The sequence below is a fragment of the Phasianus colchicus genome, chromosome 3, assembly GCF_987193195.1.
Source record: "Phasianus colchicus chromosome 3, bPhaCol1.hap1.1, whole genome shotgun sequence".
Taxonomy (NCBI): Eukaryota; Metazoa; Chordata; class Aves; order Galliformes; family Phasianidae; genus Phasianus; species Phasianus colchicus.
Genome location: NC_143438.1, coordinates 37215595 through 37359773, shown reverse-complemented (window position 1 = coordinate 37359773; position 144179 = coordinate 37215595). Strand labels below are relative to the sequence as shown.

The 144179-nt window shown below is 42.1% G+C and overlaps 1 protein-coding gene across 2 annotated transcripts; it reads right to left on the bottom strand.

Annotated features, from left to right (window-relative positions):
* Positions 1–38592: 38592 nt before the first annotated feature.
* ZNF516 (zinc finger protein 516) lies at positions 38593–142415 on the bottom strand. 2 transcript variants are annotated; one of them, XM_031589045.2, is made up of 6 exons: positions 142285–142415; positions 97709–99724; positions 55649–57136; positions 50112–50216; positions 49141–49208; positions 38593–42642 (listed from the first exon to the last, which is right to left on the bottom strand). In XM_031589045.2, exons 2-6 carry the CDS (start codon positions 99612–99614, stop codon positions 42583–42585), a joined length of 3627 nt encoding a protein of 1208 aa, XP_031444905.2. In that variant the 5' UTR covers positions 99615–99724; positions 142285–142415; the 3' UTR covers positions 38593–42582. The 2 variants fall into 2 exon arrangements, with proteins under 2 accessions (XP_031444905.2, XP_089993425.1); XM_090137299.1 differs by lacking the exon at positions 142285–142415 and adding an exon at positions 140413–140843.
* Between the last annotated feature and the right edge of the window lie 1764 nt (positions 142416–144179).

The following is a 144179-nucleotide window of genomic DNA, read 5'->3' as shown; positions in this document are numbered from 1 at the left end:
TTTCTGGTTAAGTTTGGTTTTGCCTGTATTTCTAAAGCTGTGAGAATACTGAGGTCTAAATCCCTGGCTGTATTTTCTAGGTACATCCACCCTCAGGGATGTCTAATTAGTGCATCCGTAGTACATTCATGTCAGAGGGAGTTGTGCATCGTGATTAAGAGTGTTTTCAGCTTGAGAACAGAGGTACTTTACTTTAGCTTGAAAGGTTGTCGTGAAAATCCCTTGTGTCACCTGTTTTTAAAGACATGTATTTCTCTTCTATAGTTAGCTCTGAAACATGAAAGACAATATGGGTCTTGTCATCACCTTTTTAAGTTAAGGACCCAGAAATCTCAGTCCTACGGTTTGAAAGGGGAGACTTTGCACCTTCCTGGTGCGTCCTGGGCTGTCACACTGCAGGGACAGTGTTTGGGGCTGTCACACAGTCCTGGTCCTTGCCCTGAGGAACTCACAGTTTGGATAGGATTTTCCTTAGTTTCCTCTTTTCTTACCTTATACAGTGTTTGGTTATACATGAGAGAGAGTGCAGAGCTACTCAAATCAGAACAGCTAACCAGGTTACAGGAGAAGGTGCTGACTAGTTCCCTAGGTGACAAGATACAAGCAGAGACCACAGGACATGTTTTTCTCCAGCTGGAACAGTCAAATCTACATTTGCAAGCCCACATCTCCCCGTGGAGCAAGAATGGGAGCATCTCATTTGCTGATTTCACTTAATTTTAAACAGACTCAAAATGCAAATCTGCACTCAAGTTTTTGAGCTAAATAAAAGACTTCTTGCACACTACCTTTCACAAGAGATGTTCTCCACCTCTCAGGTTTCCAATCAGCTGTTTCTAGCTGGCCCTTGGTATGAAGACACACTGACGTGCCCTATGCCTCCAGATCCTTTACAAGGTTTCAAATGGAGGACTTAAGCCTTCTCCAGAGGCCTCCAGAGAGGCTTCACTCTCATCTTAGTTTCAAGTTAAAGGGAACTGGGGCAGTCTGGAAACCTTACAGGAGGCACCAGCTTCATTTTCAGGTTTTGCAATGCCCAGCTTATATCCTAAACCAAAAGATGCCTTTGATGCTCCCTCACAGATGGGTATCAAGGCTTCCTGTGCTGCGTTAAAGGGTTAATACCTACTTTGGTGCTACAAGTTGAGTTGCATTCAAATGAACTTGCATGACTAGCCTTAGGGAAATAGGCTGTGCCTAAAGAACTGTTGGGATTACAGGTTCACCTGTAGTGTGGAGCACCTTCATCTACCCACATTCATATGGACTAGTGTACCCATCCTTAAAGAGTTTGTGCAGTCTCAGTAAGAACTCTGACAACCACCTTGCAGAATAGTGTTTTTCACTGGAGCAACAGATTTGAATCACCAGTGATCAATCTACTATCTGCAGAGCACATGTTAATACCAATAATGTGAACAATACAGCTGAGTGCAAATGCATTAAATTATGGAACAATTCTATAGAGATTTCTAAGTTTCCCGGGGGAAGAACTCAGCATAACTGTGTGAATCTCACCCAATAGATGTCCCTATGGGAAGAAAGAGAGGCTCAGCTCATCAGCTAGTTTCAGAAGCTAGTGATATCCTCCTGACTTGCTTGCAATGGTATCTTCCCCAAAATTCCTTCTCTCTTAAGCCATTTTTATACTACTTTATTACTTTCAAGTGGAGCTTGAGTGACCCGACTCTAATCACACTTATTTCTATTGTGATCGGTGGGACAGAAAATTGAAAATTGCTAACTCTGGATGGCTAGCTACTATGTTGGTTATCAGTTCCATAGCACCACCAAGTTCCCATCCCTGTGATCTTATCCTAGAGCCTGGCCATGGAGTTTTACACCTTGCTCCACACTCTGTGCTCTATATCTCTTAAAGTCAGCATACCAAGCTCCCCTAGTGCTGCTAACAATCAAAGGTTTGCAGGTCTAAAGTTGCTTAGGGAACTATCATGGGACAGAGTCCTTGCATTTTTATTGCATTCCACCCTGGAGGTTTCTTCAATGCTATTCTTCTTTAAAGAGCAAAATATCCCAATGAGTTATTTTGAATAATTTCTCCCCATAATCCACCCCATGATTATAATGATCCAAACTTTTCGATATTTTGAAGGAATCTGGGAAATCACATGCAGTCGTGTTACGAGAGTTAGAGCTCAAAGGGCTCTCAGGCTGCTTGCTATTTACGAAGTAAGATGATTGACACGGTCATACTATTTATCAGGACAGTGCTGTCTGTCCTGAGCGAGGCCTTGGGTGTGATGACCAGGCCAAAGGAGGAGGATGGGTGCAGGGAGGAGCACACTGTCACACTGTGGCACATGGGGGTCTGAGCGCTGACATCTCCATCTTCATGCAGAAGGATGTCGCCATTTTCCTATCAAAAGAACCAAAGCTGCAGCGACTCCAGTAAGAAATCTGCCCTGGAGATTACTTCTTGCAGTTCTCTTTTCTTCTCCTGTTTACACAAAAGGCAGACCATGTTCAATGATATCAGCACAACCCAACCATGATGCTCCTTGAGCAGTTAACACACACACATACAAAAAGGAAAAGAAAAAGAAAAAGAAAAACTGACAGTCGATCCATCTCACTTGGCATGTTTATATGTCCCTTTTAACCATAAAGAAGAAGGCTGTTTACAAAGTGGAGTGTCAGTAACATTGTGTAAAGGAACACTTATCTGAGAAACTTTGATCTGGTCCTGAAACACCATTACTCTGAGACCGAAGGGCTAATGGCTCTCTGGGTGGGAGAGAAACTTTTTCAACAAGAAAAGAAGGAAGTTTATTGTGCTATCTAGTGGACACATTTAGAAAATCCTGCTCCTCGGAAATAAGTTGTGTCTGTGTCGCCAGCAGCCTTATCCCACATCATGCAGGCAGCTGAGTGGGATGAAATAACAAGATGCTGTGGCCTGGTGTAATGGGATAGCAGGGAAGTTGTTACTCTAGGGCAGGCCTGTTATCTCACTCATTTAAGTAATGGACATATTAATGGAGCTGAGAGCTAAACCAGACACAGAGCCTGCCTATTGGACCTAATGTTTTCCATTTCCAGACTCTGGACAACATTTTACAATACTGATTCACATATCTAGGCCCTACTTGAGTGAGTAATCCTATTGGCTTCATAAGCACAAGCAGAGCGTTGGCCTCAGAGATAGGAGTAAAATATGCTGCCAGAAGAGTAACGGGATCAGATCCTAAAACATCTAGTGATGAGTTACCATTAAAAATAAAAATATGAGCCCCTTTTTTGAACAGGACTGTGAATTTCTGTGTTCCAAAAAGTAGGATGAAAAGCGCACATAGCACAAAAGTAGATTTGGTTTCAGATAGGTCAAAAATTCCATATGAACAGCATCATTTACTCCACTGGTTTTGCAAAAACAACAAAAAATCTTCCCAACACCCCTCTTTTTTTTTTTTTTCTCTTAATTTCAAGTTTACCAGATCTCCGTACAGTGCCAAGGTTCACTTGATGCTTCACTATCCTCGAAGATCTGGGCATCTCTGATCTTTCCTGCAAATGTATTTCTCTAACAAATTTCTTAGACTGAAATGTAATAGCAGAAACCTCCATCACAAACACGAGCAGTGCCTCCCGAGCCTCACACATCGCCAGGCTTAGCACATCTGTCCTGCCACTTTCCCGTTTATTTCTACATGCTGCTGCCTGCACTTTTCAACTTCTTCTATCTGTGGCTGAGTCCTTCACTCGGAGAGCACTGAAACCCCTGGGAACTCGTTCAATGCCTGCTGTGGGCTCTGGACCCGCTGCAGAAATTCTGCCCTGCAAGCACTTGAGGAGTTGAGCTGCCCCATTAAGTAATCTTGTTAAAAATATTTCTCACTGACCGGCCTTTGAACAGTCGCGCCTATTGTATGAACGGATATTTCTCTTACAAACATTCCTGGGAAGACAATCTGGAGATAAGCTGGAGCTGCCTTTTACAAGTTTCTTGTCCTGTTGAAACAATTAGCTTGAAAGGCAGACTTTAAAAGATGAGGGGTTTGTGCCCGCGAAAGAAAAGCAGCGGCTTCAAAAGGGTGTGATTTATATGAAAGGGAGAAAAAGAAAAGGAAGCAGAACAGTTAGGCTCAGTGAGTTTCCATCCCGCCGTTTCCTTGTTTTGCCAGGCTGCGAAAGACCGCAGCCAGGCTCTATGGAGAGTGCACGTTTTAACTCAGGCTCACAGAAGACTGACACAGCAGTCACCAAAGTTCAGCTTCTGTCTTTCTTCCTCAAGAAAAAAAAAAAACAAAAAAACAAGCCGCTCGTGAGGCACCGTATTTTTTTGTGAGAGACAAATAAGGCAACTGTTATTGCAGGACGTTTAAAATAGATAATACCCTGCCTGGAAACCGAGATGGAGTACCCTTCTATCCGGCATAGCCTTGAAACATTTACAGAAAGCCTTTTAATGGAGATTTACTGCATATATAATAATAACACAGAATTTGATACCCTCTAGGAAAAAACTGCCCGGTGCTCCCTGAACAACTACAATTACTGCACAACTTGTTATATCTAAGGTTAATAAACTGGAATTAAGGTTATGAATAAACTTTATTAACCAGCGAGAGCCAGTGTCTTCTCTCCCTCGTGTCTGTCCCACAAGCAACAAACCATAAGGTTTACCCCTTGTTTTACCTTGCCTGTGGCACATAGCCAGCCCCAAAAGCTCCAGTGGTGACTGAAATATATGGGGACCGAGCTGAAAAAAAATAGGGAGTACAACAGAGTTAAATAGAACGAAATAGAACCAGGTGAAATAGAACACGGTGAAATTAAAAAATAAAAATTAAAAAGAGAGAGAGAGAGAGAGAGAAGGAAAAGAGAGGGAGTGAAAGAAAAAGGAAATAAAGCAAAACCAAATCAAATAGAAATTAAAAATGAAATAATAAATAGAAAAAAAAATAGAATGAAATAGAGAAGAATTGAAAAAAATAAAGAGAACAGAATGAATAGAATAGAATAGAATAGAATAGAATAGAATAGAATAGAATAGAATAGAATAGAATAGAATAGAATAGAATAGAATAGAATAGAACAGAACAGAACAGAACAGAACAGAACGCAACAAAACAGAAGGGAACAGAAGAGGATTTCCCCCTGCACCCCGCTCCCACGAACACGACTCCGGAGCGCCCTGGAAGGCAGCCGTGACGGCGGGGCGCGGTGGCGGCGCGCAGCCGAGCTGCTTGGGCGACACCTTGTGGCCGTCGCCGGGAACGCCCCGCTCGGCCCCGTGCCGCGCCGTGCCCTGGGAGCCGGGTGGTGGCGGCCCGTGTGTGCGCATCTCCCTGCCTCCGCCGCCTTCTCTTGGCTCAATTAGAGGCCCGGGCAGAGGAAAGGGAGGCAGCTCGTTGCCTTCGGGGCGCGGAGATGCTGGTTAAGTCGGAGGAGGAGAGACACGACTTAAAGTAACTTCTGGTGTAGCCGAGGGAGACGTTTGCCTTTTCACTCCGTTTTGGGGTGCAGGAGGGATAGGGGGACAGGCTGGCAACGTTTCTGAGTCGAGGAGTTTGCCTTCCTCACCCCTCGATTCTTCATTTTTGAAACAAACTGCTTAATAAAGCAGGAGGACGATGACTGCGCTGTGCCTGTGCCGTTTCTGGGTCAGATGTGCTTGTGGGGAGATGGCTTTATTTAGACAGAGTAGGTGATGATGAGATATCATTTGTTGGGCCAACAGAATTACAATGCATGTGGTTTGGGCCTCTACGAATCTGTCCTCAATTATTATTGTTTATTTTGGTGCTTCCCCAAGTCTTTCAGATACAGAGTGTCTTCACTCATGTTTTTGTTCTTTCAGGAACAGGCATGAGAATCCAAAACCCAGGCCTGTTCTGACAGCACAACCATGTGCCAAAAAGGCCAGAGCAGCTGTAATTGCTGTTAGAAATGAGCTTTCAACGAGTCCCTGAGAGTAAAGACAGCAAAGAAAAAAACAGTCTGTTTTCTTGCACCCCGAAATGCCCGTAAACTTGGATGTGCCAACAGAGAGGGCAAGTGGTGGAGTCGTGACCTCCATTAATGGATCTCCTGCTTCTGAAGTGGTTCGGTATTGCCACCTGCTCTCCCCAGAGATGTTAGATAAACAGGAACAAAATATCAGAAAGCTTTGTAGCATAGCTGTTCCCACAGGTAGAGGAGGAGGGTAAAGTTCTCTTCAGGATATGTTAAATTGGAAGTATATAAACATTTTGTGCCTCATGGTGCGTCTCAGGTTACTCCTTCCCTCTGCTAAACACCATGGGAACATTTCGGGTTTCTGAACTTAGGTTTCTAGTGCTATTTTACTTCTTGTAGAATTACTGTGATACCTGCGTGACCTCATGGATATGACATGAGCTGCAGAAGGCCAAGATCTTGGCTGAGTCAGAATCATAGAATATCCCAAGTTGGAAGGAGCCTACAAGCACCATCAAGACCAACTCCTGGCTCTGCACAGCACCACCTAAAACTCAAACCCTATGACTGAGAGTGGTGTCCAAATGCTCCATGAACTCTGGCCCCTGGGGCCGTGCCCACAGCCCTGTGCAGCCCGTTCCATGCCCACCGCCCTCTGGTGCAGAGCCTTTCCCTCACCCCCACTGCCCTCCCCTGACACAGCTCCATGCCGTTCCCTCGGGCCTGTCGCTGTCACACAGAGCAGAGCTCAGCGCTGCCCTTCCGCTCCCTGTGAGGAGCTGCAGCCACCATCAGGCCTCCCCTCAGCTCTTCTGCTCCACGCTGAGCCAACACAGGGACCTCAGCTGCTCCTTATACACACTGCCCTCCAAGCCCTTCATCATCTTAGTAGCCCTTCTTTGCACTCTCTGTAACAGTTTTATGTCCTTACATATGGCGCCCACACCTGCACACACTGCTCAATATGAGGCCACATCAGCACAGAGCAGAGCAGGACAGTCTCTTCCCTCACCCAACTGGCTGTGCTGGGCCTGATGCACCTCAGGACATGGTTGGCCCTTTTGGTGCCAGGGCACACGGCTGACTCAGATTCAACTTGCCATCAACCAGAACCCCCATATTCCTTTCTGTGAGGCTGCTCCCCAGCCACTCATCCCCCCCATCTGGACATATATCCAGGGTTGTCCTATCTCAGATGCAACATCTGGCACTTGTTCTCATTAAACCTCATGTAGTTGGCGATTGCCCAGCCCTTTAACTTGGCAAGATCTCTCTGCAAGCTCTCTTTACCCTTGAGGGAGTCAACAGTTCCTTCCAATTTAGTACGGTTCCTTTCATGGAACCATGTTGGCTGTGACCAATGACTGCATTGTCTTTCATATATTTTTCAATAACTCCCAGAATTATCTATCTTTTCCATAATTTTGTCAGGCACCAAAGTAAGATTGACAGACAAGGATCTTCTTTCTCAGGTGAGGTAGTCACAAACATCTAAAATGTCACTCAAAAGCATATTTAGGCAACTTTGTCCCACTCATATATCAATCTTTTTGTTTGTTTGTTTGTTTGTATCCCTATTAGGTACAGACACTGAAATGAATGTTAAATGAGAAGAATGGGATCTTCTACAGACTTTCAGTACACAACTAAAAAGGCAAAACACCACAAAAATAGTATTTTCATTAGAGTGAATGCCAACTAAGTAGTCAGTCATTACAGTGGCGGTTGCTGCACCTTTGTGTTCATTCTCAAAGACATTAACACAGATTTTGCCTGCAATGGGAAACTCTTCTCTTCAGGTTCATAACCTGTTCCCATACCAGTTTGGTGGAGGGAGCATACCCAGTTCTTGGACATCCAAAAGTCATCCCAGCAGTGAACACTACAACACTGTCCACATCCTGCTGTGCCAGTGTTCATTAGATTGCCCTATTCCCTCTCTGTTGTTACCGAAGGTATAAGGACAGAGAGGAGGTCAGTTTCACTCTGCAAAATATATGTTCAGATGACTCATCACGAAATCCAAAACAAGGACACAAAATAGAAAAATAATGAAAAGTTTCTATAAATATGGCCTTTCAGAGCAGAGCTGTTCATGTGATGCAATGTCTAGTTACATAATGCCATCTCATCTTCAGTTCAACGTAGAGGAACTATTTAAGTATCTTCTTAAGAAACATGCCTTTCTTCCTGGCTCCCTCAATCTAAAGAGATGTTAGATCCCTCAATCTAAAGAGATGTTTTGAACAAGAACTTAAATCAACAGATATACAGAAAAGAGACCATTCTTAAGCCTACTAGGAGCCACTGCACCTTTCTTCTCCTCCTCCCCGTGGTTCTGTTTAATATAAGAAGTATCTCGTGCAGGGAATAATGCAGCTATGGCTTTATTTCTGCAACCCAGGAAAAGAAGGCTTCTTCCTTTCTAAGCTAGTTCATTTTTACCTGAGGTTCTATTCAATCCTCCTGTGACATAAATGGGCTAAGAGGCTTCTCAAACCTTCTTCACAAATAACACTTTTTTTTTTTTTTCTTTTCTGGTAGTTGCAATACTTCACGTGTCTTAAAAATTAATGATTATATATCTAGCTGACACATATAAAATTTAATACAAAATGATTATGTCATAGTTAGCAGCCTGTCTTTAGCATATCAAAGATGCTAGCCACGACAAAAAGATAGCTGGAATGACCAATGATGTCTTTGTGCTAAACACAGGTTATTTGGAAGGAAACAACCAACCATGGTTAAAACAACCACCCATGTTGTGGATGAGGTCCTTGATGAGATATGTGCTCTATCTTTGCCTTAAGGCAGCCAGTTGATAGTGTCTGATGTTATCCCACTGTAGCTATATCATTTACTGGTTTACACTGGTCTTACAATCCTACTGCCAAGAAACATCTCTAGTTACTCATCAGAGGAGAGGGATGCCTGTCTCTCAACTTAAAAAATTACATTCAAAATGTATGTAGTGCATTATAAAAATTACCTGCAGGACAACAAAGGAGTCACCGACCCTGGAAATGTTCAAGGAACATTTAGACATTGTGTTGAGGGACACGGTTTAGTGAGAACTGTTGGTGACAGGCAGATGGTTGGATGATCTTGTAGGTCTTTTCCAACCTTGGTGCCTGTATGATTCTGTGATTCTATGAAGTCATGGTGAAGGCTGAACACTAAGTGGGGGAAGAGTGTTTAATTAGGCTAGCAAAGTCGAAATGTGGGGAAAATGTTACAGAGCAAGGACCCTTCCAGGAACCTGACAGTGCTGGAGTTGTCTCCTATTCCCACTGAAGGAACCTCAGCTGTGGCACCTCCACCTTCAACCCTGAATGTATACCAGGGACATCTTCATGTAAGGAAATCTTCCAGCTGAGAAACTCCCTCAGCTACTGAGAATTGCATCAGTGAATGCCCATATACAGAATATAACTGAATACTTACTTAATGCCATTTCAGACCATAGACCATAGAATTATCAACATGTAGTTAATGTCTCTCATATTCTGCACTGACTTGAGCTTTAGCTTTCTTAGCAAACTCAAATACCACAGATTCCAAAAGTGTCAAAAACACAAGGAATTGTGCTGTGTTGGGAAGGGAAAGCCATACACAGTGTATTGCCAGGTACAAACGAAGCCGCTATTGTTGACAATAGCCGTTATATTAAGTACAGCCCAGAATTTAACAGGATATAAAGGCAACTGTAGTTCTATTGCTGAGAAAGAAAAGTTTTCCAGTTCTTCTCACTGATCTCAGCATTTGGCTTCATGTAATTAAATATTGCAACCAAAAAAAAAAAAAAATAGTTCTTTGTCAGAGTGACAGTTAAGCCCTGACTTAAACCATAACATCAAGTGTGTACATAGCTGAAAATCCAATCTGGCTGACATTTTGTCTTTAACACATGCTATCATAACCCCAAATTAAAGGCAGCACTTACATTGCACCAGGTTAAATCACACACACTTTGGAAACTTTGGCATGTAAAGGAAGCATAAGGCAACATAAAGATTGTGTCAGACCAAATTTTCAGTCTTCTTTTCTTGGTATTTTGAATTTTACCCAGACCTCCAAGGTTACACACTTCTCATAGTTTAATTTCATTTTCTCCCTAAGGCACTGGTGCATATTTACCTGCTAACTATAATAATTCCTCTGAAACTAAATAATTTATAATAGGCATATCACGATCCATTCAGATGCATTGTGATCTAATCAGCCGGAACCTGTTTAGGAACTCTTAAATCCTTTCAGGGCTTTTACCTTGAGACAGGCTCATAAACACAAATTCATAACAGTTCACATTTTGGTAAGGTGATCCATTCTCCAAAGCCTGAAAATAAATATAATAAGGTTAATTGAGCATCAGCCACATTCTAAACCTTAATTGCACTGCTTGCTCAAAAAAGAAGGGTTTGTAGAAGTGCTTTTGTAAATCAAAGGGATGTTCAAACTGCGAGCACAGAGAAAACCAGGAATAGTCAGATCTGACTAGATTGTCACTTTGGTATGATTTTGAGTTAATACCTCTAAGTCAGAATCTGAATGTGCCTCAAAGAAAGAATATTTTCACCCACTGACAGTCACACTTCAGAATTTTGTTACCTTAATATCAGCAATCTGCCTTATCACCTTTACTTCAGTTTCCAGTAATTTGTTTGGGTTTCCCACGGCTTGGATGGACTCCTGTTCAGTGCACCCTCATCAGCACAAAGTCATGACACAAGTCATTGCACCACACCATTTCTGCTCGGAATAGACTTTCAATAGTAAGCCTGCACCAGTCTGAAAGGACCTTGCTCCTGCTAAAGGATTAATGATGATAAATATGTAACTATAGTAGGGAACGCAGGAGATGACTTGGAAAATTTGGTTAAGTAGTAATATGGCAGTTTAATAATGAATGGCTATATTCATTTATGTTGTTTCATGGACTTTCACTGGATGAGCCCGAGGTGTGACTAGTATGAGCAGAGAAATTATGTCACTACAGCAGAATACTTACTGCTCTTAACAAACAAATTAACAGAACATTTTCTCCCAACATCCTTCAGTCAAAAATCCTCTTCCACCAACACCGTATTATTAATCAATACTGATACTGTGTTACCTCTTTAACTTAAACATCCACTTGGAAAAATCTCCTATGATGTCTCACAGTCATGTCATTTTTTGTTGATAAATTTCTAATTGCAGCAACTGCAAGCTAAAGCTTGAAAATGTGAACATTGTAGACTGTGATGCCAGTGCATAAGCAAAATTAATTCACATCTTTTTGAACTTTAAAACATCTATTTAATTTTTTGAATGCCATCTTCCTTATCACCTTAATCCAAATCAGGCTTTTAAAACTATTCTTCTCTAAATACACACTTTCATAGCACATCACTTACTATTCTCCTTTAGAACAAGTTTGACACTCACCGAGAAAGAAAAGCAGATGATAAAGTAGATACTTCTGATGACACCAGCCCAATTCTTGGTTGGTATTCCTTATGTAGAGAAGGTTAAACTACAGGGGTCAATGCGCTCAATTTTAAAGATTAACCAAAAAAAAATCTCATGGTTTAACTTTCTAGAGATTAGTGCAAGTGATATATCTTTAATTCATGTTTCATAAAACAAAAGTAAAACCTGAAGCAAAATCCCTTTGTGAAAGCATCACATCAGTCACACCATCCCATACTTCCTCGTTAATTAAGCTGCCCCTGGCGGGTTCGTCCCTGACATACCATGCTTATCAAGGAGAAGAAAGCAGCATAGATTTTTGGTGCTATGTAAACTTCTGTGATATTCTCTTGGACAGTACTTAGCCCAAAGTGTTGAGAGAATTGTGGAGAAAAATGAAGAAGAAAAGGCTGAAGAAAGTTAAGAGAACTGCAAACCAATGAGTTGGGGGAATAATTTGGATAAAGAAGGAGTGGTCCAATCTCCTCAACCTCTAGCTGCATTCAGGTTACCTAGATTTCAAATGGAGGAACTGAGTGCAGGTGCCTCAGCTTGTAGATGTCCACCTTGAGGTATTTCCCGATATCCCTGTAAGTGAACCATATGTCAGGCAAAGGGCCTTTCTCTGGTGGTGTTAGATCATCAGCTTAAAGTAAAAACACTTTACTCCTCTTGACATCAGTGAGACTTTTTCCTGTTTTGTTTTGTATTGCTTTGTTTTGCAATAGGCAGCAGTAAGGACCTCATTAAACTCTAATCCGCATTAATTGAAACTTAGATGAACCTTGAGTAAATCCTTTGGAGATAAAGAAAGAAAGACATAAAAGCAACTATTTTTTTTCCCTGGGATTTGAACTTTCATTATAGAAGGATACTTCCAGTCTAAGCACATATGCAATGTCCTCCTCCACTCATTCTGTGCAACCCCCATGGGGCAGGGCATAGCATAACATTACTCCAATTTCTCTGTTTTCAACTGCTGAGGGACAGTGAACAGATCAGGAAGCCTGTTATTCCAAATCTGAAATTCCATGTGCATTACTTGTTCAAATTAAGCCATGTGATACTGTTTTAGTTCATTGATTTGACAACTGTGACATTTAAAACAATGTTTCTGATACAGAAACTGCTGGAAAAGCAAATGAAAAATGTCCCAAAAGCAAACGAATGAGGAAAGTAAGCACAGCTGGACCTTAATTCTTTAATAAATTGGAATGAATATTCCCAGAACAGATTTTCAGTATTTAGCCATGTTTTTCAATTGCAAGACTTCTGAACTTGCATGACACATGGAAAATATACCATCCTCTCTCTCTCCCCAAACTGAATATTTCAAGAACTTTTCCTGTCTGAATTGAAGAAAAGCTTATAAGTTCAAGCATGGCTATCCTTATTTTTAAGCATACTTTTTAAAGTTACAATACGTAGAGCTTTGAAATAATTTTGGCATTCAGTGGTACAAATATTTATTTACTGAGTTTTATGACACTGTAAAAGAAGTTTGGAATACCCCCAAAGCTGCCTTCTAAAATGTTATTTTCTACTTGCGTCTCTAATAGTATAGAAAAGATTTTCAAAACCTATCAGTCACTTTTCCCGGGCTGCATGGGTATCCTAAGAAGAGAAGAGCAATAGAAACACCTAAACCACTAGTCCATAGTCCTAGACATGCACTTGTGGGATGGGATATTACTTCATTCAGCCCTGGGTGAGTTACTAATACTGAATACATCCATGGCTACGCAGGAGCCAAAAGGGAGAACAATGCAACATCAGGAGGGAAAGAGTAGCACGGGGGACACAGTTATGATGTGCTAGCAAGGATAGTATTTTGCTATCAGTATACTCACTAATTCAGTCTCTATTCTACCTTCTCCACTCCTCTTACTTGTTAGATTGGATAAGTATTTTTTATCTCTGTTTTAACCACTTTCCTTTTCATACTTCCCCAGAGTTGCCTATATGCTTCCATCCATGACAGTTGCCATTATCTTCCCTATGTACCCTTACCGTCCTTTGCTTAAACTACCCCTCTAATGCTCTCTGTCTTCACATCTCCTGTCTCCTCTTGCCCCATTATCTCCATTTCCAGTCTTCCTCTCCTGTCTTCCTTCCAAATGCCTAAGAAAAGTACACTGCACTTCTGCTCTCCCTACCTGTATCTCAGTATGTTGATATCAGGAAACACTTCTTTACAGAAAGGGTTGTTAAGCGCTGGAATAAGATTCCCAGGGAGGTGGTTGAGTCACCATCCCTGGATGTGCTTAAAAACCGTTTGGATGTGGTGCTCAGGGACATGATTTAGCAGAGGGTTGTTAGAGTTAGGGTAGTATAGTTGGGTTGCGGTTGGACTTGATGATCTTTAAGGTCTTTTCCAACCTGAGTAATTCTGATTCTATTCTATCCCACAGTGGTGTTTGCATCAGTTCCTTTTGCAGATTTCAGCATCTGGGCAACAGGGAAGAGATGCATGCATTTGCTCTAGCATATCTATATGATCAAAAGCACAATAGAGGTATGAGAAAAAAATAGGGATGCTTTTGTTCCTCATACGTAAAAGAAGAGATTGGTTTATAAGCTCGATTTTTGCACTCTTTCTGCATAATTTGTTGGCCAGTCTGTTCTTTCTTCCCCACTCATCCATGAGGAGTTGAAAAGGGCAGAACCCAAGCAGCACGAAATGGGAGTGAGACTTGCAAAGACAATGAAATGAAATGAATAGACATAAGTAAAATAATCCTAAACCAATGACAGCTCTCTTTATTGTAAAAACTGAGATGATAAAACTGACAGTAAAACTCTTAATCGCCTCTTTACCACCCTGTGCAAGCCTGCTGCTGTCAGGGTCCTGCAGTCAAACCATGGCTGGGCTGAGTAGATTTTTTAGAGTTTCATTCTTCATCTGCAGATTTCAGGAACAAAAAGATGATTCCTAGGAGAGGAAGTTAAAATGTAAATTGTCCAATTTCTTCCTTAGGCTGGCATAAATCAAAAGTATCGATTGAGTTAGTCTAGTTGGAAAGAGCTGAAAATCTGGTCTGCGGTCTTTGAAAGAAAATGCATTTCTATTGTACATTACCAGAAAATTAATTTTTGTTGCTTCCATAAAATGGCTATGGGAAGGAGAGAGAAAATAAAAAGGAACAAAATATTAGATTTAGTTCAGAGTACTGCAGTAGGTTGCACAGTCTCCTCTTGGAGCATCAATCCATCATCAGTACTAAAATAAGATCCTCCACGGCTGCAATGGGCTTTAAAGGAATTCCAAAACTGTGGCCAGAAGCCCAGGGTCCCAACAGCTGACCAGGAAAACAGGGCAGGCTACCATCACAAACCTGTCAAACCCAGAACGTTTCCATGAAGCATTTCAGGTTAAACTAATTTCCCCTTTCTCTGTTTTGTCCTGGCTCCCCTCAGCTGGAGGTGGTCGTGCCAGATTTCTGTAAGTGAGCAACAGGAAAGCCTGAACAAAACCCTTCCAATTTTGGATGCAGATGATCCGAGAAGCTGTGTCAGAATCTGTCTGGAGTGGGGTTCCAGCTCTTCATTTGTCATTTATAAATTTTTCCCTTACATTTATTTCAAAACCACAATCCTTCTCCTTTTCAGAGTCTTGGATACATTTCATGAACTGAATGCCAGCTGCCACTCCTGCTGATGCCTGCATCTATTTTTAAATTAAAGCAGAGAGTAAACTGCAGCATTTCTGAGCCAGGCTGGGGCAAGAGGAATAGGAGAGGTGCTTGCAGCAGGGAAATGACGCGTCATCGATTTAGGGCCTGCAATTGTTTTCCATTTGGGAAGGCCACTGCCCACTCTTTTACAACAGAAGAGAAACAAAGTCATCCCTCTCCATGACACTGCACAACACAGGAACCAGGGAAAGGGAAGAAGGCATTCGCTTGGAGCTTCCATCCACCCTGCAGATCCCAGAGTGCACACTTCTATGTCCCAGTGAGAGCCCTCCTGGAAGCACAGGGTTCCCAGGCTGCAGCTGTACTGCTGATAGAGCTGGTAGATAATCCAAGGTGGATGTGAAATATCTCCTCCTAAGACAGGAGAAAAACAGATTAAAACAAATGGGCAACACGATGGCTAATAGCACCAGCAATAGCAGCTGTAATAGTCAGCCTTGGAGCAGACTGCAAAGTGCTGCTGTTACTTTATTCTTAGTAATGATCAGTGTTAACTAGCATTTGCCTGCTGAGAGCCCACAGGTCCTTGTCAGGGATCAGGCCTCACCATGTCTGGCCCTGAATACAACATAATGAAAAACTACCATCCTCGAGAGCCTGAAATTGAAGCACCAGTCAGAAGACAATAAGTGAATTCTGCAGAGGAACAGGTGGACCCCAGGGTAAGAATGAGACAAATGTGTGATGACATGGCCTGGAAGTGGCCAAACAGTTACGTGCAAGAGGATGAGAAACGCGGCTATTTCTGTTAATTTGAAGAGTCCCCTGTACAGTCTCCAAGTTAAAGTTGCCAGGTCTTTTGATGGCTTCTCAGAGTTCACGTCCCTCTTCTGGTACACATCTGTCACAGAGGCGGGAGGAGGCAGCCCCTCACAAGGTGACGTGAACTGAATGTGGGAGCAGTAGTATTGATACCTAAGGCTAACTCTCTGCACACAGACCATTTGAACTGCATCTTCTGGAAGCCAAACCAGACTTCCCAGGCAGCTAATAAAGGGGATCCATCTTCTGTCCAAGTGCCTGCTGCAAACTGACCAACTGATCCCTTCCACAGGCTAGTGCTTTTCCAGAAATAATGATGACTTCACTGTCTCTGCTGACCAGCTCGGTACCAAAATGGGAATGGCTGCATACACGTAATAGGAGCTCAGAGACCATGGTAATGAGTATGGTATAAAAAATGACAGATAGGTGGATGGACAGATATCTCTTTATCATTTCCCTGAGCCATCCAGTTTCCCCAGGCACGGAGTGCACCCTGGAGATTTGGTTTTAAGGCAGAGAAAGCTTTACACGATGGATTGAGTGTAGCGTAAACATGTAAATAAAGAATAGCTCTTTAATTTTTTATGAGGAGTGCATTTTAAAGCCCTGCTTTGGCCTCCTTACTCAGGCAAAATTGCCACCTGAGAAAATGGCAGTCATACCTGAACAAACATAACTACCATCTGCAAATAGAGCATCCGTATTAAAAATTAACTAATGAAAAAATATTTGGATAATATTAAGGGAATAAAAAAAAAACTTGTGCTGAGCATCGGACAAAAAATTCCTGGGGTGTGAAGTGCATTAGACCAGGAAGAATCTGAATAGGCCAAATGCTGCATGTTCACATGCTTGGATCCACAACAAACAGACTTTGCATGGGGAAGCCAGGGGGCTGGGGAGGCAGCAGAGTGTCAGAGCTGCCCTCCTACCACTCGTGACATGTCTGGAGGCAGTCCGTGTGCAGCAGCACGCAGGGGTGACACCGTGCAGGGCTGAGCTTTTCAGCAGAAAGAATGGCACCTAAGCATCCTGAAGGTGCTGGGCCCTTGATATGCCTATTGGGCAGGATTGTCAAAAGAGCCTGAGATGGATTTGTAGCAAGCAAGCTCCTGAACTGGAAGCTGCAGTGCTATGCCGAGGTGGAGGGTGCAATGCCCGACCTGGCTGCATGTGTGGGGTCTCACTGCTGCCTGCCTGCCTTCCCCACCCCGGTGTGTCTTTACACACTGACACTGGGGAGAGAAGGCAGCCCCACAAAACAATCTGTGACCCCTTGTGAATGATTGATGTGAAGAGTGGTACTGCAAAGCGGTGCACACAGCCAGGAACGATCCTGAGTGGCAGGAGCGTGGGCAAGATGGTTGCCTCATAATTGCCCTATTCGCCTTCCAGTGCCTTCAGCCTGTTGTGAGGGGTTTCACTGACTGATCACCATCACTCAAAGGAAACCCATCTCCTCAGAACTCTGGTCCCACTTGCGTTGAAGAAAAAAATCTCAGACCTGTTTTTCCACAAAAAAAAATGCAAGGGTAAATATCACCCACTAGGAGCGACTGCCATTAGAAACGTCCTTGTTTTGTTCCTACCACCAAAGACACCGTGTTTTGCCTAGCTAAAGGTCACAAAAGCAGAAATTTGAATGCCTCTCTCAGCAACCCCAGAGATTTCGCACAAAGCCAGCAGCCCGCCCAGAACGCATATGCATACATATGTACAGATAAGTATTTACACGCGTGTGTATATAATGAAGGGAAAAATGCTTCCCTTAACAAAGTGACCTGTTGTGTGGTGCCGCTGTTTAGGAAAGGGGCTGTTAATGAAGTCAGCAGAAGTGAAGCAATGTTTGTTAAGGCAGTGAAAACACCCTTCCCTCTTTTTTTTTTCAGCTTAACTGAAGCCCTCACATACGATCCACACTCTTGCAGTGTTTAGGTGTAAATAACACTCGGTGTGTACAAAGTTCCCCCTTTCATATTCATTACTGTCATAGCTTTGAAAGGAAAAAAGCAGAGGTCATTTATTAGAGGTTACTTTTCATGCAAAACACCCTGTGGTTGCTGTCATTCAGAACTACTTAGTCTACGCCCTCAGTCATCTATTAGCAGGGCTTCAGGTCATAACCTTTAGTGGCATTTGGAATTCCAGAACCTCTGATTAGTGCAGGATTTACATATCCTTCAGTAAAAAATGCTCCGCTATAGAAATGCATGAAGTGTTGTAAATTTGTTTGGCCTTTTGTCTGGAATACATATGAACTCTGCATTCAAAGTAGGGTGCATTAAACTATATTTGTTTGGCTCCTCTATTAGCATGGCATCAGTTAACCCGTTACAGACGAACTGCCCTTTCAAAATGGACTCAAAATTAAGCACAGAGAGGAGGTGGTCACTGGCACAATTAAAAGATTCAGGTTACATGAGCAACTACTAGCACTTCTTTAGGCCTGTTATCTTTTTCTCGGAGAAGTAACCATGTCAGTACCAAGTTTGATTTAATGGTCTCTGCTGGGATTCGTATAATGAAATTTTACTGGAACGTGGGAGAATACTACTGAGTTGTTGCCTCAAGTGTTGGTAGTAAGGTGTAACCAATCATGAACTTTTTGGGTTTCAGTAGCACAGAAACATCATTCATTTGCAGGATCAATGCAGCTTTTTCTTTTTTTTTTTCTTTTTTCCTGGAATTTGGAAATAAAGCCAAATTACATTGAATCTAATAGAAATATCATTAACAAGCATTAGCATGATGATTTAGTTCAGCAGCAAGGATTTGTCAAACAATGCTAAGTTGGTTTCCCAGATATTCAAGTACTTGAGGTGTTATTCTGAGTTTCCATGTATTTCAAGGAAAACATTTTTAAAGGGGAATAACATTCACGGTGCATTACAAGAATACCCTAACTGAACTAAGTTCTCTAAGTCACAATGAGATGCCACTGATGTTCTTTCCCTTCAGGAAGTATTATAATTCCTTTACCTGGAAGTGAATCCTAATAGAAGTAGTCTGCTGCAGTGGGGGGGCTCCTCTATATCATGACAAAGCTTCACCAAGCCTTTGAGTCGAATTACACCCAGAAGACCATTTAACCTGTGGTCTTCCTGGTAAGATGGTTAATTTTGATAACAGAGTGCTAATACACAGCATCCACAATACCTGACAGAAGTATTTCCACACATAACATTTAGATTTTTCATCCTTACATGTCCCCTCTAGCTGAAACTTGAGATATTTTTGCCCTAAATTTTCAAAAATATGTATTTAGGGTCTACCTCTTACACGGATTGAGTGCATGACATGTTTGTAGGCTGGTGGACAACTTTGGAAATCAGTTTATCTTAACATAAAATCCAGTTAAGAGGTGACGTGCTGAACTAAAAAGCAGAAGGTGAAAGAAGGCAGGAAACCAAGAGACAGGCAATCTCAATATGTAACAAGGCAGTGGTTAAAGGGCAGAAGCATTACTTTTCACCTAGAATCAGTCTCAAATCCTGTGTTCAAATAGCAATCTCGGCCACTTTCCTGCAAAATTCAGCATTGTTTCCAGATAACTCAGTTTTTCATTACTTTAGGTGCAAGTTGAACTTCTTGATGTCCTGAAAATATCAGTGAGAGAAAGAATCTGAGATGGTGCTCTCTGCATGGACTGAGCTTTGGCAGACTGATCTATAGTCAACAGAGGACTTCAGCCCACAGGAGACGATGTCATAACATACTGCCAGTTGTTCAGGTCTGGTACTCTGGTCTTATGGCAACAAGTTGATAATGCCTGAACTGGTTTTCTGAGTATAAAACTTGACTTTTGATATCAAGGTTGCACATTGTTTCGTGTGAAAGCTGCAGTCCTGGAGAAGAGACATCAAGTATTTAAATATCTCTCCTGGTTTTAATTATACTCAATTATAAAGGACAGAAAGACTACCCACTTGAGTGACTGGCAGCAATGATGACTCAGCTTACCTTACAGCAGAGTTGATCACATCTCTCCTTTAAATTGGCGCTAATGGGAAAAGACTGGTGAAATGTGTCTGAGGTGACAGTGAACTTGAGTTTTTCACCTCAATAAAGTATTTCAAGGCACCAGAGAGGAGCTGAGGGCACAGATGGAGACATACTTCAGTAAGAAACCTTTACTTTTTACAGAATCACAGTCACAGAATGGTTGAGATTGAAAAGGCCATCTGGGTCCTTCTGGTCCTACCCCTGCTCCAGCACCCAGAACAGGGTGTCCAGGCCCATGGCCAAGAGTCTCTGGGAGATCGCTGAGGAGAAGACTCCACAGCTTCTCTTTGTCTCTGTCTTTCTTACCAGAGGAGCAATACCTTTTCATTCATAAGAGATTTCAGGATTCCAATCTGTAAGTGGAAAAAGGCCTTAATAGCTATGTTGGAAATGTTGTTTTCCTACAGCATGTGTCTAACACTGGTGTCTTCGTTGTTGTTCCTTCCTAAGTTCTCAGGGTTATAAACTCAGCTGAGTGGAAGCATATCTGCCCCATCTTATTTAACTTTTTTAAGTTCAGCTGAACAGCAGAACCCAAGGAAAGGCAGATACCAATTTTTTCATTCAGCAGGGTCAGGAAAAAGTATGGTAAAACCAACAAACACATGCACTCAGGATCAATGATGAAAACATTTCCTATGGGAAACTGAGGTGAAGAATGGTCAAGTACAGGGCATCTCCAGACCGAAAACAGCATCAGGGGTCTAGCCATACATCGTATTCACCTTTTGAAAGCTCAACATGCTTCAGGTTCTCCAACAATGTAGTCAGAATTCACAGGAGGCAGGACACTGGATGAACATGGTATCTGCTGCGTCTTATGCAGGAAGAGCTTCAAACACGCAATCTCTGCACTCTATTCCAGATTTGGCACTGCCCCACCACATATGAATTCCCAGAGTAAACAGCACATCAAAAGTACATCAGTAGATGTTAAGGCTGTTCTGCAGGGACACCGATGAGAGCTGGTTTTCTGTGCTTTCATGAGATTTTGGAAAAAAAAAAAATCAACCACCAATGAAAAGAGAAGCTTCATGCTTGGGGCAGTGCTCATCACCCGCAGAATAGGAGCCCCAGAGGACATATCAAGGGTAGGGAAGGATTAATAATGGGAAACAATGAATAGAGAATAGAAAGTAAGAAGCAGTTAAAGACATGGAGGCATGTCTTTAACTATCAGCCTACAGATACCCTGAGCCTGATAATTTCTTGCTGCCTAGGATATGTGCTTTTATTCAAAGTTCACATGGACAAAGGAAGCAGCACTCCAAAACAGGTTTTTTTTGGAGATATGAAGAAAGAGGAAAACACTACAAAGTCTGTCCCACAGGGGTTAGTGGTGAAAAGATGGCTAGCTCCAGCAATTTATAAGGGAACTTGTTTTCTCGTATTTGTTCAGCAGCAAACCCTCATCCATCAAAGCTTTTGCACTAACTTTATACTGGTGGACACCAACGTTTCTCCAGACAATCTTCAGTTAAGCTGGATCAAAAACATCTTGCTCAAATGAGACTCAAGAAAACCATTTGTTTATGCAAAATTCAGGGAATGCTTTGTCATCAACTTCGGCATGGGAAGACTTAATCCAGTGTTGCACAGTTTGCACAACTTGTATAACAGATGGGAACTTAATGTAGAAATATTATTAGCTAAATACAGTATTTGTGGTCTCTTCCTCAAATAGATCTTCTACCCTTTAACTATTTTCCTCAAAACCTAGTTATATAAAACTACAATTTTCAGGAAAATATTTTATACAATTTTCAAGTTTAATCTGAAAATGATAAGTGCAAGCACTAATTGGTTCCTACTACTGAACTGTCCTAGCAGTTGTGATGTAGCAGACATACACTGAATTATTTGGATAAGATGGTTTAACTTCTTGTGGAACTTTAAGGTGAATCAAATACTCTAAACTAGATAAATAGAAATGAATAGAATTAAATATGGTTTAAGTCAACTTTCTACCATAAGTGAAAGTGCTGTGTTTATATGCACTTACTTATATATGCACATATGCCTGCAGATTTTGTTGAATTACTCTGATTGCCTGCCTTACAGCTGCAGCATTTTCACTCTGCTTAAGAATGCTGTGACCTTCCCCTGCATGGGAGACTGAATGCAAGAGCAGAAGAGGAATCCGTAAGTTCTCCCCTGTGCTTTTCCCCCCTCTGCTTCAGTCCTCCCCCACATCCTGACACTCGCTCAGACACAAAGGTCTGATTTTTTCCTTCTTCCCAGGTTAGCCCGGTTTATTACACCACCATGCTTCAGAACTCACCACCCCCATCTACATTTGCACTACCTATGCTCTACAGCGCCTTCAAATACAACTCTGCTCTGTCTTAAGTGGTTGTGCACTGACCTTATCAACTTCCCTCGGCACGATAATTATAAACAGCACTTTAAACACCAGATTTATTTAAAAATGAAGTGATCAAGTGAGCACAGCATGACCAGGGCTCAGGAAACATGCTTTTCATGCCTGACTCCCTTGCTGACTGAGTGTTAAGACTTCAGGCAAGTTACTGGGTTTCTCTTCAGTGCTCAGACACGTCTCTCTCTAAACCTCACGGTCTCAGAGACAAGGACTGTCTTTTATTCCACATTTGTAAAGTGAATGACACAGCAAGGCCTTGTTAGCAGCTGAGATCTGTAGCTATTATGGCAATACCTCAAGCGCTGTTAACATTTTATAATCAGATATTGTATTGCAAATATATTTAGCACCACGTCATCAATTAACATAACAGGTCTCTGCCACGTAATCAAGGTTGGATTTCACTTACAACAGTGACACTACAGAAGGCATTCAACTGTGGAAGCTGGAGCAGAGGTGGAGTTCATCTTCCATGATAGTTTGCAGGCTTACCAAATCTTTTCCACCCTCCATTTGTAGTAGAGCAGAGGAGGGGTCTAAACAATTCACCTGTGCTAATTCTTGCACTTGTGTGAAGCTGTTGAGTTCATCTCTGACGTACGTTAGCCAAAATTTGTAAAAAACTACCATGTGACATAAAGTAAAACATCCCTGATGAGCTTTCTCTGTTACAAGAGTCTCCAGCCCTCTTAACTTTCTTAGTAAAACATCCGTGAGAAGCACAATATTGCCATTTTTAGTCATTGTCTCATTTTCCAGCTGTTGGTAATGGACATGCTACTCTTTAGCTTATAACGATAAAGCTGAAGCCACACTCTCCATGTTTATAGGTCTCTGCTCTTTCCGAATGGTGACATGCATGCTAAAGTACGGCTTTTTTTTTTGCCTACAGCTGGAAAAAAATACACCAATAAGACAGTTGGCTGAAACTTATTTTATTTTAAAGAGGTGAGAAGGATTATTACAAAAATTCCCATAAACATAATGGTGCCTTTTAATGATTTTTAAATACTGAAGAAGTACTTGATTCATAAGAAAAAGCAAAAAGCCTGTTCTACACTGGGTTTGGTCTTTCTGTATCTAAGAGTGAAAATTCCTATAGACTCTTTTAGCTGTAGATATGGTTTTAGCAGGGTTGAAGCCCGGCAAATCCAGCCAGAACAATCTGTTTCCATACTCTGTATGAGCAAATCAGTGCTGTGGGGACTAAGACTGCCTGGTAAAGACTAAGGAAAAGCCTCTAGTCAAACATTTTGCCAGAAATGACCATCTGAAGGCTTTTCCAGAAGGACAATCCTCTATCAACAGCAAGCAAAGACAGCAAGCATCATTTCCAAACTAGGAGACATTACGGTCCTATCTTGAAGGGCTCCAGCAAAAAATGATGGATAGGAGAATGCCTTGGTACTGGGCTGTTACAGGGTCACACATATTACTATCCAAAATGATACCAGTAATCAACTGTTGGAGATGCAAGATCTAGGAGACCTCAAAAGATGCTGTTTCTGCTGTGCCCCAGGCTTCATGCTAAATGCTCCTTGGCTGGAAGCTCTGAAAGATGTGTTACCCACCACCTCCTTTTCTACCTAAAGGCAATGCACATACCCACCATATTTGAGCAAACATGCAGAGTCTGGGTTGTGTTTACGCCTCCACATTTCACATGTATTCTCAAAAGCAAACACAAAGCAAACTGAGAAAAAAATTCAATCCTTATTCAAAAGAAAGCAGTGACAGTGCCCAGGAATTGCTCCTTTTAGTTCACCCATTACACCCATCACAATGTGGGTGACTGGAAGGTGTGGAGGGGAGAAGAGGGAGCAGCATATGTTTCAAAAGCTCCTGGCCAAGCAGCCTGGAAGATGTTTCACATCTGGGAGGGAAAACATTCATGAATGAACAGCAGTAGTCATTTAACCCCTATATTCATAGAAAATTTGAGAAGACAGGAAAGACTGAGGCCTTTCTTTTTGTTCCTATTGAAACCCCCTGTTTTGGCAACCGAACCAATTCCTTTTTACCTTGCCCCTCTCTCCACTCTCACCACCAATTTAATCTGGAAACCAGTTTAGATGTTTTTCTTAGGCCTATAAGTCTAATTCTTTGTAGTTGGGTAAGGTTTGGGGTTGGGTTTTTTTCAATTGAAAATGCCTAGTTATATGTAACATATGGACTTTATAAAGGTGTCTGTGTACTAAAGGTAAAATAGAAAAAAAAAAAAGAGTGAAGTTTATTATTTTATACAGTGAAGTGGACAGTCTATACGGCTGATTCTTGAGTAAAATGAGTTTTCCAAGAAAATGTTTAGTCTTTCATTGAGCAATTATTTTAAATACTTTGCCACCAAGAAAGTAAGGCAGTGTAAGTTATATGAACCTTTTTTTTTTTTTTCCTTCCATGGAAACATTTGCTTGACTGATCCCTTATAGTTCCAGAAACAAATATGAGTGCATTTGCTTAAAATAACAAAACCACACACAATACTTAACTCATTAGGATGATTTAGCAATGGTTCAGTATTTCTTTTGGCTGAGTGCACTGGATGAAATCCCATATATACAGTCTTATATTTTATACCCCTGCATTTTCTTCAGGTTATACAGTAATCTCTGTCAGACACCATGCCCCAAGTAGTACAAAAAGATATCTGCTTATGGAGTGTCCCTGTCAAAAGGGCATATGCAAAGGAGATTTTAAAAATTAAACACGTTTAATGCTTTACACTTTATGGGCGCTAGAGCAGGGAATTAACTGAGATAGTAAACCCATATTGCCCACCACTAGGAGGATAAACACAATTGTTGAGCAAAGGCTGTATTCACAATGATGAGACAAAAATTCACCTCAGTTCTAGAAAATCTAGATCAAACTGCCCTCTGTCCTCTTCATGCCTAATGCATGTAGAAATAAAATCTCTGAAACTGTACATTTAATTAAAAGAAACATTGTTAAATATATTATTACAATCTCTATGAGTGCTCCTCTATACAGAACTTTTACTGGCTTCCCTTTTTATATGCCAGAATAATCATTTATGAGATTTCTCCTTTAATTCATGCCTCTCTGGTGGTGGCACTCATGCTATGCATTCCTGCAGTATTGATGCAGTTGACTTTAGCCTAAGAATCATGTAACAAGTGTTGTTGGACAAACTTTCCCATCTAAAACTCACCTGATGCCATACTGCAACCCCATGCTCAGCTGCCTACTGCTTGAGACCACTTAGATACTAAAATGTGACTTTGCCTTGGGAAGGGTAACAAAAAGTACTCCTAAAGAGGGACATGTATTTATAGGTCCCATTCCTCCATCTTTCCCCAGATATGTTTCCTGCTGGTTTTGGTAGAACTGAAGGGGACCTTCTAACTTTTCTAGTCACATTTTATTATCCTTTGATTTTTAGCCATTGCTCTTCATCTTTTTCTGCCTTTTTCTTTGTTTCTTTGGTTGGTTTGGTTTGGTGGATTTTTGTTTTCTTGTGGGTTTTTTTTTCTATTTCCATAAACAAAATTTTAAAAAACAACAACAACAAAAAAAAAGCCAGAAATGAGCATCATATTGAAAATCAATTTATTCTTTTGTCAAAGTACTTGCTAGCTGAGGGTGATAATTTCTTTGTTCAGAGCAGGTACAGGACTATTGCCTTGGCCTTCTAAATTGGTACGCCATACCCCATGCTGCCTGCAAGTATCAGTATGGAGCCATGTGGATGCTGAATACACTATGTAAGAGAAGTGTCCCTGTCTAACAAAAACTTTTTTTTTTTTTTAATGGAAGAGAAATAATGAGACAACCGCACAGCATTTTAGTCCACATTTCTCTATTTCCTTCCCATAAAAGGTCTCAAAGAAATGCAAAGCACCATTGAAGAGTTCAAAGACGTACCTCAGAATGCGACTGCACATTCAAGGCACACTGACATATTCAAGACTGGATAGCTCTATTGGAGAAAAAAGGAGAAGGAGAGAGAAGAAAGAAAAAAGCTCAGCATACAAAATACAATATACAATATCTAATTCTACTGTGTGAAACTCACTGCATTCATTTTGCTCACTGAGCAAACTGGGTCCCAGAGTATAACACACACAATAAATCCACCCTATTTTTTCCATTGGAGTTGATTTCTAGAGAAGTTAAAAATCATTTGGTGTAAATGATGCTGAGGTTGATGCAGCTGAATTTATAAATTGGGTTGAAAAGTTTGACGTGTTGAATTAGATTATACCATAGAATGCATCACTAAGTAATTGATATGTACATTATGTGCAAAAGAGAGCTCCGCTAACTCAAGTGTAACTTTTTTTTTTTTTTTTGCATTATTGTGTAACTCGGCCATCAGTTCATTGTCAGTTGAACAGATTTTCAAAAGGAGATTTAGTCCTTTATTAGCTGAATAAAAATGTCATTATGTTATATACTGGTATTCAAGAAATAAAATAAGGAATAAAGGTTTTAAAAAATAGAAAATAATCGAAAAATGTGAAAGACCTTTTGGGGGAATCTCCCCATCGTTAGGAAGTTTTCTCTGTGTTTGTTCAAGGAATGCAAAAGTCCTGATGAAAGATCTGCAATATCAGCACCAATTGGAAAGGTGATGGGGAACGGACAGGAATGAGAAACAGACAGTATCCTCAGCTAATAAAAAACAACATAATGTAGAATTCACAAGGAGGTTCTAGGAGCAGAAGAGGAATTTTAAAAATCCTACCAAAAAGACATCTCTGTTTTCTACTAGCTGCTTGGTATGTTTCAAGACTTCTACTGACGATCTGCATTTATTTCTAAGAGATGAGAACATTTCCCTCTGCAATTACTGGAATATCTGCTTTGATCCACTGCTGATTACAGCACAGGGCCTTAAATCTCTGTAATCTGTCTGAAATGTTATTAAATATTAGATTTCAGTGTGATTTGTTTTCTTATCACTTTACTTGTAACTTTACTGCCATTCAACGCCAAGAGACCTTGAACTGGAGGCTGCTGCTTTAATCTCAATTTGTTATACTAAAATGCAAAATTAAAGAAAAGTGAAGAAAGCTGAATATTACCAAGGAATGTGATTGATCACATCGTGTCATTTCTGAGTTTTAATATTATAAACTGAATTTTATGATACTCTACCCTAATAGTGACGTATTTAACATTTTAAGACTGGATATAATAATTTTATGGGGCAAAATGGGTATTGTTAGAAGATTATACAGTAGTACTTTGTCAAATCCTTGTATATTAAATACCAAAACACTATGATAAAATAATGGCAAGAGACTGACTTCTCAGAGAAGTGAGATAATCCATCCTTATGCCTCATCTCTGCTTAAAGATCTCCTAGAGGTCTCTGGTCAGCAAGAACTGCAGCGTGCAGCTTGTGCCACCATACTGCAGAGCACGGCAGTAATGGACAGTTAGCATTTATGACATCCTGGCTGTTTTAATTTGAAAATGCAAAGTAGGGCCATTTTTATATCCTGACAAATTCTGCTTAGCTTCCAGGCAATTCCAGCTTGATATATGCCAAAGGGAACAGGCATGAGCATGCTTTCAAACAGCACAGGAACAGCCAGGAATGGATCCCTTTGTTTTTCTTGAAGTATTTGACCATTTCCCAAAAAAGGCATCCTTTCTTTCATATTAACTTTCTCTACGTCCAAGTTCCTCTAATGCTTTTCTGGCATGCTGCTGATACTAATGCTTGTTGGTTTGTATCGTATTTTCTTGCAGTATCCTCCTTCCCTGATCACCTTTACCTTCCACTCAGACTTATCTTAAACTCTGGAGATCGTGAAATGTAAAAAAAAATTAAAAAATAAAACCCCTAGACATCCAAATCTGGTTTTGAGTGAATGGCCTCGCTGGTGTGCAGTAGGAAATCACATCAGTTGTAACATTGGTATGGGTCTGTCATGGTAGAGGTTGGTGGACTTATGGCCTCCCTCGCTGAGAACAAGGAATTTTTTTTCTGTTGTCAGGAGTCTGAACGTCAGATGATTTCCAAACGCAAATTAAACACAGATTAATAATAATTAATCAATAGCAATGTCAGATGTTGTATATATATAACTGCAGTATGCAATATACAGTTGGTAATAACACTGCCTTATGAGGGATATGGTTGGTATGCATGGTGGTGGTGGGTTGATGGTTGGACTTGATGATCTTAGTGGTCTTTTCCAACTTTAATCATTCTATAATTCTATGATCACATGTGCAGGGTATGGACTTACCAAGAAAGAAAATAGCACAGGATTTGCAGCCATGGAATCTGTAGATCAGGAAACAACATGAGCCATTCTGCTCTGCTGTGTCTGTCTGAATCACTGTGAGTTATCATACAAGCAATATTCCTCCTTAACAGTCTATTCTTAAAGTGCATACTATAAAACGAGGCCACTGAGACTTGTACATGTTGGCTGTCTCTACTGATTTTAATTCACTAAGTAGCAATGCTGCACAAGGTCAGTTTATGTGGAAAAATCTATATCAGTGGGGGCACACATTGACCCTCTCCTTTAGGGAGAAAATGATAGGATTTCAAATTAGGTTTTCCATATGGATCTCCGTAAGGTCTCATAATGAGAAAAATGTCTATTGAATAGAATCGCAACAGATTTTTATATATACATTGAGTGGAGCAATGAGTAGCAGTGCCACAGATTTTTTAATTAAATAGGTTTCTCTGTAAAGACTGTGGATTCACAACAATTCAACATGTCAGATAGTGAGGTCTGCTGAAATTTTCAATCTATTCTAATTAAAAAACCCACCCTAAAAAAGAAAAGACAATGTTACCTATCTACAGTTAATGCTCAAAAAAGGGTTAATTTTAGAGTTGACTGTTCTAGAATGTGTTACAGTTCTGCTTGAGAAGCTCTGGAGCAGTGATGTAAAGCTCCAAGCACGATAATTTATTGCTTAAATATGTCATCTCGTACTGGTGAGATCCAGGGACTGAGCTCTTTCCCTAATACCTCCCCACCAAACACAGGTTGACAAAGTTCTTCTTAGATGGGTGTTTTCCTGGCTCACTCTCCGATTCCCATTGGTGATGAATACCCTACACCTCCACCATCTCTCTTCTGCTCCCTGGTTTTTGTGCACTTGCAGAAAGGGAAACGCTCTTCATTTTGGTCTGTCAGAGAGATTAATTTTTTACTGTATTGTTTAGTTTAGAGAATCACAGTGCAGGAAAACACTGGAGTAAAATTTTGGGAAACTCAGAGGTGCCTATCTATAGGGAGAGAAATAAAGTTGAGATTAGTTCATCTGTTGTATTCAGTTTAAACCTACTAGAAGCGATAGAAAATATGAAGAACAAACTTCATATGGAACTGTTGGAGCTCCAAGGATCCTAAATAGATTCTCTGTCCATCCATGGAGGGTCCTGGGAAGAAAGATCACCACTGTCTCGCACATTCTACCACCAAATAATTCCTGAGACAATAGTGTAAAAAAGAAATCAATTTTTCTGCCTCCACCGCTGTCCAGGGGAATAGAAAAAAATTATTTAAGGATGCCAGTTTTGCTCATGGTGAAAGAAAAAACCCTTAAGAATACTTTCAAAACAGAAATGAACAGCAATTCCCCTAATTAAAATAAAATAAAATAAGAAATTGGCATTTATGGAATGAGAAATGAGTCCTATCTGATCATACTGGAGGAATATGTGCACTTTTGTAATACACAATAAGGAAATGACGATGGTGATTTTTCTCTCAGTATTGCTTTTTTTTCCGCACCTTATCAGAAAACCAGAAAGAAGAAGGGAAAGAGAAAAGGAAAGGGAAAGGTAAAGGGGAAGGGGAAGCGGAAGGGGAACAGGAAGGGGAAGGGAAAGGGGAAGGAGAAGGGAAAAGGCAAGGGGAAGGGGAAGGAAAAGGGGAAGGGGAAAGGGAAGGAGAAAGGAAAGGGGAAGGGGAAGGGGAAGGAGATGGGGAAGGGGAAGGAGATGGGGAACGGGAAGGGGGAGGGGAAGGGGAAGGGGAAGATGAAGGGAAAAATTAGGTGGAAACATGATAGAAAAAGGAAGCAGTGGGAGCTGCGCTCTCCTTAATTCCACCCTGGGATATGTCAGCAAACATAAAGAGATGCAGTGGCGATAGAGAAAATGGTTGTGGCAATCTGGATCTGCATGTTTCATGCCAGGGTCATCCCAACAGAGATGCACACCCACATGGAGCAGTTCTTGGTGTCAAGGCTGGGATTTGCTTTGCTGATGCTATAGAGCTGCTTCACAGAGCAGCAGTGGGGATTTGGGGCCTGGGGAGCACCGTTCTGTGTAAGGGCCCTGCAGTGAGAGGAGAGGATTCTGTGTGCCTGCACATAGCGAGGTGCTGAGCTAAAAATGACTTTTCCTTACACAGCACTGCTGGGACTTGGCACATGTCTCTATAAAAATTATAAAAATCAAAATCAAAATCCACCTAATAGATGAGTTAGACTTCTAAAAACAGTCTGATCGCATTTCAGATGTATTTAAGCAAAAAGCCTGAATAGCCAAGAGCCTGTCCCAAAGCTCTAGCATCCCAGCAATCATTTCAGGGAACATTTTTATGCTATGAGACAGCTGTGGCACAATACAGTCATGGTGTTTGGGCTTGTCAAAACAAACAAACGCTGCTAGGTGAAATCTGCTGCACAAAAGAGCTAAACAAATTATGGGGTAGAGGCAAAATCGGCCACACCATCAGCATTCAAGACCTGAAGGAAATAGTGGAAACTTTCAGGGTCTGAATGCAAGAGTGGGAAAGCTAATTGAGCACAAATGAAAGGATCTATTATGGCTGAAAGAATAAGGGAGAGTACACACAGGACAATCCTCTCATTTATGGTTCAAATATCCAAAGATAGCATGGAGCACAGCTTTAAATACAATTTACAGCCTTGATTACAAATGACTATGTGCATCAACTTGGAAGGAATGCAAAGACCATGAGCAAGAGAAACAGGCTGCCTTGTCTAAAAGGAAAGAGAAGGCGATAAGTGAAGGCGGAACTCGGCTGGACAGTCAGAAGCAATTGGAATGTGTGGAATTATGAAATAGCGCTTTTAGAAACCTGAAGATGAACTGATTAGTGGCCAAGAAGGCTCACATTTAAAATAACTGAATTGCCCAGTGATAAGATTATAAAGGGAGATTTATGCCAGATAATAGCAGCGAGATCAGAGGAAAGGGAGCATCGTTCTGTCCCTGTGTCTTCCAAAAGCAAGATATAAAAATATGAATGCGGTAAAAATAATAAGTGCTGGAAATGAAGAGCAAGGATGGGATCCTACTTTTATGGGAAGCAGCAGCAGCTTTATTCCCCAGCTTACAGAAGACCCAAAATCACTCTCAAACCACCCCGCATGTGAGTTACTCTATACCCCAAAGCTGCCCGATCCTCACTGTTTTGACATTATTTCTGTAATTTTTACATTTATTCTTTCAAAGAGTTTGAAAATTCTAAAAACATCACAAAATCTCTGGCATCATTTGGTCTGTGCAGCAAGCATGTCAGCCACAGCCCCATGGATCTACGCATGCCCAAAAGGCAGTGCAACCTTCAGATTGCACAGGCTGTATCTTCTCATGCTTTCTTTCCCACATCCACTTCAGGCTCCCAAAGGCATTACGTACCACTATGGCTAGCAATAGTCAGAAAAAAAACCCATCAGCTTGCCACAAGTCACAACTTCTCAATTCTCCCAGAGCCTGCCTGAAACCAGAAACTCACTGAAAGCAACTGATGGGAATTACAGCTCGGTTACAAGGCAGGTTATGCACAAGCAGGAGCAAGCAGTTGGCTGAATGCATGATCAGCAGACATCAGTGGCTGAGCACTCAGCCCTGGTACTCACTGAGGGATAAGGGTAAGGATGCACAAATCTGTAGACAGCCCTAAACATGGCTCACTCAACTGTGCCTCCATGACTGTTGGGCTGAATTATCAGCAGTGCTCCACAAGCTCATGGGTAAACCCCAAATTTAAGAAGCCTCCACTCCTAGCGCACTGTGCAGCAGGCCCTCAACTAAACAACATTAAGGAACTGTGCATGTGTCACTGCAACATCACAATCAGCTCCTGCTGGAGCTGTCAGAATTGGTTTCTGAAATTCACAGGTATTGAGAATGATGGAATGGCAGCACCTACTTCTTCTCCCATAACCAAGAGCCACATTCTTCATGACTGTGGGAGTCTGTGTCTGTGCAACAAGGAGGAGGAAAAGGAGAGGCTAATTCAAGTCTATGGGGACTGCATCTGTGAGCCCGAAAAGTAACCACACAAAGGACAAAACCAACATCTCCTCTGCTTTCCTCATCATAACCACTCATTGTGGAGCACAATAGTGCAGGGGTGAGTGCGTGCATTTTTCTTTCTTTTGTAAGGGCACTTTTCTTAAGCAAGGCAGCTAACATGAATAGCCAAGCATAGCACCATTTCCCCACAATTACTCATTTTCAAGAACATTGTTTTTAAAAAGAAAAGAGAACCAAAATATATGGCATAAGCTCCCAGTTTCAGACTGGGTGTGGAAGAAAATAATGGCCACACACTGCTATACAATTAGGTCTGTCTTGGAAAGGAATTATAGTGATGTTTTTCTAAGCAATGCCAGGTGGTTTATTCACCAAATAATGAGACACTAAATGGATCTAAAGATTCTTGGCAACTGGTAAATGCTTACCTTGGACTCCCTATTCCTCTTCAAGAAATGTTTTGCTTTTCCCAAGAGTTTTCCTAAGCAGTTCCTCAGCTGTAATCAAAAACAAATAACAGTGGTCTGAAGGTTGGTTAACTTACACTTGTTTAATGATACAGCTCAGGGAACCACAAATGCACATGAGATGTCTCACTGATTTAATAAACAGCTTCAGCTGTCAGACAACCTTGCTTTCAAAGTCCATAATTCCCTTAAAAAAACAAACAAACAAACAAACAAAAACCCAAACAAACCAAAAACAACAAAACAATCCCACCTGTTGTGGTTAACTGCATGTCTGCCCATAATTCGATTTTAAAAATCAATATTTTTAGCAAGAGCAACAAAGTGTACATTTTTAACTATGCTAAAGAAGAAGAAAGACAGTCTCAAAAGCAGGAGAGCCTTTGGGAGTAGTGGCTACTGTAAAGACTTGTAGTGGCCACAGCCCAGCATTGAGCACCACAGTGGCCAGGCTCCCAATTGTTCTGAAGGTGAGCAAGGCATGGAAAGGCTGTATCTCAGCAGGCTTATGGCAGCCTTCTCTCTCCACATGGATGGTGAAGCAAATCTGTTCCATGGAGCACGAGGGACTTGAGTGTCCTACTTCCAGTATCTATCCAAGCCAAAGTGCCAGCCAAAGGTGAAGTTGGGCCAGGGGGTCCATGGACATTCTTGGGGCTGTGCCATGCCCACAGCAAGAGACCCAGCCCAGCGAAACACCATATGAATCTCCCCATTAATCACTGGGAAACTCTGTATACCCAGCCTAGCTGCATCCTTGTACACTCTATTGCTCTGTGTTGCTCTGTCTTCAAAAACTGGAAATAAAGTGCTCTAAACTAGCCCAGAAATGGGGCACCTCATATATATGTATCCATAAAGCAACATAATGAATAAACCTGGGGTTGCCAGGGGCTGCTGATGTCAGAAGAGTGGGCTTCTCTGTTTTCCTCATTGCTGCAAGTTGGCTCCCGTATCAGACCCTCATGGACCAGGATTGAAGCCAAGGTGCAGAGAAGCACAAGCACCTAGTGGGTAACAGCAACTGAACGTAATACAGAGGAATGGTCTTGCAGAAATACACCAGTTTGTAAATGTCAGCAGTTGGCAAATCAATTAGCCCATGTTAGAGGGCAAAGCACACGATAAAAGAAAGTAATGAGCAATTCAAAATATCATTTGTGTGAATATAAGTGGATAGCTGTGTAAAATCCTACAATATGTCTACTTAAGAGTAATTTTCTAGAATATTCTACAGAATGCTAAGCATGTCGAGCATTGCAGGCCTTCTCAAGAAAAGCTAATTACAATGCCCAAATTAATATTTGAAGAAAATCTTGAAGCAATGACTCTGTTGTCATTTAAATATGTGACTATTGTCTTTATAATGCGCTAAGCATAATAACCATTTATATATGCTCCAAGTGATACATTACCAAGTTGAACCTAGAGTTTCCCCTTCTTTTGTTATGGGTTCATAACCCTGCTGTATTATCTTCCATTACTCTATAGCTTGCTAATGCATAATTCAAGCCTCTGTTATTGACAAAAAGTGGCAGAAAGAAAGAATATTTCAATGACACTTTCCCACATAGATAGCATTGCTTTCACTTCAACTGGCATCATTTCCATACTAAAGCCAAATCCCTTAAAGTATATTAAGTATCATTTTCCTTGCTTCTTTGCAGTTCATTCACTGGGACAACTACACCTGTTTACCTCCATCATCTGAGTACACTTTATGGCAAGGCTGTTTTTTCTTTTAAAGATGGTTTTCTTGCTAAAAGAACAAAGACGAGGAGCTAATGTATGACATCAGCTGCACGCTAATCTCTTGGTTTAACTAGAGCTTGGCTTCAGAAATGGTGTCACTCTTTCCTCAGATGTGTGTAGGCAGTAGGATCATTTTTTGATCATTCTGCATTCCTGGTTTGAATTCCTTCTCTTCACAAAATAACTATGGAAATAAGCATACTTAGAATTTCCGTGCATCACTGACCAAAGGTCAAATTTGTCCTCATATACAGCTATGCAATACTTAAAAATCCCACTCGTGTTAATGCTGTTGCTTTGAATTCCCACAGAAGTTTGAATTTTTCCCATGTTGGAGAAGCATGGTGAGAACTCCAAGTGCTTTTAATCTTTACCTTGCATCCTTCCAACGGTACAAAAATGACACAGAATCATGGATAAGCAGAATAATTAGAAACAATAATTAAATTAACTATAGAAAGAGGGAAGCATCAAACTGAACAGGTTGAGACTGGCAAGTTATTGCGCCTCCACAGACCCTAAGCTCAACATCCCCCTTGTTGGAGCACCTTTTGGACACAGAGAAAGGACGCCATGCCTTTCTTTACAGATTGCTATAGGGCAGCAGGCTGCTGTTCTCCTTTTGGACTGGCCCAGTGGAGAGGTTGCCATCATATCCTCTTTATGCTCTCTATTGTTTGCAGCTGGGCATACCACACAAGGACATGAGCAGGGTAAGGCTCATTTGCAGATTTCCTACATGGTCACGCATTTGTCTGACCTGTGAAATCCTGCTCTTACATCTAAACTGTGAGGAGCCTGCACTCAGTCTGAAGCCAGAATGCCTGGAGATCCCACCTGCCCTTGTGACAAGCAATGTCCACAATCCAGACAGCATTATTTGTTAAGTACCCCGGTTGCAGTAAGGGCAGATTGACTGAAACCAGGTATGCCAGGGCTCATACACAGGGCAAGCAATGCCTTCAGAGCACTGCACAAGTGGCCCCCACACCACACTTCGCTTCTCAAAAATGCAAGTGGTTTGCTTTACAGGCAGCTGGAAGGCACTCAAGCACATAAGCAAGGTGGGCAGAGGGTGAATTTGCCCTCAAGCCTGGCTGAGAGTCACTTCTGCACAGCAACCTACATGCTGCTTTACAGTGCCTAGCACAGACACCTACCTAAAGGACTTTTGTATAACAATGGAAAGAGCAATATTACAGAGGAAGTTGTTCTGCCAAAATTAGTAAAAAATATGATCTGAAGAGTCCCTCCAAAACACACGGTATTCCCCAGAGTCACATTTACCAAACCACACAGTGGCCAAGTCAATATTTAGCCAGGTTTACAGCCATGATGCTTCTTCCCATGCCACCTAAGCACTCACTTCCTACTTGCAAGTTCAAATTCCTGAAGCACTGCAACTCTGGCTACTACCAAAATGATTTCTCTAAACTTATGTGCTTGTCTTCTAAAAGCTCACACAATCCTAATAAAGACTCACTTTCTGCAAAATACTCAGAAAATAAAATTCAAGAAGCAAAATTCAAGTGGGTTTAATGGTGTCTCCAGCTGTGTCTCATTTTAAAGACACCATTTATTTAACAGAACCAATGCAAAGAAGAAAGAACTCAGTTACCAAATAATTTAGTGTCATGCTCAGAAAAAAATAGCAGTTTAGGACAGCAATGCTGCTGCTGCTTGAACTATTCCCCTTTTACTTGCCTCAACCTAAAAGCCACGTAATTTCTCACGTCTTGTGCTTGCAGAGGAGAAAAAATAGAAATGATTTAAGTAGCTTTGCAGGGAATTCCTTAGATGTTTCTAACCCTGAACCACACTAAAAATTCCAGGAAAATTATAGGAAATGGAGTAGCCCATAAACAGTATGCTAGGAGGTAAATCATCAGCCTCTCCAAAAGCCTGTGTCATTTCTGATGCTTGCTTGCTGCCTCTCTTTCCTGCTACCGCGAACACAGTGCTTTGTCAAACATCATGTACAATGCTGAGCAAACTGATCTATAAAATTATCCATCAGATTATCTTGAAGAATAACAAACGGTGAATTTGCTGGAATTTCCCTTAGGTCTGATTGGATTTAACCCAGTGCTGTGGACAGCCTAGATCAGGAAGTTCCCACAGGCTTCCTGCGTGTCCCTCCTCCCAAGAATGACCTCTGGCTAAATGCTAGGGAGCCTTACACATGCAGAGCAGTCTTGCCAAGCAGTCTTGCCAAGAGCCTCTCCAGAAATCACCGTCCAGAGTTACTCACCACACATAGGGTCCCCCAGGGATTGCTGGCACAGGTCCCCAGCTCAGGAGCTCGAGGCTGCTGGCTCCTCTCAAGGGATGGTGAGCAACCATAGACCAAGCACGTAATCAAATTTCCACATAATCCCACCTTCTAATTAGCAAATTTCCACAATTCTTTCACTGCACAGAACACCAGAGCCTGCCAGTAGACCTACAATTTCAACATACATATATACAATGTGTGTGTGTAATACTGCATCTGCAGCAGGCTTTCTTCTGACTAGCTTTGGAGTAATACAGTCCAGGTATGCTATCCACTTGTAAAGGAAAAAAAGAAAGAGCAAAGAAACAATCATTCCTATCTTGACAGCAGGTTTTTGTGCCTTATCTGGAGCTCAGCCATGCAACTGATCTGCCATTTGTTGGCAGGGAGTAAGACGACTCATCAAGACCCTGGCAAGGTTTTCTTGTCTACAGAAATTTTTCCCATCACTACTCTGGAGGTGCCACCTCCTCTATGATGCAAGAAACCTCTTGCAGCTGTGTTCTCTGAAAGGAAAGGAGAGGAATGTGTGAAACAGGAAAGCTTGGGAAGACAGCAGCCAGCAAACCAAGCATCATCTGCAGTGCCATCAGGACAGACCTCCATAGGTGAGCCAGCTGAAGTGACCTCCCATTGTTGGTCCCTTCTGCAAGGGCAGACCCCGTGTCCCCACAGAACAGGGACTGCTCTCTAAAACCTCGTGGTAAAAGCAGGAAACGTTGTTTGTGACCTCCCATCTCTAAGGAAGGTCCCTAGAAGAAGCGTTTTTGGAGCACCATCCTAGTACTCTGTGGCAAGCCACGGGTCTCAGAAACCACCAGTGGTTTGGTCATCATTGTCCCAGGTACAGCACAGCATGGCTGTGTCCCAGAAAAGTAACCAGCATCCTGGGAGTAAAATGAACTGGAACACCAGTGCTCCTTTTCTTTATCTTATATCACACTAGAACAAAGAATATTTAGAAGATAAGTCATTTTCTCTCTTCTTAGAAAAGTCTTCTAAGACCCCTGTGATACTCAGGTTGATGATGATGAAATATGACATAGAGATTTTCACTTACAGAAAGGAAACATGGGTGTGTCACATTTTCTAAAATCTTGACAAGTAACTTACCTTTGTAGATGACACTGATGACATAGGAACAAACAAGTCAAGCCATCCAGGATATTCACCAGAACTGGTTTGCAATAGAAAGCAGTTCACAGAGAGAGTCAAGTGGATGGAGCCATCTCAGTGTCACCTATTTTTTAACAGCTTAGAGCATTCCCAGCTCTTTCCATCTAACATACTATGAGGCATCTTAAAATATTCTGGGTTAGAATGCTATGTGAATGTACCCTCGAGCATCCTCAAAGGATTGCTGCGGTTCAATATCTGCTTAAAACACTATGCCTTCTTGCCTTTTTTTTTCCTCTCCTGCTTGGGGCTAGACAGAGTCTGCTTGTTTATTGAAAAGAGCAATATGCTTTTCAAAACCCCTTGAGTATTGGACCCTTCAGTCCAGCCTCGACTACTAATTATGGTCCTAAATGCAGCTCGTGTCCCTTGCAATGGGCAAGACCTCTTCTAATTAAGTTCCAGAGTTTCTGCTCCATATCCATAATCTTTTGATCCCTCATGCTATGGACTTTGCCTTTTTTTGGCAAGCTTTTCACTCAGATTGGTGAATCTCTATGAACCTCTTGTTGCACTGCTACATTCACCTTACTCCCATCCTCAGATAACACATTCCATCTACTTATGTGAACTTCAGAGGGTCAAAACTTAGCCTCTTACTTCTGCTTCCTACTCCCAGTATGGTATCTTTTCTATATCTCTCAATAGCAGAAGCATCCTTCATGTTGACTAGTAACAGGTGATCGGTTGGGAACAACACCTGTTTATAGTACAATACAGAAATTTTTTCCATTCATGCTTTGCCCTTTGTCCAACAGCCTTGAGCTAAAGGCAATTCTTTGGCGCAACTATTGATTTTTTATTTTTTCCCCCCAAAATAGTACGAATGGAGCTCAAAATAGGTTATATAAAAATTTAAATACATAAAAAAATATATATATAAGTTTCTCTCTAAGCACCAGGACCATGCAGGCACTTCGCTACCTCTTTTCATAGAATGGCTCAACATGGCACACATACTCTGAAGTGTCAGGTATGACGAATGTCCGTGTGCACTCCAAGACACAGCATCACATGGTACCAGGGGAACACAATATGTTTGGGCCTTATCACAAAATGTACATGACATCAAAGCTTGGGAATCATTGAAGATCTGACAGTTAATAGCAGATTTTTTTGCACAAATGGAAGATGCTGTCATCCAAAGGATGATTTTAACTAGTTTGCATATAAGCAGTCTTCTATAGGACAGACAGGGGTGCCAATTTAAACTCAGTATTTTCATGAAGGACTTTAAGTAGTTTCCAAATACAAAACTAAAAGCTGTTCTGGCTAATCTGCTTTCCACTCTGCACTATGGAATGAGTTACTCATAACATATTAACAGAAAGAATTTCAAGAATGCAAACAGAATTGTGACAGTGCTGTAGCTGACTGTCACCATGGAAAATGTTTCTCCAAGTTCAACTTTCAGTCAGTGCAGGACGTTCAGGACACAACACCGTTGTGGCGAAGAGAGGTTTTTCTTTCACCTGCACTTCAGCTATAATGAAACACACAACAACAGAGAGAGGAGCGAGAGAGAGAGATGGCAGATACACTGAGAACCTGCAGCGTAGATAATCAAACCCTTTATTGTCTAAGTTACATTAGACTTGCAACACCATAAAAACCTGTTAAGAAGAGGAAACAGTAGATTGGTAGAGGTAGTAGAAAGTCCCTGTAACAGTCATAAAAGAGCTTTTACAGGAGTGTATCATGCCAAAGAACTTATCACGTCGTTTAAAGGAGCTGATCAAAGCCCATTGACTAAATAAATAAAGAACACAACTCAATTTTAAATACTACGGCCTAGCTAAAATAACAAATCAATACAATACAACGATAAAGAAAAAAGAAGAAATCATGGGAGTCATTTCAGAAAACAGATGGTCTTTAGGGTTGGCTTTCTCCCACCCACTCTTATTTGTGGTTTAATTAAGTGAAAATCTCATTTCTGTGCTATACACAGCATATAATTATTTAAACTGATTTCCCCTACTGTTGTTCTTCATGTAGCTAAATCATGATTGTAAACTTTGCTGATTAGTACCCTGGTAATGGCGATGACAGCACTGGCTTCTCTGTCAGATATTTGGAAGAAAAGCTCCAGAAAAAAAGCTTTGGGCTCTAAATGTTAACTAAAAGATTTTCTGTTATCAACTTGCAAAAAAAAAAATTAAAATAAAATAAAAAAGAAAGAAATTACAAATGTACGCTACGCTTTTTGTGCCATTTTGGGTACACAAGAGTTTTTAATAACTAAAACACAAACAAATAGGCTAAGCAACTAGCTTCTGTGCATTCCTGAACCATCACCATTATTTCCATTCATGGAAAACATGACTCAGAAAAGCAACAAAACAAAGAATAAAACCAAAAAAGAAACTAATAATAATAATAAAAACAAATGAGAAAGCTAGTGCAAACCCAAAATGATAATCATTAAGCAACACAGCAAAATATTTCTCTTTTTTTCTTTTCTTTTCTTTTTTTTTTTTTTTTTTTGGTGTACAATGGAATGTGTCTATGTGACTTCCCTCAGCATAACTTCACAGAACAGTTAATTACAGTCACTTGTAAGCATTTGCACAGACATTCCTAACTACACCAAGACTTACAGAGAATTCTGGTATATATCTGGTGTAATGGTATAAGGAAAAACTAATAAAAAATACACAACAGACTTAATTTGCATTGTTGCAAGTGTTGCAATGTAACAAAAACTGTCAAGTAATTTAAAACAAGTAATAAGAAGTATCCAGAACCAATTACCAACTAGATTTTCTCTTTAAAAAAGCAACCCTTCCCCTCCCCCCCCCCGCCCACCAGAACTGTTAGAACAGAAAGATCACGCTTTAAAGGGTATTTTTTTGTATTTTTGTTTGCTTTTTTTTTAAAACAAATCTTTGTGTCAGAAGCCCTACAAAAACAGCACTATTCCATTATTGTATTAAGTAAACTGTTGCTCTCACCTGTAGTAAAGGTTAGCATCATTTCTGTACATGTAAAATTATTGCTTTTTTGAAAAATATATTTAGCATGCTAAGTTTTTTTTTAATTCCATTTCCTGCCTTTACAAAATGTTACAATTAAAAAAAAAAACAAAAACAAAAACACAAACCTAGTAAAGCTTTTGCAAAAAATTTTCACAGAACGTTTTCTTTCAAGGCAGCAGTAACTTTTGATAATGCATAAAATTATATGTGCAAAATCTGAAAGTCTCAGAACTATTACCATCACACATAGTGTCACAGCAATAAGGAAAGAAAATATTTATATCTGTGGAATACATTTTAATTGCTTACACTGCATGGTTAACAACCTGTTATGTGCCACAACCCCACCTTGGAAACTTGCAGTTAAAGAGTTACTGTAGAAGAGGTATATAAAGCTTTTTTTTTTTTTTCTTTTTCCCCCTCGTAACACCACCAGTGATCACCACATACAAGACATGACACATCGTATGAACATTAACCTGCCACCACAACAGAAGGACCTCGTCTTCTCGGAGTGTGGCTGGGCCCAGGGAGGAGCAGAACAGCTTCGGGCTGAGGCACTCCGTGACGCCTTCTCCATTAGCAACATATGGATGGGTGGCGTTAGACAGCTGAGCAGGTCTATTTATTTAATTGTTTGAAACGTGAAGACTTCCTTTGTGATCAGGTCGAAGAAAGTAGCCCTGTTACAAAAAAGGTCCTGAGAGTAAAACACAGAAGCCTGTTTTTCTTAGTGTTCAACGAGCTTTTCTTTTCCCAAACAGAATAGAAGCTTTTCTGTGGAAGTGTTTCCATTTCCATATTCACATACTATTAATGGTGTGCAGTCAAGAACAAGAGCACTAGAAATGCAAGTGGTCCCCAAACTGTAATGAAACAAACCATTGCAGAGTGACGGTCTTTCTCTTTAGTCCCTTTAATCCTTCATCAAGCATTGCTTTCTCAGCACCGAATGCCACCTTCTTCCCACACCCCCCTTCTTCCTCTCTCTCTTTTTTTTAATTTGCTTTTCAGCATGACAGGCAGTGGCAGTTTCATTAATTAATACTTCTCCAGCCCTCGAATCCACTGCTGTTTTTCAAATGTATCAAATAGTCACTGTGAGCATCGGGGAGGTTTTTGTTACAGTGCTTAACTTCTTCATGCTGTCCAAATCACATAAAGTTTAATTTTTCCAGTGTCTCAAACTTCTCTTGATTAATATAGATGCCTCGTGCTGCCACGGCGCTTGCCAACTCCACTGTTTATTATAAAGGAAATAAGGAACCATGGGACTGATTAGTACGTCAATTTATATATATCTCGTGTAGCATCTTCATTTATTTCCCAACGACGAGCGGCGCGGCGGCACCCCCTGCTAGCAGAGCGTGGTGCCGCTCCCAACGCCGCGCAGCGCTGCCGGCCAAGGCGATGATCCGTGCTCTGCAGGGACGCCAGGATGCCGGCGGGGCGGGGGCTGCGGGGGGCTCCTGGGCTGAGGCTCTAGGTGCCCTTGTGGAGAGGCAGCGTGTGGGCAACGTCGGCGCCGGTGTGATCTCTGTCCTGTAGGAAGGAAAGAGGGAAAAGCTCATTCTTGCCTCCTCGCCTTCCCTATTGCACCTGCATGAAGCGTCCGGCCCTTCTGGTGCTCCTTCCCTCTGACTAGTGTCACGCATTTGTCAGCCCCTATAGGGTCTTGGACAGACGAGAAGAGCAAGGAATGGAGCTGCTCAGAAATGTTAAGAACATGGAGGAATGCTCCTCCAAAGAGGGCCAAGAGGGGTTCATAGCCCGATGAGAGCTTCACAGAGGCTGAACTTGGAGGTCACAGAGGCAACTCAAAGAAGAACAACCGAATTATCGTGCAGGTCTGTCAAAAGCTAAGAAGGCTCTTTCCTTCCCCTTGTCATCTTCCTTTGGGTTTTTGAGCCAATTTTAATGAATAATTACCACATGGAAAAAATAGAAGAGATATTCTGAAAATCAAGTGAAATTAAAGATAACATCATGAATAAGTGGGAGCCTGCAGCTTCTGAGAAAGGCTTTAAAATGACATTTAGAACATCACTGTCGGAACAATGCAGTTTACAATCTTGATCCTAAAACAACATGGCAAGATTAATCTTACATAAATGCGCTATCCTTAAGCTAAAGCCTTGATGAAGCGAAACAGACCATTTTAAATTAATGCAACATAAAATACGGCACCCATGTAAAATCCAAGCGTGTTTCAAGCTGTGCCTATGGCAGCCCTAGAAATAGCTGAAGAAAGCCCAGCTCTGGTTGACATAATGTATTAAGTGCATCTCTTTTGTTAATAGATTTAGAAAATTCCTAATTAAACCTGGCCTGAGATTCATGACATTTACCAGTCAAAGTTTGGTTTAAGTCGGAAAGATTTGCAACAAAATTAAAGAAAAAAAAAGCCGCTGTACAGACCGCAGTATATTTGAAATGTAGGAAACAGTAACTGAATGAGAGATGTGATAAAACTTCCTTAGTTGGATGCTGAATTTCCTGCAGTAAACTAAGAAAGATGCTTTACATTTTTGCACGGCTACATCATGCCTGAGAGACAGAGCCACAATTCCGAGTGGGGGCATTCATCATTAAAACCTCTCGCACGGAACCAGACCTACGGACATGGGGGAGCATGGCAGGCTTCCTCCCAGCTGTAAGGGGGAGGGAGGGGGGACAGGCAAGAGCTGACAAAGAGGGTGATAGGGGCTGCTGCTCTGGGGCAGCACACACCCACAGAGCATCAAGGATATGTGAAAGGGAAGATTTATCACTTTTCCACCCGGCAGGGATGTAAAGAGGGTCAGAAATGTTTCCCCATTGTCATGCTTTGAATTGGAGAAATCCTCCTCCTCGATGGGGAGGAAGGCTTTCCTGCAGCAGCACTAGTGAGAGGGAGAGCTGAAGGCTTCAGAGCTCAGCTGAAAAACTGCACCAGCAAACGGGAGCTCCTGGAGAATACTAGCAAAAGGACAGCAAAGAAAGCCTTCCATAAATCACTTCTCCATAGCGGAGGTGCTGAAGGCTGGTGGAGGTGAAGATGATGGCCCTGGGCAGGAGCCTACCTTGGAGCACTCCATTCCACCAGGAAAAGATACCTGAGCTTTCTGATGGCAAAAGTGGCTCCCTCCTTCGCATCCATGCCCACTCATGGAAAAAAAGGGATGTCCCTCAGTTTCAACCATACAAAGTAGGACGGAGAACACATTTTCCAGTAGATTGAAAGTTATCTCTAAGCCTTTGCGTTTGTGATTGTTAGCAATGCAGTCAAGTTCTGAATCAAGTTTTGAGCTTTTCTGTAGAGGAAATCTTCAGCTTCCATAACAAAAGCGGTTTCAGTACAGAGTTTTAGAGCATTACACCAGATAACTAGAAAAGGAAAAAATTAGTTTGTGTGCATTTTAATGTATTGGAGATAGATGATTGCATGACATCGAAATAAATTACAATAATCATTTTGGACCATGAGCACCTTTTCAATTTGTTGGCAAGGGGAAAAGACTTACAGCAGCTAATCTTGTCTACTGTGTTCCTAACCTGGCGGGTTCCTGGCGCATGCATATTACTCAGAATCCAGTACAGCAGCCTCTATGATTCCTTGATTGTTTGCATTATAATCTCCATATGTATGAACGAGACAAATTAGGTTGCCATTTATTTGTTCATTATCTATTATTTTGATTAATGGAATTCTTGTTCTCAGAATAACTATTTAAAAATAACATTTGCAATAATGAAGACTGAACTATTAATCATGATCTTTAGAAGAAACTCAGCAAGGAACTGGGGCAAGACATTTTGTATGAACAAATGTCATAAATAGGACTTCTAACATACAGTGCTAAAACTTCAAATGAAAAAAAAAAAAACACAAATACAACGCTAACAGTTTAAATAACTTTTTAAAATATATATTTTATTTTATTTTTCTCCTCCTCCTCTCCCTCCAGTTGATTAAGGACAAGCAGGGCTGTGCTGTAGTTTGGCCTACAATCCTATTAGAGGTAACAGAGGTCCCCAGCCTTTCCTTCAGGCTTCTTTGCAACACATATATTGTTTTCTTGATGATGGTTTCTTCCAGTCTATCACTCAAATTCTAGCTTTTCACATCATTATCTTATGTGGGTATTGAGCATTACAACCAATGATTTTAAATATTCATAGTGGAAAAAGCTAAAGCTCACGGGCTCCTTAATGAAGGTGTTGTGCTCCTGTCACAGAGGCTCTGCTGTATCTCTAGTTCTTTTGCAGAAAAAGAGTGCCATTGCCTTCTGGAACGTGGAAAGCTTTAGCCACAGATATCCATGATACCAACTGTTAACTTTCTTTCCTGGCCTGTAGCTTTTCCTTGATCTTCTGTGAGCAAAAGAATGCTTTTCTGGAGAGGGCAGAGGTTAGAATTTTGGGGTTTCTGCTTGCTTCATTTGAGCAAAAAGCAAATCGGCAGAGAGAGATTCAGCATCTTTGGCTCCAGCACTGTAAATATGCTTCACACACATGTATATTCTCAGTTAGAGAGAATGCTGCTAACCAGCAAGCTATGCCTTTTGAAAATTCAATTACTTGTCTTTTAAAAAAATTTAGATCATATTGTTTGACACAGCAGTGATAAACTATATCCCTAAAGTAGGATAATGTTTTTATATGTTTTTTTAAAATGATTAAGATAAACATGAGGCACATGCATTAAAAACTGCCACCAATGATAGTATTTTGCAAAAGCAGACTATGGACTAATCCTTGTGCTACTGAATGCACCTGGGAGCTGGGCTTCTGGCTGCAGTGCCGCAGCATCAGGCTGTTCCTATGCTATAATCCCACGCTTTAGGAGAGCTTTCCTTCAAGAACTGAGTTGGTTTTGAGATTTGTGTTGTAGCAGGGGCCCGTCCGAAAGGGAACCAGCTTTTGTCATGCTACGTATAAGCAACTGGAGTGTGCTTTCTCAGAATTCACACTTACTAAATCAGGTCTTTTGATGCTGCTTAGTGTATTCCAAATATTAAGATACATATTCATAGTGGATAAATAAGCTTAATTATGGATATATTGGGATATTTAGCATTTATAAAAATATTCAGAATATTCAGTATGTTTAATATGGCAGCATTTCAAGAGGATTTGCAAGACTCAGCACAGATTGTATTGACTTGGGGTATAGAATAAGCATTTTTTGTCCTTTAGAAAAAGAAGACTAGGAAGCATTCTGGAGTTCAAGAGAAATTCATTTGGTGAAAATTTTTGTTAAGCATTTGGGTAGAAGAGAACACAGAAATTAATGTTACGAGATACAAACAAAATGTAGGAAATAAGGTATATATTTCACTGGTGCAAATGCCAAAGCATGAAGTGCAGACTAATGCTGACATTACCAACATTAGGTGTGCATGGCCCTCTCTACACTCCCCTATAGGTGGCCTACTTTTCAGTGCTGCCGAACACCTGCATCTCCTCTGGGTGGTTCGTTACCCTAAAGTAGGCTTCCTATTTGAACACCTAAATATAGACCTGACTGGCTCACCTTTGAAAAAGCTGTAGACTCTATTTTTAACACATGGAATTAAAATTATTCCATGAGAAAACTGCTATATAATGCAGCACTGTTGTAAGCTACTGTGTTGGGGAATTTTAAAAGCCCTACGTAACTTTCTTTTATAAGGGAAACCTTTAGAGATGATCTTCTCTGACTACTGAAGGGAATGGGGGAACTGTGAAATACTAATATTAATATTTTTACTCTTTAGCTGACTACTCAAGGGAAGATATTTCACCTGTGAGGAGGAAACATTATGTAAAGTGAATCATTTCCACTTAACATTAAAAAAAAAAAAAGCCTCATTCTAAAGCTACTGAATGTGCTAACTATTGTTTCTTGCTTGAAGCATGTGCGTGGCACTCCTGTAACTCGAACTGACTTTACACTGTAAACTCTCAAGAATAGATCTGTCCCCAATTAAGAAATGAAATGAAGACACGGAGTGACAATTTTTAAAGTGGGAAATTGTAATGTTACCAGAGTGCTGCAGGCATTGTTCCTGGTGCAAACTACTTCCCGTGCTTCTAAAGGTCCCTGCAGCTGCGGGTAGAGACAAATGTATTCCCTCGCTGAAGCCCAGGGACTGTGCAGGTGGAGGCTTCTGGGGGAGTGCAAAGCCTGCTTGCAGTGAGAACAAGGAAAACAGCAGACAACCGAATAATCCTAACTGACACAGACACTGACGAACTGAGACAAAGGCTGATATATTAGAGCAAACAAGACAAAAGAAAGGAAACTGTCTCACAGAAAAGTGATCATACTGCTGCTTCTGTGGACGAAATACCGATGGGGAAGAAACAAAGTGGTTCACGAGCCCAACCTCTACCCGGTATTCTAGTGGGTTGAAAGATGCTGTAATTTAATCAAATGCTTTGAAGACAGATTGATGTGGACTGAGTCTGGAACAGCAAACTACATTTGCTGTGGAAGAAGTCAGTCAATAAATTCTGCTGTAGCAGTTTACTAAGACAGAGTCATGAGTAAATTTGTTGTTCATAAATAAATACAACACAATTTTTAAGAAGAGTCCAACTTAGCTTCCACATCTCTTTTTGGTAGATATGGCCATTAAGTTTTTGGAAATATATTTCCAACTGTGATCTTACATAGTCTTTTAAAGCAAGACGTGCAAAAACTGTAACACTAAATTCAGAAATTGATTTCAACTATATAAGAAACAATCAATCAGCATGAAAAGATAAAGAGCATTTTTAAGATGTTTAGGTTTACTAAATCTACATCACTAAACTGATGAGAACCAAAGAGTGGCTAGGCTAGTTTGCAGCACTGCAGTGTTCTGCCCTAACATATTCTTCTACTAAGAGGGATGTCCTAGCACAATTTGATGCATCATAAAAACAGCATTTTCATCTAGTTCTTCAACTAGAACAGAACTTAGCTGCTACTGTCCCATAAAACCTAAATGAGCATTGCTCAGAACAACAAGTACTTGAAAACTTCATGAGGAGAGCTGTTGGCCACTCATAAGACAGGTCAGATATTCTGGTAGCAGAGTACTCTGGTTCCCAGAGTAGCCTCCAGGGCAGAAAGAAGCAAAGATAGCAGAGAAGACATGAAGGATTTCCACAAAGGGTGCAGCACATGACCTAAGCAATGTGGTGGTGCCTGATGAGGATGTCTGTCGAATAGGTTGAAACAGCTCCTCATCTTCATGAAGGTAGAACTAGTATTGAGTTCCGTTTTCTAAGCATGGCCATAATAATTTGTAATTGCTTACTAAGAGACAAGAGGAAAGTCATAAAAAATTGTCTGTAGTAAAATAATATTAAAAACACGACAGGAGATGTTGGAGGCGGTTCCATATGAAAGAAAACTGCCCATGAGAAGATATGCCCTGAAACCCACCTGCCAACCTTGAAGATGGAGTGGGAAGGTTCACATTATGACAGTGATATCCAAAGATACGGGATATACAAAATAAATTCAGTTTAGTGGTTTTCTAAGTAATAGATTTCTTATGCATAATTCAGAGTGCTGAGAAGTATTTGTTAAGACAGGAAACACATTCTGAAAACAGGAAAGCAACGCCACCTCAAAAAGTCCACATAAAGTGGGAGATAAGCCTTTGAGAGATTAGATACTGGCTGTTACAGTATGAATACTCTTCAGAAAAATACAGTCCAAGTGCTAATTGCATTGTTGCAGCAAAAAGCATGTTAGTTGTAAAAGCAAATTATTCCTAGAAATTCTTTAAATACCATCTCACTATTTTGTATCACAGTACATTACAGTGCTAGCTATCCCACCCACTCTCCAGTAAGCCAGTAACATGTTTATTTAAACACTAACTACTTGATCTACAATTAACTGACTCTATATAACAGACATTGACAAAACGCTTAAAAAATTTAAGAGCTAAATATCAAGCAACACCATTATTATTTATACATGCTATAAAACAGTCAGTGCTTTACTGATGAGTATCACCATGCAACTTTTTCCCAGCTACCACATTAAAAACCAAACATCCAATTAATTGTAAAACATACTTGTTTTGGGGCATCTGCGGAGGTGGTGTGAACTTCAGTACCTCGGAGTCCATTAGACTCAAACACCACTGTGGGAACAAGGGGGGTTGTTAACAGATGAACATTCAAGCTTCGTTAGTGTGTGTACATTATTTGAGACCATTACAGATTAACCACGTTCAAAAAAAGACACCAGCTACTAGCCTGTGGCCGGAAAATACCAATTTACCGTAACACTTACTGTAAGAGAGTGTGCTAATGGCAGCCTAGGGCCACTGCCCTTTTTAATTCAGACTTCAGCGCTGAAGAAAGCAATCACTGACAACATTAATTATCGGTGTATGTGTAAAGGGACCCTCTTCTTGCATTACTTACCATTTGGCCTCTGTCATTTTGCATCAGACTGGCTTATGTATGCATCATTCACACTTCTCAGAGAGAACCCGCTAGTCTCACTGTCTCGTGCGATGCTCAGGAGGCAACAATCCGGCTGGCTCTGTCCTCCCCCAGCTCAGCAGCAGGCTGTGCCAGGTTAAAAACCCGCTGCTGAAGGCTGCTGTTTTTGGGACTGACCCATCTGAGGGAAATCTCGTTTCCCACAAAAATGGTCCTGTCAACAGCAATGATGAGGCAAAACAAAGCCTTATGTTCTGCTGAAAGGAGTACTTTGATTTCAATTTGTGCTGGTGGCAACAGAATTCATTAGCATATTCATTTCTGAGTACCCTACTCTCTAATTAAAATAAAACATTTGCAAACAGACTTATCTTAAATGCATTGCAATTTTATGGAGTTCGGGCGGGGATCAGGTAAGCAATATCCAGAGAACAAGAGCAATAGTCGTAAAAATAAAAACCTGTATACTAGATTTAGGTATTGGAATTACTGAGGTTAGCGTAGTACAGGAAACGTAATTCTTGGCATTTTGTCAGCTGAATCTGAAAGAAGGCAAGCGAGAAAGGAAGAAAGCAACAGCAAGTGTGAAAATGTACCTGTGTGGGACCTCTGATGAGTTCTGAGGTGACTGGGTTGGTTAAAGCATTTTCCACATTCCCTGCAGACGCAGTCTCCTTGGCGTGTTTGTGTCCTAAGCATCCCTGTAGTTGATAGGGAGGAGGGAAGGGAAGGAGACAGGGAGGGGGCGGGGGAGAGACGAAAGTTGAGAAGAAAACATTATGCCAGAAGAAAACATCATTAGTATGTCTAATGTGTCATTATGTGAGACTACCTTCAGGCCCTGGATGACAACTGTCAGCCTTCATCTAGGCACCAGCTGACAGGCCAGGCACACACAGGACTGCAAGAATGCATAAATTACATTGAATTAAAAAATGCTCCCCATGATGTGCCCGCACCAGGACTGGCATGTCAGGTGTGCGCTTTTCAGAGCAGCTGGATCCACTTTTCAGCTATCACCCAGCTTTGTCAAGCAGTACATCAGGCAAATCAAAGTGACTCCAGCGTGGCGGAGACAAGTCACATGGATAATAGGAAGTGAGTAGGACCAGAGCCCGACTGTCCCCCCCGGGCGGCAATACCTCAGAGACAAATGCAGAGTGAGTGGAGCCATCACAAACTGATCAAACCTTTAGCCCCTGCCTACCTGCCTGCCGGTGCTGCTTTGACCCCGGAGCTCCGAGGCACAGACGAAAGACATCTGTGAATGAAAGTGTCATTCCGGACATTTTGAGCTAGTCGGGCACAGCAGCCTTCCTCCGGCCCTCGGTAAACATGTTTTCTAGGCCATTAGCATTTGTGGAAAACCGCTCAAACCTCTCCTTTTTCTCCAAAGGTCAGTTTACAGTATCTGACTTAAAGGGCTGGTCTTTGTCTTTTTGCTGCTGATCAAAAAAGACACATTTGACTTTTATTGGGCTTTTTTTTTAAAAAAAAAATGGCTGAACATCATCTTTTCTATTTTGGTAAAGCGCCCTCCTCAGAAGGGAAGAGTTGATGTTTTCATTTGCCACTGGAATACTTTGGCTTTTAAAGACATTCTCAGGGGGTTGTCAGCAGAAATGAAGTTTGAGCTTTTCCTTTGTTTTGCTTTGCATTTTTTTTTCTCCTCTTCCTGTTAAGGCATTTTAGAAGAGTAAAACTGTGAACAAAAACAGTGCCGGTGAAGAAAACAAACCAACAAACAAATACCGAAATCAACCGCAAGATGCCAGAGGGCCCATCCAAAATACAGACTGCTGTACCTCAAATGTGAATGCAAAAGGAGATGGGCTGCCGCTAACTGTGCTTGTAAAAAAACAAGCATCCTATGATGGCTTTTGCCATAACATAGATTATGAAGAAACTGTCCTGGCTAAGGAAAGAAACAAAACAAAACAAAACCGACCAAACCAAACCAAAAATCCTATGGCTGTTTTCTACTTCTATAATAGCACCTCCTGTAGATGGCAGTACAGTCTCTATAATGTAACTGAACAGATACATCTCCAAAAAGTTTCTGGCAGACAAAAATCAGCTCGTGACTGAGACACAAATCCAGACTTGTCACACAGACACAAACACAACAGCTCTTTGAAGCCCAGGAGACTTGGGTTTCTCAGGTGGCTTTCTGAGACCTCTGTGAATCACAGATTCATTTGAGTTGGAAGGGGCTATTAAAGATCATCCAGTCCAACTCCCCTGCAATGAATGGACACCTACAGCTATATCAGGGTGCTCAGAGCCCACTCCAGCCTGACCTTGAGTGTCTCCAGGGATGGAGTTTCCACTATCTCTCTGGGCAACCTGTTCTAGTGAAAGACAAATATCACAGAATCACAGAATCACCGAATCACCAGGGTTGGAAGGGACCTCAAGGATCATGAATCCCCAACGCCCCTGCCATACGCAGGGCCACCAACCTCCCCATTTAATGCTAGACCAGGCTGCCCAGGGCCCCATCCAATCTGGCCTTGAACCCTTCCAGGGACAGGGTATCCTCAACCTCTCTGGGCAGCCTGTTCCAGTACCTCTCTGTAAAGAATTTCCCCCTGACATCCAACCTAAATCTCCCCTCCCTCAACTTAAAACCATTTCCCCTCGTCCTGCAGTTATCTACCCTTTCAAAGAATTGATTCCCCTCCCCTCTGTAGGTTCTCTTTAGGTATTGAAATGCTGCAATGAGGTCACCCTGCAATCTTCTTTTCTCCAGGCTGAACAAGCCCAGCTCCCTCAGCCTCTCTTCGTAGGGGAGGTGCTCCAATCCCCTGATCATCTTTGTGGCCCTCCTCTGGACCCTCTCCAACAGCTCCCTGTCTTTCTTGTACTGGAGGCTCCGCACTTGGATGCAGTACTCCAGATGGGGCCTCACAAGAGCAGAGTAGAGGTGAACAATCACCTCCCTGTCCCTGCTGGCCACCCCTCTTCTGATGGAGCCCAGGATACCGTTTGCCTTCCAAGCTGCAAGGGCACACTGCTGGCTCATATTAAGTCTTTCATCTATCAAGACCCCCAGGTCCTTCTTCACAGGGCTGCTCTCAAGGACCGCTCCTTCCAGTCTGTAGGGATGCCTGGGATTCTTCTGGCCCAAGTGCAAAACTCTGCACTTTGCTGTGTTGAACCTCATCAGGTTCATCCAGGCCCACCTTTCTAGCCTCTTGAGGTCCCTCTGAATGGCATCCCTTCCTTCAACCGTGTCGACCGCACCACTCAGCTTGGTGTCGTCAGCAAACTTGCTGAGGGTGCACTCAATTCCGTCATCGATGTCATTGATAAAAATGTTAAAGAGCACCGGTCCCATGACAGACCCCTGGGGGATGCCACTCGTTACTGGATATATGCTCTTCTCCAACTTTCCATATTACCACACACTCTGAAGCAGAAAATGTTTTTTTCTGCTATCAAGTAACAGAAAAATCTGACCTGTCTTCTTGTTTATACCACCACAGTAACCCTGTTGCATTCAGAAACATTGAGGCTCATTTCCTCCTCCATCCACACGCACAACATGTGCACCCTGGTGAACACAGCTCCCCACCCAGGAACCAGGGCAGATGAGGCATTAGTAACAAGCTCTGAAGCAGCCCAAAAGTTGTCCCAGCAGCATTCATGGAAGCACACTTCCCATCTCATGTTTTTAGGAGGGAAGGCTGAGAATTGCTGTTGTAAGCCAAAGTGCCCAAATGCAGAGGTGAATGGATCAGCCCTTTTATCAACCCCCTCCCTGGCAGTTACTTAATGGCAGTTATCTTAAAACACAGGTGGAAAAAGGGAGATAGCATCAAGGTATGGTTGCCATTGTTGTATATCCTAAGGACACCATAAGGCTTTTGATACTCCAGAGCTTTGTACTCTGGGCATCACTGCTGCAAGTAATAGTCCCATGATTCAGCACTCAGGACACACTCCTTACAGGTGAACAAAAGATGCTGGATATCCGGCTACAAGTATCAGTGAATTCAAGTAGATGAGGGCGACCATGTGAATGAGAGCTCCTGTGAGAACAGCTTTCAAAGCTGTCTTAAGCCCCAAGGAGAGAGCACAGCTGCTGCCATAACCCCACCTTTCCAAGGACCACAAATGATATAAATACTGCAAACAAAATAAATAACTACTGTTTATGTGTAACAATAAGATTTTCTCTATGAGTGCTCAGGAAGTTTGGGCAGCACAAAACAAACCTATTCCAAGCACAGAAGCTTTGCGAATGCAGCTGTATCACTACAGAACACACAATTTTCCAAGGACATGTTGGAATAAACACAAATGTAAAAGAAAGGGTCCCAGAAATAAATCAAGGCTCCCCAGAGGAAGTTAAACCCTGCACAACCACACGCTAAAATATTCCAGTATGTTCCAAGATGAGGACATACTAATGCACAACACCCAAGTAAAGTCTATCAGGAACATTCGAAGAGGAAAAAAGCATGTGACAAATAGTCTAAGTAGGATTTTTCATTGTCCCTTATGTCACAATTGCCATATGAAGATTTAATTGCATGCTGCATACTGACAGAAACTCAAAGGGCTCAGCCTAGGACTATGTGTTAGTTCAGATAAGGATCGTTTAGCCTCCTCTATTTGCAGTTGGGAGGCTCTTGTTCCTTTTGCCTGCAACAGCTTTTTATAAGGACATTCCCAGCCACTGTGGTGCTGAAAGGGGACTCAGCTAAGATTTGTAAGTGAACTGGCCCTGCATTTGTAGAAACTGATAAAATCCTTCTCCTCTTTTCCTTAACAAAAACCATGATCTTGATGCTCCTCACAGTAATTACACAGCCTCTAAGCACCTGCTAAATGATTTACTCAATAGTGATAACAGTCAACTCTTATGCAACATTACTTTTTATCTGATTGAGTAAAACCAAGAACAGAGTGGCTTAAAGGTGCACCTCATTCACTATTTGGCTTCCCTGTCTTCTCCGAAAGGCTTGCACAAAGACCTGACTGAACATAATGAGTCTTCCCCTGCCTCATGGCTGCCAGAGCAGTCAACCTGCGTACGGCTTCTGGGAACTAGGCCACCACTGGCCCTAGACTACCAGCTTTTCAATTTCCCATATTTCAGCCCTCACTGTAAAATGGGCTCATAAGCTCATACTCCTTTGACAAAAAGTCAGTTCTTGCACAGCTTCTATTAAGAGAAGAAATGTTTAAGAAATCTGGACAGCTTACAAATGGCAAAAGCTGGGACTCTAGTTCCCTCTCCAATCCCACATGCCCTTCCCAATAGTAATAAATCACTGTGTCTTTAAGTTTCCAACGAGGCAAACTAATTTTGGCAGATACTCAGAAGTGTATGGTTTCAAATGCAAATGCACAGGTTTCTTTTTTATTATATATATATATATTGTTTTGTTTTGTTTTTACATGGCAGTTGACTGGCAAGAGATAGAAGGAGAGCTGTGGTACTTACATTTTTATTCCCTGAACTTTAAACTGGTTATTTGCACAGCAGTCTTTCCTGCTTATGTGAATTAGCAGGTAACATATTCAGCTCCACCTCTTTTTAATTATAAACTTACATACAGATCAAAAGAATCGTTTGAAAAATACCATAGCAGTCTTTGATACGGACAAGGAAGATCTTAAGACTTTTGTCAAGAAAGACAAAGGACACTGACAAGTGATTATCTCTTTCTGCTGTTGGAAGACTTGTTTGCAGACAAAATTGTACAAAACCTCCGAAATAACATCACAGATAAGCCCCAGAGGATGTTTATTTTGCCCGAAGCAAAAAGATTATGATGTTTGCCATCACCAGCATATCGCTAGAATCATAGTGTGACAGCACATCTGTGTAACTCTAGCCTGCTTGAAGCAAGGGGACAAAGGAACAGTAACACTCCAGGTGGAACCAAATACATTTAACCCGCGACAGAAATGTCACGCAGTGCATGAGGGGGGATGCCACAATGTTAGAGATCAGTAAACAAATCTATTCAAGCCTATCCAGAAATGATAGAACACTGAATTAATAATCCCAACAGCTAAGAAGAGGGGAGGAAACTGCTAAACAACATGTTGTGACTCAGATTGAAGAAAGAGCAAGCAAGCCATGTCCCCAGCTCTGGAAGGGCTTGTGAAATCTTACCTGCGTGATCCAGGACTGGGCTGTTGGCACCACAGGTTTGGTACAACGAAGCAAGGTCCTTTGGAATGTATGTTTTAAAGATATTTAAAATGTCCAAACGTTTCTCATGCCCATCTGATCCCAGATCCTGTTTGTTGGTGTGTAAAACCGAGGAGACTCCTGCTGCACCAGGCTGGGGCTGCATCAGTGGACTTGCTCGGGTCACGGCTGTGCAGTTTGCCAATGTCCTCATCTCATTCCCAGCCTTTATGTGAGACTCCCTCTGAGGCACCGATGGCTCTTCATGTTTAATGTACTGCTCGCTTTTGCAAAGGGGATGATACTGCGGCGGTGGGTTGTATTTGGCCTTCATGGAATCAGATGCACAGTGCTTACCTGAAGGGAGAAAACCAGTACTTCCCTGGGGAACCACGTACTTTTCCACTTGTTTATTGTTGGTAGGCTGCATGCTAGGCCTGGATATGACTGTCTGAGTAGGCGTTATGCTTCCACTATAGGCTCCCATTTGCATAAGTTTGGAATTTGTTTCATATTTATTTTTCAGCGGAGGCTGTTGTGCTGCTGTGCTGTATTGCTCCTGTGAATGGTTTACTTTGGGCTGTCTGTACCCATCCAGACCTGATAAGCAAGGACCACAGTGGCCAAATGCATGACTGTCCTTTGACTGATGCATACTCCCAGACTTAGCAGTCATCCCAACAGAAAGAGAACTGCTTTTGGACCCTGGTAATGCACTTGGCACTTGAGTACGTGTAAATCTGGCAACGGGCAAAGGCTGGCATTCCTTACCACCAAGAACAGGAGGGGGACCAGTACGCCCACTCCTTGCCAGGAAAACCAGGTTGTTTTTAATACTCTTGAATCCATTCTGTTGAACCCATGGGGGTACCATTGAGTTACAGCTGATTTTGTGCAAAATTCTTTTGTGCATCCACAGGACCTCAGGGTAGTAGGTCTTGTGACTGCAGAAAGGACATGGGTAGATAATTAAAGCAGCCTGCAAGGATATATTCAAATTTTTATTGCATGAATTATCCCTTGTTGATTTTTCACTCAAATCAAGTGGAGCTGCCTCTTCAGCTTCAGCACCTTTTTCTATCAGAGGATGCTCCCTGTGTAAGTCTAGTAAATTTTCTCTAGAGTGACTAGCTTGCATTTCAAGTGATGTTTTCAAGTCCATGACCATGTTTGAAGATGTCTGGCCCACACCTGAAACAAAGCCAGCAAAGTGACTGGAGCAAGGAAGTCCTTGGCTGTGGTGAAATGCTGGCATCTTTATATCTGCAGAACCTTTCAGATCCTGGTATTTCGAAAAGGGCTCCTTGATGACACTCTCCACTGTGGACATCAATGCTGGAATCTCTGGTTTAGATTCATTGGCCTCATTTTCTCTGGCATTGTGGCTTCCCAGCTTCGTAGTTTCCTCCAACTGAGATGTGACCATGGGCATTTCCTCTTCAGAAAAACTGCAGTGGTATGGCTTTTCATCTGAATGGAACAAACAAAAAACATAATTGTCACTTAATAGAAAAAGAAGTACAACAGACAAAGCAAAAATCAAGAATAAAGTAAGGTAGAAGGATAAAAGAACAACTTTGGAATTAGTATGTGATGTAGTAATGACATATTACAAACTAAATGTACTGTATAAGCAAGAAAACTGTGAAATAAGACACAACTGTTTGATTCCCTTTTAACAATCACTGTGAAGTCTGGACAACCTCTCTAATGCTGGACATTTTGAAGAAAAAAACAATTCAATAATATACTCACGTTAAAATTCTGTGACTAAGAAAGATAAACAAATATGCAGCCATTTAATTCTTTAACAAAAGCAAAGATAATGGAGCCAGATAAGACTGACCTAGTTAAAGGTCTGTCAGCATTTCCATTACAAGCCCCTATTTTCAAAGGGTTTATAACTCAGCAATAAAAATTGGCTCCACACTGAAACTAAGAATATAAGCAGATAGAGAGTACAGAATAAATTGCTCACTTAAGAGAGACTTTAGCAGTGGCCCAATATAAAAGATGAGTCACGGAGAACGTAAACTTTGGGTTTTCTGTCTGTTAGTTTAAAGCAGACACATTTTTATTTTAACATATGTTTATATTTTGAGTCAAACTTTAGGTAAATTTTATGACAGCTCAATCTACTGAGGGATAAAGAATTCATTCATTGTCAGCCACTGAGATTACAGAATTCAAGCCAGACTTTCAATTCTTCTCAGTTTCTCCTTTGCTGCTCAGCTCTCCAGAGCAAATTTATCTAACACACGTCCTGGAAAGGGAACATACTGGGCAGTAATTAAAGCAGGTTAGAGGGACGCAGAAGAATAGGATTTGTTTGCTTAGAGCGCAGCTACCTTCGCCCGCTAACACAATGCTTATCTCTCAGAGCTGCTGATAAAGTCGTTGAATCCCTCCAAATCAGTTCACAAATCAATTCCAGAGAGATTTTCATCACAGCAGTAATGCTTACTTCACTGAATCCATTTAACATGTAACTGAATTGAATCATCTGACAAACTTTCAGTTTCAATTAACATGCAGTTAATGAGCCTCTGCCTGGCAAGTGTAAAGAGACTATGCTCCATCTAAAATGCCACCAGTTCAAAGAGGAGTGGTGAGAATGGGAAAGGGGCAAACTGCTCTGTAGCATATCCTCTCCCATCAACTCATAAAAGCGCTTCAGAAAACCAAGTGCTGTTCCTTAGCAGGACGCAGTGCCACTGACATTCTTCTAAATGGCACAATGGAAGAAGCATGTCTCCTGGAGTTGGAGTTTCACTTCCAATAGAGTCTACTTAACCTCATCGTCAATTCAAAGAGAATAAATAAATAAATAAATCCCAAACCTAAAAATCACAGAATGGCCTGGGTTGGAAAGGGACCACAAGGATCATCAAGCTCCAAGCCCCCTGCCACAGGCAGGGCCACCAACCTCCACATTTAATACTAGACCAGGCTGCCCAGGGCCCCATCCAATCTGGCCTTGAACACCTTCAGGGATGGGGCATTCACAGTCTCTCTGGGCAGCCTGTTCCAGAACCTCACCACTCTCACAGTAAAGAGCTAAGTAATTAGGTTAAAAATAACCCATAAGATTTCCAGTCCTGCAGGGCTGAGCGCTCACTCTGCCAAGATCATTTTCCTTTCAAATTCTCCAAGGGGATAAACTCAGGAAAAAAAAACGTAACTCCCCCAAACTTGTTTTTCCTGTGTTGCAGGGGGCAGGACTTTGGGAAAGCACATGCCTGGCACTATTGGCTAAGTTTACCGTTTGAAACAAAGACGCTGCATGCAGCAGTGAAATCTGACACTGCACATCTGCGTTACTTTCAAAGCACATCTGTCAAAGCCCAAAATATCTGTGCTCCTAAATAAGATTTTAAGGCTTCCCTTTACGATCACAAGGAGTGGGTCCTTTGATCAGCGCAGTAAATAATGAAGGAAAGCAAAACCAAATCATTCAATTGCAGCAGCATTCAGCGGGGGCTGAACCAGCCTCCAGGCTAAGCTCAGCCCAGCACAGAGACATGGGAGGTGTGGAGCACCCCAAGTCTGCTGCCAGGGCTGAGGAGCCTCAGTGACTCCTCCATCCTCACAGTTGTTATCCCATCATTTTGGTCAACTTGGCTGCAATGAAGGTGCATGGCCAAGAGGCCAGCAGCTGTGGGGAGCTCTGCCTATCTGGTGCTCCTCAGTGTCTCCTGACTTTGTCCAAACCCACACACTGTGCTGTTTCAGCCAAACTGAATGAGGCAGACTGACGCTGAGGTATAGCAAGGTCTACGCCTCTAAGTCTGTGCTTAAGGAGAGGGGAGGATACAGATGAACAGATCACAGATCTGTGTGCCCTAACAGTTGTGTAGAAAGCCTGGGAGATGGCTACGGCCCTTTTTGGCCCTCCCAGGTTAGTGCAGCTAACAAGAAAAAGGGATTTTCCAGGTGGGAAATGTAGCACAGAATATGAAAATGGTGTTGGTGTTGGTGATGAGGTAAATCTGGGCACTCCTACAATGCTGACATCAGACAGTGCCAGTGCAACACACAAAAATCATAGAATCACAGAATGGCCTGGGTTGAAAAGGACCACAGTTATCATCTAGTTTCAACTCCCCTGCCATGTGCAGGGTCGCCAACCACCAGACCAGGCTGCTCAGACCATATAACACAGCTTCTAGCACCTTACAGTAGCATCTTGGTACATTCAGTTCTTCCAGCAGCTCGCACAAACAGTACTAAACATTATCAGAAATAATTTTAAAGATCAGAAGAGGAGCTTCAGAAGCAGAATTTGTATTAAATGCTTAAGCATTTAATAACAATTTTAGCTTCTAACAATAAAATGACAGAAAAAAATAAAATTCTAAAATCAGCACTAAACAAACACACTGCTACCTCTCTCCTCCATGATGTGCCCACACACAACCCAAGTCTCTATGGATGTCCTCTCATCTGCCCCAGGGACCCAACACCTACAGCAGGGCCAGGGCTGCCCCATCCCCACGGCGTGTTGGGAAGCATGGGCTGGGTGCAGCAGGCAGCAAGAGCTGGGGAAGAAGGGGAAATAGCACATTGCCCAGTAATAGCATCACAACCTTTTTAGAAAAATAGATGAAATTTATTTCTGCCCGCTCCCAGCCGCTTGCCCCAGCTGAAAAGGGGTACTAACAATCCTTTTAAATCACTGGTATAAAATATTGCTCTAACCAGTGCAGTGCAGGCATTACTGTCACCAGAAACTTTCGAGATTTTATTATGGCCAGGTCAAAGCAAAAAGTCATGAATGGGATGCCTTTTGCACAATCTCCAGGGACTATAACTCATGTTCCCCATTGAAAGACTTCTTGGCTAAGCACTCTCTCATTTTCTTCCCTTCAGTTTCTGTCATCTTCTTATTTTCATCTTAATTCCTTTGCTTATTACCCAAAACAGCAGTTTATCTCTAGTACTTGAGAGTGACAAAGGTCCTTTTGCCACAGCCTTAAAGCGTTACAGGTTTTGTGTGCTGCAGCCAGCTAGCCAGCCAACACTTGCAGCAGAGGAATTCTGTCAAGTGCTCAGGAAGAAGGTGGCTGCTGATGCCATCTCATGCCTTCAGTTTGAAAATAGCTTCAGGTATTGGTACTCCTAAATTAGATGTTAAAGCTTCTCTTTAGGATTTTTTGGACGTAGCTTAACATAAAACAGACCACAGCAGGACAAAGTAGAATTGCTTAAAACACTATATGGGAAGCACAGGTCCAGAAATACAAGAACACCTGGGGATTCAACCACTTCTTCAGAAACACACATCTGACTTCTACTCCTTAGTTACATATCTTACACAGGCAGACAAAAGAGAATCCAATTCCTCCCCACACAACCCCCTTCTTTCCTCTTCCTTCTCACAAGCACAGACTCCCGTTATTTCCTCCCAGCTCTGACCTTCTCAGAACCAGAATTCAGAATGGGCTGCACAGCTGTTTGAATTCATGAGGCTTCCTACACAGTAAACCAGGCTACATGCCTAAGGACAATGAAACCGTGATTTTTATTCAAAATCTATTCAGAATAGAATTCAGAACCATCTAGAAATTGGCCCCTTTTCTGGATAGCACTGTAACACAAAGAATTGAGGGAAAGGAGCAGATGTGATGTGTTTGATTTTCAGTAAACATCTGATAGTGATTTGCACTTTGATATGAATGCTATGACTTGATTTGGAAACTGAAAATAAATTCTGATAAAAGCAAAGGATAACATTGGAAAAAGGTGCAATATTGCAAAGATCTGTATGAGGTCCTATTTCACTTGATATTTTCCTTAATGATCCAGAAGAGACTCTAGACAGCATGCTAACTGAAGTTTCCAAGAAATACCACATTTGGAGGAACTGCAGAAATAATGGGGACAAGGAAGTAATGCACAGGGACTTGGAGAGAATAGAAATGCAGCCTGAAAATAATCAAATGAGATTCATTCTGAAAGAAAGCAGGCTAAGACAAGTGAAGGGAAGTGATCCAAAAACCCCATGCAGTGGGAGGGCAAAAGCTGGGATGGAGCAATGCCGAAAAGAACAGATGTTACAGGAGACAACAAGTTGTACTAGGTGAGGTTCTTCAGCATAACTTTCACAAACAAAAGCATGCTATAAAACTAAAACTACTCCTCTAAAAAGGACACTTAAGATGAAGGCAGTGCCAGCTGCATTGTTATACGAGCATTAAACATAATATATACACCGCAATCATCGGCAGTACGGAGTAGCCTGCATCAAGTACAGTCCACGGCAAGGGGAAGAGTCAAAAGCAGGTATGCAGTACAAAACTGTGGCATTTTACCCCAAGAAAGGAAGGTCCATCAAAAACACACCACGCTCTCAGAATATCTGAGCAGACCTGCAAATATGAACAAGTTTGGAGGAGTTTCAAAGAACTGTGACAGAAAAGTAACCAAGTATGACATAAAGATTAAGAGTAAAATGTCCCTAATCTCGCTGGTGGAAGACAGCAAGGTGACAGGCTAGCGCCTGCAGGCTCTTGAGGAGCACCAGGTTCCCAAAGAGAATTATGTCATCCTGAGCACTGGAGTGTATCACAACAATAAGATATAATTGCAAACAGGAAAACTTCCAATGACTAAAAAAATAACCTCCCAGTTGTGTGTATTTGTAGAGTAAATATCAAGGGAAGAGTTGGAACACCACACGGAATGTGAAACTTAGATGAAACACTACTTATGTAGGATAAAAATCAATCATTTTCATAGGGAGACAGAAAGCATGACTTAGTTCTTCCCTTTGCTCTACTCACACAGAAAACCAAATCCCCTTCTAAGCTAATATCCACACAGTAGGGCTGCGTTGTGCGCACACACCAAAAACAGCCTTTTCATACTAAATCCCTACAGGGTTAGCCAAGAGAGGGACTCCTGGGGAATTCACCAATGAGCCCTGATCCTGTTTAGCAGTGTGCTGATCCTCTGGGCACAGCTCACGCTGTTCAAAGAGACCCACTGTCTGTTCTGTTGAGTATTATTTGCTTCCCAGTGACAATGCCCTGTCCCAAGGTTCTTATCCCCTACACCATCCGTTTTTGGCCCCAGCTGCATTACATAGCAGAATCCCAACATGGAGTTAAAGTGGATGCGAGGTGAGAGACAACTCCAGTGCATGCTCTTAGGTTTCCTTATAGCACAAGGCTGCTTGCTGCAGTGAGATACCAGGAAGAAAAAGTTATCTTGTTTTGCTACAGCCAGTGTCTCATCTGAAAAGCTCACCTTGCTCTATATGTTGTTGGATATTTTTAGATGCAGCTGCAACAGCTTCTCAATAATTCACAAAAACAGATGAACACGATTAGACTGGAATAGTCAATACTGCGTGACAGGGCACGCCAGCAGATAAGAGGGTAATACTGAAGGATAAAAAGCACACGACCAACTAATAACCCTCTTCCTCTTGAACTAATTTTAGAACGAGGGTGCTTTTGGCTGAAGTTTGAGGTTTTTAACAGAGCAAACCAAATACACCTCTTGAGATTGAGATGCCGCCCAACACAGGGGGTTCATCAGCCTCCTAATTCTCCCCACCCCACAATGACTTCACTGCAGCTATGTCGGAGGGAAAGCCAGAGGTCAGCCGTGCATAGAAACAAGTCCAAGATGCTCCAAGACATCCTGTTTTTTTTCCCAGTCATCTGGTCACGAACAAGAAGTTTCTGTTTAATATCACACTGCTTTTCCTTATTGTTATCAGCAGCTTTTTTTTTTTTTCTTGACTACATATTGGGACTTACCTATTCCCTTCTAAGCTATGAGCTGTGTATTTGTAACAGCACTATATTGTCATCATTGAGCAAATGACTCCAGAGGCAGCTGGAATGCTTGACTTCTCTTGATACCGACACACCATTTTTAGCATACTGATCAGACTAGCTGCCCTTTGGTTTAGCTTTCTTTATGATCTCCATTCTCCTTTTATAAACCTTACAGTTCCTAAAATGATTCTCAATTACTTTTTTTAATCTCATGTCTTACAATTTCAAGACAAGGATGCATAATGGTCATTATCAAATTTCTACCAAACTGGGAGTAGATGTGGAAGACAAAAAGTATCATCTCTCAAGAACAGAAAAGAACTGCAGATTTGTATCACTGTTTTTTGGGAGTGGGCCTAGGGAAGGGAAATTATTATCTGAGCAAGGCAAATTTTAATGATTTCAGGAACCTTACAGCAGCAAAATTTCATTTCTTTCCACTCTTTTTTTCCTCAAACAGAACTATTATGGTTGCTATGATGATTAAATGACTAATGCTTGGATCCCTACACATCAACATTTATTGCAGCAGTATTATTCTTCACTTATTTTTCTTGCACATTTGTTTCAGGCTTCCCTCTTCCTTCCTATTCCTGAAACAACAATTTACAGGCTTATACCAAAGGCCAATTTGTTTTATTTTTTCAATTTTACACTCTGCAACTTTTAACTTCACTCACAAGTTTCTCCTTGCTGTTAAACATCCACATTCTCATGCTGCCCTAGCTCTTCAGAAATCACATTCCTAGCATGCAAACAGCCAAGCGTCCCATCACATTGCTCACTTCTTCACAGAAGAACTGCGGATGGTCCATGAGATGAATGAGAAAAACGACAGCCCAGTCCAGCGCTCCCAACACTGATTCTCCATCTGACTAATCTCTCTTGCATTGTCTGGGAGGACACCTGCTGCTTGTGGAAACAAAACCCACTGAGCTCTTACAATCTGGGCAGCAGAAAACATGAATAGGCAACCATCAGTCTAATTCAATAAAGTCTGCTCAGTGCTGGACTGCACATGTTGTGGGTTGTCGCCTTTTTTTTTTTTTTTTAATTATTTCAGATTATTATTATCAGAGCCACTGACTGCATTAGTTTTGCACTTTGGAAAGAATGTGAAAGGTCACTGAGCTGATCAGAAAAAAAATACCAAAATTTTAGTTGATTAAATTTGAAACTTAACCTTTAAATGTGAGTGAAATCCGAGACTGAGAACAGTTACGGTAAAGCACACAAAGGACCTCTTCTACAAGGTATTCCCTAGCTCAGTAAAATTACAAATTCCTTTGCACAGCAGAAATGCTTTAGAGTTATGTCACACTTCAAGGATCTTTTTTTTTTTTTTTTTTTTTTAAAGGGGCCTGAAACCACCCTCCACCCACACAGCTCCAGCTGCAAATGCCTGCAGGTTTACTGGAATTTCAAGCACTATCTGGGAATATGTACTAACAAAGTAACAGAGAAATTAAGAGGGGAAGGGCATCACATCCAAAGTCTGGCTGAAGCTTGTGTTGATAAAAAAAATAGCATGAAAGTTCACAGGGAATTTTTTCTCTCTAGCTACTTGTATTTTTCCTCAAAGAATATTTGGCTTTGTTGTCTAGGGTACCAATGCTACAAGCCTTTCAAAGGCCAGCTGACTGCAGAAGCAGCTCCATGTGCAAATGATTCTACTCTTCCTTTGCATTTCTTTCTATCACCCTCAGCTTCAGATGTGCTGGCAAGCTCATGCTGATGCCTAAATTCAAGCTCTCTTCTGGGACATGTCTTCCAGGTATCAGCCTGAACAGATTCACCACAGATTATTATTATTATTATTATTATTATTTAATCTCAGAGTGAGGGAGAGAAGCACCTGCAGTAGAACAGAGAACAAAGTGCACATGTGGGCAAAACGGCTGCTGCTGGCAGCGTGCCACTGACAAACACCACATTTTCAGTGTTTATAGTGTCACTGAACACCTCCTCGCTGAGATTTTGGTAAGTCATTAGATACATGGTACAGATGAATTTTGGACAATGGCAGAGCTAGTGCTCACTTACCAACCCTTTGGTCTCAGCATTCCTCACAAGGAATGCCACATCTTGCTCTCATCCCCAGCAGAGACCTGAGACAGCTGTCAGTGAGCATCCTCAGCCATCACCAGTGGCAGGGGCACAGCAGGGAGGCTGGCACCATGCTGCTGGTGACACCAGCAAGACCCCAAGCAGGGGACCAGCCTGCCCAGCCATGTCTCACAGCCACACACAAGAGCATCAGGCACACATTGCCTCTGTCAGGCAAAGGAAAGTGAACTGTCCACATTACACAAAGCTTTTGCACCTCTGTCACCATGCCAAAAACTGGCTTTTCTTTCTAAAAGAAACTTAATGCACAAGCACATGCACAGGAAAACAGAGTCACAGAACGGCTTAGGTTGGAAGGGACCTTAAAGATTATCTAGTTCATCAGGCAACCAGTGACAGCACCATACGGGTTTGAAAAGTACAGGTACCTTCACAGTCCTTTCACCTTCTGGATAGTGAGAGAATGGCAAGCCCTTATCTACAAATTCAGGGGAACAGAGAGAAAGAGAGATGACTACGCTACACAGGACTGGTGCAAAATGCTTGTAGACATGGCTTGCCAAAATGAAAACTGTACAATTTGGCATTGCCTTAATATCGCTGATCATAAAGTATTTAAAGAAAATTATGAGATATAAAACCCTTGGAATGCTTTGCAAAATTAGGAAGTAATTAGGCCAGATGATACCAATTTGACTGTAACACAGTTTTGTCCTAATTCCAGACTTAACAGCAATGCCGCATTAACTGGTTCAAAACTTAAGTGCAGTACTTCCAGTGCACTGCTAGGCATTTCGCTGTGTGTGGCCCTGCTTGTTAAATGCAGCACAGGTAGAAGGGGGGAAAAGGAAAGACTATTAACTCAGCAGGACACATAATTAAATTTGAGAGGGTTAGATTTGGGTGGTGCTTTTTCATTGTTATTACTTAAGGCAAAGAAAAAAAAATACAAATGGTTTTGATGCAACAAAACTACTAGAAGAGGAGGTGGAAAACTGTGACTCAAATTTACTATTATATTTTCTTTTTTAAGCAAGTGGCAGCCTGCCTTGCCTGGACAGCCATTCCAAACACTCCAAATCTCCCTGGAGATTTTCCCTTTCGTTCCTACAGTCAGACATGCCACAACATCTGCTCCACAGTGCCTTCTTGACCACCACCTGTTCTCCTTACTTCAAGTGTAGTAAGGAAAAAGGTGTTCCAGGCCAGGACTGTGGGCTGGCAGCTACAACACACAGCTTAACATTCCTCAGCCAATATTTCATTTCTCCTATCATTTGTTGAGCGCGGGCAGCTTTTTGCCATATATCATAAAACCCGTTACTAGAGCTGCTCAGTCTAAAAACAGAGGGTACAGCTGCGCTGCAGGCCAGCCTTCTGCCGAAATACCTGCAGCCAATGAACACAGTGTGATAACAGAGGGAGGACGGCTACGGAAATACAGAGCTCTGCATGATCTGACTTACCTTGTTTCTCCTACCAAAGGCCATGCCACCAAGGCTGGTTCCTATGTTCATAGCTTTAAAGTCAGTCAAAGATCTCTACTCTGCACATCAGTCTTGTCAAAGGCAGTGGCATATCACCGAAAGGTGAACTTAAATTATAATTGTGAAAGTATTACAGGTATTTAAAGGTGCTCTAGTTGTATAGTATTTGGGTAGAATTTTTTTATTTTTATTTTTTCCTGCACACTATCAGAGGGAAAAGGACTTCGGAAGGAAAATGGAAGAAAGTAGGGCTGGAATAATAAGGAAGATGCTGGCAGGACAGACTGACATTGGTGGAAACAAGGGGTCAGTGAGGGGTAAGACTGCAGGATCTCAGCTACCCCAATTACATGGGATGCAAGCACCAAGCTGCCATGAAGTCCAGACCTGGTGTGCAGCAGCTCTCATAGATATGGCATGTCACATCTCTGTGTCATGGCAAGAAGGATGTGGCAGGACAAATTAGCATGGGTTGAAGTTTCCTCAAGTGAGGCTTGGTGGCAGGAAGGCTCCAAACTACTAATGCACCAGAAGTTGATTTTAATAGCTCTGCTCTGGCTGGACTGAAGGTGAACTGTAAAGGAACAAGGGTTATCACAGAGGATGGGGGCACAGCCAGAAGGGCAGCAAAAGCCACGCTGCTGAGGTCACCACTGATGTGCTGACTGCAGTGATGGCAATGGCCTTCACTGGGTGCTGGCTTCAAATGACCATATGTGTTGTACATGCAAAACCTGAAGATTCACATGAAAAGCCTCAAGAAAAGGCTAAAAGCCGTGCTTGCCAGTCCCTGTGCTGAGCCTCCAGCATGCCAATGGTGGCATTTGCTCCAGCTGACCTTGTATGGCAGTGATATTCACAGGTTAGTTAATTGCTAGGTAAGTAACATTTCCTTTCCCTTTCCATCTAGCATCCTCCCTTGCTCTTTTGTGTAGAAACAGAGGAAATGGTCACAATAACTATGGGAGGCATTTCCAACAAAGTAAATGGCCTTTCAGACCAGGCTTGAAACAACTCTGTGACAGCCTTGTGGAAATCACTAAAGACATCAGTCATTTACTGGCAACTTCCACAGTACCCCTGAAGAGCTAATAGACAAAGAATCCTGCAACCCACCGCCAGGAACAAGATAACAGAAAAGGCAGTTGTCTGAGGTTGTTTTGAGCTCTTACAGGGATTTCAGGGTTTTAATTTTTTTTTTTTTTTTCTGGTGCTTTTTCTTTTATACTTATTTGAGAGGTAAATTTTAGAGCTCATGAGAGCACCAAAGTTCTTACCTAACTTAAATTCTAGCTTTTAAAAGCTTTTGTAAATGAGCAATAAACCGTAATTTTTAAGAAGTAATTTAAAAGATGTAAGAAATTTGAGCATTTATTCACATCCACCTTTGGATTGCCTTTTTAAAAAAGAGGAAGCCGTCTGGAAAGGAAGTCAGATGAGAATCATCCCATAGTGCATAACGTAGATCAGAAAGGTCAGGAGATGGGGATATCTCAAAGAAGTATTGAAAAAAAAGGAGAACTAGCTGTAAATGTGTTTTATTGAATCTTTCAAAGAATAGAAACATTGTTATGCTAAAAGAAGAAGGGGAGAGAAATCAAGTCCATTAGGAAAAAAAGAAGCAATAACAGCACATCGCATTTAAAATAATTTTCATAGACAATGAACTAGTAATTCTGCAGCTGTGAGTCATGATTACTTATAACACACACTCATTTTAATAAAAGATCATGTTAAAACGCCAAAACTCTAACAACTGAAATTAACTATTGCACATAGCACACAGGAAGCTTCCCAACTTTTCCAATTAGTACCGTGGCTTCAGCTTTAAATGCAGAAGCAAAAGAAATGCTGAAAAACACTGCCACAGGCTGGCTTAATTTGGAATTTCTCCTTTTCAAAAGGATTAAGACACACATGCATATAACCAGAAGGGCTGGAAAGAACTTCAGGTTTCTGTCCTTTCCGTAGTCCTTCTTGTTACATACATTGCAAAAGAGCAGGAAAGGATGTTTAAAAGCAACTTGTAATCTTGGTTTGATAGAAAAGAGCATCTATATTCACATTTACAGCAGACTGCAACCACCATTTTGGGCGAGAAGCCTCATTAACCTCACTTCTGCCTTTTGCTTCCATACTGAGAGCAAGCCCACAGAGAGCTACATAAAAATCCCTGTGCCTGCCAGAGGATTATCAAGTGACTTTAAAATTCAGATGATAGCTACTGAAGTGAGGTGTCCTTAAACAGAAAGACACCTGCCATCTCAGTTCAAAACTCTTATCCTCAGTCTTGAGAAACTAGTGGGATGTAGGAACATCCCACTGAGAACAAGGAAAAAGCTGTGACACTTTTTAGGCAAGGGCTGGGGTCTGGCATATTCTTGCAGTAGCAGTACTGACACCACTTCTCCCCAGGAGCTTCAGTGTTAATTATTCCCCAGCGTTCAGCTCTTCCAGGGAACTGATATTTGGAACCTCAGGGAGACCATCTGCTCTCCCAGCAACACACAGCGGCTCTGCTCACAGAACTCCAGTAGGGCTTAACAGCATGCTGGGGGAGGGATGGGGGGAATGGAGATCACCAAACCACCTCCCAGCCCTACTGCCTGAGGGTGCATCAGCTGTGGGCTCTGTTGTCACACGCAGAGAGAATAAAAAAAGAGGGTGAAGTTATAAAAAAAAGAACTCTTCAGATTACCTGCATCACTTACCTGCTATTTATCTGATCCTTCTGTTAAAACACGATGGATAGGGGTTAGCGGTGGTGATGGGCGTGGTGATAGATGGCCTTTTCCACCCTTAATGATTCTATGGCTCTATGAACCAGGCACTCCCCACCCCAACCACATTTCTCCTTGGAACTGCCTTCAGTCAACAGAATAAAAATTCACCTGAAGAGGATTGGATTTAACGAATGTAGCACAGACAATACATTAATCTGAATTTATATATTTTTTTTCTGTTGAAAAAACAGTGCCTTGAAGTAGCCACGAGACGGAGGTGACACAGTTAAGGGAGTCACCAACCTGCAGCAATTGAGACACACGCAGTGAAGCACAGTCAGAGTGCTGCTGGACTGCACTGTGGTGAAGTTAAAATGCTGTGCTAAGAATTTATTGCTCTTTGCAATACTTCACCTTTTAGAATCATCCTACAGTAGTTCCTGCATCCCAAAGAGCACAGTTAAAGAAACCTTTTATATTCAAACAACGCACAGAAAAAAAAAAAAAGAAAGAATCGGAGTTTTCCTTGCTATTAAAGGGGCTGATATTTCTGCCTGCCAGAGTCACCTCCTGTACATAAACCTCAGCAGCAAGCAGGCACCAGGCAGCTGCCGACGCGCAAGGCAGGAGGAGGCAGCGGCGACCATGGCCGCCCTCACGCTACCGCCAGGTGGCGCTGCCGCCCAGCGGATGAGTCCCACCGCATCAGCGCGGCCCGGGGACGGATAAATAGTAAAAAATGCTTCTCATAAAGAGCAGTGAGGCAGTGGCACAGGCTGCCCAGGGAGGTGGTGAGGTCCATGGAGGTGTTCAGGAGCCGTGTGGATGTGGCACTGAGGGACGTGGTCAGTGGGAGTGGTGGGGGTGGGCTGGCGGCTGGACTGGATGGTCTTAGTGGCCTTTTCCAGCCCCAGTGATTCTATGGTTCTATGTCTCCATACTCCAGCCGAGCAGAAGAAACTTCCTGTGCATGCCTGCAAGATGGAGGCATCCTAACACGTTCTACAAGGATGAGCAACTCACCCTGTGTGAACAAGCTTGCAACCACAAATACAAAGAAAATAAAGGCCTTCTTGTGGTTGCAGCCGTGTGTGGTACAGTGATAAGGGGTGTAATTGGAGAAAGGGTTAAAACAGTGACAGAAAGTACAGAAACTTGATGATCTGTCCTATGTATGATGCTACATAACACTCTCTTGAAATAAATAGTCCCCGACAGGCTAATATAGGTTACTTACTAGGAAATACCATGTTCACAGATGGTAGAAAAGCATCCATGTTAGGGACAAAAGAAAAACATCCTCAGACACAGAGGTTTTGACTTTTGTTCAGTGCTCCTGCTATGCAGAAAGACCTCAGTCAAAACAGGCTGCAGTTTGTGCAGTCAGCAGTAGAATGAGGTAATGCCAATCTGTATCTTTCTTTTCATACAGTCATTCTTGATGTACAGTAATCAGCCTGCACGCATCTCCCTGCATGGAAGTATCGCTTAAACTTTTGAAGCAGACATTCAGGGAAATACGAAAGCATGGGAGGAGAAAGTATACAGACCTCACAACTTTAGCCTGCAGAGTGCTAACTGACAGAGCATTCCTACAGATTGAGAAAGTGCTGTAACAGGCTTATAACCAACTAGCAGGAAAGTAAAGCAGTGAGTACTAGTGCGTGCAAGAAGACATCTATACGAAGATGATAGCCAGCATCTGCAACCAGGTCAGTTTTGAACTATTCTGAAGTGATGTTTTAAGATGTGGGAAAGGCAAGCTATGGTGTTGTAGTGACACATTATTACATTGAAAATATTAGCAGAGGGCACACGGGGAAACAAACAAGCAAACAGAAAGAAAAACACCTTCGGATTTTGCCAAATTTAACAGTGAAAAAACAATGCTTCTGTGTTTGGAATTCAACTTCAAGCCTAAAACACAGACCAGGAATAGGACAAATGGAACCATCTCTTAATTCTCAGGGAAAAAAAAAAAAAAAAGAAAAGAAAAAAAAGAAAAAAAAATCAAGGACTTAGGCAAACAGTCTCTGATTCAAAGGCCTAGGTCTGTTAATGCAATTAAGAATTTGGGGTTCTCATATGTTTTTATTTTTATTGTTGTAGCATTAAAGCATACATAAAATACTTTAATTAATGAGATATTGTTTTCAGACACAAAGTGTATTTCATTTTGTTCTGAAAACTTGGAAATGATCATAGAATCATATGTTCAGAGTCGCCAACCACCAGACCAGGCTGCCCAGAGCCACCTCCAGCCTGGCCTTGAATGCCTCCAGGGATGGGGCATCCACAACCTCCTTGGGCAACCTGTTCCAGTGTGTCACCACCCTCTGTGTGAAAAACTTCCTCCTCATATCTAACATAAACTTGCTCTGTCTTAGTTTAAAACCATTCCCAAGTGCACTTGGCATCTACTTTCCATTTCAGGGCTCTTCCCTAATGCTACAGTTTTCCTCCTAAGTCTTCAGGAACCGAGAGCAATAGTAGCAAAGCCAAAACAAGTGGTCTAAGGATATTTTATGAAAAAGAACAGAAGGTACTTTCAGGCTAAAATCTAAAAATAAATAAATAATCATTAAAAAATTAAAAATAAAAAACAAATGCCTTAAGATTTAGGTTGCACTTATATAATAATTCATTATTTCAGAATAAAGGTTTCCTGAAAAAAAAAAAAAGAAGAAGAAAAAGAAGCATAAATGAGCTTACCAGGGACTTTCCAAGCCCATCTTAATTTTTTTATTTTTGTTCATGAAATACTGAAAGACTGGCTTTCCCAGCTCTATGTCTACAGTTTCCCCTGTCTCCTCCCTCTTTTTCTTTCTTTCTTTCTTTCTTTCTTTTTTTTAAGAGACTTTAAAGTTTTCTTTTGTTCACAATTAAGAAATTCCATATGGTGAGGTACCTCTTTCCACTTTGTTTGGTGTGTGCAAGCAGTTTTCCCATGAGAAAAGAATCCTTAGCACAACTTCTATATGCTGCTTCTAATCCTTTTCTCCTTTTCCTTCCCTGTTTGAATCTTCCTATCTTTTGGTATTATCCAGCCAGCAGAAAAGCCTGTTACAGCTTGTTTTGCCTTAGTCAAAACCATAAAGGTGACTTTCAGAGCTCTTTCTCCTACATCCTTCCACCATCTTGAGAATATATTCTCCTTGTTACACACCTATAATCTCTGCAAATTTGCTGTGCTCCATTCTCTGTTCCACAAGAAAAAAATATATATATCACATGGACAGTTTTGCAAATACAGGTAAAGGCATCCTAAGACATTCCAACTTGCAATTTCCAGTTGTACCACACGCTTTGGTGCCATGACTGACCACAGAAAGGTTTCTCAATCACTCTGAGAGTAAGTCATCTATCCTCTAGAACAAGAGTACTATTACTCAGAAATACGAGCATGCCTTAGCTCTAGCTAAGTTACATCTGTCCTCTGACTAAGCTCTCTATGTAAAAGTCTCTACCATAGATTTCAGTTGTGGTTCCTTGCCTTGTTCCTACCTTGGTCAGGACAAGAATCTTAAATTGGTCCACTGCCCATTTTTGAAGTTGGAATGCAGTGAGAACAGCCATACACTCAGCAAATCCAGTATTCATTTACTACAACCGGATATTCAGATCAATCTGGTTATTCCTTCTTCTCACGCAAGTTAACTACTTTCAGTGAAGCTCTGGATAAATACATACAATGAAATAACCCCTGTCATTATGGAAAAAATGCCATAAATTTGCAACAAACAAACAGCACTTTGCTGTTGCCTTTCTCCTTCTCTCAACATCTCTCAACAGCACTTTTCATTTTTTTTTTCCTCAGCTTCTTTATACATTCAACGGTTTATATTTGTGCTTACATAAGGTAGAAAAGCTTCCTTTAGGCAACAATTCCTGCCTAAAAAATTCAGCCCCCTTCTAACCAAATGTAAAATTCAGATTTAAATTGAAATACCAGAAATTTTATACAACTGAATTGTACTGGCACTTGCACTGTGCTAGGTATTTTCTTGCTACTTAGAGTTGCACTTCAAAGAGAAGTAAAGTTTTACCCTGGAAATCTCAGCAGGAACAATTTAAAGCATTTAATACTCCAAAGTACTTTTAACATCACTCATTTCTGTATGCATACCTTTTTTCAGTTTGAAATTGATGCCCTACTACATTGGTTGCAAGCTTAAGCTGTAGTGTTAAGAATATATAACATTTTTTTAATAGAAACTGTTTCTATGTAAAGTAATTATTCAGGTTACTATCTGAGTCATCTTGTTACTAGGCTGGAAAAAAAAAAAAAACAACAAAGCAATACTTTGTGTAACAACATTACTAAATCACAAGAAATTACTTTCTATGGAAAGTAGTGATTTAAACACTGTAAGATCAAACTGCTACAAATAATATTTCAAAATACACATATTTGACACTCAGACTGATTTTCAGTGGCTTCCCTGAAATTGTTCATTTCAAAAATTAAGAGAAATCTCATGTATCAGCATAAACTCAGTTAAAGTTGCTTCAAAATTATAGGCTGACAGGTTTACTAATGCAAGAGGGGTTGTGAAGGGTGTTTCTGTTCATCTGCCAGTCTCCTCAACCCTTGCTGATTTTGTTTTCTGCAGTCTCTCGCTCTGTCTCTTTAACTCAGGAGGTTTTCCATTCCCCCCAACCCAGTCCCATGCTACCAGCAGCTCATTAGTGCATTTTGTGGAGGGTGGATGCACCAACCTGCCTCTTTACCATGCTCCTTCCTGCATCTAAGAGGATCTAAGAAATCCCTTATTTGGTGTGGTCTGCCCTCTAAGACATGAAGGGTGGGGGTGATAATGGGTCAATACAGTCTAAAGATAGATCAGCCTGCCCTAACAACTTAATAGCTTGTTACAGGGAGCTGAAGCACTTAATAAGACAAAGAACAAGAACCCAACTCCTGTGAGGTGTTGCTCCCAATTGCTGGGAGTTGCACTCTCTAGCGTGGCCAAAAAAAAAAATAATAATAATTTGTGGTTATTATTTTACTATTCAGTTCTAAGCCAATCTCAGAACTGATGACAATATCTGCAAAGCCTAGCTGCAAAACTCATGGTTAGCAGTTGATGCTTGTCACAGATGGAAAGGATAGATCACTTTTGTCTACTCGGCTGCTGAGCTGATACCTGAACAGACTCACCAGCAGTTTTCCGGAAATGGATGCCAGCTCCACCACATCTCCTCCTCACTGGTTTAAAAGGAAAACAGAAAAGCTGTTGGATTGGCAGCTCTTCCCCTTTCCCTTGCTGAACTCCAGCAGTGGATCACCTGCTTGGCAGACAGTCTTCACCCAGCCTTAACCTATGTACCTATCAAGCACTGCCAAAGAAGAGCCCTGACTACAGCCTTAGGATACATGGTTTGGAAGAATGCAAAAGCTCGACCTGCTTAATTAGTTAATTCCTCAGAAGGAGTTCATTCCGGGGAACATCTGTTCTACCAGGGAACTTGAAGTACTGTTAGAGGAGGCAAAATGGTGCCAAATCCACAGTATCCATAGGATTGACTTTTTAAAATAAAACTTGCAAGACAGTTACAAAGAAGGCCTTTGTCTGAAAACCATCTCACTACAACCCATTGACATAAGACTCTGGGAGAAGGCATACCTTCTCCTGCCATGGGCTGCTAAATTGGAACCCTTGATATACCTCATTTTCAGATTTGTAAAACTATATTTTGCAGGAAAAAAGTGATAAAGGACAGGCTTTTTTTTTATTGCTTTTTTCTTAAGAAAATTACTTCTAGACCCAATGCAGGGCCTATATTCCGACCCCTTTCCATATTAAAAAATACAACACTTTGGACCTGGTAAGAAGTAACTGAAATTGCTGCGATTCTTCCCCTGAGAGCAAAGTAAGTCAGGAAGAGAAATGTATGAGCCACTGCCCCAAGTGCACCGATGGTACTTTGAGGCGCATCAGCTGCTGAGCAGTGAAGCATCCCTGAAGCACCGCACTATACCTTGGATTAGAAGTTATAATTCAGAAATCTCCCAGTGACCCCATTATCAGCATAGCATAGAGAAAGCAGACTTGAACTCAGTATATGATGGCAATGACTATTCAGGGAGCTTTAATCAGGAGGAATTTAACTGAACAAACAGCCATGGCTCTCAGGGAAGGGCTGAACACTTTCAAAAACTGAAAGTAGTTGACCGTATGCTTTAGAACAATAAGATAAAATTATTACACTAAAACCCTTTAATTAATGCATGCAACAGAAGCTGTGATTCTTAAAGCCTAATCTCCCTGTCATTTCAGTTTTTAAGAAATAGTACGAAGCACCCATCTGCTCAAGCTGCCACAGGAGGCCCAAAGTTCTGTTCTCACACCAGTTTTATGCCGGATGTCTCAGTAAATGTACTGCTTATTTACATCAGCCAAAATGGAGGAGAAAGCTGCTGATCCCATAAGTTTGCCCTCCTGCAAAAATGGCTAAAACGCATTTTGCTGTTACACACACCCCTTCTACCCCTAAGAGCTGGGGTGCTCTCCCCCCTCCCTCCCCAGAAGATAACCCGCAATGCATTTTGAAAATCCTGGCAGATGTTTAATTACAGAGGCACTTGCAGGCATTATTTTGATAAGGTCAAACACAGAATGACTGTAGCTGACGACCAAATGCTTTAAATGTCTGCTGTACTAGCAAAGCAAAAACTTTGCTAATCCACATTTTGCTAATTCAAACACCTAATAATTCACATACAAGCAAAAAACTGCTTGTAGCGCAACACTTCTGAATAAGCATTTAATAGCAGGAATCTGTAATGCCATTTCATGTTACTAGGGGCATATTACGAAATACACCAAACAGCAGTCAGCACTGTGTTATGAAATATCAAACCAGGCTCTTAGTCTCAACATCTAAGAACAAAGTACCTTTTGTAATGCAGTTTTCTTTTTCCCTGTGCTTATTAATTCATGAAGTTCATTCATTTAAATAGGCCCTTTAGTCACTGATGTAAATGAACAGGGTTCCACAGTACATCCGTGGGTTTGTGGCTGGAACAGAATAGAGATGGCACTGCCTTCTCCACTGTTATTTCCAGTTGTTTCTTCACATTTCTCATCAATTCAGTGCAAGTTCTCACACCAGGTCCCTATTCAAAAAAACCTGTTTTATTCAGAAGGCTAGAAAATCCTATTTTGACTTACTAAAAATAAAATAAAATAAATAACAAACAAAGCATGCAAACAAACAAAATATAGACACACCTGGACCAGTGACTAAAATTTCTTGGATTTGGCTTTGAATGGGGCAAGACCTGCCCTTCTTTGCTGAGTCAAATGCAATAGCAATTAGCCTTTGTACATTATCCACCTTCACAGCTGAGAGCGAAACACAGGCACTTCTCAGTGTTTCTGCATTGTGTAGTGAGCATGCACTAACATGAAATATTTTACTAACAGATTTAATCACATTTGAAGCACATTGTTCTGACAGCACCTGGGTCTCAGTCATCACTCTCCTAACTATCAATGATTCTGGTTAATTTTACAATCGCAAGAGGTGCAAAGCTCCATCTGGTCAGTCTACATATTACTGCAGAGCTGGAATCATACTGATCAACAAAGTATGTTAGCCAGGAAGGCTCTGTTAAGGTGGAGCAGTAGAGCCAGGCTTGAATTTACTGTGAAGATTCATCACTACTGCAGCAGTGCAGAGCACGAGGACTAAGGCTCACTGTGCTATGGGACTTCCTGGGCAGGGAAAGCAGCCGGAGCAGGACTAAGGTGTGCCAGCTGAACTGCTTGGCAGCACGGTGAGGTTAGCCTCCTGCACGTCTGCAGTGCACACAGCAAAACCTTGCTGCATATTTTTCCTTGGAATGAATGCAGAAGCTGGGGGAAGAGATTTCCTGGTTTAATGCCTGTGACTAAAGCAACCTTGTAAGTTCATGAGGCAGGGTTTCCAAATGCTTTTTGTTCCCTGCTTGTTCAAATGCCAAGCACAACAGCACCCTCGCCCACGACAGAGCAGCAGCGTAGCTGTTACTACCACACGAGCCATCACCATCCCTGTCACCCATCCCTCACAGAAAAGCCCTGCCTCTTGGGTTGACTGGGAATCAGATGGGGAGAGCAGCCACTGCTTCAATGTGCAGGGCCTCAAGCCAAGAGTCCCAAGGCCACGTCTGTGCCAGAAGCCAAAAATCAGACACCCACAGGACTGTTGGTAGGGATGCAGCTATCCTGTCAAGTCTGTCACTTGTGTCGTTACAGCCAAAACCTCCTTCTTTTGCATACGACCAAGTTAAAATTGCTACTTGACTGACAGCTGTCTCAGTACTAAGGGGTCCTTTACACCAGACCTACACTGGCCATGGACTGACATCCCTATAAAACCTAACATAGATGATGCTGCTGGTAGAGCCCGCCATGCAGGCTGCCACTAAGCCTCCTGTGAGAGTTGCTCATCTTGCTGAGGGCTACTTTGGGCTGTTGCCATAGGCTGGGACCTTACCCCACGCACTTCTGTCTCCTAGTACAGGCTCCAGTGTTGATTTCTCCCAAGTCTGTCTGAATTTTACTCATCTTCTAAACATGCCCTTTACATGAAATCCTGGTAAACAGCATAATCAAATGCAGAAATAAGTCTCCCTATATTGGTACCTACAGCAAGTTCTCAAACAAACTAGCAAACACCCAAGTTACTATGCTTGTAAGTGCCATAAGCAAAACAAATGCAAAATTGAGCATTTTCTAACTCTGGACTTCAGAAAACACCTCTCCATTAGGATGTTAAGTATAGAGATTTAAATGCTCTTTAAAAGCACACAGGCAGGAAGCAAAGCACCCCTACCCTCCAATTGTTTCAGTGCATTCTTAGCATTTATCTAACACACAAAACAGAAACAAGCCATGAGTAAAAGGAAGGCACCCCTTCTTTTCTCTGCTTTTGTTGAACACAGCTCCCCATAGCTAACTCACCATTAGCCACAGTACAGAATTCCTGACCACGTTTTACTTCATTCAACTAATATTACTCTAAATATGTAAAACAAGAAGGCTGTCATGACCTTGCTGCAGTCACTGATGAAACAACAGCTGGAGTCTTTAAAAACCCAGTGGTTCCATGGCATAAGCAATGAAAACTAGGTTATAAAACTCAGCAAAAGGAATTAATAAAAATGACCAAGGGTCACCTGTAGCCTGTCAATCACTGTATCGTTTATAGTTCATACGACAGTAAAAAGGTCCAAATGTTGTCAGAGCTGTACATTGGCTACTCTGAGATCTACCATGAATAATTGATGGAGGTTATCCATTTGAGTCCCAGCCTATTATTCAAAACTCTAAACCTGCCGTTCACCAACAGCAAAGAGCACTTTGGATGAAGGATGGAGGGGTACTACAGGGAACCATTTTCAACAATGCAAGCAGTGATGAGGTAATGAAGATTATCTGAAAACAAAAGCTGAATTTTTCTGAGAGCTGAGGCACTACTTTTTGTGATGCAGTGAAGCAGCATTTCATGTCTATCTATTTTGCACAGTTTACTTTAAATGAAAAAATATAGCAGCCAAAACTGAACTTGAGGCTTCAGACCTAAATCTCTCAAAAGCTTGGTTGCCTGAGTTAAAGTCTGAAAAGTGCATTCGTCTCATATACCCTTCCATGTTTTTGCACTGAGCAACCAATATGTCCTCTTGAAAAAGGGACTTTGACCCACCGTAAAAAAAAAAGAGCTTAATATCCAATCTGAACCTCCCCTGACACGGCATGGAGCTGTGTTGGGAGAGGCTCCAGTTAAGAGTTAGGAAAAGGTTCTGTATCAGATGGTGATGGGCATGAAACAGGCTGTCTGGGGCAGCAGGCACAGCACTGATCTGCCAAGTCCAAGAAGCATTTGGACACCACTCTTAGACACAGGGTTTGAATTTTGGGTGGTGCTGTGTGGAGCCAAGAGTTGGACTCAAGCATCCTTGTGGGTCTCTTCCAAATTGGAATATTCTATCATCACCATTACAGGGCAATGCTTTGACGATACTTTTAAAATAAGTAATAAGGAGCTGTATTTCTGAACTACACTGGATGCCTGAAGTACTTAAATGTGTAAAAATGACCTATACTTTATTAATCCTGACACAGCTGCTATCCAAGTACCTTACTCCACTGATGGCATTAATTCCAACACAGTCAAACAGCAGCACACCTTTGAAATGAAGTGTAAGGTAAAAATACCAAACATGAATCTGTTAACTACTAAGACAACCATTAGTTTGCAAGACAGGACGATCAACAGCTCACCATGACTGAACTCAAGAACCACCATCTTGAATTTTAAGTACATACTACAGGGTGCAAAACCATCATAATTTCATCTCAGATTTAAGAAGGTCAAGCTCATTGAGCCTTATTTGTATGCTTCATAATGTCAGAATAATCCTGTGCTACAATGACAGCCTGAGACAATGAATGGCTAAGAACAGCAGCTCTGTTTACTTCTTACAGCAGGAGCTGATCAGCAGTGTTCGAACAAGCCGCAGTGTAGTTCATCGTTTGACAAGCAACACCTGAAACAACTTCCTTATCTTCATACCTCCCAGAACACAGCAGAAACGCACTTTTTCCCATTAAATATGAAAGGCAGGTAGTAGAAAGATTATTTTGCAAATTCAGGGACATCAGAGCCTGCTTTTAATTCCCCTTGCTGAAACGCAAGGCCCTGTCTAGACACCAGCCTTAAGGCTTTCTCTTTGCATATATGGAAGGGTAGACTACACTGGAAATGTAAGGATTGTCAAAAAACCTGTTTGGGCTTTAGCAAGTTAGTATTAAACATTGTGTAGACAGCAAAATTCCTAGGTTAATGTCTAATAGAAGCAGAAAAAAAATGCTAGTCCTTTTGAAAAACTCAAATTTTCTACACCAAAAGCCACCTTCTCTCCAATTCAGCCTGTTAGGAAACCAGGCCTGAAGAAGGCTGTGCTCAGATCTTCACTTTTTCCTATCAGGAGACATTTTGACTGTGTATTGGAGGCTACATACTTTGGTCTTTTGGACTTCCAAGATCTATAATGCTGGTTTCACACCTGACTTCTTACAATCACACGCTCATCATTTCCATCAGCAACACAGTATCATTTTTTTGACCAGAAACTAAGTAACATCCTGCTTTAACAAAAGAGCAGCACTCCTTCTCTTATGCTTCATGTAAACAGCAAAGCCCAATCCTGCTTCCATCTTCCTCAGTGATTATCAACAGCTTCCACACGTACAGTCTTTCAACAGGACAAATCCTCACTTATTCCACTCCTGAGGCTCATGGATACAAAGAAAGCGGGTGACAAGAGGTTGAAACACCATTTTGATGAGCCAACAGTTGAAGAGACCAAGCAGTTTTCACCAAAAAATGTACCGCTGAATTGGCCGAGTGCTTCATATGGTGGAAAAGTAGCAATTGGGAAGACAGAAAGAGAAAGAGATTTGACTGCACACAAATAATTTATCACTAACATAACTGTGTGGCTTCCACATAATTCCTCAGCTAGATATAAGGTCAAAAGACCAGTACAATATTTGATATGGATAGGCAAATACAAACAGCAACATTTGTAAATCAATTATGAAGATTACATCTGAGCAAAACATTAGATCTAAAGCCCAAATGAACTTCATCATGTAAGAAAAAAAAACTAATTGCAATTTAAAGAAAGCCTAGTAAAATTACTGCACAATCAGAAGGCAGTCATTTATTAATACATAAAGATTGTATGCTTCTGTTCTCTTTAGTTAAGATTAGAACTGAAATATGAGCCTTATATGGAAAGAAGCTTTGATGACAGTCATTTATTTGGGAAGGCTTTTCCAGCCTTTTTGTTTCACACAAATGATTTGAATGTTTAAAGCATTTAAATAATTCCATATCTAAGTATTAATACAGAGATGCCGTCTTTTCCATCTCTTATGTTTTTATTAAGCTGTTAGTAAAAATGCAGCTGCTGACTTATAAGCAATTCAAAATTAATATATATACAAGCAGGCAGCCATTTTCACAATCTGGCGAGTAACACGTTTCCATAAATAACAAAGAATACAGGGTCATGATATCAGCTGTTGAGAAATTTACTAAGTCACCATGCCACTAATTTTGCTGTAACCATTTGCTGGATTGTTTTACTTATGGCTTGAAACTGAATTTAGAAATGCTTTCACTAAGATACTGCTGAACTTTATACATTACGTTCCCAATTTAACAGCTTTCTCTCTGCTGCTTTCTCTCTAGAATTCCACACGTCTTTGTCCACACTGAGCACAGTGGATGATAACAGAGCACAAGCTTGGTGGGCAGAGGTTTATGAACATCCGAGTCTGCTCTTCACACATTCATCTGTACACACTGCAGCAACACGGGGTTATTTGTCCACATACATGGTCAGATGCACTATTACTCAGCTCTTCAGGCACACAATATTAGTTAATTGCACGGTACATCAGCTTTAGATAATTAGTCACAGCTGTATGTTTGAAAATAGTAACACACAGTGGGAAATCCTGCTGGAAGATTTTTGTCATAAACACTTTCGTGGTTTTCAGATACACCATTATCTACTGCTTATGTCTCTATTTTGATCACTGTTTAAAGTTCTTTGTCTTAACTTTTCTCCCGGGGGCTGCGCCAAGTATTCCACTTAAAAACAATTTTGTGGCATTGTCACTCAGCTTCTTTCTGACAGAAAAAAAATAGAGACAATTCCCTGAAAATGTAAGCTGTTTCCTCAAAAGAATCAAGGAAAAAGAAAAATAATATTTTTAACTGACAGAGCTAATGGACAATGAGGGGTTATTACATTTTGCTTTTAAATAGCATGCGGAATAATGCAATTCAATCTTCATTTTCTCCAGGAACAGCTCACCCTCCCCACCCCCAAAGCTGTCAGGAAGCTCCAAGCAATTTTTTTTAAAATAAAACCACCTCAGATCTGCTCAATTCATCTTCTTTCACAAACATAAAAGTTAGAAGCTATATTAGCTTAGAATTGATTTTGACAATCTGATTCTTTAACGATTCAGGTGACGGAAAAAAAAGAATGACTTGGTTTGTTGTGCTGTATTGGAGGAGGATGCTTAAAAATAAAGGAGGGAAAATTATACTGGTGATTCTGAAAGCACGAAGATTAAATGGTCACAAAGGCATACACAGAACTAAACAGAGCAAAATAAAAATAAACGCATCGATCAAATCTGAAGGCATACCTGGCATCACAGAGCCAGAGCACAGCATTAGTTTCAGCAGCATAATGAAGTGATTTCTCTCTTGTTGGTTTCTGGAGTGCAGACACAGAAGCGCTGTGATCACACACGTAACTCCAGAAAGCAGAGCAGAGAACCATCATTTCATTTTGATTCATGAGCTAAGATGCTTTTCCTCATTTTTTCCTAACTGCTGCTAACTGTATTTCTGGTCTCCTGTCCAAGTGAACTCTAAGCTACTGGGGGGTTTCCCAAGTGGGATTACCCGTGTTTCGTCAGTTCCTACCAGCTGCTTACAGTGGCACCTGTGACAATTTAGCTGAGCCGGCTGTCAACGACCAGCAACCAAATGTGAGGAAATAGCAGACAGATTTAAACTGTCTCAGAAGACAAAATGTAACTCTGGGGTGGGGTTTCTTCTTCTGTCTGAAATTCATAAGAAATTCTAATTCCTAGGGAAAAAAAAAAGAACAGAAAATTGAATTATACTAAAATCTTCTGCCTTTTGTTCTAAGAGTTTTTCTTGTTGTTCCTCTCAACTTCTGCAGAGCTACTGTCATAGTGCATAATATAATTAACCTCCAATTAAGGAAATAGTGGGAAAATGTTTCCCCTTCTATTCCTAGGAAAAGCACTGTGGGGGTAAAGGGTGGGGAAGTCAAAACAGGAGAGCACCACAGCTTAAAGTATAGAGAAGCACCATTAAGCCTCCATACAACATCTGTATGACATTTGCACATGCACTCACTTCCAGTGAAGAGACAGAATTCAAAACTAATGGAGAACATCCCAAGTCTCCCAATGCAGGAAGAATCCCGTAGCCTTCCCAGCTGTGTTTTCAGGATTGTGAAACGGGAGGCTGGCAAAGCAGCCTATTTTCTATTAAATTGCTTTCACTGCTATTTTTGGCCAGGTGGTGTTACAAAGTTTTTAAACAAATCTATCGTACTGCTGCATGTACTACAAGAGACCAGAGTACATTGAGACTACTGTAAAACAATAGCTACAGAACAAGCCTCGTCATCTTCTGCTTGTTGTACACAGTAATTGGTTCTAAGGTCAATGCTGTGATGTTGCAACAAAGGACGATAGCTTAAGGGTAAAGAATGAACAGCAGTTGTTAATGGAAGTTCTGTTGCTATACAAATGCCCCAGAAATGAATGAAATAAAATATTCTGTACTAGCAAAACTGATTATGGACACGGTGTTCAACCTTAGCTCTCCACAAACTGACCATCTCACGGAGAAAACGCAGCAAATGCTTTCAAGTATCTGAAACAAGAAAATAACACCGATGATGCATTATGATTTTGAAGCAGATCTGACAAACACAGCACTTGCTATCAGTGCTAACTTATTTGTGTTAAGATATAAGGAAGGAAAGGTACCTGGATTTACAATGTTACTTGTAAAATATCCATTACTAAGAGTAAGGCAGTTTTGTTCAAAGCCCCATGTGGGACTGCTCCACTGAATCTAAACATCTGGGGCAAGTTATGTATCTGGCTTTCATGCCTTTGGAATGACATGCTACATTTAAGCCAAGAGGTTCAGACACACCACTTTTAACAGCCATGTTTCAAAAGTCCATGACTTTATCATTTTGAATCTTCCCACTCAATAACACTTTCAATTTAAAAAGTTTATTCTCCTTTTCCACACTCCAAGTAAAAACAGGCATAGACATTGCAGGTGCCATCTTCCAAGTGTTTCCCCAAATTCAGCGAGCACCACATGATACTGAAGCACGCAGATGGAAAGGTACAAAGGAGGAGTCACCCTGACAAGTCACAGTGTAAAATGCTAAGATACAGAGCGTATCAAAATGTGTTCTCACGTTTACACACTTCTTTCTCTTTTAGTTTCCCTCAGGACCTCAGAAAGACTTCTGTTTGTTTCTCTTTCACCTGTTCTGCCTTCTTACGCTGCCCTGAGCTCTGAGATTGTTCCTGCAGGGCTGTGGCAGCTGCTCTGCTAAATCTCCTGTGCTGACAAACCCCCACCCCGCGCAGACAGGATTATGTTCAGCTACAGCCTCTCCTTCCCCGGTACTCCACTTTCTCCGTGTGTGCTCTGCACTCGCTCATTTCCTCCCTTCAAACAACACTCGTTTTTTCACTGCCAACTGTGTCTTCACAGCTTAATTCCTCACAGCATGCCAACCTTTCCAGCACGTGCTGACCCAGGGCTGGGCTGTCCTTGTGGCTTTCAATCAGCAAGCTAAAGCTCAGGGCTGTGCTGTCCTTGTGGCTCTTCTATCAGCAAGCTAATGCCGTGACACCACTTACGCAAACATAAAACGCTTACCTCCAGCTTACTTCCTTACGCCATTAATTCACCAGTTTTTCAAGGCTCTATTTAAGGCTCACATTCACTACAATTCCTACACAAACCACCTATGGTTAGTAGCTGACAAGAGCAGCTGAAATGGTTCAAGTGGGATTTTTGGAAGTAAATGCTCAGCTGCGTCCTTGATCCCTCCAGCAGGCTCAGACAGGGGATTCCCTCAAGTTCTCCTCCATTGCTCAGCTATACTACTAGCCTAAACCCAGACCAAACTCTGAGACAAACTCTTCTACTGCTTCTTTTGAGAAACCCCAAAGCACCCTTACTTCTTTACAGTAAGGGTGATGGAGCACTGCAACAGGCTGCCCAGAGAGAGAGCGGATTCTCCTTTTGCGGAGATAATCAAGACCCATCTGGACACTTATCTGTGCAACCTTTTATAAGGAGCCTGCTTTAGCAGTGGGGTTGGACTCAATGGTGTCTTAAAGTTCTTTCCAACTTCTGCAATTCTGTGGTTTCTTGTATGATCATCAAAGCAAGCTGGATCAAGTGTGACCTCCGAATAAAGGAAAATGTCCCCAGCTCCCACCTCCCCTGTCACAACACAAGCAGCACTCTGCCCATAAAGCTGCATCCTGGAGCCAACAGGCACAGGCAGCTCTACAGAGGTAAGGAGACAGACTGCACATCTGTCTTACTCATGCTTCAAACTGCCAACAAAAGAAATGCATACTGGCTATCACAATGGTTGAGTAAAATATTTAAATTTACTGAATATATCCTAAAAGATTTTAATTCTTGCTCTAGTATAAATGACAAAGAAAGGTCAGTCCAGAAGAAAACTTTACTACCACATATAACTCTCATTATGCATTAATAATGTCTAATTTCCTACTGTTCATGAAGGACTCGCATGCTGACAACACCAGAGATCTAAAAAGCCAAACCAAAACAAAACAAAAAACCAACAAAAATACAAATCTAATCACTCTATTTGCAAAATAAAGTGATTATGTTTGAATTATACTTAATATGTCGTGCCTGTGTGTATAAATTAATGAAAACAAAAACCAACACTGCACATTTCCCACACAAACAACTGTGCTGGGGCATCCTTGTTAAGCGTATTTAGCACTACAATAGCAAGTAAGTGATTCTCATGTGCACCAATTTGCTGTCCCAGAGCAATCCAAGTAAACAATTACTTCTTCCTGTTAGAATTTTACTCTCTGTTCTGTTTTTGGCAATTTTTCCTAAGGCTTCTCTAGGCTTCAGAAGTACTTAAGGTTAAGATGTTTGTGAGAGATTGGTGTGCGTGTGGATACAGCAAGTGTAAGAACAAGAAAGTTCTGCAAAGTATTAGAAGAGGTTTAGGATTAATGTGTTCCATGTGCAGTGTAAGCTGTGTTTCCTGAATGCTCTTTTAAGGAAAGAGAAAGGCCTCTTTACCTCATTACCTAGTAAAAAAATGTTTCACTACCTACTGAATAAATGCTTAATTGCAGAAAACGGAGCAATCCTGAGGTTCACTGATGCTCTACACTACCAAAACATGCAAAGGGCAAAGTCCAAATGCAGCACTTGCTCCTCTACCTTGGGGTACAGCGAGGATAGGAAGAGATAAAACCTTTGCATCCCTCTGTGACCCTGACTCTTACAACACGTTGCACTCTGTCTTTCACCATCGTGACACTTGCTTACAATCACTATTATTAAAACATACAGAAAATGTTTTATGGAGAGCAAAAGTGCTGTTTAGACCTGAGGTTGGTTTTTCTGAAAGAATTCATGTATTTCCCTTGTGGCTGTGTTTTCTTCCCCCCAAAATTTAGTTTTTTGCTGACAGCAGCTTGCCTCAAATGCTATTTAAGCAGTAAGACATCACAAGACATATGCTATTCTGAGATAACACACACCTCTGAAGTACTGTTAGGTGCAGCTGATGCCTTCAACTCCTGATGAATTTGTTATCTCAAAGAAACACAAGGTTTGGGAGGGTCTTGTATTACGGACTAAATCCAAATTTAGTCTTAAAATTTGAAAAAAAAAAAAAAAAAAAGAAGAAGGAGAAGAAAAGAAAAAAAAGTGTTTTTCTATCTCTTTAGAAGAAAATAGATTTCACTTAGAGTAACTACCCCTAATTTAAGGCTGCCAAAACAAAACCAAGATTACAGCTGTGATATGACAACAAAATCATATTAACAGCTGTTTATTCTTCTGTTACTTGAAGTAACAGAGAAAATGAAGTGATATTTGAAGTTTGAGATGGCCAATCTGGAAAACAAAGTTCTAAAAGAATGTAAGACTGTGTCTAAAAAACACATCCTGTAAAAAATACTGACCGTGACAAAGAGGAGTATCTACACCCATACTCAAGTTACAATAACCATTTATTGAGAAAGTACTTGTCCTTCTCACATTAACACTCCCTTGGTAGAGAATCTGCACTTTAAATGAATGAAGTGTTGGATTTTCATTATTTGCATCACTAAAACCTTACTGAACCTATTAACAGAATATCCACAAAAGACAGTTTTGAGATTTGCTCCTCACAGTGTCTTATCTGCTAGGACTAAAGTCTGAATGCTCCAGTAGATTTCAGGATATGTAATTTACACTGGCATTGATTACTGAAAAGAAACGTTTCTCTGTTTCTCCTTTAACCTCGAGCCAGCAGGTGCCAAGTGGTTCAACAAAGCAATTAATGAAGACTCCAACCTGACTTCGCAGAAGATGAAAACCAAGCCAGCAGTTACCAATTCTGCTAGATCAGCACCAAGTATTCAGCAATTATCCAGTTCAAACCCTTGCTGTCTATAAACAAGAAAAGCTGTGGAGGGACTTTTTAATAAGGGCATGTAGTGACAGGATGAGGAGAAATGGCTTTAAACTGTAAGAGGATAGATTTAGACGAGATATCATGAAAAAATTCTTCACTGTGAGAGTGGTGAGACACTGGAACAGGTTGCCCAGTGAGGTTGGGGATGCCCACAACCTGAAGCCATTCAAAGCCAGGCTGGATGGGGCTCTGAGCAAACTGGTCTAGAGGGAGGTGTCCCTGCCTATTGCACGGGGTTGGAACTAGGTGATCTTACCGGTTCCTTCCAACCCAAACCACTTTATGATTCTATGAAAAACAAATTCTCCATGAAAACAAGTTCACTACACTTTTACAATTCCATTCCAATAATGCCTGGATGCTGGTCACAAAGCATGGAACAGTAGCAGTCACAGACCAAGCACAAAAAGAACCTGAAAGCATCAAAGACTAGTTCTAGGGCATTGAAAATAACCACAGAATGAAAAATAGAAAGTTTTTTCTCCAGTTTCCATAAAACTCACTATATGTGTTTTTAGTGACTCTCAAAAAATCCATGTTTACTGATGATAAATCTTGAAAGCAATCAAGAGCAAACTGAGAATAATGGAAAAAAAAGGTTATTGACACTCTCTCTGTAAAGGGTTCCCTTGACTGCAGCTAAGTTGCTCTTGACTTTTAAAGGTTTGACTGATGCCACAGCCAGGCCCACTCAAGCTAAAGCTGAATGACTGAATGAGACTACTGCTGTAGGAAATAAGTAAATAAATACAAGAATAAAGCGAAGTCAGGTGTCCTAGTAAAATCCGTATTTGCAAAATGCAGCTGCAGAAAACAAGTTAGCTATGCATACACCAAGCTAAACTCTGTGTTATTTTTATACCTTGTGCAGCTCTGGATCCCACTAGGTTTCAGCTGAGGCCCATCCCATCCACAGAGACACACTGACAGCATCCACTGCCAAACCCAGCCCTTAAAGAAAACCTGACTCTCAGTTTAAGATAGATCAAACTGTGAACCATAATTTTAAGGGCAGCAAAAAAGATCAAACATCAAAGACACCCACACTTATCCTCTGTTAGCAGCCATTTACAGATCAGCAGAATCCCGTCTCAACACAGCCATGGTGCTACAGAAATATTTGGGAATCAGATTAAAGCCACTAGCATTGCATAATTTGCATTGCTTAAATCTTGTTTTACTACTTGGAGGGATGGGGTCCTTGCTCACTAATCAGAAACTGCTAGAAAATAAAAGCATTACACAATGTGATTTTATGCCTATAAATGTCAGAGGATGTTATTTCATGTGCTATGTATTAATGTAACAGAAACATCAGTAAATTGTTATAGTGGCTTTTAAAAAGGACGCAAGGTTAAGGTAGGCATAAAGAAATGATGTTTTTGAGGAAGCTGTTAAAGGTACTGAAAGCTGACTTCAAAAGTAGGTGTCATATGCAGAAGTTTAAAAAAAAGAGCTGAAAAAGAGCTAAAAGCCAACTGCAAAAATTGGACCCGCTGTGCAAATATATTAAACATAAGGGGAGGTATTTTTTTGAATGCACAAACTAAATCCAGCATCGCTAATAGTTTTCCGCATCCCTGACAAAAAGTATATATATTTTTTACATGCTTGCTGTATTGGTAAACATGAAATGGATACTGGTGTTTTAGAAAGGATTAGCCAGACACAAACAGTCCTTAAAGAACCTGGTGTGACAGCAATTTCAAAAGCTACTGAAGAAGTATGAAGACGTAATCATGCTTTGGGCATCTTACACAAGCTTCAGGGCAAAGTTTATCTTGCTATCAGGTCCCTTTAAGAAACCACACTCACCTCCTTGCTTCCTGACAGATAAAATAAAGGCTGAAGAAACCTATCTCTCTCTCAGTATCTCCGCACAAGTTTTCTTCCCAGCTGAGCCATGTCTCCGTTGCTCATATCACATACCTACAGCTACAATAAACTGTCTAAACAATACGCTTGTCTAATTGCGTCACTTGTTATTGTGTATGTCAACCCAGACAGAAGAAAGTAACAGTTAAAACTAAAATACAGTGGAAGTATCTTTGATGTACAAAATTCTGCAGTACTTACCGTGGGACTCCCACTGAACCATTTGCACAGAATAAAATGAGTACAACAGTTGCATTAGTAAACTCAAAATGTTGTCGAAGTTCGCTCTCCAGCAACAACAAACAATTTCTGCCATAACTGCCATACCTAGCAGAAATCATGCACTTAACGAGGTATTTCCATCTCAGCCAGTGCTTGCTGCCTTAGCTCTGACTTGAGCAGACTGTGCGTTATCTGCTCCCCATCACCCTGCCCCACTGCAGGAGCAGCTGGAGCTCCTGTTCAGCTCTTGTGCTGGCCACCCACACTACATCAGACTGAGTAAGACAGGACCTAGTAACAAGGAGCTTGGTAATCAGGAACACAGTGGAAATTACCCAAGATGCCTACAGGGCAATCATTAAATGTTCCTTAGTTAGTATGATGTCAGGGTAATATATAGCATTAAAGGGTACAGACTGCATTATCCCACAGTTACTGCCCTGTTCCAATCAATCATTTTTGTAAGAGCTTCTTGGAGCACAGCCTCCAGGAGCCTAAAATAAAGGGCTAAACAACTTCACATGTATGAGGTACATGTGCCAAAGAAGGTTTTTAACCACACATCAGGAACTCCTGTGTCTTTCTTCTCCTTCTCCTTGATACACACTTCAGCGATTCTGGCTGCCTGCAATCTTCTTATCATCTATTTCCTTGAGATGATCAGCATTATTTCTGTTTAATTCTGTTCCCTCAGTTGTTCTTCCCATTCATATTGTCCCATCATTAAGAAAGTAAATGAAAACAAAAAGCTATTGTGGATGACAGCACCACAGGAAGATACACCAGAGATTTTCACTGCAGTCCTGAAGATTGTACTAGGGACCAAAGGGGAGGGGAGAGGCAATGGAGTGCTGCTGTGCAGATGCACACAGGTATGTACTGATCAAAAATGCTTAAACCTGCAGTGCTTTGCAAAGAAATTTGAGCTCATAGGACAACGCTACACCCCATGCAGCTTTCCCACATGCATCAGAATGGGGCTATGTGCATTACTGCAACATAGAAAAGTTTCTGAACGGTATTATTAGACATGGCACAACTATGTAGCTGATTTAGTCCTGATCTACTCAGTTTGTTTTGAGGAACGATTTGAATGTTGAAAAGTCTAAAGTAAGCCTAGCAGATCTCACTTCTGCAAGCACAGGGTCCTTGTCTCTCTGTTTCCCCTGATGACTTGAATCGTCACTCTGCTATACTTCAGAGTCTCAGCATTAGCAATAAAAACAATTTAAAGTTGAGGTGGTTTTGTATTCCAACAACCACTCCTGGGCAACACCAAAATTAACTGCTAGATGAAGAGCATAATCCCAGCAAAATATTATTTTCATTGTAATGTTCTAACAGGAGCCACTGACACTGTTCTGCTTTGAATCTACTCCACTACAAGGAAATCTGGGGCAGTAGTTACCAGCTGTCCAGCACAGAGATATTCCCCAATTTTTAGTACGCTTATTCTGCTAAATAAATTTGCTAAATAACTTCAGCACACGTATAACAAGAACTTCATTTGGCGTAAGACGTCATAATAGCATTGTCTTCAGCGGCAGTTATAGAATCACTGAGGTTGGAAAAGCCCGCTAAGATCACCCAGTCCAATCATCAATCATGCCCACTGACCACGTCTCTCAGCACCACATCCACACAGCTCTTGATGAACACCCTCAGGGATGGTGACCCCACCACCTCCCTGGGCAGCCTGTGCCACTGCCTCACCGCTCTTTTGGAGAAGAAATTTTCCCTAATACCCAACCGGACGCTGATGCAACTTAAAGCCAGTGCCTCTTGTCCTATCACTAGTTATCTGGGAATTGAGGCCAGCTACAGAAAGCAATCTGCACTAAATGGGCGTCTGGCATGAGAAGTTCCTAAAGTACAGTTATTTGATTAAGCTACATAGCAAAATCTATAAATAGCGGAGAGGATTTCCCTTGTATACCCTTGTATACAGATAAACATATTTTCATTTAAGCAAAAAAAGGAAGTTCTGGCATTAGATCTTGGCAGCTATATTGCATGCACTCAGTTTTTCCAGCAGTATATATTCATGAGAGATATCTTTCTTTATTCTTCGTTCTTATTCTGGAGTTACAACATATTTTTATTTTTCTATTTTCACTTGCAATGCTGCTCTACATATACGTAGTGTTCTTCTTTCCCAAACGACAGTCTCACCATTTCACTGGAAAATGAAAGCAACTCTGGAAGATGTTTACCTTTTATTTATTTATTTAAAATCAAAATCCCTATGAGATTAGGCACTTTTTGTTATGGTACCAGCTCTTGGATTTGTAAGAACTTATATCTGAACAAAACAAAATCCAAATCTTTGCTTTACAAATCTCTGCCAGTCTAACAAATGTCATTATCTTTCTATTCTAGCATTGCAATTTACATACAGGATTTTCTTATAATGTGTCTGGGATAAATGCAATCTGTTACATCTTCGTGTTTGTATAATCTGTAACAATTCATAGGTAGCTCTCCTACCTTTCAGTTCACCAACAAAGACACTAAGACACTAAATCCACTGGATTTCTAAGAGTGTTTAAACAAATGCAAACAAGCCCAGGCACTTTTTTTTTTCTTCTTTTTTTTTTTTTTTTTTTACAAATTAAAACCAAGGAAGGACGTGTGAATTCTTACAATGTAGTGAGTCCATAACACCAAGCCAGTGGATTTACCGGGAGGTGCAAACACAAGGAGCTCCTGCAGTTCTGCCTCCTGTTTGTATGACTGTACCTGACCTCTTGCTTGTTAACATGTAAAACCTCCTAGCATCACCCGCCTCAGGCCAGGATGCTGTTAAAGCCCTTTGGTTTCTGTGCAAGATGCCCAAAATCTTAGCTCTGCCAGTGCTGTCCTACATTTCCTTCCATTCTTCCTTATTGCCACCTCTCATTGCCCTTCCATTGAGCTCATCTTCTCACCAAACCACTGGTACTTCCCAATGCAAAAAAACCACAGCCACACATAGCTGTTTTGTTTTCATTGTTTGTTTGTTTGTTTTTGTATTCTGTGCTTTCCAGCCATTTGTGTCCATCTTATCTTTTCAGACTAGGAGCTCCTTACGCCTAGCACTGTATTTGTACAGGGCCTCACACAATAGTTTTCCTCTGCAATCAGTCCCTTCCTGCATTAGCCAGCATCATAAAATCAGCATGTATTGAGTAAGAATGAATCAGTTTCTCCTTAAAACATTTTGAAAATTTGGAGGAGTCTGACATAGAAAAAAAAAAAAAAAGGAAAAGAAAACAGAGAGAAGAGGCAGAAAAGAAACAAAATGGAGGAGAATATTCCCACTGAAAGCAACATCCCCTCTAAGATGCAACACACTCTCTCCTTTCACTTGCTTTCCTCCTTGATAATGTCAGGCTAGAACAAGAAGCATTCCTCTCTTTTATTCCTGCACAACAATCCTGGGTTTGGTGTCTGACTGTTTCTTCCCCCTTCTAGGTTTATTTTAGTATTCTGCATTCAAACACCATATTTGGCAGAAAGGAAAAGAAGCAACTTTTTGACATTCTCCCTTTCCCCGAGATCTAGACTGGGATATCAAAGACCTGCTGTTTTAGTACATGTTTGCTGAGTGCCAAGTAGTATTTAAATTGTTTTCACTTCTTTTCTTCATTTTTTCCACCTGTCAGAAGCAGTCATATCTTTAAAATCGTACTTCCTTCTTTATTTCAGGACTGAAATAGTCCCTAGTGCCTTCTATAACAAAATGCAACACTCCAATTCTAAATATACCATGACAACATGAGTGCCTGCTTTAAGCCTTAAAAATACTGACCACTGAATGCACACATATGTACATGCACAAAGACTGAACTGTTTCTTTTGCATATTAAATACTACATTTTAGGAGAGAAGCTGTTAGACTGAAGAGAAAAAAAGAAGTATTTTTCCTTCCACTTTTATCGCTGTACAACTTCCCTCTACTTGCTTAGTCATAACACTGGAGTTCTTTTAATTAAAAAGTTAAAATCATAGAATCTGCCTTTAAATTGGTGAAGTGCCAAGCAACAACTTGCCAGTGGCTCAAACAGTGTCAAACTCAACCGAGTGGAAATTCAGGTACAGTTTGCTAGTGACATGAATGCCAAATAAAAACAAAGACTCATTTGGAGCAGGGAGAGCTCAAAAATATTCTAAGTCTGCTCTGAACAGACAGACCACACTCTGGGACACCTTTTCCCAGGTGGCTGTCATACAAAGCACATGTATATCATGCATATGACAAGTTTGTATCACGGGTATCACATGGTACTCTGCCCATGAAATATAAGAGAATTGTTTCATTTTTTGCCCTCCTTCCAGTAAGATGGAAATCAGTTTGTAACCTGCCAGCTTCCCCCTGGCAGCTGATAAGCAGGGTCTGCATGCATCACTCTCATGCCTGAGAAATCATTATGTTACTCTACGTACACAGCAGAGACAAATTACTGATGTGTTAAGAGCAAAGAAGTGGCTACCCTGGAGGCTCTCAATCCCATTTCACATGCAAAGTGCATTCATTCCTTGCTTTCCTCCCAATAAACTCTGTCACTTTTCCGCAGCTCCAGTCACCTCAGCCCCAGCTTCTGTTGGCCCTAAGTGAGCATGGAGGTGCACACCCAGCTCCCTTGCTGCAAGATACTGGGCAAGCCACTTACTACCTACCCTGTGTGTCAGCAGGACCACTCAGATCAGTACATTAAATGCACAGAGGTGCCTTCAGCTGAATTAGGACTAGAACTTTCAATACCTGGTAGTACCAAGACCCTCTTCTGACCCTGCATAACAGGGTTAATATGTCAAATGCGGGGAAAATAGATATGAAAGTAAACTTATCTTATTTAAAATAACCTTGTGATTAATGCAAGATTTTCCTGACCACAATCTGAGTAAAAATACTACCACAGCAGGCACATCAGGAAGAGGAACCGAGAGCACCGAGCACGGTTTTCCGCCTCTGCTGAGGGTGGCTGCTGTCTGGGGCACTGGAGCTCTGCTCTCAACAGAAAAGGTTCATCAGCAAGAATGGCTACAACAAACCTCAGCAGAGGACAGCAAAATGCACCACTTCTAGGATAAAACGCATTTGAAGGCCACACTGGACCATCTGATTTTAACAGGATGTATACGAGTGTGGAATTTGGCCTGCATTCTTAAGAGCTTATGTCTGTGGTGGTAGAGGAGGAAAAGAAAGCCTCTCCAGTTAAAACTGTAATTTGCAGAAGAGTAAAACCAATCCTACAGCTTGCTGGACAGAAGGATCACAGTCCCATAACAAACAATGTAAGTGCAGTCTCAGCAAACCTGATACCAGAAAGAGAAAAGTGAGAAACTTTAGTCCTGAAATTTGAGGTGCTATGGGGAAAAAAAAAAATACTTCCTTTTTAATTAAAAAGTCTTTGTCACTTGTAAACTTGTAAAATATAAAATGCAGCAGCCACCATCACAGACAATCAATGCAAATGCATCCCTTTTCTAAGATGTATCTTTATTTAGGCCTATCAGTTTTCTTCTTCTTTAGTATTCATCAAAATAGATAAGAACAAATTTCACACCCAAAGGAATGAGGTTCCTGGTGTTGGTTAGAGACAGTGGTTAATCCAGACACCTTAATTCCTGTGAGAGAATCTGCTGTGCAACTCTAACTCTCACGTTTCACTCATGAGACAAGGGCTGAGCTTCAAATGAGGTAAGAACTGGGACAGGGAAAGAGATGAGACAGCTCCTCTTGTTAAAAATAAAGTGCTGAATAGGGAGAGCACAGAAGAACAGCCTTACTGTTTGAACATCATGTGAAAAGCGTTCCAGTGTTTTCAGCCTGTCTCCAGAGAGATGGTTTTCCATCACAGCAGTTTCCATAAGGGCACTGTACATTACACAGGTAAAATATGGCAGCCCCACTTAACTCCAGACAAAGCTGCAGCTTTAGAACTACATTTTGTATCAACTGTACAGAGGTGTTTCAGGCAGCAGCTGATGGGTTTTCACACAAAACAAGTACAGTCCCATAAACAACTTTTTTTTTAAAGGATCCGAATCCAAGGAACTGTAGATGGGAAAACCAAATTCTGTGTTTTTTAACTGTGCAAGTAATAACAGTGACAATATTTGAGTTAACTTGTCAGTAGGACTTCTTGGAGTTGTGAAATGGACAAGAAAGCATTAAAAAGGATGGGGGTTCTCGGTTTAATTTAAATTTCTGTTCTCCTGTGCACCCAACTTGTCCACAGGGGACTTGACCCAAGTTGTAGTTAAATCAAGTTGAAGACCCTTCTTGTAATTATTAAAGACAAATGGATGGGTTTCATACACCCTCCTGCCCAACAGTTTCAGTCCTTTGTTCCCTCTTCCCACTGAACACTTCGACAGCCACACTGTCAAACAGTGGTGGCCCCAACATTAGCTGCCCTTAAAACCCCCCAGTATTTTATGAAAGAAGCTTAATGATACAATATCCCAGACTGCCTTACCACTATACTAAAAATGCGCAGTTATTAATACACAATACTGGCAAGCACTGCTTTGGGGACACTATGGAGTTTGCAGCCACTGGAGAAAGCACTACATTACATCCACCTTCCTCTACAATGGTGTATATTATACTTCAGAGATGGTCTTGAAAATGAGTTTAATTTACAGACAACATTGTTCTTCAGAGAGAGGAAAAAAAAAAAAAAGGAACAAAGCGAGGAGGAGTATGTTGATATTTGCCAAACAAAACCAACAACAACAACAACAAAAATCCACATAAGGCCAGTAAGGAAAGAATGGTTAATCTCATGCTTCTAAGAAGGCATTATAAAACAAATAACGGTAAACAACAAAAATTGGAAGAAAAAAAAAAAAAAAACCCAACCATACAAAAGTGGTTAATAGTGTTCTTTTAAATATTTACTTTGCTGTTATTTGGAGTATAATTTGTTCCATTTAGTAGTGTTGGGCTCAAAGGACCGCTTTAACCCGGAGAGATTAATTATAGCCCTTGGAGTTATAAACACAAGTTTGAGAAGCAAAGCAGAAAGGAGAGGAGAGAAACACCTTTCATGCTGGCTATTAATGAGTTCACATGCTTAGGAGCAACACCACACAAGCTGCACCCTTCCTTGCTTGCTGAAGGTAGGACTGGGGTTGGGTGTCCATAAACTGGGGAAAAATAGCCCCTGAGATGTCACAGAATGGAAAAAGACCTCTAAGTCATCTAGTTCAACCATCCATCTACCATCAGTATTGCCCACTAAACTATGTCCCTACCTAGGTACCCCATCTACACGTTTCTTGGTTTCTTGTGCTGGGAGGGCAGCACGATATAACAGCAGAAATAACTTGCTGCAGGTCACTGAGATAGTTCTTGGGTATCCCCCACTGAAATACAAATTTACCTGCACCTTCTGAAGATATCCTCACATATAGAGGATATGTGACCTCACATCTACCGCAACAGCATCAACGAAACTGCCACACAGAGCAATGCATGTTGGGCACAGGGCTCCATCCTGCCCACACACACTTTGCTCACTGCATGGCCCAGCCAGCAGCCATCTTACCTAGCGAGGGGTCAGCCGCTCCCTCCTCCGAGCTCTCCTCAGCTCCCTCTTCCCCCAGGCCAGAGGTGGCTGAGTCCTCCAGAGCAGACGCGGAGTCAGGTGTGCTGGGCCCGCTGACGGAACCCAAGTCCCCTTCTTCGCTGCTGGAGCCATAGCGGTCGGGCTGGGCGGACGTCCCACCTTCGCGGCAGCTCCTCCGTTCCTTGCGGTGCACCCGCGAGTGCAGCACCATTTGGTGGTAGGTGCGGAAGATCTTGCCGCACTCGAAGCACTCGGTGGACTTGTTCTGGGTGGCCCGCCTGCCCTGCCGTGAGGAGGGACGGTAGTCCACATCACCCTGGGCGGGCGGGCAGCTCTCCCCTGGCAGGGCGCTGCTGGCCTTCTCCAGGCGCCCGCTGGAACAGCTCTTCTTCTTGGGGTTGCTGGAGGAGCTGGGCGAATCCTGCTCCCGCTTGCGCTTCTCCTGGTTGACGAGGATGTACTCCCTCTTATCTTTGTCATAAGTCACATCTGCGTCCGCCAGGGCCTCGTCCCACCCCAAATACTTCACATACTCAGAGGGCTCTGCTACTTTTCCTTTGGTGGCCAGCTGCCAAGCTTGGTAGCTACTGACTGGATCCAGCTCAGCTACTCTTTTTCCAGGCTGTCCTCTTGTAACTCTATCCATCCCTACAGATGGCCTTAGACTGAGACACTGCAAGAAAAACTGCTTTGTTACCGAGGGGCTCAGGCTCCCATCGATTAAGCCCTCGACTTTATCCCCAGTGCTGCCCCGCTGAGCCTGGTAGTGCACAGCATTATGCGCTTTTAGGCTTTCCATATTTGTAAACAGATTTCCACACTTTGCGCAGACTTCATACAGGGACAGGCCAGTCACAATCGTCTCCTCCTGTATCACATCATTGATAGTGGCTATGAGCTCCAGCTCGTTTTTCAGTTTGTTTTTGCTCCCAGATCTCGGGCCGTGTGACTTCATGTGGTTTTTGAGAAACCAGGGCTCTTTGAATCTTCTGCCACAAATGTGGCAGCCGTGATCAAATGAGCCCCTATGCTTTTTCATGTGAGCTTTCAGGAACCAGGTTTGACTGAAGGCCTGGCCGCAGACTTCACAAGGAAACTCACCAGCACTCAGCTCACTCTTGCAGTTCTCAGTGTAGGCCTCCCCATTTGGGACCTGAGCAGTAACATGGTCCTTCTCCACATGGCTTAACAATGACTCCTCCCTCAGGGTCATGAAGCTACACAGCCTGCACTTGAACGGTTTGTGGATCTGGTGTAGGTGCTGCTCCAGGTCCTTCTTCCTTTCAAATTTGCTTTTGCAGAAGGTGCACGGGTAAGCAGACAGCTTGCCATCCTCCTCAGCAGGCGTCGCCTCTGTGACGTCCTTTTTGCTGCTTCTCAACAAGATCTTGCTGCTGTCTAACTGAGCACTACCATTCAAGATCTTGTTGCAGGCAGACGTGCTTTTGGTGGGGCTGGTGCAGCCACCAAGGCCCTCCGACACTCCCATCTCGCCCAGCTGAGCCTCTCCCATCTCCACCTCATGTCCTTGACTTAAAGTGCCTGTCCTGTGGCTACGGATGTGGATCTTCAGGTTGCCCTTTTGGGAAGCTCTGTGATCGCAGTAAGGGCATTTGTAGGGCTTCTCACCTGTATGCTTCCTCATGTGCTGTGATAAGGAGCTCTGAAAAGGGAAACTTTTACCACAGATGCAGCAGCTGTGGCACATGGTCTTGTCAGCATCCATGTCGTTCTTGCTCAGCTTGCCTGGGCTGGAGGATCTCCGTAGTGCCATTTCTGCCTCTCTGCTACGATCCATCTGTATTACTGCAACAGTGGGTGAGTAGGGCTGGAGGATTAAAGCATGTCCAGCAGCAGAGGAGGGTTGAACTGCGTTCTCAATCATACGGTTCTGCAGAGATGTTTTATTGCTTCATTCTTGGAGTAACATTTCTCCTTGCTGCTCAAAGCGCCGATTTATTTCTGCGTGTTCTGTAAGTGGATGGCAGAGATCACCTGGAACAAGAAGAAAAGCACATAAGCTTACAAAAATCGTGTAAGCAGATTCTTAAATGTATTTCAACCCATTAACATTTTGACTTCAACAGATTCTGATACTTGTGCCACACTCATAAGCATACTATGCTACAATTTATTGCACCAAGAAGCAGCTTCTCTGATATTCTAGACTTCAATGGCAAGCATTCAAAGCACCATTAATAAAATCCAAAAAGAAGAAACTATGAAAAAAGAATTAAATTTCCATAAACTTACATCACGTTGTCTTTATAGAAATGCAAACTTAAAAAATATTTTTAGTTTTAAAACCAAGCAGAAGTGGCTAAAAAATGCACCTTACATGAGGAAAACATTTTTTGAGGGGGTTATTACACTTTAAATCTGTGGCTTTACCATCATGAGTAATTTCATGTAAAATACTTACTTGCCAAAGATAAAAGGCTTTCCTAGAGACTTTAGCAAATATCATATTCCTGCTGGCAATTGCATTACTTTGCATCTCAGACAGTTCTGCTGTGCTTGATGTGGCATGCAAGGCGCAGGCGCAGAAACCGAGCACATTCAGTACTTTGATTAAAGAGAAAATGAGAATGCAGAGCCTGACAAAGCATTCCAGGTAACTAATAGTTATTTCCTGATGGGCAATAAGGAAGAAAACTCCAAACATAATATTTAGTTTCAACCTGACAAAGTGAACTGATAACATGCTTAGGTATCAACTCGTCTTAAAAGTGAGTGATTTATGTCAGCAAGACATACAGGAAACCACAAGAGCAACCACCTCAATGACAAAGAGCCTTAACCATAAACAAACAAGCAAAGGAAGAAGCAACTTCGATTAACAAAACAGATTAATAAAAGTCAAAAAGCTTTTGTCTTCTTCCACAGTTAAATACGATGGTCATTATCTGCCTCACCAATGCAATACGCAATGCACCAGCATCCCCCCCCTTTTCATATAGCAAAAAATCAATGGTTAGATTTTAATAGATCGTTTCTTCTTCACTTATAACTGTAAAACAAAGATCTTCTCTTCTCATTAAGAACTACAGACACCGCATGACTAGATCAAAGGATACAATGGTCTGTAATGAAGAGCACCAAACTATTACTGAGTTAAGAGAACATCAGCATCTTAAAATGTAACTAGCAAAAACAAAACTGTACTCATGCATCCATCATTTGAGATCTATGACTCAAAAAATAAAGAGCTACAGATCTAAAGTCACAAAGGTTTCTCATTGTATTCACCTTTGAACCTCTTCAGTACATAAATGAGTAAATACAGTCAAATCACATCACCAGAACAAGCTTAAAAAAAAGCAAGGTAAGGCTGATGCAACGCTCATCTCAGTTACACAGTATAGAATAATTTCATTATGTCTAAGTTAATTTAGTCCTCTTATTTGCCACAAAACCATTCATTTCTGGGTTTGATTTTCTACATCTCGTATCTGTACAGCACGTTACAAGCTATCAACAACATCTATTCAAACCACTTTTTTTTCCTAGAGAGCTGATAGTAATATCTAAAACAGATGTATCACAAATGCAATTTCATTTCTTGAACAAAGCATTTTTATATTACGACTAGTTTGGAAGTAACATATTTGCCTGGGGGTGGGGGGTGGAAATCATATCAGATCACAAATTCAGAAGTCCATATAAGCAGGAAGCATGCAAACAAGAACATCTGAATTAATCTCTGAAATTTGTCATTTAAGACCAAGAGAAGGGGCAGCCTGACAGCAAACTGAGTATATAAAGGATGGCAGCCACTGAAAGTTTTTGCTGTATCAGAAGGTACAAACATGCAAAATTGCAAATAAAAACATGGTTTCCACTGCATACTGAGGAATGAAACAACACAGAGTAATATTTTCATTTACGTGACTCACAACACAAGACTGCCAAGTAGCAACCCAGATTGTCTCATAACCAAAGACTTGACCCAAAACTCATTAAACGGTAAGAAGAAACAGCAAGGTAATACTTTCTGCCTTTCACACTACAGTATACTTGAATAGGCTGCAGCTGCTTCTGAAATGTTCTGTGGAGAGAAGGGGGAAAAAAAACATCTAGTAAGCCTTAGGGACAGACTGTCCTGGGTATTTTAGATGCCTTCTACATTCCACGTTTTCTGTACTTTACACCAGCAAGAACACTGCTTAATAGTAAGCTTTTAGACAAGCAACATTTCTTTTTCTTTTTCTTTTTTTTTTTTTTAATGTAGGTCTCATTCTAATTCAACTTTCTATACTGTTTCTTGTCTGAAAATTCGAGAGTTTTAAGAGTCAAACTTAGACAAGAATGCTGCAAGCTGCAGTTAAAGCACGTATAAATCCAAAGCTTCAGAGTCCCTTTGTTTACTCGGCCACAGCTTCCCTATGCTTAGCCATGACATATTTCATTTCAATTATTCATAGCATTTTCATTAATGAAGCTTAGTTACGAAAATGAGGATATGAAGAAAGCATTACTTATAAGACAAATACAGTCACTCAGAGGAGATGCCCCAAGCTCTATATTCAATTAGGCCTGAGGGGGAAAAATAAGCTGGAGTTTAAAAATTGCCAAATGATTTTATTAATCTAAAATAATTAATGGCAGTATATCATCTTCATCAAAATATTGCGAGACAATTGGTTCTGCTTTATTACTTAGCTTGGCCCGCGCACTGCAATTTATAGCATTAGTTGAAATGAGTGTTCCTGGTTTTGCGCTGTTTCAATTAGTACACATTTAAAACCTGCAGCATTTCAGGTCTGATCTCCCACCGACAGAAATTCCAAGGGGAGGATGGGCATCCACCAAATCCGAGTCTTTACACGGTACGTGAAGGTCTGCTTTAGGCTGTAGTAAACGGACTGGCAAAGACATACAGGAGCAGCTTTCAACTCCCACTTCGCATCCTCTAAGTGCCTCTTATACGTAATTCTCTTTGAGGGGCTCTTTGCAGAACAACAAAGCTAGTGTTCATTAGAAAGGAGAGAAGCAGCAAACGCAAAATAAAAATGATAACTTTAATGCTTCCATTCACGAGACCAAACATACAAAACAAGGAAAGTAACACCAAGAATTCTACCAATTTACACTTAGTAACTTCCATGTTAATTATCAGACAATAATTTCAATGTCAAAAATGGCACAAGAGATAGAAGATGTTGAGTAGAAAACCAAATCATACTGTTTACTCCTTTGCAGCAAGTAAAATTTTGCCACAGCGGTGTGTATTTTTTTGTGGCTGACTGCAACAATAAAAATATTTTGACCTAATTACAAATTTGAAAATATTCTGAAATAATGCTCTTTAAATGCACATGGTATCTGTCCAGCTACTCCAAGGTATCAAATCTAAGTAAATCAGGTACTAACCAGTACCCTTTCATCTCTTTGGTCCAAATTCAGGTTCCACAATTGTCACACACCGTTCACAGCAGAGTTGCATCCAGCCTGTAGGTTCCTCGCAGGCTGCCAAGGCAGGGGGAGTCCTGCTAGCAGAAGCTGAAGCTGGAGTTAAAAGTAAATCGAGTCTGTTTCAAACATTTAGGCACCAATACATCTAATAAGCTTTAATATTAAAACTGAGCTTGGAAAGATTTTTTGGCTTGAGAGAAAATGCATTTGGCCAAAGCCAGCCTGCTGTCACCAAGGAGCTTGGAGCTTCAGCATCACCCACAGCTTTGATAGAACAGTGGGAACGAATGGTTTGATAGGACAAAGGGGAATAGTTTTAAACTGAAAGAGAGGGATTTTGATTAGCTATCAGGGGAAGTTTTCCACAAAGAGAGCGGTGAGGTGCTGTCACAGCTGCCCAGAGAAGCTGTGGGTGCGCCATCCATGGAGGCTCCCAATGCCAGGTTGGATGGGACACTGGGCAACCTGATCTAGCAGTCTGAACCTTGCCTGTGGCAGGCGGTTGGAACTAACTGATCTGTAAGGTTCCTTTCAACCCAACACATTCTATGATTCCCCAGTATATCGGGCCCTGCCAGCACCACAGCAGATACTCATGGCTCTGTTGTCCTCATAGCTCCATTGTCCCCACTGCTAAAATGAGTTGTAAAGTGAAGCACGGGTAAAAGGGCAAGGAACAATGCTTTAAATAAAACAGGAGCACTCTGCAATACCTGATACTCTACTTTTTATGCCACCTGCATGTTCTGAAAGAAGATGAGACACGCTTAGTCCCTGCAGCTGGTTACACAGCCCTCTCAAGGCCTTTTTGTGCCACTTGGAAAACACTGAAGGAAAGAAATACATAGAAAATAAACAAGGTGAGAAATTTGGAAAAAATAGAATGTAAAGAGAGGTACCTCACTGAAAAATTGCAAATTCATTTCTGTCACATACTTAGATACAAATATCTTCAGCAGTGTAGACAGAGTAAAAAAGAGAAGAAAATTATCCTTGTTCCAACATACAGAAAACTGTAAATCTTTTGTTTTCCTGCAACAGATGAGAATATTCTTCAACAGGTAATAAACAAGAAGATACATTTTAGGAAGTCTCTGCAATTTTTTCCCAAAGCAACGTGTACATTTTAAAATCAAATGCTTTCAGTTTGGGTGTCAGTATTTCAAGTCCCATCTGAAAGATAAATACACTGTAGAAATACTGTTCTTCTCATCTGCAAGAGGTTTGAATACGCACTGCAATCACTCCATTGTGTTTCTCTGCCAAGAGCAACAGTGACTTAAAAAAAAAAAAAAAAAAAAAAAAAAAAACAACCACAGAAACCAACACTGTGAGTTGTGATCTTAGGAAAAAAAACCTCATTGAAATTCTTTTACACGATGCAGTGATAGGATATCGCATGCAAACATCTATAGGTGAATGGAAGGAAGTTGTATCTTTCGAAGAAGGGCAGCCTGGAGAGCTGATCTCTCTAGGCTTGTGAAGACTCAGACTGCCCCAAAGTCATACTCTACTGCACCGCAGAAGACCAAGTGTATCTTTAAATAGTAAAGCCCACCCTTGAATTTACAGGAAATCCTCACATCCTCTGACCTAGGAACTAAACTTGCCAGTAGGTAAAGGCAGCATAGCTCTGAATTGATTTTCTGAGAGTAATCCAAACTAATCCAGTGAAAAGCTATCGGCGAATACAGAGCCAGTTATGGAAGATGACTGTCTAATTTTCAAATGTATTCAATTATTACGAATGAATCTTAATAACAAGCCTGTCTGAAAAGTTTGTTTAAGCCTGCCAAAATTGACACGATGACAGGAAAGGAAAAACTCCCAGAAAAACACGGAATTTCTATGAGCGTAAAGTTTATTCCAGCTACATTTTATAAAACCCAATCCTTAAGCAGCATTTTGCAATACTTGTTGTTTAATCATTTTAAACCAGCCATCCCCTGCAGCTGAGGAAGCTGCTTCCATCTGGGAAGTTTGCCTTTCAAACACTGAAACATTATTTTGAGCTCCTCTGACTACATCGGAAGGTTTTTTGTCTTCCTCCTCCATGAGCTGATGGCATCCTGCAGCAGGCTCCAGCCCAGCAGCCAGGGCTGCAAAAGCAGAGTCAGGTCTTTCCGAAGCGATGTTGCACCCTTCGTGGGCGGTGGGGGAGGAAAAAGACGCTGGAATAAAGATCAAAATCATTGCCATTGAAAAAGCTCGAGGTAGGCATCTGCAGCGAGGTGACCTCTCTCAAAACCAAGCCAGCAGGACAAAAGGGACAGCGCAACCCAGTTTTTGGTGGTTCCTAAAGCAGTAGTGCAGGAGCGTGGAGGGGGGGAGTTTGCCCTGCGCTGATCTTGGGTTTGTCGAGAAACACGGAGCTGTCACCCACTCAGTACATATTTTGTGTTTTAGTGCACTGTGAGTGTTTGTCTTCTGGAGACAAAGCAGTGCGCTCTATTGGTTACACTGTAGTATTATGAGCAATGAATTAAAATATATCATTAACATCCAGGACAAGCTTTATCTTGCTCGCAAAACAAAGAGACCATTCTTTGAACAAATTGAGGGGGAAAATCCTATAATGACAATGAAGAGTTCCTCTCCCTAAAAACGGCGCTGTACAAGATTAACAATTAAGGGCTTATATCCTACAGACCGGGGTTACGAATAGCTGCATGAAGTGATGCATTCACTATTGGGAAAGTAAGTACCATTGATGACAAGGCCTTGGGGCTTCTGCTGTTCTCAGACCAATCAATAATCCATTATGAACAAACTACATTTCCACTCTAATATGAAGAAATGAATAAAAGGGAACCAGTATCACTAGTACTTCCATGGAATGAAAACAACAACGCAGAAATCACAAAATGCCACCATCACAAGACTTAATCTAGTGGTGATACGTAGCACTGACACAAACACCCACAATAACCCTTTATTTTAATGCAGTTGTGAGAGACCACTACATTATAGTCCAAAATAAAAAGCTTATTTTAAAGGCAAGATTCTTTCAAGACTACTTATTCTGGCTGTGGGACAAAACAAAAAAACAACATTAATCTTACATGGCAAAAAGAAAATGAACCAACTTCATTCAAATGCCTACCAGTTCGCTTCAAACTATTTTCTAATGCAACATAAATAAGAACTTCTAATTAGAACTAACTTGTTATGCTTGACCAGTCGCATTTGGACAGACCTCATAGCACCAGCTGTGTTGCCATCCAGACAAGAAGCCCTGGAATTGTTGTTCTCCCATTGTCATGTTCACATTCAACAATACAATGAAGAGTGGATCCATTTAAATAGCAAAACCGTAGCCAACTTCAGCATCCTCAAATTCCTACTTAGATCGCTCAACACTGCACCATAAGGTAGAAGTGAAAAGCTCTCACAAAAAAATGATAAAAGTATTAAATGAAAGGAAAACAAAGAAAAACAAGTTACTCATTTCTGATGGGGTAGCAGTAAATTAGATCCAAAGGAAACACTGAGACCAATATTATTAATGCATAAAGCAGTCCACGTCCTTCTTCTGAAATATAAAGACTAGTAGTTAAAGTTGACCTTGCAGGGTGGGGGGCTGGAGGGAATGAATACACAATGTGATTATTGATCAGCCCTAGAAAAGCCAAGAACTGAACTAGTGCAGATGTGATTTTTTTTTCCTAGGGTCATTAATGATATATGTTGGGAAGTCAAAAGCTCTTACTTTGACATGCTGTACATTACTAATTATGAATATGAGCCTCATTTTAAGTTTAAAAAAAAAAAAATAGAATGAGAAAAATGAAAAAAAAACCCACAATGAACAACTCAGTTTTACTTCAGTTTAACAATAATGTTCTCTTATTTGGCCACACCTACACAAATGAGTTAATTTTGTGTCTTGAAAATATTCAAATGCTAAGAATTAAAAACTGAGGAAACATTCACCATGCCAGCCATACCACAATAAACACAAGTCACTTCCAAATACAAGCAAAGTCACCTCAATACTGCACATTACCTCCTTATTCAAATCGATGGCATTGATGCTGCCCATTCATGCACATCCATGGAGATGCACACATGTATGTGCAGCACAGTACTTTACCAGCATCCAACAGGGCTTTTATATTTAATGATCTTGTTAGGGTTTCCACTGCAAACCAATTTGCAGGGAGTTGCAACATGGCCATTTTAAATCTGCAGCATGGGGGCTGACTGCAAACTGGATGGGCAGGGCATTTTCCTGCCAGTGTGCTTCACTACGTTCTGCTCAGTTTTTAATCTTAAAATGGGGGGGAGAGAGGGGAAGAACTACCTGCTTTTATTTTCAGCATCGTGACAAGAAAATGTTTACTTTTAATGTATCTGTATTTTCTTCAAAAGAATGGGAATTGGATCATCAGCTGGCATAAAATGCTAGTGCATCTCACACATACATCTCCTTTCTCCCTCTTACATCTGCCCCATCAATTCAAGCTCCATACAAACCACGTCCCCAGCTGCTGTGAGTGCACACAGTGCCATGAGATTAATTTATCTCAAATGGGAAGCCATACCATTAGCTAAAATTGGAATGCCTTTGTGCTGTGTGCATCAAGTCTTGAACACAAGAACAACATGCGTGTGACTAAAAATAAACATTTTGAACGGTGGATTCCCTACCCCAGCAGAAGTTACATTAAGAACACTGTCCAAAGCACCCAGATTCCTGCTGTCACAACACAATTACCTCAAGGAGGGACCAACATCAGTGCTGTAGTACATGCATACTGCACTGGAATGGCTTATGCAGAGCAGACTCTGAATGCAATAAGCTGTGTGTTTAATACAGAGCAAATTTACTAGCTACACCTAGGTGTTCAGTGGGTCAATGGGAGGTAACGATTATTTCTATGGTACATTGCTATGAAATAAGCTGTGTGCAGAATTAAGAAATTCAAGGTAATAAATTGTTTTTTCTTATACCTAATATATCCTGCTGCTCAAATTGCTACAGTAAAATCATTACCTTATAAATATAAGCGTTGCCAAGCGTTAACCTGTTAACAGATCCAGAATTGCAGCACTGTTGTTTGACTAACTACTAAAGCCTTGGTGTAATAAAAAATATTTCTGAACGAACACCAGCAAGTTATTTGCTCACTTTTCCCCCCAGATTATAAAAGAATTGTAAAACGCTGGAACAAGGTTTTGGGTTGGCTTCCTTATCACCTTTGAAAGTCCCATTTTCAAGAGTGCTACAAAAATACCCAACAACAACAAAACACATGCACAAAAAATAAGAGTGAAAGAGGAAGGGAGGGGAGTGCAGGGGAAAGAGAGGAACTGTGCCCTGAAATACAAGGAGGGATCATTATATGTAGTAAGCCATAAAAGCCTTCTGTTAAACATTACTTTCCGAGGTAGCTGGGTTTAGCGCTGAAAAGCAACACCAAGCTCACAAAGCACACAACACCGAAAACTCATTCTCAGTTGTTAGGTTACTTTTTTTGTAGGCAGTATTTTCCTGTAAGCTCTTGCAAAGCACTAAACAGAATGGACTAGCTCTATTTTAGGAAGCTTTCTTAACCATTTAAGAACTTAAGCAGGTAATTAAGACATTCAATTGCAGCTCTTCCATTCTTTGCAACATTTCTGAATGTCAAGCACACACACTATGCCCACTCCAACACACACATGCTATACATCAGAGATCCCAGACCAGCAAAGCTGAGACCCTTTACATTACTGAAACTCAGGCAGCTTTGGCTCAGTAACACCAACCACAACACAGACAAGAATAGCACAGAAGGCAAATGTGCAGATATCCAGCACCTTGAAAATCTTTTCCTTTTCACTAATGCCCACAGTGCCCCTGAAGATCAGTTAATGCACAATTTGTGATGATGAGCTTAACTTGTACTTGGTAATAAGCCAGAAGACTGCTAGTAGTTTAAAGGAGGGCTTGCAAGTTTCAACGTTCACCAGCAGTTTTAAAGACCAGAAGATGTTAGATGTTGATTCATCCCTCTATAAATTTATTTTAGAGCTTTCTGCAGCTCTTAGCATTAAAAGCTACTTCCATTAGGCATTTGATAAACCCAGCTGTGAAATACATGGTGGCTTGCACTGACCTGTCATTGTCAGCACAGAAAAGGACATAGGTACAGCCAGCGTTAACAAAAGCCATGTTACCATAAAGCATGAGTTACCCTACACCGGGATAACTGTTTTTCCCATCTTTTTACTATTATATTTCTAAGACACAAAGGGAAGAAACTTGATATTACCTGTATGTCAAATGAATATAAAGCACAAAATGACTTTCTGGATTTCAAAACTCATTAGAATCATAGAATAGCTTGGGTTGGAAGGGACCTCAAGGATCATGAATCTCCAACCTCCCTGCCATGGGCAGGGCTGCCAACCTCCACATTTAATGCTAGACCAGGGCTGCCCAGGGCCTCATCCAACCTGGCTTTGAACACTTCCAGGGACGGCACATCCACAACTTCTCTAGGCAACCTGTTCCAGCACCTCACCACTCTCTCTGTGAAGAACTTACTCCTGATATTCAACCTAAATCTTCCCTCCTTCAACTTAAAATAATTTCTCCTTGTCCTGCTAATATCTATCTTTCAAACAGTTGGCTCCCCTCCTGTTTATAGGTTCCCTTTAGCTATTGGAAGGCTACAATGAGGTCACCCTGCAGCCTTCTTTTCTCCAGGCTGAATATGCCCAGTTCCCTCAGCCTGTCTTCATACGGGAGGTGCTCCAGCCCCCTGATGTTAAGTTTTTCATCCATCAGGACCCCCAGGTTGTTCTCTGCAGGGCTGCTCTCAGGGATTGCTCCTCCTAGTCTGTAACTCCTAGCTAAGAAAGGAAAAATGGAACCCCAAACCAAACATTTCAACTGTCAATCAGACAGGCTTATTTTGGTATGAAGTGTTGAGCTATTTTGGTTTAACATCACTGCAGTGTATCACACAAAGAGACAAACAGCTTCTACACATTGCTTACAAATATAATTCCTAGGCACATTTTTACAAATCCTGCTAACTTTTCTCTCGTTAATGCACAACATAAAGCATGCTTCAGATTTTGGCAGGTTGGGATGTAGTGAATATCACAAGATAAACCCTGATAACTCTGTTCTGGGAAACTCTACTTTCCTTATATATATTGATACAGATGCTCCCTCTCCTTATCATTTAATCAAATACTTAGAAATAAAAGGCTTTAAATAGTTGGGCCAGCCCCTCACATACAGAGCAAGTATAATTTTCCCCAAAATCCACAGACACACACATAGGTACACAATAACACAGCATCACAGAATCATCCAGGTTGGAAAAGACCTCTAAGACCAGCTAGTCCAGACACCAGCCCAGCCCCACCACGCCCACTGACCACATCCCTAAGTGCCACATCCACAAGTTCCTCAGTGCCACATCCCTCAGTGCCACATCCACCTGCATAGATGGTGGTCCCATCCCCTTCCTGGGCAGCCTGTGCCATAAAAGAGAAGGGCCCAGAGGGACATCCATCCCCAAAACCAACTCTAAGCTCTCTGCTGGCCTTCTCAGGCATCATAAGATCAGAAAGAAGGAAAGGACCAAAATCCACCTCCAATTTAGGAAGCCCTATAACAGCCTCGACCCACAAATGCTGAGTAACTATTAGGGAGATGGAAAACAGATAAAGTCCTGGAAGTGCAGCAAACAAGCCTGCAGGGAAGCAAGGCCTAGCTGCACAGGCTGCTGGTTTGTTTATTTTTCCACACACTACAACTTGCAAGACAGATCTATCAACGGGTAAAACAAATACGAACACACACACCTTGAGACACACGGAGAACATAAATCTGTTTGCATCGCTAGGTGCTGCAGAGTTAGCCTTTATCCCTCCAAAGCACCGTGGCTGTAACACTGCCCCACAGCCACCCTCCTCTCATGCACGCTCTCTGTGACAAGGAAGAAATCAGCCTGATGTTATCGCCACACACACGCTTCACTTCAGCTTCCGTTGCAGCATATGCCCACAGCATCTCACTCGCACAGCCAGTATGGCGCTGACCTCCTTCATTCCCAGCTCCTCCCTGCCTCCATCACCGCCATGCCTCCCAGCCCCGGCTGCCCACACAGGCCGCTGCCCAACCTGGCTGTCACATTTCTTCTGGATCACCTGCACGCAGCTTCACCCTCCTCACCTCTTTCCCAAGATATGCTCATCCCACTGACAGAGTTTGAAGGCCACTTTTCCCCATCTCTTTCTCTCTGTCAGCTCACCCTTCAGCCTTTGCTTTCTCAACTCTCCTCAAAGCCTCTGCTTCTTCCAGAAGCGCCTTCTCCTCCTCCTCCCTCTCTTGCAAACCTGTTTGGGCCCCTTTTGACTAATCCTTGCATTTGGGCTCTCCTTTGCTCAGCTTTGGCCGTGGCTCGTTGGCTCCCCATTCACAAGGTCATTTCAGCACAAGCTTAGCAGCTGTGGCCCCCGGGCAAACAGCCTCCTTCCTTTCCCCCTTTCACAAACCTCTCTCTGTATGCGCTGCTTCTCAGCACATGCCCCATCAGCTACTTCAGATCTATATTTAAAAACTCATTGGGCATCCCCAGTCACCAGCTCACAGCTTGCTCTCTTCTGGACTAGTCAAGTGGGACTGCTCCCAACAGCATCCTGCTCTCCCCAAAACCACAGGATGCCAAAACCCAAGTCAAACGCCTTGTGTGTTAGGTTCAACTGCCATTCTTCTCCCCTAGGGACCTCCATGGTTCCATCCTCTTTTATTCTGTGTGTACAATGATTCACATTCCCTAATGTATCTTGTATATCCGTTTCCTACATATGACCTTGTATTTCAACACTACATTTAGAAGCAGTTTTTCTTTTTTGTTGTTTTTGTTATTTATCCTTAAAAAAAAATAATTCCATAAATGGTTCAAAATTATTTTAAAAAATGAAATCCATCACTGTGTTGTTTATTTACTCAAATGCATAACACAAATAATACTTATTACATATGTTCTAAGTGGTGCATGTGTTCCTCAAGTTAGAGGCTTGAGATCTTTTATACACTTTTATACAGTGCCAAATGTTCTGACTTCAAATAATTTCTAAGAGCAAATTATCACTATAAAGTGAAGCTTCACCTTTCAAAGAGTCATAGTCCCTCTTTCATCAATAAGCAAAACTAAAAAAAGAAAAACAAAAAAATTATTTTCCTCTGACCCCCAAAACTAATACCAATACCATCTGTTGCCTGCCCAGATCTCACCTGTTATTGGGCCTCCATTTACCACCAGGTACTGAACAAACAAAGCACAAATGAAGCGTCTGGGCTCAGCTCTTCTCTGTGTGCTTGCAGAGTCATCCTGACCAAACTTCTTGGCTCTCCTCAGCCACCTCAGCTGATGTGTAGAGGCCAATGAGAAACAACAAGCACCTGAAAAACACTACTGCTCAGCTCTCTCTGGGAGCTCAAACCTCTCATGTCATTTCCTTTCTGAAACACAGGTATCCACTCATTTACAGGGTAACAATTAGAAGCAAGGAGCTTCACAGCAAATGCATTTCAAGTGCCACATACCACCAAATGAAGCAGTTCTCTCCCCACTTCTTCAATTCACAGGTAATTGGAAAAAATGTGGGTTCTTCAGGACACCAAATTAAGGTCTAAGGTACCTAGAAATGAGTCTCATATCAGCAAGGTATTCTCACAGCTGTTATCCTCTGTACCCCATTAAAAAGGGGTGGCCAGCAGGGAGAGGGAGATGATTTTCCCCCTCTGTTTAGCTCTTGTGAGGTCCCATCTGCAGTGCTGTGTCCAGGTCTGGGTTCCCTAGTACAAGAAGGACGTGGAGCTCTTGGAGTGGGTCCAGAGGAGGGCCACTGAGATGATCAGAGGGCTGGAGCACCTCTCCTATGAGGAGAAGTTGAGGGAACTGGGCTGCTTTAGCTTGGAGAAGAGAAGGCTCTGGGGAGACCTCATTGTGGCTTTCCAATACTTGAAGGGAGCATACAAACAGGAGGAGAGATGACTGTTCGTATGGGTGATAGTGATAGGACAAGGGGAAACGGTTTTGAACTGAGACAGGAGAGATTTAGGTTAGATATTAGGAGGAAGTTTTTCACACAGAGGGTGGTGACACACTGGAACAGGTTGCCCAAGGAGGTTGTGGATGCCCCATCCCTGAAGGCATTCAAGGCCAGGCTGGATGTGGCTCTGGGCAGCCTGGTCTGGTGGTTGGTGACCATGCACATAACAGGGGTTGAAACTAGATTATCTTTGAGGTCCTTTTCAACCCAGGCCATTCTATGATTCTGGGACTGACCTACAAGCTTTCCAAACCAACTCTACTCCAGCAGGTACCTGCTGCTTGATATCACACATTTTACTGTTCTTCAAATTCAAGTACTTCCTTGCTTCTTAGGGCAACACTTAGACAAGTAGATTTTCCACCCAAGAAGCACGATATAACTGTGACTCTTTAACTCTGAGAGTAGAATTTGAGCTACACTGATAAGTCCTTAAACCTGTTACACAACAAATAAGCATGGATTACTGCATGACTGACTAATTACGGGATGTTTGGGGATATTATTCCTAACACACAAATGTAGTTTGCCTCAGCCACATAGGTGAAGACCAGCCTTGTATTTTCTGCTACATATCTTTTTATCACTTTCACTTACCTGCACAACACCCATTTATTACTCAGCTATTCCTTCTCAATATACTCACACCCCTTAGAGAGTGCTAAATAATCATGATGTAACAGCAGAGTATTATATTTCCTCTGTATATAAATGACTGCTTGCACTACAGTTACTTGGCACTTCTTACTATCAGAACAAACCATTTATAACTATATAATATCCTTAGCATTCAACAGCTCCTTCATTTTCAGTGCTGAACACACAGCACAAACAAAAAGGGAGCAATCTACAATGAAATGAAGAGGGTCGTATTTCAGTAAGAATACCAAACAAAACTAATAGAAGATGCCTGACTAAAGCACTTTTTTAGGCAGGTATAATCTAGTTTTGGCAAGTTTACAATAGTCAGCTACAATGTTTGCCAATACTTCAGAGGATTTCAGATTTTAGCAGGTTTAGATAAGCACACCCGTATTTACTTCCTTAGGTAATGGGTACTTTGATCAAAGTCACTGCTTTTAATCTGAAGAGATGATTTCCTTGCAAGAAAAACTTGCTGTATAAAGAAGTCACAGTTTCACAACTCAACTAACGATAAAAAACCTCACACATTTTTTATGAAAAAACATTACTACTGAGTACTGTACCTCTGACTATATACACTATTTAATATGAAATATTTTCCAATCATAAGAAAACCTTTTTCATTAAAAAAATAATTATCAGGCTCATAATCAAGTAGGATAACACCTTATGACATCACAACTTTACCACTAAATGCTAAATATCATTCATCATTCCATTACACTTCTCCATTGATTGGTTTCTGTGTATCTTCTGAACTTACTACACATGATTAATTCAATTAACAAATAAAATCAAGAAGGTGTTACTTGAAAACACTATCCAAAAAAACAAGTACATTTAAAACTTGCACATAAGGCACAATAAAAAATCATGATTATAGTACTGCCAACTCAAAACACTAAATCTCATGGGTCAAGCACTCAATATCATAAGATAGCCAAAGACTTTGGAGAGGTTTTTAAACATAACATAGCTGTGCATTCTTTCATTTGCCTTTTGAGCTTTTACAATACACTCAGTTGATTCTCAGGCTTCTTCCAACAACCATGAAGCACAGGAATTTACTTTCTGTTTTTGGATGCTAACATCCAGGCTACAGAAAGACAAGCTTTAGGAAAAGATGCTTATCTTCTCCGCTGACAAAATCAAAACACACAACTGAATTGTACAGATGTGGTATCCCTTCCTCCCTCCAATCCACCGTTAAAACACTCCTAGAAAACTATGGCAGCTTACCTACCAACATCTAATGCCAGGTGATAGAATAATCTTTCTACATACTCATTCAGTGGAGGTCAGATGTACAAACCATAAGCAGACACCACTTACTTCATGGGATTTGTGTGCTATTAAAAAAAAAAAAAAAAGCCTCCTAAGAAAAACTATTCTCTTCTGGGGGTAGGAGGAAAAAAGTGTTTGACTGAGGTATTGAGCATTTGAGATTTAAGTTCATAAATATTTTTCTGCAATGCTTTTGACTAGATTTAACAAAATTAGGAATATTCAAGTATACTGTTCAAAACATCTTAATTTGGTAAGTATAACCAAGAAAAAAAAAATTAAGGTACACAACGGCAGACACATAGTGCCATATTCTCCTAGGCCCCAGCTACTTCTCCTGCAGGACATGAGTCCTTTGACACATAAGCCAGGTGTCTTACGGTGCAAACGTGACACAAACACAACGAAACTGAATGGTACTAATAATACCTCTATCTCTTCTCAGAATCTGTCCAGTAAACTGCAACTCAGAATTTATGTAGAAGAGATGGTGACAATAACTTCAGAAGACAGAACTTTTCTCAGGGAATGGACAAACCCCACAGAGTCAGTGGGTTTGTCACTGGGTTGCTTTGACTCAAATTACTAGGTATCCTGTAAAAGAGAAGGTCCAAAGGCCAACTTGCTGAGTTGCACCACTGATGTTAGATGCTACTCCAAGCTTTTATCTTCTGTTTCACCATATTACTTCTTCAGCAGCTGCTAGCAACAACCAAGTTACTGCACATCTAACCCCAAATACATTGCAGTTTTCCAGCTGCAGCTATCTTCATCGAACAATCCTAAGGAGAGCCTCACACAGGGGCACATTCAAGCAGAGGCCCTGGAGCAGCATGGTACCCCTTGCACGAGGGTAGTCTTCTCCCTCCCTAGTTTCTGCAGTTTCCTTTCTGGCAGCATTATATAGCTCTTTTATTCCACGAGGATCTCTCATCTCAGGCCCAGCAGAGGAATCACCAGCTCACAGGGGATTCAGGCACACTCAAAGCTGGTTTTGTTGCAAACCATGAGTAAAACTCTAATCTGAGTCAGTTGGGTGTCAATCCAGACTTACTGCACTGACTTCAGCAGTCACCACACACTTAAGTGTGCATGAGAAGGATGACATCAGCCTTTTGTTTTTAACTGTCAGGCTGCCATCTTATCTTCCTCATGCACCAGTATAGAGCAGGATTTCTTTTCAAACTTAGACTGAGCCCACTATGTGTATACCAGCTGGAAAACAAGGCAGGTAACATTGTAAAAAAGCTGTCTATTTACTTATTGCTTCACCACCAACTGACTGGCTCAAATGATGCTGAAAGACAAATGGACAACCTCAGACAAGAAAAGTCCATCCAGGGCTAAGAAACCAAGAAGATTCAGACCTGACCTCCAGCTTAGGAAGTGACTGAGCTGAAAATTGGTCAAAAGTGGGAGAGTGCCCAAGAGGGCTGGTCACCAAAGGCTTGTCCTGTTTCTCATGTTTTTTCCCCCAGCATATGATACCAAGCACTGTCAAAGGAAGAATTCTGGAGAACACGACCTTTAATTCTGAGTCAGTTCAGGCCCTCTGAAGTTCTCATGACTACTAATACCAAATATTAAGCCATCTGCTGCTGCACAGGAAAAGGCTGTAGGCCTCCCTTTGCTCAGCTCTTACAGCCCATCCATCTCCAGTTTAAGGGTGGGGAAGTTGCTTTTATGTGACCAAGAATTTCAGGCCAGGTCTTATCTTTAACAGTGAGTTGCAAAATAGCAAGTGCTAGAGTATACTGAGCATCTCTGGTGGGAACACACCCTACCCAAGGTGAGGCTGACTCCATGTTGACGAGTGGTCAACAGTCTAAAGAAAAGCTGACACCACCATTTGCAAGCTGGTAAGACAAATGGCACTGGTTCCCTAGAACATAAAAAAAAAAACTGCTCTAAAAAGCACATACATCTCCTCCCATTGCAACCCGGTGCATGTCTTTGTCCCAGCTTCCCATCACACAGCAGCACCGACAGCTCCATTGCTGCAAGCTAGACACACCACACGCTAAATAAAAGAGACAAATAGTTGTGCCTTAGTCAGATGGACCCCAGTGACAAAACCAAGCCAAGTGTCTCCTAGCTGAAGGGGAAGAATAGAAACCCAGGGAAAAAAAAAAAAACAATGAAAACATACAGAATTATCACAAGGATTTTCCTCACTTAAGCAAAGTAATTCAAAAAGATGTTGTAAATTTTAAAGGGCTTCAGTAGTCAACACCATTCAATTTCTGTAGTGAACAGTATACTGCTAGGAAGAAACAGGACACCATTAGTGTATTTACAAACAGCCTCCAGAGCTTTTGCTGCAAGATGAACAGTTTCTCTGTCTGATACAGTGAAACTCATCTGCAGAGATTTTGTGACTAACAAGCATTTGATTTCACTTACCGGCAACAATACAGCCATCATATTAGAAATATGATCAAACGAAATTTTAATTATTTTCTGAGAGTCACTTGATAGCTGTTAATGAAGGCAAACTGCTAGAAAACCCTGCCAAAAGAAAGTAATGACCAGATGTGTATCAATGCCATGAGGTCTAATTTAACTGAAAAACAACTTTAAATCATTAAAAAGAGTTGAACCCACCTATTGTCTACATTCATTGGAACAGTTATTTTAAAGCGTTTGTCCTCACCACGAATCTACGTATACATGCAGACTCAAAAAAAAGTAGTTTAGAAACCATGAAATATATGGAAATTTCTGAATAAGAGAAACAGTAATGCTATTAAGGGCTTCCACATTTAAATCCCAAATTGTATTCAGCAGCTTCTATTAACCTCTCTTTACAGCTTTTTCAGAGTTTATAACGCTTCTTGCCACCTAAAGTACAACAAACTGCAGAAATGTCATAAAGTTAGATGTACACTTTAATTACCGTAAGTTAATAATGTTTGTCATCTCTATTAGCATTGTAAATGAAAACAACATATGCAAATTTGGGGATTTGCTTGCAATAGCTTATACACTTTCCTGCCACACCTATGTGCTCACAGCTCGTTATGGCAGTGAGTTATGCCGATACTGAGCTGTTGCTAGGCTATGTGATACTACGTTATAACTCCCCGGATTGCAAAAACATCCATTTATATTCCAGCTTAGTTTTAACTGCACAGCGGGTGACTTGAAGAAAAGACTCATTTCTTATTGGTATTATTAGATTAATGGCTTTCACAAACCCAAAGTGAACTATGTTTCTGTATGCATTAAATAATCGGAAAGCGCAAGTGAAAGAACAGTTTGTATCATCTTACATTTCCTTATAAGGCCTTTGCAACCCCAAAATATTTAAACTACTGCCATAGACCTTTGTGACATAAACATACTGAAATCCAAGGCATAAAACCACATCTTCAGCGCAGTGCAGAAATACAGAAATTAAAAGCTACTTCATTTGTAAATGTTCCCTTATTAGAAGAATGTTTATTGCTTCACTGGTTCATATTCCCATGTCTCCAGTCCGTTGTTCAAATCAGTGAAACAACATCTACGCGTTTCATAATTAAGTTATCTCCACGTTATTGTTATTGTTCTCCACTGGCAAAAGCCCTAAAGGAAGAAATGCAGCTGTTCAGGCATTGAAGGCACTCCTCATTTAAAGTACCTCACAAAACATGGAAGAACAAAGACGGAAGCCAAAAGTTGGTCTCATTCACTCAGCACAATAAAAGCTTTCCAGAGAGATTCTCCACAATGATCAAATACAAACACACACACAGAAACAGAGTGGAGGTCTTCACCCAACAATTCCAGCACCCACGGGCAGATTTCCTGAGAGTATTATAATTACTTTTTACTGGATTGTTTAGCAGAAGAATACAGCCAATAGCTGATAAGAAACTGTGCACAAAGTTTTAATTATTCTGCTAGAGCATCAAGTTTGTTCTAACATTTTTTCAGCTGGCCAAGAAAAGCAAACAAGTGTCAAGGTCAGAAAGAAATAGTTGTTTCTTACTTCATCTGAATTCCAGTCCTGGGCAACAAAAAAACTGCAATTTAAACAGGAAACTGGCTTGATAGCACTGAATCCAGCTTTTCTGTGAACGGAGATGCAAAATACAACAAATCTGCCTGCTGCTGCTGGATTCACCATTGAAGGGGGGGAGAAAAAGAAAAACACACACCGAAATTTCAGCCCTGCAGCAGATCTGCAAGGAACTGCTGAGTTGCTCGTTGAATACAGCTACACTTAAACGAAGTACAGCAGATGTAAATTGCAGAGCAAAGACAGCAAAGTAGTTGTTTTTGCAATACTATAGTATTTGTTTCTAACACAAACTGAGTCTCATGAACAAAACATTTCTAAGGGTGAAAGTATCCAAACGTGAGTGCTGCCAGGTCGCCCAATTCATTGCCATGTAATCTAGTGGAGTTTCAGAGAAACTGCAAGCACTGTGTTGCTGTATTTGGCTAAACTAGAACTTCACAGCCATTGGGAAAAAAAAAAAGCCATTTTATGACATTCAACGTTCGTATTTGGTGCTAAGATAACAGAGCGTGCACCATCACAAGGACACTTCCTCAAAATCTGAACTACTATAGCAGTAACTCACAGGAAAAAAACACTTCTAAAAACAGTGTCGTCGCTCAACATCAGAACAGCCAGGCAAGATGAGACCGATGCCTCTAACTTTAGAAGACAGAAAGTAATTCAGAAGCATCCTTGTTTGAAAAGTTGTCTCTCTAACTTACTGTTCTTTTTAGCTCTCTTACGCCATAAGGCATATGACATAACCTCTTAATTACTTAGTCTGTAATGTGCTGCTCTGATAGTATCTAGGTACAGTGAGTTCCCCAGATCAAATGTCTCTGGGAGGTCAGCTCATTCCTGCATCCAGCCACATGAAGACATCTCTCTCCTCCACGCAGTTTGTGAGCCAACCTCGTCGTTTTAGATAAGCATCACTCCAGCTCCACAGACTATTATGCAAGTTAACCATAGAAGACCAGTAAAATAGAATGCGACCACAGCTTGAGCTTTTCTAGTAATGAAAGCTTGCTTTTCTTTTCCCATTTGACATGAAAGAGATATTGCCAGGCTTATAATCCAGCATACACTGGATTTCATACACTTACACAGACACACAACAGTTACACAGAGAGCAGCATAATCTGAAATTTTCAAAGCACTCAAAGAGAATCAAGCACCTAATTCTGGAAGTTCCCTTGGAAACTTGAGCTAAGTTTTTACATGTCTTCTCATTTGCGTTTTTTTTAATCTAAGGAATAATCAGATAATTTAGCACAATGTACGAAAGAATGCATACCCAGGAAAACACATATATATGTTTTTTTCTTTCCTTCTCAGTACATGATTAAATACATACACACACATACACATATACTATATATTGTATATATTATATTTATATTGTATATATTATATTTATGTTGTATATATATTTTATATATACACACACACAGTAAAGGGCTGTTAGAGCAAGTTTTTGAAGGAAGCATTTTTTTGTCCATCTTTTAGTGCATAAGGGTTTGGTACATTTTCAATTGCTGCTTTGAAAATGCCCCATTTTGTCTGTAGAGCAAGGCAAAAAGTGTCTGAAACCATTAAACTTCCAGGTATTGCCTGGAACATCTATTTAAAAGGACACATACTGAATCCTGTTTAAAATTTAATAGCAATGAAGCATTTTATACTGTCTGAGGAAATCTAAGATGTTCCAAGTCGCGTGGTTTGTCCATACTGTATGGCAGTACTACAGAATCTATTTAAAACTATTTTATGAATATGCTTTTCTAAAAGATGCTGTCATACCATTTCTACATGTTCTGTTGTACACTGCCTGAATACAAATACCTGATGCACACGCATCATAATGTCCTGAAGTGGCCTGCATTAGCAAAAAAGCCTCATCCCTCTCCTCATTCCGTATAAAACCATTACCTGCTCTGAATGGTCAAGTCAGCATTTCATAATTACAGCTCTAAATTAAGGCTTTTGTGTTGTTATTCCCCAGGAAAACTTGTGCCTACATTTTACAATGAGAGAGAAAAAAAAATACCAGAATACATCTTAGCAAGGTTTTATGAATGAATCCATTGTACCAGTGACCAAGCATACACAAAGCCAAAACCCCTTCTACTTTACTTTCCCCCCCTCCCTTCTGCAGAAACAGAATTTGACCTGAAATGATTTTCCCTCCCGAAACGGAATGCAGAGAGTGGGTTGTGCTGTAAATACTGGCTTTTCAGAAATTTTCAAGAAGTTATTAAGAACCAAACAAAAAGAAACCTAAGTCGTTAACTGAAACTTTACACAAGCCCCAATTCTGCAAACACTTACGCAACGGAGTAACTTCACACACATAAATAATCTGATTAAGTCCAGTGGGAGCACTCGTATTTTCAAAGCTACTCATACATATTAAGTGTGAGTAGAATCGTGTCGCAGTAGATTTAACAAAACCTGAAATCTCTGATTTCAATGTGAGACGTCAAGATTTTTTCCATACGGCAGCACTTAAAACACTTGATCAAATTCTACTCATCCGCTCCAAGCAAAAAACACTATATTTTAAAATTATTTAATATTAAAGATGAAGTTTTCACAATGATCCGCAAATATTTTTCAAGCAGTTAATTGGCTCTGGAGATATTAACTAGGTTACTAATTTAGGCGAACACTTTTCAAGTCTCAGGTATCTCTACAAACCATCAAGTTTAAGTGCTTAACAAGGAGAGCCTGCCTTTCAAAGTGCTTATTACTGCAATTCCCGTTGACTGCAATGGGATTTCTAAGTACTCAGCTCTTCTGAGTAAGGGAATACTTAATACCAGGACACGGGACTGCCAATTTAGACATCTATAATTAGGTCACCCAGACTTTACAGTTTTTGTCTGAATAAGTAATTTGAGCATTGTTCTAGCGATGGTAAACCATCACACACTTAAAACTAGGAATTACGACGCAGTAAAACAAAAAGCACGCTCCCTTTCAAAGAATTGCCAATTCCAAGACTGGAGCTTTGATCTTCTTTTTAAACAACCACTCACGGTGGATACAGTGGCAGGAATAATCTCAACCCTCCGAAATATATTCAGCAAACACTACAGGATGCCTGTGCTTTCTCAATGAGCATTAAGTGGAGGATGACCTCACCTGAGAAGTCCTTTAATCCTTCTTGCGCTACTTTGTTGTCTAAGCGCATAGCAAAAAGCCCTCCATCACACCCCTCCCTGCATCTGCAGATGGCACTCTCTACAACTCGGATGCAATAAGCTGCAGCTCATTTTTCCAATGCACAATCAATACTATTAAGCGGGAATGTGTTATTTTTTCCTTTGTATGAGTGCTTGTAACCATTATTGAATCATTTCTCATCTGCTATCTTGCATAATGTCGGTGTTAGTTCTTTCAAGTCTTCCCTTCGTTTTTGCTGCATCTCCACTTTCAGAACCTGCTTTCAGACTCATTTGGAAGGTATTTAGTCACAGCAGGGCTGTAAAATCATGTCTTTGGGATGCTCGCTCAGTGCTGCATTAAAGAAACAAACAGAGCCACGCTAAATATATAAAAAACAACAGTTCCCAATACTTTTGGTTTTTCTTCCCCTTCATTTCAGGGTAGCAGCAAGCCAACTCCCAAATGAAATTGATGCTGGAAAGCTGTCAGGAAGCTATTTACATCTCACAGGTTGCAAAGTGCTGAGAATGTTTATGCTTTAATTTAAAAGAATTACCTGTAACCACCACTTCAGCCCTTTCAACCATTTCTTTCCTCACATAGCACACCCCCAGCTGAAAGACCAATACAGGTTTGATAATCACCAAACGCGAACGGTCCATTTGTAGTATTGATCAGCAGCTCTCTCCTTGTGCAATAGTTTGAGTAAGTAACAATCCCTTGGCAGCGCCAATGCCGCGCTGACAGAACGAGAAACCGGCTGGCGTTCATGCAGCAGCATCCTGTCACCAGTTACTATGTCCATCAAAAGCTGACAGGTTGGCAGATCCCTGCCATAATATCATAATGACTTCAATTCATTCTCCACAGCACCTAAAGGCTGCCATATCTGCTGCTATCTGAGCCTCTCTTCTTCAAGAGGAAGACTCTGCATCTTTTACATTCATGACAGCTCCGTGCATTTCCTGGAAGCTTCCTACCAGGCATAACAAGAACTCCAAGGAACACAAAGCTGTTACTACTTCCCTTATGATCTACACGAATAACTACCTGCTGATGGAGAAAAGCAGTGGCAGCTGAGGACGTGTGGGCCTGATGAGAACACACGCGTGTCACTGCGTGAAGTCAGCAAACAAGAGTCTCAGGTGTTTCCTCACAGATATTCAGATGTTGCAACAGGGGCAATCGTCCTGTCATTCAACAGACGAAATGAGTTTTGGTATCAGAACCTCAAAAGGTCTGTAATCTCACTGAACTACTGCTTCTAAGAGGACAGCTGTGTAAGTCCCCCTCTATTTCCTCTTCCTTTGCCACCTCCCAATTCCCTGAGGTTCTCTCCGCTTGCCAAGAAAAGTATTTAAAACGTTTTACATGGTCATGAATCGTACTATTTGGATCTTTTTTTCTTTCAAACAGAATGAGTGGAACAAAACAAAACAGAACAAAAAAAAGAAAAGCCCAACAAAACAGAAAAAAAAAAAAAATCAAACATTCTTTTCCTGAAAGAGAACAGAGACTCAGAATTGAGAAATCAAACATGGGTTTCTGTATGTAATATCAGTTTTCCACAGGAAATGTTTTCTTCTTGCAAAGCACAGCAGCTAAACCAACACTTCTGGTAAAGTGTAGGTAGAAAAACCCACCCACCTGAGAGTGAAGATGGGGGTGAGGAGAAAGTCTTTCTATCAGAAGACTTAAAAGCCCTCCTCAACTCAAACAAAATAATCTCAATGCATCCAGCTGAGTACCATTTCCATGTCATACCCTTGCCCTCTCCTGCTTTTCAGGATCTACAGTAAAAAGGTCCCCACATCTTTACCTCTGCCTTCCACTGAGAGCTACAGTGACAAAACAAGGCAATACATGGGACAGTGGTTCTTTTACAAGATTTGTGCTTATAAGGATGGGTACAAAATCATTACAGCATGAGGCACACAAACCACAGGCACAATTTAAGCACAACTTGAACCAAAATATAGTGATTTTGAGACACCTCAAATGTCTTTCAAGTTATTGGGTCAAAATTAACCAAACAAGGCTTTCATTTCTGTTTGCAGAGCTATAATGGTTACATCCTATACACAGAGCTAAAAACAATTTGGTCTTATATTTAAAGTAAAGTAATCAAATAAATAAAAACTTCTCAGCAACGTAATAGCTTTCAAAAATGAAGCAATAAGAAACAATCCTAAGGTAAAGGTAGATAAACTATTTAGCATGCACCACTCCAAGTGATTGTTATATAAATACAAAATAATTACCTTTTAATCCCCTGCTTTAAGAGAGAGATCTCGTTAATCTGAAGAAGTAGGCAAACTCTTTGTTCTGCTGTAATACCTCTCCAAATTATTAAATCAGTATGGTAATGAAGTAGGTCATGCACACAGATGCCCTGCTACACTACAGGATGCCTCACCCATCACTGCCACCAGGCGCAGTGTTAGCAACCACAGGAAGAACAACAAGCATGGGACAATCCCAAACTGACTGCACCCCAGTAATTGCACCACCTTGGCCTTATCACGTTTGAGCACACTTCCAAGTTGCTACATCTCAGCCAAATCCTTTCCTCCTCCCCCTTTCAAAGTCACATAAGACATCTAGCATGTTAACATAAGTTCTCAGTAGTTCCTGTCTTCATAGAATCATAGACTCGTTTGAGTTGGAAGACTTTTAAAGGTCATCTAGTCCAACTCCCCTACAATGAGCAGGGACACCTGCTACCTCAGGTTGAGCAACCTGATATTGTGTGAGATGAGGCATCCACAACCTCTCTGGGCAATCTGTTCCAGTGCTTCACTACCTTTCTCATATTAAAAATTAATAATAATTAAAAAAAAAAAAAAAAAAAAACACCAACCTTTTTTCTTATACGCAATCTAAATCTCCCCTCTTTTAGTTCGAAACCGTCTTCCCTTGTCTTATCACAACAGGCCTGCTAAAGAGTCTGTCCCCTTCCTTCTGTCAGACCCCTTTAGATACTGAAAGGCTGCTCTCAGGACCACCAGAGTCTTCTCATCTCCAGCCCAGCTCTCTTGTCCTTGTAGGAGAGGTGTTCCAGCCCTTGGATCATTTTTGTGGCCCTTCTCTGTGCATGCTCCAACAGGTCCATGTCTCTCCTGTACTGAGGACTCCACATCTGGACGAAGTACTCCAGGTGAAGTCTCACCAGAGCAGAAGGACAGGACCACCACCCTCAACCTGCTGACACTTCTTTTGATACAGCCCAAGATATGATTGGCTTTCTGTGCTTTGAGGGCACATTGCTGGCTCATATTCAGCTTGCCATCCACCAGCACCCCCAAGTCCTTTCAGCAGGGCTGTGCTCTATCCTTACATCCCCCCGATTGTGCTGATACTGGGGGATGCCACAACCCAGGTGCAAAACCTCATACTTGGCTTCATGAGGTTTCCCTGGGTCCACTGCTAGAGCCTGTCTAGGTCTCTTTGGATGGCACCCCATCCCTCAGGTGTGTCACATGCACCACAGCTGAGTATCATCCACAACGTTGATGATGGTGCACTTGATCTCAGTGTCTTCACAAGTATTGGTGTCAAACCCAGAAAATAAACAATGGACATGGATTAAGAAAAGCAAACAAACAAAAACATTATTCTGTTGATTCAGCCACTTCATAGCAACCCTTTTCAGAAAGAAGGAATAGAACAGGATGAGGGACCGAACAAAGCCCAGGACCTCTGTGGAGATCATCTGTCAGCAAACACAGTAAGCTGTCATTTCTGTGTCCAGGCGCATCACGGTGGTAAAAACCAAACAAACAGTGCACATTTCTACTTTTGGCTGGGTAAGAGGTTGTATCTTTTATTCTCTGAAGACGTCCTTGGAGTCTGAACTTTCCTTTCAATTCCAGAAGTTTTCTTCTTCTTTCACATAATGTGTTCAGTTTGGGGCACCTCAATACAGAAAGGACACTGAGGTGTTAGAACAAGTTCAAAGAAGGGCAACAAGGTTTATGAAGGGCTTGAAGAATATGCCCTACGATGAGCGACTGAAGGAACTGGGGCTGTTTAGCCTGGGGAAAAGGAGGCTGAGGGCAGACCGTATTGTTCCCTTCAAATACCTGAAAGTGACCATAGTGAGAGCGGGGTTGGTCTCTTCTCACCGCTGACAGGTGACAGGATGAAGAGCAATGGCCTCAAGTTGCACCAGGGGAGGTTTAGGTTGGATATCAGGAAAAATTTCTTTACCAAAAGGGTAGTTAAGCACTGGAATAGGCTCCCAAGGGAGGTGGTTGAGTCATCATCCCTGAGTATGTTTAAAAACTGTTTGGATGTCAGGGACATGATTGAGCAGAGGATTGTTAAATTTAGGGTAGTATGGTTAGGTTGTGGTTAGACTAGATGATTTTGAAGGTCTTTTCCAACCTGAGCAATTCTATGATCCCATGACTGGGGAATATTCCCTGTTCATACGTGTCTCTAGATACTGCAAAAGTGATCTACTGAATACAACAGCCTTGCTTATGAGCTTAGTATGTTTACCCTCCCACAGAGACCACATAGCTGTGTAAAACACCTCATCAATGAAAAAGCGGTGCAGTTTGGGTAAAATGAGTATACCTGACACTGCAGCAAACACTCCCTTGAAAATGTTAAATCACCATTTTGGATTAACCTAAACCTCTGTAGTCGCTAATATGCTTTCCTTCCTTCACCTGGAACTCTCTAAACCAAATGTGTCACACTAAAACAAACAGCTTCTCCTAGGTAAACTCAATATTGATATATCATTTTCTAACATTTATGCTGTTTTCAAGAAGATTTAGTGCTTTTTTTTTTTTTTTTTTTTGAGCAGCAAGTAATTCCCCCTGATTCCTTTGTCTTGGAATCTCCCAACTGCACACCAGAGAAGAATTATCTGCAGTGACACCTGCAGTGTCTCTCTCTAAAAGCATATGTAAGAATGCACTGTCAAAACACGCTTCCCAAAGTGGTGCCAGAGAGGAATTTTGGGCCAAAAGACATCCATATAGGGACTGCAGCAGGATAGCTTGGGAACAGGAGCCAGCATGGCCCAGCAGAGAGGTGCTTCCCTGCTGCCACACAGGGCACATGGAGCAATGGGAGAGGTACACAGGTACATTATCATGCCTTTGCATTGGGCAGCTGCTGAAGTGTCTCTGAGGACAATTGCCATGCTGTCAGTTGGGCTGCCTGTAACTCTTTTAACTGAGAATAAATTACATCTGGCTTGGGGAAGAGTACCAAGCATCTTGGAATGGCAGAGGTAAGCCATGAGAACTCAAGATGCTTTCTTGGTCTGAAAGCTATATATGAATGCTTAGTATAACCCAGTGTTCAGCACAGCACTCAGGACACTGTGGACTTGCAACACTTTCAGGAAGACTCTGAATCCATAAACTAAGGGATGAGTTACACAGATGTGTAAACATAGCAGCTCTGTGCAGTAACCAGGCAAAACTGTTCTCCTGCCACGTAAGGTGAATTACCTGGGTTTCCATCCCTGTCGTGAACATTTCAAAGAGAGGCAGAGTTCCTCCTCTTAAATAAACAAAGCAACTATTTGAGCTCTGAAATTAGGCAACAGTGCATCATTAATTACATGTGAAATGAAATCCCTGACCGTACAGACTGACCCACGCAGGCTGACCTACACAAGCCAATCTCTGCCGTCAGTTCAGTAGGTTTCCATGCAGCCACCAGAATGTGCTGGCACAGCTCCGCTTGCCAGCCCAAGGACAGGCTTTGTACTCAAGGCAAGGATGTTTATTTTAAACAAGAAGTTACATCCACTTTAATATTGGCAGAGTGGCAACCTCATACAAAATCTTCAAAACCTATTTAAATTTTGAATCCACTCTGATACCAGTTTAAAAATATCAAATCAATAACATCCTTTAGCTAAATAGCTACATTTGCTCCTGGTTAAGCTCTGCCAACACTGGAAATGAACCAGAGATTAATTTGGTTCAACGAATTTGGCTTTTAACCTAGACAATAAAATTTACTGTAATAAAAGCTGAAATCCTCACTGGCAATGTAAAGATGCCTTAGGGGCACTCCGGTTCTTGCCAGCACCACGTATCCACCTTTTCAGCTTTAAAATAAATCTTGCCACTTTTTCTTTCACGTGTATAGGCACACACTATGCTCATGTTATATACAATGAACTCTGATGTGCAAGAGTTAATAATACAGCGCTTACTAGTATATAACCCCAGAAGCATAGAGGACTATGAACAACCTATTTCTGAAAAAATATGAGGGAGAGGATTAAAAATAAAAAATAAAAAAAATGGGAAAAGGAAACGTTTTGCTCTTTACCAAGGTAAGAAATGCAGAAATACTGAGAATACGAACAGCTGCAGGACTCTTAAGTCACTGTTAAACTGCATTCTTGCCTATGGCATTAACTGTATCATACACTGCTATTGTAGCAAGCAAGTTTATTTTTTTAGCAATACTTAGCTAGGCATCTTTTGCCCTATTTGAAAAACTAAAGAAAACAGAACCTCTGTATTGACCTAAGGATGCCATAACAATATTGCCTTAATTCTCCCATTGCTTAGCAAGCCACTTCCCCTCTTCCCTAAACAGTGGACCTGTGGTTGGAACAAAAACACTCAGAACTCGAACGTGTGTGTCCTGTATATGCAGAGGAGGAACTTAGCCAGATCTGCTCCCCTGAAATCCTCCCCTCAGTGGGCAGTGACAGCAAGCCATCATGGAGAACATGGTCTACCAGGATGAATGGGAGGCAGGGGACAAAAACGCACCACAATGCGCTGTCACAAAGATGACATGCTCTACATGATGCTTCACTACCAAGGAGGCATTTTTACCTACAGGCTATAGGCACTGTGCTTGCCTGGTTTTAAATAGGTTGCCAATATCAGGAACAGAAGTGAAAACAACAATTTCACATTTTTCAAGCCAGGGCCTGGTAATACCAGCACTTGGCTCTGTCTCCAAGAAACGCTGCACTCAGGATGGCTGAGTAATAACACTAGTCGTTGGGGCCAGACTGGTAACCAGTGCTGACGTGGTGAATTTTTACTCATGAGAAAGTGCCTGTCAAGTCAGCGAGACTCCTCAGATGAGTGGTAAATGCTCATCGATGTCAGGAGAAGTTATTCCACGATGGCTTTATGTTGTAGCAGCACGTGTGTGTCTCTGCATGCACACACACACAGGAGTGAAGGAGACTAAATAAAAGCCATGGCGTGATCACAAACCTACACAACCATTGCAAAAAGCAGTCAGAAGATGAGATCAATGAACCAACTGCATGACCCAGAGGAGCTGGCATAGGCTATGCCCACCTATGCAAGGACAGCACCTGACTCAGGGAGTACAGTGCTTGATGTGCAGTGCAGGGACACGGGAGATGCTCCATCAGCATCTCCCTCCATTACCTGATCTTCCTTCCATCCTGCTACACTTTCTATGCTACAGTGCATATTTAGCACACTGAATACGAAGCTCTGCTCTCACATACACTGATTAAGTTTAAATTAATGTGGCTGAAGTCAGGGGAGAAACCCAATAAAAATCAAAGTATCAGTCCCTGGGGTCAAAATGACACAAGCTCCTAACACGATGGAATTTGTATCATTTTCTAACCATTGCATTGAAAAAATTACAAAGCCATTGACATGTTCATGGGATACAGCACCACTTTACTCCCAGCTGCAATGCTCAGAAGACACATAAATGTGAGCTTTGTGTCTGTGCACATACACTATGCCATAGAGCTCTTACTAATAAGCTGCATCACCAAAACCAGAATGATGTCAGGGCTGTTTGGAAAAGCAGACTATCTTCGCACTGGGGGAAAACTGCACAAACAACACCTTAAACATGAAAACATCCATGCCATATGTCACGCAAAAATTACTCCCCCCTGACTGCTCCCATCTACTGTGACTATTCATAGAACCATAGAATCATTAAGATTGGAAAAGACCACTAGGGTCTAGTTCAGTTGTCAACCCATTCCCACCATGTTCATTGACCACATCCCTCAGAGCAACATACACACATTTAATGAACACCTTCAGGGACGGTGACTCCACCACCTCCCTGGGCAGCCTGTCCTACTGCCTCACCGCTCTTGCTGGAATTTTTCCTGTTATCCAACCTGAACTTCCTCTGGCTACTCACCCTCCATACAAGATATGAAGGGGGCCAGCACACAGATGAGCCACTCCCAGTTTTCCAGATAGCTGTCAGATTAACTCACGGGACAATCCTAGTGTGCTGTCATTACCTGCATATCTGGGTACCCACAGAGCTGGAGCCCATGGCACTGTTCTCCTGAAGGACTGGATGGAGCCCACAGCCATGCACAGACACCAGCTGCATTTGGAAGAGAGCAGAAATGCAGAGTGTTTCCAGAGCACAAGCACACAGGCAGCAGCATTCTCTACCACAAAGAATGCTGGCAAATTACTGCTGTGTATGGTGGACAGACATTCAAATGCCAGCTGAGGATCAAACGCTGAAGTTGGCTTCCCCCTTCTCTAGTGAAATGCACAGTAAATTCAATTCTAATAACTTAGCATTGTGAAGAGGGCTATGATAATTAACTGACATTTATGAGCATTTAACTTGACAGCAGATATGCTTTGAGGAATTTTAATGACCCATTAATGGATCCATACAACCACATGTACACACAAGATACAATCGAGTCCAGGGACTGATTCCTGCTATGTGTTTGTACACATCCCAGGAAAAACAGAAATAGATCATCGTTGCTGCTGGGTGCCACCGTATGACAATGGTTATAATTACGCTGCCCCGATAAATCATCGTCTTTTGTAAGCCTAAACCACTGAGTTTGTGTCAGATGAAAACAAACGCCTGGCACGTTCCCACACACCTTTACCCGATCATCATGCTGTGGTTTGATTTATAGGACGGCTTAGCAGAAGGAGATAGCACAACTAGAGAAGCTTGGAAGAAGGAACTGCTGCGTGTCTTCATTTTAACCCCTCTAACATGCTTGGTACATTAGGTTATTACTCTTCTCCACAAGAGCAGAAAAGTTATACCCAGCGCATTCTTTGTAAAAGTAATCAGCGTTGAGGTCATAGCGGTAAAGGCCATGTCTAGAAAATGCACTTTCATCAAATTCATGAGCATACACAGAAAGGACGGGCTATGAAACACAGACTTCCCCAGTTTGTACTACTGTTTTTTTAACGGCTGGTTTTGCTGACACACGGTCTTTCCCAAACCTAGCTACTTCTAACAAACTCCGTCCATTCTCAGGAATTTGTTTCCTTTCTCAAGGCAGTTTGTTGCCGAGCTGAGCAGCGATCAGGCCCCAGTGCCATCAGCATTCTGCCTGCCACTGCCAGCACCCTGTGCTCCTGGCACAGCCCCATTCTCCTCCCGGCCCTCTCGTAACACTCATGTCGCTCCCACCTTCATCCCCAACACAAACCTGCTCCTCTTCATACTCCTCCTCCAACAACCCCACAGGCTCCGCATGCCACATCCACCCACTCAGCCCGAGACTCCCTACACTCGGGCTGCCAGTGTTGACACCAGCTCGGAGGCACGCAGCAGTCAGGAGCTGGGGACCACAGAGCAAGGCAGGTCTGGGGACAGAGCACTGGGAGAAGGGTCTGGTTCCCACTATGCTGTTCCTTCCGAGTCTCACGTCCTTTAAAATAACCGCACAAAAGAAAAATCCAGCCATTCTTGCACATGCAGACACGTGCTTGGCCAGCTTCCTCCTCCTCTGCTTACGATCTCCTCTCCTCACCCCCCCCAGCAGTACTCGCGCTGTAACTTTTCCCAGGACCCCTGGTGACACAGGGGACCGCCCCACGTGAGGCAGTGCGCAGACACTAGACAGCTTTTGCATGGCTCTCAGCACTCCCTGCCTGATGACACAAAGAATAAAGACACCCACCAACAAAAATCCTAGGGATGGGGAAAACTGGTTCTTCATCCTTCCTGTCTTCCTGGGCACCCACAGATCGTCCCGAAAGACCCTTTTCCCCCTCATATTTCTGTACAGGCTGGTTGCATCCCCCTTTTCCTTAGAGCTGTGTTCAGCTCCACAGCCTGATTTTCTGTGTTTTCCTCTCCTTAAGCATTTACTGCAGCTGCTGCCCACCCCAGGTCCTCAGTGCCTCTGTGAGCACAGAACTGATGCCAGCTGCAGAACAGCCCAGAGACGTGCACAAGTCACCCAACTAAGCCTGCACAGCTCGGCTATCCCATGCGCAAGGTGTGACCTCACGTTAGAGTTACACAAAAAGTAATTTGGGGCATCTGTTCCTCAGCTGAGTTCTCAGAGCAGCTGTTCTGCTCCACAAGAAAGCCCTGAGTTATGCCAGATAAAACCCACCAGACTCACAGCACAGGAGTAAAGCAGGGCTGACTGTAAAGAGTACTTCTATTCCTCCTCTACAGAATTACTTTTCATATTTTTTTCCACACTCATATACTTCTATGCCTCTCTCTCTTATATAAAAATATTTTTAACAGAAAATCAGAACTGAATAACTTTGCTTTGAAAATTACAATGGCAAACTGGGATTTCAGCTCCTCAAACACCACTCTCTTCTCCAAAGAGCAAAGCACACTCAACAGTGCAGACTAAGATGGCTTTCTAACAACAACAATCTGTCTCATGTCTAACATCTCCTCTGCTGTCAGACTTGCAATTCTGATTATCTTGTCCTTCTTTCTTAAATGTTGAAGGGAGTGTATAGTCCATGGGGACAGCAAAAGGCACGGACTCTCCTGAGCAATGATCTCTCTCATGTACTGGGGAACTAGCAGCTTGGATGGCAATGCTCCCAACCCTATTGAGTTAGGACTCAAATCAAACTTCAGACAAACTTCTTACCATTACACTGGAGTGCTCATCCTTCACCATGCCCTCCCTGCTTTCTCTCCAGTTTCCTGGGGGCACAAAACTCACACACAGACCTAGAGGAACCATGTTAAGAGAATAACCATCTGCCTTCCTCCCCAGATGCAAGCCTTGACCTTGGGATACCAGCCTCAGAGGCAGCAAGAGAACGGGACAAGCCTTTGCAAGGGGAGAAAAGCAGCTAGGCTTTAGGAAGGTTAAGAAATCCCTAACATCTCAAGGAGACCATTTCTTTCCTTTTCTTCAGTCTGCCAGACCTGCCCCAATGGATTCCTCTTTATGTAGTACCTTCCATTCCTCTTTCAAATCACTTCTGCATTTCTCACACTTCTTGGTCTCCCTTGAGAGCCAAGCTAGCAAGAATTACAAGTCTCCCCGCTAGCCTTCTCCAGCACCCCAGATCTAGCTATAAAGTTACAGGAGTCTTCTACATCTGCCATTTGACTCTTGGCATTTCTCTTGGCAAGTATTGGAAAACCAACAAACATCACTAGGTTATCTCAAGGAGCAGCAGGACATGGCAGCAAAGGGAGTATGAAAGCCACATCACCTCCTGAGCTAGAAAGCAGTGATAACATTAAGATCTAAAGGACTCCAACACAGCTCTCAGCCTTGACGAAGGCTCTGAGGCGATGCTCCGGTTTGGAGATCTATGCCTAGCTCACAGATGGATTTGTGACCTGCAAATTACAGGTGGAAGTTAGAAGATTTTGTTACGCAAAGGTACAACTGAAGGCAGTTAGTTTGGAGGTTAAAATAGGACAGGCAAGTCACCTATCTACAGCACACCGCAGCTCCTGTGCCATCAGCAGCCTCAGTGCAAACCCAGCTGACGGAGGCAGGCAGGGCCCATCTGGTCCCAGCCCAGCTCCAGCAGGGCAACCCAGAGCAGAGGACACAGGAGCATGGCTAGGCAGCATCTAACTAATAAAAGCAAGAAAAAGAAAGAGCAGAGGTCACTGCAAGGTGTCCACAGCTTAACTATCACACAATCACGCCACTCCCTTATATACCGCGTACATTCTCATGACTTTAAAAATGCACTAAGTTCTTCATGGAAGCAGTAAGAGATATAACGACGAACAATTCAGCATTCAAAATCCAGCACTCACTGGCCTGCATGAATGTCACTGACTGCCTCACTGCCTTAGCTTCATTTTTCAGACCTTTAACAAGCTCGCTCACCCTTTTACAGTCTTCAGGCCCCTTGAAAACTACATTTCACAACACTAGAATTGGTGGGAGGCAGTCTGGAAAACACTTGAGCTCCAGATGCCCAACTTTCAAGCATGTGAAACTCTGAAAGGAAACACTGGCAACCCCCGGCTCCACACTGCTTGATTTTGTGAAGGAAATACATGGCAACCTATAATCCCTAATCAACCTAGAAAATAAATGACTGATAAACCAATCTGCTTGTAACCTCATTAACAGATTCTGGCTTCAGTATCAACAGGGTAATTTGCTGACTATTTTTAATCCCAACTGCTAAACCATTAATCCCACAATTTCCACACAGGGTTTTTTCCCCCCCTCTAAATTTACCCCAGGTTACCACCAATTTTGCAACTCGTGAAAAAGTAGATAAATAAGTAAAACCAGCAAATATACACCTCCTGGCACTGGGGAACTGAGAGACTCCGATTACCTGCTTTATCCCCTTAAAGTCATTACTTTCTAATTGGAAGGAGTCATTCAGCAGCAAAGCTGTGTGCCTGGCGTGTCATCTGACACCTGTACGTACAGCTCACAGCACCAACTCCCAATGCACTTGCCACAATAAGAACTGAATTATTTCCTCCCATCGTTGATAGTCATTTCTCTCTCTAATAAAATCAGCTCAAATTTAACAGGATGGGTGTTAACAACATAAATTGTATTGTTTTCTCGAACTGGCATTAAAAGATTCTCTAACTATCATTATTAATGTCAACATAAATTATGCATTGAAGATCTCAGCATTCATTACAGAGGTAATATCCAGCTGGGGGGAAAGTACGAAAAAGACAAACAGAGTAAGTCCAATTAAAGTATGTATTCATAAATCCCTTGCAGCATTGCTCAGCACTGATGAAACACTTCTCTAAATGGTCTTAAAATAAGTATTCATGAGTTGTTAGAAACAGTATCAAGAAAGTACTGCAGTAATCAACTCAAGGTAGTGCTTAATGCTCCTTTCAACTTCTGTAAATTACAGAGTTAACCATTTCTAACTGCTGTAAGTCAGCATTCAAAACACCACACTGAAACTGGAAGCTTAGCAGTCTTGGGGTACTTCTGCAGACACTTCATACAAACAAGTGAATAATCTTGGGGGAACATTTTTGTGTTCTGAGGTTAAAATAGATGACTTTAGGAGATAGGTGGCGAGGAACTGATGTCTCACCAAGGTGCACCAGTGACCTTGAGAGTTCTCATGAGTGCTCAGCTAACTGCATGCCTTGGGACTTCAAGGAGACTCCCATCTCCTGAAGACTCCAAGACAGCCCTACCTATGGCTGCACAGAGAAAGCAGGCTTGAGAACACAGCCACTAGGGGCTCCAAACCCAAAGGGAAGATCTCATTCCCATAATGGCAAGGTTTAAGCCAACCCTTCAGCTGCCTGATTCATGGCTTTATCATACTTGTGGCTGCCAATCCCAGCGAGGATGCCTCAAAGCCAAGTGAAGCCAGACGGCATCTATTAAAACAGGCAACTCAGCAACCTCTGTGCAAAGACTGGAGGTGGAGGGGTGGGGAAGGAGGGTGAATTAAAAAAAAAAAAGTCTTCCCAAGAACATCCTCAGCTATTGAAGGACAGCTCCAGTTTCGGACAGCAAAAGCAGTAACACCTCACCCACAGTTCTTTACAGCACGTCCCGTTACAGGCTATTGTTCGCAACCCTTCCCGCAAATCATTTCAACATTCAGAGATCAACTGTTTCTTAAAGAAATTATTTCAGGAGGAAAAGAAATTGCTTACTCATGAACCTGGTATTATTATAACAATGAGCTAAAACAGCGCAAGACAGTTACATTGCACAACTTGAAATGCATCACTTATTGTCCTAGATCTCAGAAAAAGAACAGCCTGAACACTGAAACAAGTCAGAGCATAAATGTGACTCGGTGTCAGCTCACACAATACGGGTTAAACACTACCACATGGGCAATGAACACACACTGCCCTTTCAAAAACAAAGAACATGGATAATTTCTTTCCCAAATCTATTGTTACCAAACAAACGTGGTTATTTTAAAACCAGACTACGATTGTGACTAAAGCACGTGTGAGCACCTCTGTTTCCACCCGTCTCCCTCTATTTCCTGAAAACGAATGCCACTTCACCGCTCACAATCTCCTTAAAAAAGCCAAGAAAAAATTACTACGAAGGCAGCTTTATCACTGCAACAAGGCAACACGAGCATTTCCGTGCCGTATAAAAATAGCAGCAAGGCACTCGCTGCTCTTCCTTTCTTTTACCTGCCTGAAAAGAAAAGCATGTGTGTGTTTGGAATACATTAAAACTCCCTGATCTGATTTTCAGCAAACACTCCAAACCCTCCATAATGTACTGTAACATACGCTTTCTTTAGACTCCAGAGCAAAAGAAAAAAAAAAAAAGAACCAAAGCAACCACATATGAAATAGCACAAATGCTGCCGGTTTAAAATTGTCTGCCTATTTTTTTTTTTATCATCATAATATAAACTGAACATGTCAGGATGCTAAAAATAGCCACAAATTGTAATTACACGTGCTTTGTAGTTTCTATTTTACTTTGGAAAGCAGATTAGAAGCCAGATCATTTTAAGAACTGTCCTTAAAGATTTGGGGAGCCACAAAATTCGCCCTGCTTTGCAATTTGGAGTAGGCTGCTGGAACGCATTTCCTCTGCGACACGGCGGCACAGAGAGACCAGCTCCCAACAGCGAGATGGAAATGGAGAAGGGCAGACAAAGAAAAAAGTAATTTCTTAGAGATTCTGAGAGTGCCCTGATTACTGATGTAATACCATAAGCTTTAATTAGGAGCTAAGTGCTGTGTGCTAAATTCATCCTCACACACAGCCCTGCAAAGGCAGAGGAGCTCTGTGGAAGGTGCCTGTGGCTGTTGGGCAACAGCCTTCCCTATGGCTTCCACCACTGCCTACAGCAGAGTGGGGTTTGTAGGAGTGCTCAGCTACACAGTATCCTGCTGATTCAAATGGAACTCTTTTCGATAAGCAATGGTTTCAATGAATGGTTAGCAAAAGGGCTTTTAAACAGTTCTCAGAACGTAAGCAATTGAGAATCCCCAGCAGAAGCTGTGTGCCTCCATCAGGCTTATGGCAGCTTAGAGCATCATCTTCATCAACAAGTCCAAACACCTGTCCTCAGCACCACACAGACAGCCACGTTCCCTACTCAAAATGTTAGTGCACAAGCCAGGAGCAGCAAACAAGCAGCACCCAAACGCTACCACTGTAAAATACCTGCTAAACTCACGGGGCAACACACAGTTGGGCAGCAAGCTGAGAGCCACCAGCTAATTCAATCTCTGGACATACGCTTAATTCCCTGAGTCTGTTTGCATAAGAAGTATTGCTGTAATGCAGTTTCTGGAATGCAAGGAGAAACTGTGAACATGAAACGTCTAACTACACTGATGAGGCTCTATAGATAACCAAGACGTAAACAACATCAAAAAATGAATAATCAACGTTGAGTAACCATTGCATCAAAAATAACAAAGCTCAACAGCTTCAAATAGCAAAGCAGGTTCAGCAGATCAAGAGACAGAACATTCGCTGACTAACAGTTGGGTAATGAAAGTAAACACTGGCAATGAAGTCATCATCCTAATGAAAGCTAAGGCAGTATAACTACCTGGACCATACGCCAGCAGCGTGCTTTAATGCAGGCTCGCTACCATAATATTTACTAGAATCACTTCTGCTGGAAGAGGAAAGGAAGTCACACTTGCTTTTCACATATGAGTTGCAAACAAGAAAGGTGCTCCTCATTACGTCCTCCCAACTCTCAAGCACTGTGCTGGCGGTGCCCACAGTTACACCAGGGAACCAAAGAGCAGAATTCTGCCTTCAGTGACCGAGTCACAACAGCTTTACCCTTGCTCTGAGATGCATAAACATTTGCAGCATGTAAGACGTCTGCTTTCAAATAGCACTGTTGCTCCAAAGTTCAAATATTTCTATTGCAGATATCTCACAAAATAATGTTTTGGGTTTTTTTTGGTTTTTTTTTTGGCAATGCAGTGATTAGTTGTCCGGGCAACATTTATGGCTACAGGAAAGAATAATAATAATTAAAAAAGAACTCTGAAGGATTTCAGGCTCCATCACTGAAACACAGAAACTGTAATTCCACTCTCAGAGCCCTCACGCAGCTCCCAGCAGTCACAGGGAGGGGCGAGCATGCTCACTGGGGACAGCAACCAGCCCATTTGTGGGAAGGCTGTGCATGCCCCTACCCAAGGAGGAACACCGCACAGTGAGGAAAAACAGCTGTCCCTTCCCTCAGCTTTCTGTGCAGACACCCAATGCCCATTCTGGCTGGAAAGGCGTCTATCTACAAAGCCATCCGCGTGTCTCACACCTTTAAGCAGGCTCATCTTCCCTGTGAAATTAGCAAGCTCAGACAAGTTACTTCCTGCAAAACGCAATCACTTTGAGTTTCAGCTTTCTATTTTGATGACTTTAAGAAATAACACGGTCCAACCCAGCTTTCCAGTTTGAGTACTCTTTGCAGACTTTGTTGCTGATCTCACAAAGGCTCACCCATTTGCTTATTCTGCATACAGCATGTATGTATTCCCAAAGAAGCGCTTGGCGGAGCATGAATTTCAGTACTTACAGAACTGAGGGCTTCCAAAGCTGTTAACGATTTCAATAGGTTTGGGCCACGCTAAAAATAGATCCCACCCCTCCCACCCCCTTCATTCGATGGGATCTCAATGTAACTCACAAGGCAGTATCGCAGATAACCACTGCTAACTGCAGAAGTCAGCAGCACACAAAGACCTTACAAAATAATCCAACTGCCCACAGGGCAATGTGCAAAGCACTTTTTGACTACCTTGCCCACCTGGCTATTCTCTCGACCCTTTGGTATCACTATGCAAGCACCCACATCAAGCTGCATTTTGAAGCAGAGCAGCCCAACAGGCAGAGGTTCAAGAAGATGGCATAACCCTCTTCACCTCTCCAATGAGGCCTTTAACACTGATAACTGACATTATTAAACCCTGGCGACAGCATGACACTGTGACCAACTGTGAAAACACGAGATGCACCTCATTTTTAAAGCAAAGCCATTAGTCACTGCCACAGGAAAACTTTAATCCACAGAAGTTAAATGTCACCACTGTTGCTCCATCCCGGCCAGCGACACTGCTCCTGAGGTCACCAGCAAATAACAATAGGCGGCTTTCATGTTAGTGATGTAAACTGTTTTCCTTTCTGTGACGTAGAGCAACAGCCACCCATATTTATGGAAGGACTGCGAGCAGCCCTTGGTGCAGATTGGTTTCAGAGAATCACAGAACGGTTGAGTTGGAAGGGCACTTGAAAAGTCACCTAGTCTGACTCCCCTACAATGAAGAGGGACACCTACAGCTACATCAGGTTTGCTCAGAGCCCTGCTCAGCCTGACCTTGAGCATCTCCAGGGATGGGGCATCCATCAGCTCACTGAAGCACTGGAAAAATGCTGAAGTTTTGGTCAGGTCCAGCAATTGAGAAGGTCAGGTAGGAGCCCAGATTATGAATAATCTTCTGATACACCACTCCTTCCTTTAAAACAACATTATTCTCACTGATGTTTAACATTGCCTTCCCCTTGCCCCCATTTGTATTATCCCTACATATTCAACTAATAGCACGGGAGAGTAATGCTGCCTTATCCACAGCGGCTTTATGACTTATCACCAACGGAGCATCTCTTCACCATCAGTGGGTGCTAAAGGTCTCCCAGTGATGCCCAAACACAAATCACCAATGCAATCTGAGAGCGTTCCACACCAGGCGGTGGTGAAGGCGAGCACAGAGGCAGTCACACCGAGCAGCCCACCCACTACTGCTGCACAGGGCTCAGCCCCTGCCTCAGCGCAGCCCCCATCCCTGCCCCCCGAAATGCCTCCCCCCGCCCCACGTGCAGTGCCATCCTCCCAGCCCACATGCAGTGACAGCCGGCAGCACAGGGCAACAGAGACACACCGAACAAAATAAAACTCCCTTCTATCAATCGTCCCACACTTACATGGGGAGGGGGGCACAAATCCGACAGCAGAGCTTGAAAAACACGCTCCTCAAAAGCAACCCACGTTTTGCCATTCAGCTTCGGCACAAATTTATGCTTTTTTTTTTTTTTTTTTTTTTTTTTTTTTTTTTTTTAGTGGTGGGGGAAGCAACCAAATACCGGTTGCCACGTCGAGTTAATGACAAACCCCCTCGCTGTTAACTCGTTCAGCGCAGGCAGCGTGATATCGTGACATACAAACGGCGGCAAGGCAGCGAGGGGGACCCCCGATGGGCTGCTGTCCGCACGTCTCTCTCTTCCAGTCCCCCACCACCCGACACCGGCTCGCACCTCACCGCGGCTCCCCCCCCCCGAGGAGCAGCGGGGCCGGGCGGGGCCGGGGGCGGGCGCCAGGCGCTGGGGCCGCCCCGGTGGGGCGGGGTCGGATGCGGGCGGGGCCGAGCGGAGCTTCCCCCCCCCCCCAACCCTTAGACCCAGACCCCGATCTCCCCCCGCCCCGGCCGGGCCGCCCCCGAGCCCCTCCCCGTAGAGGAAACTTCGCCGCTCGCCCCCAGAGTTCGCTGCCCGCCGGGAGCCGGGCCCGGGGCGAGCGGGGGGCGGGACGAGGAGGAGGAGGAGGAGGAGGAGCAGAGAGTCCCCAAAAAGGGACTGTGACCTTACGCCCATCCCGGCGCTCCCCCAATTCCGGATTTTTGGCACAGGTCGAGGCGGAGCGGAGCTCGGCCGCTTCTCGTTGCGGGGCTCCCCGGCCCTAATTTCGTTATGGAATAGTGCGGGAGACGAGCGCGTTTCCTTAAGAAAGGACTGACCTATTTTTGGCTGGAGATAAACGATCGTGTTAACAGATGTTAATCTTGTAATCTGTTTTTCCTGTAAGCACTTCGCATCGCCGCGTTTCAGACGTTAAACAATAATAATAATAATAAGTAAACCTTTCCCAAGCGACGTCATGATTATTAATAAAAATAAAAAATAAAAATGAAAAATCTCGCGCTGGTTTCAAAGCCATTAAATCTTTCCCACTCTATAAATGCCGATTTGTTCTGCCCCAGCTCCCACGGGCTTTTATTTGCATTACAAATTCCACAGGTTACACCGGTCGCCTTTTCAGGACGCGTAAACCCCACAGCGCGGCGGTCCGGGGGGAGGGGGCCGCGCATCTGGATCGAATCAGGCGGACGCGGGGCACAGCCCGCACCGCGCATCCCTGCCGCCCCCAGCGCCCGGGGCCGCTCCCGCACCACTCGGCGTTGTGGTTCATCGCGGAGCTCTCCGCTTTGCCAACCCGACCGACGCCGGCTGTCATTCCGCACAGCGCTCCGCACACGTAGTGCCCGCGCCGTGCACCCCCCCCCCCCCCCCCCACCCTCCCCAACCGCCCCTCCCCGCTCGCTGAGCACAAAGTTTCCCCCGTGCAAACTTTCCTCCAACTCGCCCGAGCCCTTCGCTGCCGTCGCCACGCTAATTAGATAGCGGGGGGAGAGCGGGGGGAGGGCAGATTTAGAGCACAAAATGTCTGGAGCCGCATTATTTCTCTTTTTTCTTTCCTTCCCCCCCCCCGACCCCCCTTTTCTAAACATATCCATGCACGCACCGAACCGCCCCCCCACCCGTATCGGCGCCGTCCTCGGTGCCCCCCCCGCCGCGAGAAACTGGTCCCTCTGCCCTCCCTCCCCCCCCATTCCGAGCAGGGACACCCGGCTCCCCGCAGCGCCCCGAACCGCGGACCCCCTCCCGCAGCCCGAACGCTGCACTTTAAACTCGGGCGATCCGCTCTTTGTCTCTTCCCGCACCCACGTCGCACCCACCCTCCGCACAAAGCCTCCCGCAGAACCACCCCCCCTCTCCCCATCCCCAACGGCGCAAAGTTACCGTTCGGGGGGAGGCCGCTCCGCTGACCGCTAAGTTTGTCCCGGCGGCTCCCCCGCACCGCAGCCCCGCTCCTCACGGCGCCGAGCTGCACATGAGCCGCCGAGCGGCTCCACGGGGGCGGCCCCGCCGCGCCCCGCGCCCGCGCACCGCCCCCGCGCCGCGCCCGCGCCGCGCCCCGCCCGCGCCGCCGCCTCGCGTCCCCCCGCGGCCGCAGTGGTGCGGGCGGAGCGCCGCGCGGCGCTGCGCGGAGCACCGGCGGCTGTCGGCAACGGGGGGTGGCCGTGGGGAGGGGGGGAGCGGCCCCGGTTCCCACGTCCCCGCGCCCGGTGAGGTGCGAGCCGGGCTGGCCCAGATTTCTAATTCTAATTAGATTTCTAATAGAAACTTTTATTATTATTATTATTACTATTATTATTGTTTTATTGTTGTTATTTTCGTGCGCGAATCCCGCTGGTAAAATATGTGTGGATCTATTGAAAATGCGCAGAAACAACAACATTAAAGTCCTCCGTCGAGATCAAAGAAGGGATAGTGCTCAACGGCCGCGCTGGGGAAGTTGAAAGACCTCCGAACAAATCAATCTGCCACATGGCTTTAAAAAAAAAAAAAAAAAGAGAGAAGAAAACAACAAACCCCCCGCACGGAGCCCATCGCTGCTGCGTGCGAGAAGTTCCACCCTCACCGCCCCGCGTGGCTCCACCGCCCCGATGCGTGCCACGGGCGAGAGGAGCGCGTTCCGCCTGCGGCTGGCAGCCCTCCTTTAACCCGCTCCTAGGCACCGAGGATGGGAACCTTGGGGTTTTCCTCATTTTTCTCCCATTTTTTCCCCTATTTATTTTCTCCTTTTTTTTTTCTTTCCCCCCCTTTTTTTTTTCTCCTTTCTTTTTTTCTCTCTTTTCTTTCTTTCCCTTTTTTCCCCTTTATTTTTTTTTCCTTTTTCCGTTTTTTTCCTCCATTTTTTTTTCTTTTTTTTTCCCCCCCTTTCTTTGTCTCGCAACGCGCGATGACGTCGCAGGGGCACGGAGCGCTCGGCAGGAACTCGGGGTGCCCCCGGCCCCGCACCCCCCGGCCCCGTCCCGCGGAGCGCTCGGGCACCGCTCGCCAAGGAGCAGCGCAAGGGCGGAGGGGCGCGGGGGGGTCGGGCTGGCTGCCAGCAGCCTTGGGATAAAGGAAAGGGGCGGGAGCGAGTGAGGGGGAAAGTTGGTAATGAAGGATACACGAATCATAAAATGTAAGCTATGTGTGATTAATGATCTGCACTAATTTGAATAGCAGGCGTGTTAAAGGTCAGTGACAATTGTTGCTGCTTTCAGCATGAATGCCCGAGTGGGATGGATTCGGGACAGGCAAATTTCGTTCTAAGTCAGAGAAAAAATGCTGGGACGTGCGGGCAGAGAGGGCATGCTTGGAAAAATGCACTGTGCATTAACGCCCCGATGGTGTCCAGAACGTCTGCCTTCTGATCTCTACACAGCAGCTTGTCAATGCTCAATTTGCTCGGGGACATGATTTAGCAGAGGGTTGTTAAAGAGTTAGGGTAGAATGGTCAGGTTGCGGTTGGACTTGATGATCTTGAAGGTCTTTTCCAATCTGAGCAATTCCACGATTCTATGATTTTATCTTCCCTATACACTTTGTCAGTGCCACCATGCTCTGTGCTGGGTTACTGTGGACACACATGGGTTTGTGCCAATGAGGAGCTCCTTGCTCTGGTGGGACGTGGGCTGGTTCCCCAAGTTCCCCAGTCACAGTTTGTGTGGTAGTTCAGCATTTCTTGACACAAAAAATAAAAATCCCATTCTAAAAAGCATTCCTGGGCAGTATTTAGAACACCAGCATTAAGTTAATAATTTCCATATGGTGAACATTGACAAGTTCAAGCAACGAAAGGTGCG

What these genes read in the sequence shown, in the direction of transcription:
- ZNF516 (XM_031589045.2), bottom strand. Translation starts at nt 99,614, where the DNA reads ATGATTGAGAACGCAGTTCAACCCTCCTCTGCTGCTGGACATGCTTTA. An exon ending in TCATCAGAGGTCCCACACAG is followed by an intron (nt 49,209 to 50,111) that starts GTACATTTTCAC and finishes TTGTTCCCACAG; the next exon opens with TGGTGTTTGAGTCTAATGGA. An exon ending in CCGCAGATGCCCCAAAACAA is followed by an intron (nt 42,643 to 49,140) that starts GTATGTTTTACA and finishes TCCTTCCTACAG; the next exon opens with GACAGAGATCACACCGGCGC.